Source organism: Leptonotus elevatus, chromosome 2, assembly GCF_054856555.1.
Source record: "Leptonotus elevatus isolate MCC_2025b chromosome 2, RoL_Lele_1.0, whole genome shotgun sequence".
Lineage (NCBI taxonomy): Eukaryota > Metazoa > Chordata > Actinopteri > Syngnathiformes > Syngnathidae > Leptonotus > Leptonotus elevatus.
This window is the reverse complement of record NC_141240.1, coordinates 17,924,914-18,042,583: the sequence shown is the minus strand read 5'-3', so window position 1 is coordinate 18,042,583 and position 117,670 is coordinate 17,924,914. Positions and strand designations below refer to the sequence as shown.

Below are 117,670 nucleotides of genomic sequence, written 5' to 3'. Positions count from 1 at the left end.
CAATTCCCAAAAAATTGAGGCACTATACAAATTGTGAATAAAAACTGAATGCAATTATGTGGAAGTGCCAAATTTGAATATTTTATTCAGAATAGAACATAGAGAACAGGTCAAAAGTTTAAACTGAGAACATTTATAATTTCAAGGGAAAACTATGTTGATTTTAAGTTCCATGGTGTCAACAAATCTCCAAAAAGTTGGGACAAGGCCATTTTCACCACTGTGAGGCATCCCCTCTTCTTACAACAGTCTGCAAACGTCTGGGGATCGAGGAGACACGTTTCTCAAGTTTAGAAATAGGAATGCTGTCCCATTCTTGTCTAACACGTGTCTCTAACTGTTCAACTGTCTTGGGCTTTCTTTGTTGCATCTTCCCCTTTATGAAGCGCCAAATGTGCTCTCTCCGTGAAAGAAGTGGACTGCAGGCTGGCCATTTCAAATCCCGGATCCTTTTCCTACGCAGCCATGATGTTGTAATTGGTGCTGCATGTGGTCTGGCATTATCGTGTTGAGAAATGCAAGATCTTCTGTGAAAGTGATGATTTAGAAATGGCTTCTTCTTTGTACTGTAGAATTTCAGCTGGCACGGTGGCTACAATGTTTTCTGGAAGTATTGCTGAGCCCTTTCTGTGATTTCCCTTACAGTAAGCATTCCTGTTTGCGGTGCAGTGCCGATTAAGGGCCCGAAGGTCATGGGCATCCAGTATGATTTTTTTGGCCTTGACCCTTACACAAATAGATTGTTTCAGATTCTCAGAATCTTTGGATGATGTTATGCACTGTAGATGATGATTACTTCAACCTTTTTGCAATTTTTCTCTGGTAAACAAACACCTTTCTGATATTTCTCCACTATCTTTCTGCGCAACATTAGAGGAATTGGTGATTCTCTACCCATCTTCGCTTCTGAGAGACAATACCACAAGCTCTTTTTATACTCCAATCAAGTTGCCAATGGACCTCATTAGTGGTAACCTGGTGCAATTGACTTTTCCAGCCTCTTATTGCTACCTGTCCCAACTTTTCTGAGATTTGTTGACACCAAAAAATTTACAATCAACATATTTTACCTTTAAAATGATACATGTTCTCAGTTTAAACTTTTGACCTGACATCTATGTTCTATTCTGAACAAAATATTGAAATTTGGCACTTCCACATAATTGCATTCAGTTTTTATTCACAATTTGTATAGTGTCCCAACTTTTGGGGAATTGGGGTTGTACTATAAAATTTCAAAAGGAACTATTTATGGCAAATGTTGTCACTATAGTCAATATGAATGCCGGTTGTTGCTAAATGCTATCTTGGTTAAAAGTTCAACAGCGCTAAACAACCAATGGACTCACCATTGTCCAACACTTTTTTTTGCTCGGTCCCCATGTTGTGCCAATGTAGTAACCCCCGAAAAGAAGTTGTATCCCCTGCCACTGCAACTTGAGATGATGATGCGGCTGTTCTGATTTTGGTGCGTCAAATTAATGATCCAATGTTTCCATGTCCCCCTGTAATGTAATCACGCACTAGTCATTGCTGTTTCTTGCATTGAATGAGTATTTATTTTATTTTATTTTTGAGAGAGAGCTCAGTATTGTTTATTCGGTAATCTTACCGATTTGACATGTCATCATCATTGCTCTCTCCCTCTCTTTTTTTTGTATGTGCGTGACTATGTGCGTGTGCGTGTAAGCATATGTGCGTGCGTGTGAGTGTCATTAATTCACCTAAAACCTGTTCAAAATCCAATACCGTTCACCTAAACCGAATACTTCAGAATCCCGCTAGTGTCGTGGAGGTGTCAGGAGACCTGAGGAAGGATCAAAGAAAAGAAAGAAAAGTAAAATCCAGCACTGACCAGACATCACCTACTACCCACCGGGTTACCAATCAGAATCTTTTTCGCCAACCCCAGAAACATCCAAAGTCCAACAAATTAGGGAGACCTCAAGAGACCAAAGGAAATACTGAGGAAAGGAAGAAAGGAAGGAAGGAAGGATAGATGAAGCAGAGTAAGATCCACAGACATCAGCCTCCACCAATTCAACGACCAGAGGAAGAAGCAGATTGTGTTTGAATTTCGGTAGATGCTGGTGTGGTGGCATGCATGAAAACCTCCACCAAAGAGCGGAGGCGTCGACCCCGGCCAGGACAGAGCAAGCACAACCCCCCAGGGCCCACAGCCCACGCTCCCCCCACGCCCCCAACCCACACCCGCCACCCACCACAACCCAGCCCAAACCGCCCCCTGGCCCCCCAACCCCAAGACGCACCGCCCACACCCAGCCTCCCGTACCACCACCCCACCCGACCCCATCCCTGCCAGCCCCCCAAACCCCGACCCCCAAACCTCGATCCTCAAACCCTGGGGCCCCCCCGTACCCAGGCACCGGTGAGGGGCCGGACAGCGGAGCGGCGAGGGCGCCCACCCCACCCCCCGCCGCATGGGGGGGCGGAACACTGGGGGCGGAAGGGGAGATGGGAGCACCGAGAGACAGGCGGAACCCCCGAAACCCAGGCCTGGCAGGGAAAGGTCCCGGTCGTCACGTCAGCGTACCTAGTGAAAGTTAACCCTGGTACTGAGTTTGACAGCTCGCCGACTGGCGAACTCTACCCCTTCACTTTGGATGTGACCCCACCAGAAGACGTGTCTCCACCCCCCCCCCCCCCCCCCCAATTTTGTGTTATGTGCCGTATGTGCAAAACTAGTGCAGTGACTTAAGAGGCGCGACCAGCGGGGCCTCTCCCAACCCGGTGGGGGCAGGAGGCGCACCCGCCCCCAGCACCACCAACACCCCCGCCCACCTCACCCAACCCTCCAATGGGACCCTAACGGTCAGATCGAGACAGCACAGCAGGGCGATAGGGCTAGTCCCCCCATATACTGGGGCCCGCCCGAGGTGCCAGGAGGCTCACTGGAGCAGGGCAGGCACATCACCACCCGCCCGCCCGCCCGGCCCCCGGAGCCCTGAGACCCGGGCCAGGGATGGGAGCCCCCGGCCCAGGGGAGGAAGGCGGACAGGGGAGGGGGAAGGGACGGTGGGAGGAGACAACAAGAGGGGCAAGCAGTGGCGGCAGGGAGAGGGGGGAGGAGGAGGAAGGGTGATGAGGGAGAAGGGATCGGGAGGCAGAGGAAGACGGGCGAGTAGAGGCGAGGGGGGAGAGGTGGCAAGGGGGAGACGAGAGGGAACCACAGGACACCCTGGAGGCCCACCCGCCTCGAACCGCATCGCCGGGCACGGAGCAACGGACCGGGACGGGCTGGGACACCAGGGAGAGCACCACAATGCAGCAGCCCCCAAGAGACCCAGGGGGACGACCAAGACGGAGCCACCATCCAGCAGCCAACAGAGTGGCAGAGCCGCCCACGCCCAGCCAGGGGGGACAGCACCTAGAAAGTTAACCCACTAGCATGCAGTGATTCCGAATATTAACGCTTAGTGCCCATTGGAAGTGAATCTTAAGGAGTTGGTGACTGTAAGGTGTCATTCGATGTGGTCTACTCGATCCTGCTGGCAGCAACTGGGTTCCTGACTATAAAAATACAACCATTAGTTACAAATTGCCAAATACAGAAACAGCAATATAAGTTATCGTGATGTGGTGGCTCTCGCTAACAGGCAGAGTTAAGTGACCAGATTTAGATTAAAAGATTCTATATACGTAGACCATGTTTGTATAAATTTTGAATTAGTATTTCTATCGATGTTTGAGATGTCCTACTGTGTGAATGCTACTTGCTTTTGCAAAACTGAAAATCAAAAAACGCAAAAGTGTGTTCTTCATGTCTTTTAGTGAAAATAAAAGCAAGTAATGTTGCATTGCTTTCACTCAAAGCATGCATGCGCCCATGGCAGAGGATGACAAATGTCATTATTAGCATACTAAATCACTTGCGTATGGGCATCCTTCATTTCGTAAAAAGAAGACTATTAATCTGCGATTGGTTGGCAACCAGTTCAGGGTGTACCCCGCCTACTGCCCTAAGCCAGCTGGCATAGGCTCTAGCACCCCCGTGACCCTTGTGAGGACAAGCGGTTAAGATAATGGATGGATGGAAAACTATTGATTTTTTACTGTAAAAAGGGGGAAAAGTAGATATTTATCTTTCTCATTTTGAAATGTTATCAAATGTGTTCCTGTTCCTAAAAAACAAAATCTGTTTTGCATTTTTGTTCCCTGATTGTAACCAGTGCATGGAACCAAATACCGGTAATCATTTCTGGTTTTCCATTTTTGTGGTTTTACAGTTCGAATGGGCTGCATGAGGGTGTGCAACATTTTTCTGAAGAGGGACCATTCAATTTTTTTTTTCCATTTTCCTTTGAGGGCTTTTTATCTTTTTGACTTCTTCTTAGGCTTTATTTGTTTTAAGAATTGCATGGCAGGCTGAATCAAACACTCTCACAACCAACGGGCCAGAGATTTCCCACCACACTCACTGAATATTTTGAGGATGGAAATGGTAATCCAAATAATTGTGATCATACATAGGATATATATGATCACTCAAAACAATATTGCATGTATAAGTTCAAGTTACACTCAGAAATCGCATAAAACACATTTTGCTACTGTTAAATTGGACATTTAACATAGTAATATAAATTAATATGAAACACACTTAAAATGAAATATTAAAAAATATAAGAATGTGTCAATATACTCAAGGAAACTGAAGGAAAATACTTTAACTTCAAATAAAGAAATAATAATATAGCCTATAAAAAAATAAATATGTTCGAATATTAAAATTAAAATAAATTACCGGCACAAGACGGGTATCCAGGTTACTTGATACAGTAAGAGAGATTGCCAGGTCATATACCGTAATTTTATTGTAAATGAAAAGAAATGCACAGTATGACTAGAAAGTTCATTCTTGGGACATTTGGAAAAGTTTTATTTGATTTAATAAATGTTTTTTTTTAATGCAAACATCCTAAAATGACGGCTCATTAATGGCATAGACATAGCACAGCATACTGTCTTGCTGCAGGACTCCTCAATGAATCTCGTTCCAATGCCGTTTTCTTGACATTTTTGTAACATTTTGAAATTCCTGTGCAGAAAAGGGAGTTGAAGGTCTTGAACAGTTTCAAGACAGTTTTGACTGCATAAAGTCCAGAAAAGCATCGCTCACATTTCAAGACTAATTTCATTAGTTATGAGAAAAGGACCAAGGAGGAAAATGGCATTATGTTTATTAAACACTCGTTGAACCGTCCGAACGGCCAGAAAATTTGCCAAACCCAATCTGATAAAAGCAAATGCCAAATAATCCATATTCCGTAAGAAACCTAGAAAGGCCAACAGTCTCTCATGATGAAAGACAGGAGAAAGGTTTGTTGTTGAGAGCCCGCATTGCCCCAAAGTACGTAGAACATACAATACAACACGGAGAGACAAATTAGGAGCAGAAATGAACAAATGTTGACAACAACATGGATCCTAATTAGAAGACTTAAGGCTCAATTGGGACCTGAGGATTCCATACATCGAGTGTACAACTCTCAGCGTGCCGTCATTATGCACTTGGTGAGGAGGGAATATGGAGGAGGGAAAGTAAGACATCGATTCACCGGCGCTCGCACCATCAGCAGGTTTGGCCTTGTCATGTCTATGAATCACAACTTTGGTTCCAGTCTGTTTTATGGCTGATGGGATGCAGCCTGAAAACAAAAAAGCATCAATAAGATCCAAGTAACGTCAAAAAGGTCCCAATTTGAAGTTTGTCAAAGAGCAATGGGCTTTCCTTGTTTCATTTCATTTTGTTGTGTTCCAAAACACAGTCTAAATGGAGCAAGAGGGATTTTTTCATTAACCACTCTCAACTAGAATGTCCCTTCTTTCAGTTTTTCGTCTAAAAGTTTGTCTCGACCCCATACACCAGAAAGAAAATCCAGGAAAATTCCACGAGTACACGACCTCCAATACATGACACTATCCATATATTAGAAGTGAGGAAAGAACAAAAAAACATCCAGAGCGGCTGCAGGTCAATTTCTGTCACATTGGTGCCCTCTTAAAGGGCCAGTTCCTTTAAATGACTCCTTAACACAGGATGATGCGCGTTCTTCACAAGGCGATCTTTTGCAGCTAGAAGAGGATAGAAGTCACATTCGGGTGGGAAGGATGTAAAAAGTGAAGACGAGGCTCCCTGTTGAACCTGCTCATTGCCTTGATGTTCCGCTGCAGCGCTGACTTCCTGCATACATCGGTCATAGCACGGTGCTGGCTGTGAGGATGAGAGCTGCAAGGTTGGCCACAGGAAGTGATGACCACACGGAGGCCGCTCCCGTGGCGATGGAGTCTTGAAAAACAACAAACATAAAAACAAAAAAACAGGTATGATGGAACATCTGGGACACCTGCACATCAAATAAGATCTACCTTGTACGATGTAGCGAAAAATTTCAAATTAGGGGTGTTAGGCGTTTACATTTTTTTATCGTAATTAATGGCATGACTTAAACTCAGGATTAATCACAAGTTTTATATCTGTTCTAAAAGTACAATAAGATGTTTTTTCCTAAGTTTTCATACTCTTGTTATTTAAAAGTGGAAATAAATGTTAAACGAATAGAAATATGGCTGCATGTTTAGTCATTCATACGTAATTTCATAATAATTCATAACATTTAGTTAAAATTAAAAGGGTGTCCTGTACTGTATACTATGAACATGTTTTCTCCACTGCAATGAAGGTTTAAAATCGTATTTTTGTAGACTATTTTGGATGTGCAAAATTTGACTTTATTTTTTTCCCTCCCAATGCATTTCAATGGGTGTGTGTGTGTTATGACGCAACATTTATTAGTTTATGTTTATGCTTGACAATGTTACCTTTCCAAAATTACCCAGCCACATTTCCAGTGTAAGTTATACCAGAAGTCCCTTTTGAACCCTAGCCGTACCGCGCCTCCCTGACAGGAACCGAGCATTATTAACTTTGTGAAGGACACCTTTTATTGATTCTTATTTTATTGGAATACAGCTCTTGTACTGGATGTCACTCCATCGTGCAAGCGTCAGAAAGCCTATACATGGACATGTGTTAGTCGAGCCACTGGGTGGCAGTAGTGTGTCATGTACAATTTTAGAGCAACCTGACAAAGTTGCAGTTGAAAAATAAAACACAAAAAACAAAATACTTGTTTAAAAAAACAAAAAACAAAAAAAATACTTAACACAGAGTCCTTCGATATATGTTTGCAAATATTATTTGTACTTCTTTCTGTGCAGATGTAAATAGATAAAATTGAGTCTTATAATATTTGAGAGGATCCTTTAGAAAGAGTTTGGCAAAATAGTTCATGAAACGGCCGCAGATGGGATTGTGGAACTGGGGGCAGGGCCATTGCGGCACTCCCGGTTCAAGATGGCGACCATGATGCATGTCAATCAAAGTCCAGGCTTCATTTTGTGTTATCTAGGGATGTTCGATTCCACTTTTTTCCAGACCACTCTTGAGTGGTCACTGATACCGATACCAGTTCCGACACCACTAGTGGTTTTGATGCATAAATTCCATACCTCCCTAAAAAAAAGGACCTATATATCCCACTACAGAATTTTTCCTTAAAATTGCATGAAATTAATGGCAACTTCTTATTCTTATAATTTCTCATTTCTAATTCCTGATCGTAAAATGGCGACAAGAGGCCAGCCGATGTTGGTATCCGAGGTAATGCAATCATCATGAAAGTGGGATTTTTTTACACGCCCCCTCCTCTTGCCCCCTGCCACCTGCACTCATGTCAAGAACCAAGTGGACATCTGAGATTCTGTGCACATTCTGCTTTTAAGGGCTATTGTCATGTTTTGTTAAAAAAATATATATATATATAAATCGGTCCCACATCCACTCTCACTGCAAAGTTGTGTTTCCCGTTAAATGATTCCATGTGAAGCAGCAACCGTGACGGGAAATGTTCTGTTTGCGTGTTTCATGTATCATGTATCAGGAGACTGTCCAACCTGCTATCTTGGGGATTCTAATCAGGCGACTGCTGATGCCCTCCCCGCCTTCGCTGAAAGGTTTAATCTGGATGACGTAGTCCTCATTGACGGGCAGCGATAACTCTAAGGATGTGGTGTTGGTCTCCACCACACTGGGACGGCTGTGTTTGTCCTGGCTGTACATCACCTGTGGGATGAACACAATATCAGCTTGCTTTCAATACGATGAAACAAATATAGGGACAGATGACAAAGCTAGATGGTGAACGCTACTCGACACCTCATTAGGAACAACTCCACAATCAAATGCATTGTTCCCCAACCTTTATTGAGTCAAAACTTAGATCAGAAAAATGTCAAGGCACACTGCCAAACAAAAATAGCAATAAATAAATAAATCCATACTGGAGTAATGATAATCTAGTCTCAATTTACACACAAATTCACTATACACTGATAAAAATGCTTCTTTGCATTTGTAAATTTTACCTTAGTTTCTTACTTGTAGTTAAAAAAAAACAGTTATTCACGTTTACTTAAAAACATTAGTTATATTTCAATGTGCAAAGTGTTTTTTTATGTAATATTTTGTTACAGCAAATGTTGAGGTACATTTTTAATTGAATTAATAATTAAGATTTACTCAATGTGCTTAATTTTATTTTTCATTTCAATTTGTTTTTTAAAAAAAAGACTGAAACTTGGGAGTTGTCTTTTTTTTTTTTTGCACTTTAGTTAATTTATTATAAATTAATCCTAAATTTGGGGTCAATTGTATTTTATTTTGTAATTTGACTGTTTTGCATTGTGACTGTTTTGCTTTTTTCAGAACTAAACGAACGGGCTTTCTTTAAAACTGCCAGTTTATTAGTTAGTTTATTAGAGGCGGCACGGTGGCTGACTGGTTGTCACGTCCAATTCCCAATGCAGAGGACGTGAGATCAAGTCCTTCCTGGGTGGAGTTTGCATGTTCTCCCCGTGCCTTCGTCAGTTTCCTCAAACATTACGAAAAACATGCATGGTAGTTTAATTGAAGTGTCTAAATTATCCCTAGGTGAGATTGTGAGTGTGTATAGTTGTTCGTATTCATTTCAACAAATTTAGTAACAGTATCAAGATGTATTGGGTTAAGAGTTTAGTATAATTAGGGAAGAGGAATTAATAAGCTACGGCTTCATCCCGTCAGCCCTTTTTCTTTTCGGATAAATGAACAAATAAAAACAAAAACAAAGTCAAATAGAAAAAGTTAATACAATTACTATTTGTTTCATATTGGTAATCATTTAATGTTTTTAAGATTTACTAAATAGGCAATGGCTACGACCTAATTATAATAACTAAAACTGTAAAAAACTTTATAATTACATTTAGTCAGAGTTACTTAATATTTTCCTACATGTAATCTTTAGTTGCATCATGTAAATGTTACTGAATTCTGGTGAGTGCAAATACTTGCTTTTTTTTTTTCTTTTTAAGTAAATCTTACAAGTTGTTTTTTACATTGTAGTGTGAAATCTGAGGCTGGCTAGTTAAACACAATACTATTACGAAAAACTCACCTGCTCATGAACAGTAGATTGTAATCATTCTGAAATGAATATGAATCCAGAATATATTGATTCATTACATTATTATATATATATATACAAATAGAAATATTTTCCCCCTTGTTTGTGTTTTACTTCAGCCCCGCCCCTCTCTCTGTGTCAGTAATTGAGTGGGTTTCCTGCCTTTGCGTTCCACTGAACTCTATCTAGACTGCGCCAATTGTGTTTTTCATGCTTCTGCCTGCATTGAATTACCATTGACGTAGTGCTGAGTTAGTTTATTCTCTTGTTGTTAAAGTGCAAGGCTTTACACTCCTTACCTTATAACCCGTAACTTCAGACTCATTGTCCAGAGCGTGTACTTGGTCCCAGTGCAGGATGACCTTGGAGTTGGAAGTGTTCCACATGATTTTGGCGGGGGCCTGACTGGGCGCTAGAGTGGGAGGGAGAAAGTTGGAGAGGGGAGGAGAAGAGGCGGTAGTGAGGGGATAAAAACATCAAGGAAGCCAATCAATAAACATTAAAGTCAAGAACCAACTCAGCTTGAAGGATATTTCTCATTAACGGTTGAACAGTGACTCGAGTGGTGTAGGAGTAGCAGGCTTTGTTTACTTGCGAAAAGGATGAGGTGACTTGTTTAGCAAATATCAAAACCATTGTGATTATTATTTGTTCTTGTTGACAATAATATTCGTGGTTTATCATCCAACTATCCAATGCACGAGGCTTAAGTGTAACGGCTCTGTCATTTTGTGACATGCAAACAACAACATGTGCAGTGTGGCCCAACACCGACTGCCAGATCCTCTTTAAGCATAATTTGCATTATGGAGGAGACGGTCCATTAAATTAGCTACATAATAAACTGACAAAATAGAAGGTTGGTGGCTGTTACATAATTTTTTACTCCTGCCAGCTGCAAGACTAAGACAGTCAAACAAGGTGTAATAGGGAGTCAAAAGGGGCGTAACAAATCAACGTGTTATTCAACTATGAACTAATATGAATTGTGGACTGAGATCAATGTTGTTTTGCTGATTATGTAGATATCTAAACGCTGGCAAACTTAGCGTGTCAATAACTCTAAATCTCTTCCGCCTCTAACCTTCAGAGCACATTTTTTTCAGCTATTTTACTGATCGTCACAGTCTATTTGTTATCTAATACAATTTGGGAGGCTACCTTTATTTAATAAGAAAATTTTAAAGGTTGAATCTCAGGTTCTCAATTGGCTCTTGTTGTTATAAAGTACTGTATTTTATTCTGGGAATGAAATATTTGTCTAGTGGTGTCTGTCATTTTTAAAATAACCTTATGATAAATAACCAATGAAATGTTTGAATTGTTCCTACTGTCCACATAAAACGTTAACACACGCAAAAAAAGAAAAATAGAACCCAACAAAAATCCCACAGACCAATGGACAATGGTGTTTTGTCAGTTATGTTATAAAATAAGTTCTTACGAGGTTTCTTGGTGGTGACATTGACAATGTTGCTCTGTGGACCCACACCAACGCTGTTATAAGCCCGCAGAGATATCAAATAGGTACTGCTGCCCTCCAGGTCCCTGATGTGCACTGAAGTCTTATTCCCCCCCGTCCTAATCACACTGGCTGCCTCCTGCTTCTCCTTTAGCCCCCAGTACTGCAACTAAAAACACACACAGCACAACAAAAACTACACGTCATTGTCCTGCATCCACGGTATAACCCACATATAGACAGTTTAAATATATGTTGTGCTATCTGGATAAAATAACAAATGGGTCTCTTCATCAATATACTCGCCACAAAGTGTTCTAATAAAATTCCACTAAAAAGCAAGAAAAAGCTATCATTTTGTTTGCACAATTGCTATTGTGTGGGCATGCGCTGGTTTGACCTCATAGCCCAGGATGCGTCTGCGGTGGTTGCTCCAGGCCAGAGGCTTCCAGGTGACCTCCACCGCAGATGCTGAGATGCTCTTCGCCCTCAGCCTCCCGGGTGCTCTGCTGGGCTCTGAAACGTACACAAGACGGTCCACATGGTAAAGAAGACATTTACTTGCTTTAAACCATTTTGGCACACACTCATAAAAAAAAAACCCACTTTATTATTCTAATTATTCTTCTATTCTATGACATTTAAGCATTCTCTAACTTTGCTAGTTGGCATAAAAGTGCAGCAGTTTGAGAAACATAAAGAAAACAATGTTGTTTTTTTAAACGCTCTGCTAATGTCATAAAAAGATGATGTAAAAAGCTAAATGAATGGATAGCAGGGAAGTGTAGAATGAAAGGTTATTTCTCTTCTAGGCTCTTAATTAATTACGTAGATCAAAATACACACAATCTCATAATAACATACAAAATGGATCTTGCAATAATTGGTATTGTCAAAAGCTACTCATGACGCATGGAAAATTGATTCACAATAAAGGATTTCGTTGACCACAGTTAACAGTGAATACTGTAGAAAGTGGATGATAAAGAATCCCCACCTTAAACATTAGAAAATGCATACAAGTAAGAAAAAAGGACTTTATGTTATGTCAGTCCAAAGAATATGGAGATTTGTGCGTTGTAGGCAGCACAATGTGCTGGCAACCTTCTTATTTTGGTTACCGTGCCATCCACAAACATGCCAACAATTTGCCGTAGCTTTGCTGTCGGCTACCTAGGATGCGTTCGGAGATTCAATTTGGTTTCCTTCTCTGAATTAATGAACGCACCTGTGTTTTTTGTTGTTGATGTGATTAGTGATATTACAGCAAACATTTGATGCCCGTGGCATTTGTTTTCTTCTAAATGTTCGGAGTGGTGCAGAGCACGCTTGGAGAATACTTCCAAGCGCACCCTTACAGTTCATATCAATGATGCCAGCCCAGCTGGGAAAAATAATGTCTTGTCATTGGGCTTATTTTGTCCACCTCACAGTAGTGCTCGGTTAAGAGGGCGGGGTCAGGAGGAAAGAGTATTGTGGTCGTGTTTGGAATGGGAGTGGTTGAAAAAAAAGCACACCTCCCTCACTTCCATATTGCAACTCGTTACACACTAGAATTGGGTGCACATTTAATATTTTCAGTGTGCATGCGCACCTGTACACCACTTATCTGCACCCCTGCCAATGGGTCAAAATGAACAATAGTGAGACCATATTCAAATATTTTTTTTAAATATAGTTTTGATCCTTCCATATGATTTAAACACATCTTAACATTGAAACACACTTTTTAAACACATTGTGAATTTAAATGCACACAAAAAAAAAAAAATCAAATTAAAACATGAAACATAGAAACATAAGATAGAAAATACAATATTGTGGTGTCTATGTATTAGCTAAGTGGGTTTAAGAGGCAGGTCATGGTGGTGTGGTGTGTGATATCATCAACATTATGTGTTTCACTGTGTCCCGGCATCCAGTAAGCACATAACATGAGAAAAAATGATCGCTTAAAAATATGTTGTGTTTTATTGGGGGTTGGGATTGGTGAACACAGAATAACAAATTATTTGAATGATGTTAGCTACTTTTTGCGCAGGTGGCGTGGTTTGATTCCTACTAGATGAGTGTGTGAATGTGAGAGTGAACGGCTGTCTATACTGGCGATCAGTCCAGGGTCTGTTCTACCTTTCACCCAAAGTCAGCTGGGATACACTTCAGCTCCCTAAACAGGACAGGCGATCTCGAAAATGGGTGGATAAACAAAAAGCGCGAGAACAAGTACAGAAGCAAGAAAATATCAGAAACAGAGGATATGAAGGAGGCCCCAGCTGCTTTATGTTCTCTGAAGCGAGTCTCACTGTCACACACTACGCACCAGCAATCTGATGCTATATGCTGCGTAGTTGCGTGTTTCACTACACTTGTTGTACACACCTTCCTCTGCTGAGTAGATGGTAGCCACTGGACTAAAAGGCCCTTCTCCATTGTTGTTGTAAACCCCGACTTTGATTTGGTAAGAGGAGTAAGGGGGGATGCTGTCATTCTTGAAGACGTATCTGGAGGCGTCAGGTGATGTGACAGCAGCCTGCATCCAGCCCTGTGTGCCCAGTGGGTGGAAAGCCACCACATAGCCAAAACCGGGGCCGCTCTGCAGCTCCTCTGGAACAGGCTAGAGAAAGATAAGATGACTCACAGGGATGACTCAAGAAAGTGATTTAAAAAAAAAAAAAAAGTTATTAATACTAAGCATTGGAATACAGAGGAATACGGCTGAGGGTGATGCTGAAATTGCAAGTACTTATCACCCTGCCTAAGTAGCTTTATACTGCAAAGCGGGGAAAAAAAGTGACTATTTGAACAGGCCTCGAGCATTAATCTTTATGTTGCAGTTCACATTTAAAAAAAAAAATACAGAATGTGCTGAAATGCCTTTTAAGGAAACCACAAAATAGTCCACTCACTCGGAAAAAAAGACTTTACCTCCCAAGTGATGACCAGTTCTGAACGTCCCCCTCCACCACCATTCACTCTCGCTGGAGTCACCCTGGGAACTAAAAGTGAATGAACATGAACCGAGAGGATTAGATGCCGTGTGTAGTTAATAAAGAAAAAAAACTTCCACTTTAATCAATGTAATGTTTTCATCAGTACAGTTTCAGGCATTTGAAGAAATGTTATCCATGTTCTGTATTTGAAATTCAGACAATATCACCACCAACTGAAAATGCAAGGTATTCAGCTCTTTAGGCTTTTCATTACACTTCTCTTTACAAAGGAAAGTGAAGCTGCCAAAGGTGCTTGGCCATCTACAGGAGTGAACTTTTACATAGTCTGCATAGAGTTCTTTCAGGATATCTAAAGTAGGGCCCGACTGATTTTTTGAGGCAGATGCAGATACCGATTTTTGGCAGAAAAAAAATACAGATTATCGATTAATCTGCCGATTATTTAAAAATATTTATAATGCATAAAATCTCCCCCATTCCTTTTCAATGGGTCTCACTTACGTACAAACTTTCGCTATTAAAATGGACTCTGCTTTGAATGACAGGTTCATAGTATGACCTTAACACATTTAATGAACTAATCAAGGTTATTGTATAGATTTGTGTGTCAATAATAAAACCATTCTTCACAACTGCTGTAAAGCAACCTTTTATTTTATATATTTTTATCTTGTGTTATTTTCTCAAGTCTTGGGACTTACTGTGGAAATGTGTGTTAAGACAAAAAAAAAATCATTGGATTTGCATCCTTGAATTTTCTAACTTTAAATATAACTTGAAAGGACAATAACAAAATAAAACAATACGAAAGGGAAATAGGAATAGAATAAACAGAAATAATAGCAACTGAAAAAACTGTAAGAACAAATACTGACTGTTCCTGTGCGTTTTGGCTTCTTGGGGGCAGTGTGGTGCCGTACATCCATGGCATACACACTTAAAGTGAGTACAGAAGAAAGTTGCGATTGAATTCTATTAAAATACTCGTTTTTCACACATTGGGAAGAATTTGTGCCTTTGCGTAGTGTTATTTCACCCGTGGGTATACAATCCCACAATATTTGTGTGTGGATATTCGTTATTTAAAGTAAAAACACTCCTGAAGTTGATCTTAACTTCCTGTTAGCATTGGAATGGGATCCTCCCTTTGCTTTTAGCATTAGCGCTAGGCTAGCATGTTTTGTATTTAAATATACAGTGGATGTGTTCAGTTTTGCAGGTAACTCCAACTGCGCTGTCATTAAACATCTTAAAGGACGCTTAGGGACAACAGAATAACCAGAATAACATACGCTACACACTTGCTAGTTGCTAATGCTACGCAAGCAAAATGGTGCATTCAGGGTACTTTCACAGCGTGGGAAACTTTTAAGGGTACGTTTTTATAATCGGACGATCATAATCGGCGGGCCCTAATCTAAAGCTGGGCTTAATGTGTTTTACTTACTTCTAATCAACAAAGCTAGTTGATAAACTTACTGCTGGAGGTGTTTGGAGAAATTGATTTTGAATATGAATAAGTTGTGGTTACATACGTGTGTCTTTGGTGCGGGCCTTTCTAGAGGGTTTGCTGGGCTCTCCTGTCCCGATGCTGTTGGTTGCCAGGACTCTGAACTCGTACTCCACCCAGGGATTTAAGTCAATGACAGTAGCTGACAGCTGCTTTCCACCAAGCAGCTCAGGAACTAAAAGACATTACACCAAATTACCTTTCATCAAAACCCTGAAGGATCTGCCCCTGAGGTGTCAGTGAGGTATTTACTCATTTCATGTGTGTTTTTTCTTGAATCAGTTGGATGAAAGCAACATACCAGTGGTAATCGCCTGCCACCCGAGAGAGAAGGGCGACCTGGCCTGGATGCTATAGCTGAGAATGGGGCTGTGATTATCCATGCCAGGTCCCCAGGTCAAAAGTGCTGTGGTTTCCGTCATCTCAGTCACTTGGCAGTCCACGGGGGGACCCGGAGGACCTAGATGCAAGGGTGCAAAATTATAATAATAATTTTCCAAAGGGGCAATGTGCAAATGTGGAGCTGTTGCTGAGGGCCTAAATTGAATGTATTTATGTAAAGGATTAAATTGTATTTGTCACGCGAGGAAAATGAATAAAAAAAATTCCAGTAATTCATTGTAAGCAGTCATTAACATTACATCACAATTGAATCAAAATTCATACACACACAAAAGAAGTGCATTATTTGTTTTTGTATAATTTTAAAGTGTGCTGTCATTATGAACACAAACCGCTAACTCATATTAGGGGTGTGAATTGCCTAGGACCTGGCGAAGGTCACGATTCAATTCCATACCGATTAATCCCGATGCAAATCTATAAATTGATTATTGCGATTTTTTTTTATTCAAATTTAGAAAATACTAATCAGTAAACTTGTACATGTACACTGTAAGATTTGTATGAAAATGTATTTATTTATCTGAAAATTCAGGTTGCAGTCTGTTTCATGTTTGAACAGCACTGAAATAAAACATTAAGGCTTAATGTTCCACTAATATAACATTCTTCCATGCTTAATGTGTGAATCCTAACCCTAAGTAAGACGTTTTGTTGAATATTCCCATAAAAAATTGATGTTTAAAAATCGATTCGGCCGCATATCTAATCGATTCGAGAATTGCGCGCTGTAATATCGCGATATATTGCCGAATCGATTTTTTCTAACACCCCTAACTTCTATAAACCATTTCTAGTTGGGACTCCCAAATCATTAGCAGTTCACACCCTCCTCTTCCATTCACCGAGCAGTGCATACGAATGATGCTAACTAGACTGACGTACTGTCAGCATTGCTGCTGGCTGGTGCTTGGAAAAATAATTGTTAGAAGTGTCAGAAAGGTCACTAAATAAATATAGGGGCAATGTCGCTAAGTCAGGAATGCTGAAGACACAAGTCATCGCTCTTGCTCATTTGGATTGCCCACACACTTGCACATCTAAATAAAAGCATGACATATTTTACTTTCTCAAATGTAAACTTCATGAAGACCGCAAAGGCTCAAAGACTACGGATGAGCCGGCTGTGGCCCACTGGCTGTACCTGGATAAATCCGAGAGCGATAATTACAAAGAGTAGCTGTGTAATCATGCTTTATTCCATGTTAACGGTTTCCAGTATGAGTCGGATATGATGCAGAGACGTGTGATTTAGGCTCTGCAGAGTAAGTTTAGCATTAACAATAATGTATCAAACCTACATTTTCTTGATTATAATGATTAACATTAACCCGAGGCAGCAGAAAATACTAAAGAGAGCGTTGTCCCTCTTCCGCTACAATTATCTGCGCCTTTATTCTAAGAAGCAATTACGTATATTCCTACAGTTCTCTTATCAGTTGCACAGCAACCATATTGTTTAAACAAAGGAAAAAAAATAATAAATAAAGTGGAGTGGAAAAGAGAAGGAGCGCTGATTCCAATTCAAATGCAAAAGATAGTTATTTTGTTAAATATGAGCATGCTAACATGTCAAAGCAGCCTAACAACACTCCAGCACAGTAATGCCTAGATTACAGTATTTCATACTCAAAAGTTTTCTTTCTCTTCTGAATTCTAAATGGTATGAATATAGTGGCATGGAGCACGACATACATCTCGTCTTACCTCTGACCACCACATCAGTGGCGATCGACACACTGTCCACCTTGGTCTGAACCGCACATGTGTATTTCCCAGCATGCCTTAGCTGGATATTGCGGATCATTATGTCCCCGGCGGAGCGCTGTCAAAACATTTCAGGTTAATCACTCTAAATAAAATTGCTGTTTTCTTTCTTTTTTCCTTTTATATTCAATTTGTGAGTGACATTCTGGTCGTGAAATCATTGGCTTAACCTCAGGGACACACATTGTGATCGGTTTGCAGTCATTTCAATGTTTGTCTGGATTTAAAAGCTTTTTTCAAGATCTATCTATTCATCTATTCTGCTCAACTCCTTTTTACTGTACAAACACGGTTCAATGCCAAAATGCATTCTAACTTCAAAACCATCAGAGCTACAGTAATGCTTAATAAAGTTGATGTTAGGATGTTTTAAAAGATTAAAAGGAATACATTTCTGAAATATTAGTCATGTCTTGAGGTGAGTTGAATTTGTTTTCCGTGACTACACTTGTGTACTTGTGTCTGAAAGCACCTTTTCCCATGGACATGAATACAAATTCCATTAAATCATTCACTGCCATTGACGGTCGTAGACGTCAAAAATTCATTTGAACTATTTTTATTAGTTTAACATTTTTTCCCCACTTTTGTTAACAAGAGTTTGAAAACCTAATTTTTTTTATTGTATTAGAACAGATATAAAAATTGGGATTAATCGTGAGTTAACTAGTAAAGTCATGCGATTAATTACGATTCCAAATTTTAATCGCCTGAAAAAAATAATTATAATTCAATAATCTTTTTTTTTTAAGAAAAGATTATTAAAAATGAGGGGCATCAGGCGATTAAAATGTGTAATCGTAATCAATCGCATAACTTCACTAGTTAACTCATGATTAATCACAAATTTGACATCTGTTCTAAATGTACAAAATAAAATGTTTTCTAGGTTTTCATACTCTTGTTAACAAAAATAGAAAAAATGTTTAATATAAATAGTTTTAATGAATTTTTGACGTCTATAGCCGTCAATGGCAGCGAATGAGTTAATAAGCCCAGCTTCAAAATGATTGGCTGCTGCATGCAATCCTGCCAATCACATTGACTGCAGCAGGATGATCCCTGCCTAGAATTCAAGTACGATTCATAATAACATCTTAAATCCTCTCCCAACTGTCATACGCCCAGACACTGACACTGTACTATGTAGTGCATCACATACGGCATACTTTAATTTCCAAGTAGCAGCTGCACTAACTACAACTGGAAGCATTTTGCAATACATTTCTAATTATGCATCATGAAAAATGGACACGATATTATCCATGTGACATCAATTATGATTCCATTCTTGACTAAGTTTGCCTATATCCTCTACTCACTATGCTGTATTTCAACTGTATGCAGCGGGGTCAAGTGCTTAAATGAACTGCGGGGCAGCACACATTATTAGGCTAATATTGTCCATGATCATGTTGAATACAAATAAATAAATAAATAAATGGTAAAGAGGGGGAAAAAGCACATCATAATTGCTTATCTTCTTCAGGAGACAGCATCATTATTAGATGATCACTAGTGTTTTGCTTGGCTGCACGTTGCATAATGAACTGGTTGCTGATCTTGTCGATGGAGGGGCTTGTTATTACCAGCCGAACAGGCGACCATAGAGCCCTAAACACTTATCTGTGTGTTTGTAGTAAGCAAACAATGAATACGTTGCTCCCTGAAGTATGCTATAAATTAATCTATAAACTGATAAGAGATGGAATTAGTAGAGCAGCTCTCAAGAGTCACTTTAAAGTGCAGTTAAGTAAAAAAAAGTATGTGGCCAAAGATATTGGGCTGTAGTTGATAGCTCAACCCTTACCATTGCAATGTTGCTATCAGAGCTACAAAGGACTTTCACGTACCCCCCCAACTCTTTCAAAATAAGCCCCAGCGCTGCCAAAGTGGATAAGCTGCTCATTGAAGAACCACGTGAATTTGAGATCCAGCGAGGGGTCGTGATACACCTGGCACGGCAGCACAATGCTCTCCCCCACCGTCACGTCCAGATGACCAGCCGGGCTTGTGATCACAGTTGGCTCTGGAGACATGGAGCACTGGTTCAGAAAAATTCTAAACAAACTTTTTTTTCTCCCCTCAGTCATGATTAAAACACTTTTTTGGGATGACTTTGTGAGTATGGATGTAAATTGTCCTCTATCAGATGGTTGTGGTTCTTCTTTATCGCCAGATTGAAAGAAAAAAAAAGTCATCTTTTTTTCTTTCTTTTTTTTTTTAATCCTGTCCCAGTTATTCAGACAACTCGGAATAAATTATATTTGGTCTTTCAGTGAGCAAATATTATACATCTTGCGTGAGTTGCATAAATTAAGGCACATTCCTATATGTCACTATAGTGCTGCAGTGGCAAAGAAGAAAAATAAACTCGGCCTGCATTGCAATTTCAGTCTGTGTCAACACTTTCTTTGTCTTTTTGTGTTTTGCATTTCACATTTGGTATTTTCTCCATCAGCATGATCTTTATTCTGTCTTCTCGTTTAACTGCACCGAGGAGATAAAAGAGCAAAGGGTGAGAGTCCGGTGAGCAGTGAATTATACATGCGTGTCATAAGTGTCTAATAGACAGAGGAGCCAATGCAGCATGTCAGGGGGAGTAAAGGTTTATATTCAGCACTGTCAAAACAAGGCAAGTTGTTTATCTGGTAGCGGCTAAGGAGAAGTGGCTGGTCGTGGCAGTGCATTCTAGGTGAAACCGGGCAAAGTTTCAACACTAGATGCAAAACGAGAGAAACTTTCTGCCGCTGATAGCAGAGCTGTCACGCTCGTTTCTTGCTATGACTGCGGGGGAAAATCACAAATTGGCTTCCTCAATCACAACATACAGTATTCCTCGGCACACGATAATCCTCATTCGGTACAGTTCTGTTTTTATAGCTCTGAAGCGACTTCTCTACTACCTCGATTTTAATATTTGCATCAGAATTAGCATAGAAATTGCTGCAAATTTTGTGGTTCTGCCTCAGTATGCTCATTCCGATCAAGTAGAGCTTCAATGCTATCTCTGCAGTTTAATTTCTCATTTGGGAGGAACACAAAGCATGACATGAGCTCCAGACGGAAGAATCATTTACACTCTGGAAAGCAAGCTACAAAAACAATTAGATATAACTATATAACTTTAACTTGTACAACAACTGAAGTTATTTGTCATAATGATCCGTTAACTAATTTAAACACAACTGTCCAAAACCAGCCGCCACTATCTCTTTCTACAGCAGAGGCCTACCACCCAGTTCATAAAGCAGGTAATATAGCATTAAATCGTTATTTAAAAAAACAACAACAACAGAGTAAAGAGGTGATTCCGGTCAGTGTGCAGGTAGTTCTTTTTCAGGAATAGACAAACACATTTAAATACGTTTAAGTGAGGCTGATGGATGATGTTCATTATGAAACTTAAGTGTAAGTAACTTGACAAAACCTCACCTAACCAGTTCTTAGCCCCGGTTTTAATGAAGGACAGACATTTGCAAATTTACAAGCTAATAATATGATTTAATAAGTAAACACATATAAAGATGATCTATTTGTTAACCCGATGTCTACATGTAAGGAGAGGAACTGGCCTGCGGGTGCAGGAATGAATAGTTAGGGCTTCTGTGCAAAGGTATTTGCAATTCAAAATAGATGTGAAGAGGAATCACCAAAGGGCACTCTAATAGAGCACTGTTGTCAACTCGGCTCTTTAAAATGACCCTGAGATCTTATTGCACAACAGAGGTTTGCTATTTAGAAGGTTGAAAAAAGGTCATTGTCCAGAGAAGTAAATCAAACTTTAAAGCAAATGAATGCAATCAGCCTTTGGCTTCTTGCAACATTTGCCTATCAACTAATTGGAAGTGTGTATAAATTTATACACTGGCACATTGGCTGAAGTGTGCAATTGAAAGCACAATACCGGCTGATTGTCAAGGAGGTCTTGCACACATGACCAGCTGCTTTGATTTGTGTAACCGTTTCACGGTTTAATCATCATCTTCTATGAAATTTAAAAATAAGGATTTTTTTTCTTTTATTATACTTTTGAATTGGATCAGTTGAGATCTGTGGCCCAAATGATTACATTTACTGTAATTATTGTATTCCTGCATTAGCATACCATAGCAATACTGACTAGTGTAGTCCTACCATTTGGTCACACCGTTTTAGTATTTTTAGATTTAAGTATTACCTACTTCCTTATTAATGTATAAAGTGAAGGAAGATTAAACCAATCCAATCCATTAATCCCATTTCTATAGTAATTGTTGTCTGCATTAGGGTCAGGAGAGCTGGAGCTATTTCAGCTGTCTTTGGAAAAGAGGCAGGGGACACCCAAAATTGGTTGTCAGTCACTTGCAGGACAAAGATTAATCAAACAAAAGAGAAGTTCTTACCTTTAACCAAAAGGCTGCCAGTGTTGCTCGCTACGCCAAACTGGTTTCTGGCTACGCATGTGTACAGGCCAGCATCCATTTTAGAGACGTTGGATATACGAAGGCTTCCATTATCCAACACGGTGATTCTGTAGGAAATAATGCACACATAGGCACATACCCATACAGTTTATACAAAGTTTATAAGGCGTATCTCATTTAGCCCTTTGACAGCATCAGTGTTGGTTTAAGGAAATTAGCTCATTTGCTCCCCAAAACATATAAATACGTTCTATTTAAAATGTTTAAGTGTCCCAAAGACGTATTTATATGTTTTTATATTTTTTATGCTAGAGCATACAGAAGGCTTTGATGCAGCCTCTCAACTGCAAAGAGAAATGGTAGTTATTACACAAATGAACAGCAGGTGGCAGCAGAGCATAGGAAATGAACCAGGGGCCATGTTGAAAAAAAACCTCAATTACTCAGAATTCGAAATAGATTTGTGAATAATGATGAAACTTAGCTATATTCTAATGCTAATTGCTGCAAAATGGAAACATAGAAATATACAATTTTTCCTGATGAAAGAAGAGACTTTAATCTTCCTTGTTTCATGTTTTTATAGCAATAGAACACAATATTCTGTGGGCCTTGCAAAATCAGTCAAAATCCAGTAAAACAGCCAAGAGTGAAGGGGATTGTTTTAGTAAAAATGGCTGGGAGTGAATGAGTTAAACTGAAATTTAGCCGTGCTTAAGCTAACGTGCATGGTCATGCTGCTGAAATGAACAAGCCCACTATCCTGAAGCGTTTTAAATTGAGCCTGGAGTTTATCTCAGCAATTTTTAATTGGCTCCCTGCGCTGCAGTGTGACATAAGCAGAACCTCAGCACTAAGTGTTACAGTTGGATTTTGCTGCTCTGACTTGATAAGATAACTGTGCACTTTATGGAAAGATCTACTCACACCACGTAACTGTACTTAAATTGCTACTATGTAAATGTTTACCCCTAAGTCATATACTGTTATACACAACTTGATGCCAAATGTGCGCACTCATATATGCAGTATGATCATCATAAATTAAACGTGTTCCAGTCCAACAGTTTCACTGTATACTTGTATTATAAATCTCACTCTACCGTTAAGCATAAAAATAAATTGTCAAAACGTATTGTGTAATATCGTGAATAAAAAATTCTCCCAGTAAAATTCACTCAATTACTGTTTATTGTGTTGACATTGCATTTATGAATATTAACGACCTAAAGCTGAGAAAAACACAGAAAGACAAAAGATAAAGATCGCCTTCACCAGTTACTGAAATTGATTCAATTATTCCTCATAAATGTCAGTGAAATCTCAGGTGGAACAAAGTCGACCTGCTTGGCTGCGTGACAATAAAAGAAGGTTGAGCCTCGACAACAGATTGTCCCAGCAAGCGCCAACAACAAAGATTCTCATTTCAACTGCCGGCGTCATCAGTCAAGCCTGGCAGATTTTATCTGACGCAGAGAGTGTGCTTGTGCCGCTTTACCTGTCAACGAGTTGCTCTAGTGAAATATAACCAGATATGACGGATGAAGAGTCAGCGAAGTAGCACTCGTGCAGTGTCGTGCAGATGTTTCCAATTCAGAGTTGAAGAACAGTTGGATGTCACAGAAACTCTTAAATAGTTCTAAGGTGCTTCAGTTTATCTCTGGTTAATGACAGCAAATGTGTAAATCACAATAACTATTCTAATGCGCTGCTTTCTTGCTTATTTTGAATGCAAGCATGTGAATGTACAGACTTGCATGGATGGGAATGTATAACAATTCCTTGGCACATATATGACATTTTCCTCAAGGATTCAAAACTGGTTGACTGGATTGGTATTTTAGTGATACAATACAAGGGAGAGTCAGTCCTGGCCAGCTAAACCACATGTACATTTATATATAGTGTTATTATTACTTACAGTTGTACTCATAAGTTTACATACGCCTACAGGTATGACAGTGGATGAAAGATGGCATAGTTAATCGATTTACATACGATTTACTATGATATTCTAGCAATCTGTTTATTAACATACAGGTATGTAAACTTATGAGCACAAGTGTAAGATGAGAAAAAAATATTAATGGCCATAAAATCCAAAATATTATTTGACATTTGAAGTGGGCATGAGTAGAGATATGCATGTGATTTTAATTTTTGACGATTCATTGCATTTTTGTGTCACTGACATTTAGCTTTTGTACATGCTCTTAAGTTTACATATACAGTATAGCAAAACTGCATTTTGTGTATGTTTATTTACATGTTCCAAAATCCCAAATTGTTACTAGTGTGTTAATGCATATGTCTTTCAGTTGCACAGTAAATGTAAAATGAAAATGCATACAGTACAAATACAGTATAACATGATGACCTTCTGAATAGGTACTGTTTTGATGTTCCAAATATATCCAACCAATGTTCTGCACATACACACGCAAAAATATCTCTGGCAGATGCAGTGGGCAAATGACTGGAAATCCAGTGTATCATTGTGGGTTACAATCCCTGCCTCCAATAACCAAGCTTGTAGTGGCAACAGCTTTTGGTGTCAACTTGGCCTTGAATTCAGTAACTGCAACTGAAAAATGTGTTTATTTTCTCTCTAAATTGGTTATAAAAGACTTGAGTAGAATTTGTTTGCTTAGCTCCAAACTACTCAAAGGAGGGTAAACAAAGGCAAATTGGTAGAAAATGAATGGTTTGAATAGTTTTATTGAGATCATGGCAAAATCATTTTGCTAAAATATGTGAAAAACAAGCGATCCACTGCAGCGAAAGCAAAAACTAAGGGAATGATCATGTAACACTCTATCTGATAATAATAATAATCTACAGAGAATAAAAAAAACAAAACAACTATGGATGGTCCCTGATGTCTGATCTCCAAAGAGCAGTGAAAGATCCTCGACAGGCATTAATATCATAACCTTGTTAAAGATGAACTGCCTCAGGCAAATAATCACATCTCTGAATTATCTATTTAATTATTTATTTTTGGGGAGTGGTTTTATCTTTGTCATTACAAGGAAGCTGAAACCATTAATTCCTCTGAGCACACCGACTTGAGCATAAATATAATCATTGGGTTCCTTAGTGACTAAGTTATCAGGGAGCTAAACAATACTTGAGTGCCACTGGCATGTTTGATGGCAGCAGACAAAGTTGGCTTTTAATCTACAAGTCATTTCTTCAGTAAAGAGAGGTCGTGCCAATTTAATCAAATTCTATCCCATCAATTTTTGATACTGCCTCTCAGCCCTGATTGTACAGCAATTTCCTGAACACATTTGGATCCTTTGAAATTAATTACCCGGCTCAAGCTGCCATTTTATGCTCAAAACTGCACATGACACATTAATGGGGTTAAGCCAATATTTCAAACACAACTCGCTTCAAAAAAGAAGACGCTGAACACGCCTCTTTAATAGATACCTCGAAGGCGGCCTGAAGCCCTCCGAACTGAGCTAAAATGACCACTGTTGCTTTACAGGCAAGGGAAATTAAAATACATTATCCACTTGAACAGAGCCCATTCCCTGTGGGACAGCGAGTTTAATCTCGCAGGTGAAGCGAGTGGTTCTTTTGTAATGGACAGTAACAAAGAGTTATGGATATGAGATGTCACACTTGTATGTCAGGTTTTCTCTTCAGCGAGTTTGAAAGGGATTATCCAAGATTAAGATGTGAAGCGCATTATCTATCAAGCTTTCACTTTGTTCTTCTTCCTGTCAACTATTGCACTAGAGCAATTAACAGGAGTGGGGGAATTTGTGAGGCACATAAAAGATTGAGTAGTGTGATACAGTAAATAGGCACTTTTCGTCCTTATTGGTGAGTGTTAAAGTGAGCTACGGGGGTGTAATCTAAAAGCTAAGTCTTTCTCTCTATGGTGCAACAAAAAACTATCAGGCTGTAAATAAAAAAACTTAATTTGAACCGCTTAAGAAAGATGGCATAGTTAAACAATTTACTACTAGGACAGTTTGGTTTATTTCTTTCCCTGCAATACTAGTGATGGGAAAATGAAGCTTCATGAAGCACTTGTCATATTTTTTAACGCCGGTAGATGCCACTCTTGGTTGAAAGATGCAGTGGAAATGTAATCAATTTCCTTTGCACTAGCTTTTATATTTAAACCAAGAGCACCATCTAGGGGAGTCAAAAAATATCACAAGTGCTTCATGAAGCTTAATTTTCCCATCACTATGCAATACCATGATGGGCATGTTAGAACCTGATGCTGTGTTTTATCCAATGAATTGCATGATATATAACCAAATCCATTGTAAATAAATACAAAGTATGGTGATGCAAATTATAACATAAAATTCCTATTGGGAATATTGTTATAAAAATAGCGGCAGTGATCAGCGGTGTAACTAAACTAAGTAGCCACTTTACATTAACCCCACAAGCTTTCCGCATACAATATCTATAAATGCCAAGACTTCTTGTAATTGTAATATGCATGCCGTAAGAGTAGAGGAATCGCTGCTTCAAGATTTTATTTACACATCAGATTCTGCTTTATTCTTAGCTAGTTTGTACCTCTCTGCTCCACATCCTTAAAAACATTATCCCTGGAAGATTAGAAGGAATTATGGGTATTTTAGTTCAGCCAGTGGGATGGATTACTGCTGTGCTACTGCTGTAATAGCGTTGGTAGCAGCCTCATTTCTGTGCAGTGGAAACTAAATTCTAACGAGCAAGGAAGCAGGGAATAGGCTTGCAAGAGATGCTGCAATAATGTCAAAGTCCACATTTGGTATGCAACTCAGCCACTACAAACTCAAATGGGAAATCTCGCCATTTGGGTGCTGTTGCACATAGCCTTATGGCTGCATTTTCCTTTTAATGTTTAAGAGGATGATAAAGCTGCAAGATGGGTCGATCATTTCACAGCACAACAAATAGGCTCGTTGCTGATGCTGCCGCTCGGCCTCAAATAAAACATCTTACAGCTGTAACCGCATCTTTTGGGCTGGCATCGCTATTTACTATCAGATCAGCCTTTCGGTTTTCTCAACAAACTGTCTAGCTGGGGGAGTTGAGATATGACTACAACTGCATGCACACTGGGGTGAGTGAGGATGGATATCTGAGTAAAGAAAAGCTGCTGAGCCAGCCGAGCAATTAATCCCGTAAGGAATGACAAAATGGGAATGAGTGTATGTTGCAGCAGGTGTTCTTTGCCTCCTGCTGGTACATTCCTGCACAGGCACCAATATTTCACAAACACGGAAATACATCACTGACTGATTTGCAAATTTTTTGAAAAATTTGGTTTCGGTTTCGACCTGCATTTGACACCATTCCTGGAAGAACAATAGGATAGGACAAGATCACTAAGCATCCTTACAGTAGGTCCCTTGAAGGCACAAAAACACGCACACACACACATATATATATATATATATATATATATATATATATATATATATATATATATATATATATATTAGTGGTGTAGCGAAACATATTGGCTGAAAATGGCAAAAATATGCATTTTCAGCATTCGGCCGAAATAAAATTCAAGCCGAAAGACTATGGCCAAAAGAGGATGTTGTGGTATCAACTGTTTTAAACAAGTGAAGACTTACCACTATCTCCGGGTAAATACAGATCTGCACATGACACCATGTGTGACTTTGCAGTCCGTTCCCATAGCCGATTGACTGGTACGAAGAAATGTCTTTATTTTTAAACGTTGGTGAATATGTGAATGTGCCGATTTTAAGTGCGTGCACCGTGTCCCGCTCCAAATAGCCTACAAATGCGTCATCCGCACTGCACTACACGCATCCGTGCTCGCTGGTGCGAAGTACTGTATATTGACTATTAAGTGCAATTTCACAGCCAGAAAATGCTCAGTTGCTCACCCCGCGTTGGGTGTTTAATGTACCATTCACCAACATGTCTCTGATATCTGTGGTGTGGACGCATTTCAATTTATATTGTGCTTTGTTAAAATGCCCGTGCTAAATAGGCTTAAATATTTCATAATAATATTATGATTTTAATTAATTACAATAAATGCAATGATAATTTTTAAAAAAATTGCATTTTTTTCCCTCTGCGTTTCAGTTTTCAGTCAAGCATTTCTGAAAAAAGTCATTTTGGTGCATCCCTAATATATATATATATATATATATATATATATATATATATATATATATATATATATATATATATATATTAGGGATATATATATATATATATATATATATATATATATATATATATATATATATATATTTATTCAAGATTATAATTAAAATAATGCATCCGATGAATTTAATTCTGGAATGATTCTGAGGGTTCGATTCATGCTGTTGTCATATCTATGAATGAAATACGATGACATCCACCACACAAAATCTGACTGTCAGCTCGCACCAAAATCACATTAACCACCTGCGCTACAACTTAGACCTGCTTTTAGCTGATCTAAAGATTAGTCTACTTTGAACCACCAAATTGTCTTGTGCGTCGGGGACGAGTAAAAAAAAAAAATAGCCTTGACCCGCCGGAACACCCAGCATTGTGCAGCAGTCTGCCAAATTCACAAACACGCGAAAGGAGGCTTGCACCCTTGCACCTACAGGAAAATCAAGATGCAGAAGTTTTTACGCCCCAGCACCACAAAATAGAGTCCTTTATCTTCCTGTCTTTCCCTGCTCAATTAGGTATTGCATTGATCTGCACAACCTGATTTCTAATAAAACAAGGTGTCCAACTGGCTCCCTCAGTGCCACATCCACTACCCCAGAAGAAGGTATGTTATTCCGCTGCTTGTCATTGATCGGCCCTTTTGGGGATTGTTTCTGTTTCGTATATGTCTAACTAGTTGCCTTTGCCTGCGTCATCCTCTGCCTCGTGTTCGAATAACCCTGCAGAACTTACATGCCTAATGAGCTGTTGGATCTAAGAACAGTCAATGACCTTTTGTAAACACTTTAGAGGCCAGCCCCTAGTGCAGGCCTTAGAACAATCAAGTTAAAGAGAAAATGTGGAATGTAAAAGGGAAAAGGGTAACGTGCAGAATTTGATAAGATATTCAAATTGTATTGTGTTTGCTGTAGTTAAGTGCTTTGCGCTTTGGTAACATGAATATAAAGTAGACAAAAACAAAATAACAAGCAAATGAAATTTGCTCTGTCAAGGAGAGCAGTCGATTGTTGCTCAACACACATTCACAAGGAAACCCAGTACCTGTGGTTTTCTCTTAAGGCTTCTTTTCCCCTCCTCCATGAAATCACACCCCAAGGAGACATCCTGGGCTTGCATTCAATCAGGACATCACCACTCTGTCGGGCCAGAGTTTGGGCCTTCAACAAATTATGGGAGAAGTCTGGGGCAATGGCTAGAAGAGAGTCAAAACAAAGGAGTGGTAGTACAATGAAATATAAGAGTAAGAAAGAGCAGAAAGATTTTAGAGAAAAATTTAATTGAAATTTTTCGGGCAGATATTGAGATTTCGATTCAATTCACAATTTCTTTTGAATGGGTTATTTACATGTGAAAGGTGAATATTTTCTTTTGAAATTGTCAAAATATATTATTAATATCTGCTTCTTTTAATTAATATTTTGCATTTTCATGCAAATATGTCAAATTTTTGTTTATTTAATGAAATCAATCTAATAAATAAAGTCCATTAGCAAAGCTAAAGTGCAAAAAAAAGAAAAATGTTGATACCTATTATTGTGAAGATCTCAAAAATCAGTACATTGTGCTACAAAACAAATGCAAATAACATCACTGACTTATTAAATATTTAATATAATTTTGACCTTATAAGCTCCTCATCATGGCTGAAGTCAGCTGTAAATAATTTTTGGACTCTTATTTTATCTCTAGATATGAATCCATCCATTTATTATCTGAACTGCTTATCCTAACGAGGGTCGTGACTCGTGGGCGTGCTGGAGCCTATCCCAGCTGTCTTCGGGCAGTTGGCGGAGTGCTGAACTGCTTGCCAGCCAATGGCAGATACTAATTAATTGTGATGCTAATTTGCTGTTCATAGGTAGGTGCTCGCCACCCTAACACATCTCTAGCTAGATTTCTGTGAAAAGTGTACTGCCCACTTAATCCGTTATTCTGTTCTTTCGTGACTGCATTTCACTCATTTCACATTTGTCTCATGTTCTCTTAGCTTGCGTGATGTGTTACATGCTACTATTTCGTTCGCCTTTAGTGAAAATGCTACTTGTTACAAATGTAGCTTATTCGCCGTAAGGTTGTATGTTCGAACCTCACCCCTAGTGACCATGTCGAAGTGTCCTTGAGCAAGACACTGAACCCTGATTTGCTCCCAGTGGACCTGGCAGCGCCTTGCATGGCAGCAGTCGACCACTGGTGTATGAGTGTGTATGAATGGGTGAATGTGAGGCATAATTGTAAAGTGCTTTGAGCACCATATGGTGTAGTTAAAGCGCTATATAAATGCAGTCCATTTACCATTTTATCATTTGATCGGTGCGCTTGAGAGGAGGAGAGCGCTTAAAAAAATACAGCTTTAGCAATCGCAAAATTGTGATCAAATTTTCGATTAGAAAGCGATAAATCGTTCAGCCAAATAGGAAGGTTTCAATTAGTGTTGTAAAGAAGTAGGGAGCATAAAGAAGGTGAGAAAGCTACTACAGACATTAGAGTGAATGAGTATCTGAAAACTTACAGGTCACTTCATCTATTATGTATGCCAGCTCTCGCATCCCCTTCTCTAATACATTCACACATGCTCACACAGCCACAGACAATCATTTTAAGTGGATATTTAATTTGAAAGAAAGTGGGTTTTCCAATTCCTTGCATTTCCCTTAAAATGGACATTATGCATGAAGAATGAGTACTGTGAAGCAAAATGAAAGAACGCAAAATGAGAGGGAGGTTTCCTTTCTGCTCCTTTAGGCCTCAATTATTGAGACGCGGGAGTCTCATACTGTTTCGTATGCTCACGCTCAGGTCTGTTTTGTATGCTCACGCACAGCAGAAAACTCTTCCAAGTCTACACACAGCCTTGTGCCTGAGACATACAAGGTGTGTCAGATAGATTCCAGGATTGGTGACACTAAAGATATAAGTGAAATTACGAGTTTTGCCATTCAATGTAGGCCAATCAATTAGCACATCAACAGAAATCCTGCAGCGTTTCCTTCGTTCCATGTGCGGAAAAGTTTAGAGTTGAGACAGGATCACTCAGCTGCTTAAATCGCAATGCCCTAAGCATCCAACAGTTCCCGGAAAAGAGCAACCTCCCTACTCACTTGACCTGCTTCCGGTGACTTTTTTTCCACAATTGTCATCATTGGAACCCGTTTTGAAGACTGGATGTAATCAAGATGGCTGTAACAATGGAGCAGCAGAGGACCTCAGAATAATCCTTCCAGGACTGTATTAAGGCATGGCAGGGCAAAATGGGAAGTGTGGTGTATTTAAAAAAGGGACAATTTATAGACTGGAATGTCATTTGTGACACCAGTCCTGGAATTTTCCTGACACACCTTCTTGCAGTTGAGCACCTGCCAATGCATGCCTGTGTGTGTCTGCCATACACAATAACATACACCATGATACAAGTTTTGTTTCAAGCACTGCCTCACAATTGTTCATTCCAGTGTAGAACACCTGTCTTTGGTCTCTGAAATGACAGATTGTGCCAGTATCTGCCAAGTATGCAGAAAGTGTTCGCTGTGTGCGAATCCGTGGTGATTTGAATGGGGATTGGAGTGGGTGTGGAAAAGCAAGTATTGAACCCTAATATTTGCACTCGGTTCAGAATGAATCTTGAGATACTGTTATGTGTGTTGTCTGACCCTTTAACTCATTTGCTCCCAAAAATGTATAATTACATTCTATTTTAAATGTTTAAAGTGTCCCAAAGATGTATTTATACGTTTTTTAATGTTTTTTTTTATACTAGAGCATAGGCAAGGCTTTGATGCAGCCTCTCAACTGCAGAGAACAGGTGAAGCAATGGTAGTGATTACAAAAACAGTCAGCAGGTGACAGAAGAGTATAAGAGATCAACCAGGGCCATGTTGCAAACAAGCTGAGATTTGTGAATAATGATGAAACTTAGCTATATTCTAATGATAATTGCTGACAAACTGAAACAGATTAAAGATGAACTGATGCAAGAAGAGACTAATTATTCTTTGGGGTAGGGTCCATGTTTTTATTATAATATAACATAATATTCTGTGGGCCTTGCAAAATCAGTAAAAATCCAGTAAAACAGCTTGCAATTAAGCGCGTGGCAAACGTAAACAAAATTTGAGGAACAAACTCACAACCTTTAACTTGGGAGACAGCTGATCTACTCTCTCAGCCACGCAGCTCCTAATGTGCACACATACCTAATGTGGTATATATATATATCGCTCATGTCAGCTGGAATCTTCCTGACTCCGAGACCAAAAACAATATTTTTGGTCTCTTGGATGTAAACAAACAGTAGGAGTGACATAGCTTAGGTGGTAGTCTGGCAGTCTCCAAAGCTGAAGGTTGTGAGTTTGTTCCTCAACCAATGAGAGGCTTTTATTATTTATTTATTTTCAAATCTGTATTTTATTCTCTTCCAAGTGTAAATAAATATTAGCCAACTCTAAAAATACTGTTTTGAACACCACAGACAAAAACAATGACACAGACTTGAAAGGTCAACTTTACTTGTGTAAATCACACTTTAAAAGGACGACACAATCCCACAGTTGAAAAATATAGAGAACATCCACTGAAACTTTATTGAACTTATGAAATGCTGAGGCTCATACATGATAGCAAGGAATGAAGATTTGAAAACAGTGATTCTAAAAATTACATGTGCGCAGGTTTGACCAGCAGATGGAGCTCTTGCAGTGTGTCAAATACCTCGAAGCAGTGCAATTGTCACAAAAGTGGTTCATTGTTTCGGAAAGCCTCGGGTTCTCCATCCCTACTTACCGGTATCTTTTCTTTATCGCTGTTATGGTGCTTGTGGAGTCGTGATGTTAATGGTTCTTGGTGGAACATAATTGTCAACAAATCGCTCCTCATGGCGGCTGTTTTTCGGCAAACCTCTACTGTTATTTTGATGAATGTCACTCTGGTCAAAGTTATCAAACCCGAATTTTTGTTGGAGTTGAAGGAGAGGGATGTGGAGTCTTTGCTAAAATGCTAAGGAATAAAGACACTTCTCTGCGGCACCTTCAAAATAAAACTCACGACACAGTTCAGCTGTCAAGCTGTTATTGTGACGAGGTACGACAACAACTGTGCCTCTAACTGTGCACATGACATTTTCGGAGCCAGTCACTGCACAACGTCTTGTAAACTTACTTCGAGCCTTGAAACTAATAAATGAATTGTAATGCAACGCATTTCACAAACAATAACGATAACAGAGTTTCAAATATGGTGAGAATAATTAGTTAGATTCGTCCATTTACGAAAAAAGAACACACCACTAGTTTAAACGCTGTTATTCCCAACACTGGTTGTTAGCAATTAGGTGAAATTGGACAATTTCCCACGACACACCAGAGAATATCTCGCGGAACACAAGTGGTTGAGAAACACTGGACTACTGCACTGCTATGAGATGAATGATGATCACAGACCATGAAACAGGAAACAGAAATACAGAGCAGCTTTCCAAATTAAAAGCATGGATTTCAAAACAAGATATAATTAAACATCACACTAAACAGCTTGAGGAATTCTTAACATGGTAGATATTACTAAATTACTTGAAGCCCTATTGTATTGAATTGAATTCTTTGCACTTCACTGTATTCCTTAAAAATAAGTTGTACAACCACATATTTTGATTAGGACTTTTTTTTCTGGCCACTGGCTTATTTGTTTATTTTTTATTTTATTTTTATTTTTTTGTGCTCTATGCAAAACCATGTTTATGAGCAAATTGAAAAACTATCATTGCCATTAATTTCATTACATTTTAAGGAAATTTGATAGAATTGGGATATATATGTCATAAAAAAAAGTGTCTTTTTTTAAAGTGTCATAAGTACTAATGGTATCGGCACTTGGTATCGGTGAGTACTGAACATTTGAGTATCGTATCGGTTTTTAAAAAGTGGTATCGAACATCCCTACAAAAAATGAAAAGAGTTTGCCCCAGAGAGAATGTTTCTTCAGCGAGTTATCTCAGCTTTCAGATGCCGTTGATACCCGCCGGGTGTGGAGGATTTATTTTGTATGACACCAATAGGCACAATAACTGACTTGGATTCTACCTTTGGCCACAATGCGGACCAGGATCCTGGTTGAAGTAAGCCATTTTAAACCGAAAACAAATGACGATAAAGAAATTCCTGCCACATTGCTACTATAACTGGTTCAGGAGTTAGTTATTTTGACATCAGAAGAGCAAGTAATCTGAATATATTCTGAATGATCAACAAAGTCTTCTTACCTATGACACGAAGCTCAGCATTGGTGAAGACTCGACCATGCTTGTTCTCAGCAACACACTGGTACGTGCCGATGTCAGCCAGATTTAAGCTACTGATGGTCAACACTCCATTATTCACCTGAATCCGGTCCTGCTTAAGACATACGGTATACACAAAAGCCATTTGCAATCATTATGCAGGAAATCACATGTACTAAGACATTATTTCAATTTTAAGGTCAATAGTCTTGGCCTAAACCATCATGGAACTTTGCTACTGTCCAAGATAGATCTACAAAATTCCGGTATAGACATGGCATAACTTTTTTTTTGTTGTAGTGAGACATCTTGAATGTAACTAAGGTAGACACACAGACACACAGGCAATTAGCTATGCAGATGATATACTGCTTTGCTGAGCTGACCTTTGAGAGAAAACTTATAAACAGCCCAATTAGTGCATCACATACTAAAGTAGTTGCTCATACGAGAGCACATTACCGCAAGGTAGGCAATTAGTGCTATATTTGGACAGTTTAGGTTCTTTCTGATGAATAACCTTATTTAATTCAAGTACAGCCACATATTGTTCACACCTGGGGAGTGATAATCGAAAAGAGTGGTCATTTTCTTTCATCTTAATAGACCCATGGTGAATTGATGTAACCCCCCATTGCTAACATAGCGCTGACATTATCAAACAGTGGTTGGCGTCACACCTCAAAGGAATTTCACTTTACTGCTTGTGACTTCTGTACTTAATTAAAAAATAATTCCATGCAATTAAAAAAAGAGTTATGGATGTTAAAATCTCACTTGTACTACATGTCAAGTTAATAAAGGTTATATGATAGCGACAGTTTGAACAAGTAAATTATTTCCTCATCTCCATTGTTCCCTACAGTAATAAAAATTGTTTGAGCTGAACCAGCATTCTGGAACAGATTGTGTTTGACCTCAGAGGTCCCACTGTAGTTTCAACGGCTGTGTCGCGAATGTGTGTGTCTGTCATCTTGAATCACGGCAGAGCTGACAAATGAAAAGTCAGTTGCTTTGAGTCTGTTAGTGACACAGCTGAGGAGCTTCAAACCGGTGCCAGATCTAAAGCTCAGTTACATGATGGGCACACTGGTGACCTGGTGCCTGGGGGAGTCCTGTGTGAGGTTGGATAAGCTGCAGTTTCCAAATAAAACACAACAATCTGCATGGTTTGGGGCCAGGGAAAAATACATATATGTGAGTTCATGGCAGAGAGAGTGTCACTGTGGCTTTGAATAGATGAAAAGATGGGCCCTTTGAGGTTACGTATTGCAAGAGCCCAAGGGGGGGTGACAGAGTTTAAGTGCATGAGCTGGTGTTACACTGCCATTCATAACCCACTGCCCTGATCTAAATAAATAAATAATATTGTAATAAAAATAATAACTCAGCAACTCAGTGGTGGCCCTATCACAATCCCCTTACCCGTGGAGACAAACATGGCCTCTGTTTGTTTCTCAGGCAACATTGATTATGCCCAACTCTCTTCTGACAACATCACTGCTGAAAGTTGAGCTCTAAATAAGCAAACAATGGGGGGCACTGGCGCACCCTGATTTTGTACACCAAACCGAATGTGCGCTGAGACATTTTTCAGACTGAAGGTCTACACTCATACTGAAGTAAGTTGGTGCTTTAGCAAAATACTGTACAGACTCAGTGAGTGGGTCCTTGTTTTGCCAAGGTGACATTTTGAAGTGACAGTTCTCCTTGGAGTCCTTTTATTCTTCTGGAGAGGGTCAGAAAAGCATAGGAGGAGTGAATAAGTGGGGGGAGCCCTGATAGAGACCCACAGAGAAAGTGAACCCTAGAGAAAGGGTGACGAAAGACACAAAAGAGACAGAGGGAGACGGATTCATTCTAATGAGAACTAACTAATGCTCGCCCCTTGGCCCCAGTGAGCCCCCCCCCCCCCCCTCTCTCTCTTTCTCTCTCCCTCTCTCTCTATCCTGACCTTTGGGTTTGGAAATTGATTTAATGCTGCTCCCGTTGACGGTGGCATTTCGAAAATGGTAACACCTCAACTCATTAATACAGTCACGTGTGGGCACACTGCCAGAGGAAGTTTTACAATGGTATTTACTATTTACAGATCAATCATGAGGGATTCTTTTGATTAAGGGTGCCAAATGGAGAAGTGACCTTTGATAAGACTGACAAACAATTTATAATAATTAACACAGTAATGCATATTAAATACAGTCCCTGACATGAGTATTTAATTGCATAATAAATTTGTGTTTGCTGACCATATTTTCAAAAGTGGGGTTTTGAGCAAGTTTTGATTATTTGTTCTTACACATACAGTTCAAATCTAGAAGTGGGGGCAAGTAATAGCAGCCATAAAACATAATTTCTCGAGAGTAGCGCACGCTCGTATATTATTTGCACATCGCTCTTCAAAAAAAATTCCCTTGTACTCATGCACCGGTAATACATATACGCTCCCCCAATTTCACCTGTTACCTGTTCCTTTGCGGCTCTAAAAAAAAGTAGCCCAAAGTCCAAAACGTGACGTAATTTTTTGGGAGGCCAATGATTGGTTTGAGACATGTCGTCATCAATGTGCAGCTGCGCAAACCAGCATCCCGGGAAAACAGCTGCCATTAACGATGAAGAGAGGACAACAATGGCTTCCAAACAGATTAATGCTTGGACTTTTGAGGAGGTGCAAACCTTTTTAACATTATTGAATGCAGTCTTCTGGTTGCTGCAATATTCATTCGATGTCTTCAGGCTGAAATAAATAGGCATAAACCATTGTTTCATGTTCAATGTGTGATCATTGTCATTAGGCTCTAATTGAAGGACCGCTAGTTTCCAAATGTCATCTCAGTTCTCATTCCAAGTATCCAGGAAGCTACATCATTGGTCATTTTAAAGACAGAAACACTGGCCAATCACGCAGTGCTTTCCAGTACTTGGTAGACAAAGTAAAAATGGGGCAACTTGGGAATGGAGATAAGATTAAGGTATTTTGTCATTGTCTAAAGGAAAGACACTGAAGAATAGAGGAGATAATTGTTGGCAGAGTTTTTAGTGGATGGAAAATATCTCATTGGATTCTTTGCAAACATGCACATTGGTCTCTCTTTGGAAGCCAAATTTAGTCTCCGGGAAATTCATTTCAAAGTGACGCTTTCTTCCGGTACAAGAAACAATTATTTCAAATCAAAACTAAACTGTATTCCTTTCTGAGGCAACAGTGATATTGACCCTCTGAAAACGGATCAATCACATTTAACTTGACCTTACACATCAGAGTAAACAAAGTTTAAAGTTCGCCATGAGTATGCAAACGTAGTGCATGCAAAAGAATATGTATAATAAATACACACATTCGCACGCACGCATGCACACACATGCGCACACGCGCACACAGTATTTGGCCTCTGGCTTTATTGTGGTAAACTGTTGACTGTGTTCTAATGAAATACCCAGAGCTGGAACTGAATCACAGCAGTTGGTACACAGCAAAACTTGGAATACGTCTTGTTTAGAATCCAGTGTCAATATTTTTTTGCCAAACATTGCGCATATTTGGACTCATTTTGCGGCTGCATCTGGTATCCTTGACTACTCATCCTTCTTTCATCTCATTTTTATGGTACTTTTGGGTGTGGAGAACTAAGCAATTAAAAGCATCCAAAACCCAACTTGGGAGAAGTCCCTTACCTCAATCAGGTCCAGAGGCTCTCCATTCTTCAGCCAACGGTATGAGGGTTTAGGCTTGGCACTGGCTTTGCACTCCCACACTAGAGTTTCATCAATAGTCTTCTGAGTATCTGGGGGCTTCTCAGTCAAATGAGGAGCAGCTGTCACAAACCACATACAACAAATAAGCAACTAATCACATACTGTTTAAATGGCAAAGCAGGCAATTCATTCTTCAGCCTCCTCATCCAAGGACACCAAATATAAATCCACTTTCAATTAACCCAAAGTTGACCTTTACTTGAGAAAAGGAGCCATAAAAAAACAAAATACTGAAAGTATCAACGTTTTGCGATTAAAATGTTAAAAAGAATAAATATTAAAAAAATAAAAAGTAAATAAATAGAAATAAAAAAGAAGAATATATTCCAAAATAGAGCTATTTAGTTAATTGATGTTACCAAATTAATTATTGCTGTCAATTTGTATTAGCATTATCAAGGAAAAGGCAGAGTGGTGGTTTGAAGTTTGAAAGCCATACAATTTGAAATTGAACCACCAACATACATGATGACAAAACATGAGACGTATATAAATTATGCGAGACTTCAGACATCCATTTACACTGGTGCTTAGTAGTCAGTAGCTATGGCGTTAAGTCAAATCAACGAATGAAAGAAAGAGAGAAATATGGAACAGAAGTTACCATGAAATAAGTTGTCTCATATTTTAAGAAGGAAAAAAAAACTAGAACTTTTGTTTAGCATTCTATATTCCTTCTAATGGAATTATATCAGACTGCTTGGTTCTGCTTGTACTTGCATGAGAAGTAACAAGATTAAACGTTACTTAAATATTGTCTGAACAGTTACAGTTGTATGAAGTGACAGTTTAGACAAAATATTCCAAATACAAAAAATCTTAATTAGAAATGTTATGTTTAAAGAATCCACAAACTGACAAACTTAGTGTTACTGTTTATTATGGAGGTAAATATGGTGCAAAACTAACTTGTAAAAAAAATTTGTACCTGTAGAAAAAAGTCTAAATATGTATCTGTAAAAGTCGTGATTTGTACCTGTAAAAAAAATGTGTGCCTGTAAAAAAAAATTGTATCTGTAAAAAAAAATGTGTATGTGTAAAACAAATTTGTATCTGTAAAAACAAATTTGTACCTGTAAAAGTCATGATTTGTACCTGTACACATTTTTTTTTGTATCTGTACAAAAAGTGTAAATTTGTATCTGTAAAAGTTGTGATTTGTGACAACTTGTAGTCAAAGAAGTCGCCACTAGGAGTCACAAGTGTTTTTTCTGCTGCTGTCCAGTGACGTGAGTTTTGCCCCATTTATCTCGCTACAAAAGGTGCAAAACTGATTCGTACTTGTAGAGCGCCGTGATTTGTACTCGTAGAAGAAGAGGGCGGGCTCTGGAGGATTTGGGCGGGCTAAAGCTCAACCTCATTAGTTGAGCGAACGACCGTGGGTTGAACTCAAATGACGCCCATGCACATGTCCGCAATTCCAAACAAACAGAGTAGTCACTAGCCACACCAGTTTACGCGTCATTTTGGAAGAAGAGGACGTCCCAGGCGTGAACATTTGAACATGGTTCAATATACGAACACCGTGTGGAACAGCTTAAACGTTGGTTGACATGCAGAGCACTCCAAGTGGGCAAAAAGAAAGAAGTTTTAGTATGAAGGTAAGATTTATTGTACGAACATAGCTCGTAATCCGGTGCTAGCTAGCTAGCGAGCTCATCTCATGTTGTCACGAAAACTGAACACATTGAAGTCCCGATTTTTATTTCAAGATTTGAAGCCTACCAGTGTAAACATACGATCAATAGCTTGTACCTGTAAAAAAAAAAAAAAAAAAAAAAAAAAGTGGACAGTACTCAGCTACTTGTATTTGACTAACATTATATTCAAGCATCTGTACTCTTACTATCATAATAAAAGGAAAACAAACCGTTTTTACTGCGAGTGGATCTTTAAGCCGCTACAGGTATTTTAACCTCAACCCTTTATACAGAGGATAAAGGGTTGAGGTTAAAATATCTGTAGCGGCTTAAAGATCCACTCGCAGTAAAAATGTTTTATACAGAGGATAAAGGGATAAAAAAAAAATACAAGTTAGTTTTGCACCTTATTTACCTCCCTAGTTTAATCCTTTTTCCCCTTTTGAGGCACCTTAAGTTCCAAGAATGCCTCTATATTCATATCAATGTCACATAAATAATTTGCACCTAATCTCTGGTGACAGACAAAGATTTATGGCGCTTTTGGAGAAGACACATTAATACAGGACACCCTGCCAGGGTCAAGGGGAGAGAGGAATCTAAGTCAGTCCATCTCCTTGACATGCTGTGTTGTGCATAGCATAGAGAGCTCACTGATGTGCTTCTCTATTACTTGTGGTCTAATGACAACTTTTGCTGAGAATTCCATGTATTTTCCCTCTTTTGTGGTACATGCATTTTCTGTGTGAAACGTGTTGTACATTTGCAGCAGAAAGTATTTCCTGTTCCATCATTAGCAGGATTCAGCACAGACACCATTCCTTTATTGATTACAAATTTTCTCCAACCACCAGGCAAAAAATCTAACTTGGGTGTTCAGGCACACACGCAGCAGTCATAGGTAAAAAGTTGATAAACTTAAGAGCACCACAATCACATCATTACGTCTTGATTTATAACCTCACACTAAATGAGACTCAATCCCATGATATGCAACTTCTCTGCATATTTTTGTTGTCTGAACAGCTTTTTTAATGCTCACCTCAGATATTCTGAACACTCATGAGTGCCACAAAGTCCTATATTATCATATCAAAAGCACCCTTCTAACAAGAACGAGATGTGGATATGATTATCTAATTCAAGCAAATCCCTACTGAGCTTTATATGCAGACATCATCAAAGCATAAACTGCAAGATAATGGGAAGAACAACTATGAAATCTTTCATCAAGGGTCATTAAAAGCTTACTCAGAATATGGCCATAAGTGCAGTGTTGGTGAGGGGCAAATCACCTCTCCCTGAAAGGTGATATAAATCTGTGCATGCTGTGCCCAGTGTTAGCTGCCGATACACTAAAGAGCTTGTCAGAAATGAGCTATTGGGAACAGGTTAATTTACTGCCACATACCAATATATGCTGCGGTTGTTTATAGGCTCTAATAAAAGCTGCATGTTTCATGACAACAATGAAACTTTTTTTTTGCTTGACTCACCCAAACTACGTTTCTTTGCTCAACCAATTTCAATCTTGCTCGGTATCAGTGAATCCTTGAGGTTTTTAACAATCTCTATAAATCAGGATTTGATTGAAAAAAGACTATAACTGTACACATTTTTGGACAAGTGCAAGGAAGCGAAGAGGTCTAAAGATTTACACCAAAGCCAGCATTTCCCATAGAATGAACTCACCATAGAAGGACAGCTTTCCTTTTACAGAGTTTCTGCCTCTGCTGTTTTCAGCCAAACATTCATACATCCCTGCATCCTCCTGCTGAAAGTAAGGGATCTCTAATACTCCGTTGGCTTTATTGATGTCCACTTTTCTTCCTGAAGAGGCTCCATCGACTCTCCTCCAACTGATGGTTGGCACTGGGCTATGTTGGTGTAAGCAACAGGACATCATGAGTATTTGGCAACAGTTAGACAAACTATTGTTAACACAACACATGACATTGTTATTTCTCTTCGTGGAATACAGTATCAATACACCAGCATCAGATATGGATAGTTTACAGGTTACCGCTGTTAGCAATGTGCAGGTCCCAACTGAATGAGGAATTGAATTTAAAAACTTGACAATTTGAGTAACTGAAAACTTTGAATACAAAAGTTTTATTTAAGGTCAAAATTACCATGTCATATCATTTGTTCTTCCAATCACTTTCACAAGGATTTTCACACATTACCATCCAGATTATATTAGTGCCGTAAAGAACTTATTGTGAGTCATCACTTGAGTAATAATATACAAGGGAACATACTTTCCAAGTGCAAAACATTCCAGCTTAACAGTTGAGCTCTTGGCGACTGGGACAACTTCAGGGAACTGCACTTCAATCTTTGGTTCATATTCACCCATTACACCTGGTGTTCCAAAGACAAATTGAGAGTTGATGTCAAGTCATACATTTGTATCCATCTTAAAGCCTGAACATGTCACATAAAACAACATTATCAAAACAAAGTACCTGATGGTGATAATGTACTGTGCAGGACAACTCAATGGCAACATCTAATGACAATGTGACACCAAAGCTCAAAATTAGCGCTTTCGCATTGCAGCTTATGAGTCAAAATGTGCATTTTGCACTTCATGAAAACACATTTAATAGAAAAACTGAGACTGATTTTTTAAACCACCAAGATGGTCCCAAAAATCTTTGCTGGGCTGGACGCACGTGTGTTAACATTGCACATGGCGCTAACGCTACAGATCGAAGCAAGCTCAGTACTGCTTACGCCTCAAATGAAGTCATTGATTAGCAAGACTGCTCCGCAAAGAAAAAGTTATTTCGACCTTGGACCTAATTGAAGAATTTATTAAGTAGGTCATTAATATTTGGAAACAAACTCTAAGCCTATTGAGAAATGTAAGAAAGACTCAAATAAAATGATGACAAAAATTCTTTCAGATTTTAAATCAAATTTCAAACAATTTCACAAAACTCTGATAAACTAGATTGCACTGCTATAAATTCCTGAACACAGTATTGCACAAATATGAATATGTATATACTGTAACATATATACATATGAATATACCTATTCCATTCAATTGACATCTTATCAAATGTTCATCTGACAAATACTTTAGCTCAAAACTGAACCAATCACATAAAACCTGCCCCAAATGTTGATACAGCCTCAATATCCAAGTTCAGATTTTTAAATGTGACATCAAAAGATGGAAAAATAAAATATTCGGAATATATGCAAGCTCCTTTGCCTGTGGCATTGCTCTTACCATCTACTCGAAGCACAAGGGGTGTGGGTGGTCCTTGAACACTGCTTTTGGTGACTGTGTTGGTGACTACACAAGTGTAGTTTCCCACATCAGATGGTTCAACTTTGGCAATGTAGAGGTTGCCTGTCTTCTGGGACACAAATCTCCGCGTGTCCTGGATGACAAACGACGGGTACTCGTTGAAGATCCATGTGAAGGTAAGATCTATAAAGAGTTGTGGACATAGTAGATGTGAGATACACAACTAAAACATATACTCTTTCGAAATACCGCAGAGAGAATGTGATTCATCAGCAGCCGTTTCAGGTTGAAGGCATGCCTTTAGTGATAAAGCAATTAGTGGATCGAACAGCGGCAGCCTTCCGTGATTAAAAAGTGAAATGAACAACCAAGAAGCAATTACTCTCCTAATCCTGAATGCATGATTTAATGCATTGCATTCACTATGTTATAGTGATAATTGTGATGGCATGAAGACGTTATACTGTTTACACCGCAATACTAATGACTGCATCATATTATGGTTATTATTATTTATTATATTGCTTACTGTAATGATTAGACCATGCTGCATTTTATGATCAGGAAAACCAATTGCATATTGTGGCGAGCACATACCCAGAGAAGACAACAAATTCACTTCTAAACTACAGATGCTTATTAAAAATTATACGATGCCCCCAAAAGCTTCCTGATTTATGAATAAACTGCATATTTATCATGTGTCAGATCAAGTCAATAATAATAATAATAATAATAATAACAATGACAATAATAATAATAATAATAATAATATAATTATTTTCTATTCTTTTATTATATATATATATGTGTATGTGTATGTGCGTGTGTGCGTGCGAGTGTGTGTGTATTCGTTAGTTCACCAAAAACCTATTTAAAAAAATCCCATATCGTTCACCTAAACCGAACACAGCCGTCAGGAGACCCGAGGAAGGACCAAAGAAAACAAAGGAAAGTGAAATCCAGCACCGACCAGACACCACCCACCGGGCCACCAACCAGAGTTCTTCACCAACCCCAGAAACATCTAAATTCTAACAAATCCAAAAAATCAGGGAGACCTCAAGAGACCAAAGGAGAGACTGAGGAAAGGAAGGACAAAGGAAGCAGAGTGAGATCCACAGACACCAGTCTCCACCGATTCAATGACCTGAGGAAGAAGCAGATTGTGTCTGAGTTTCAATAGATGCTGGTGTGGTGGATCTGGCATGCATGAAAATCTCCACCAAAGAGGGGAGCCGTCGACCCCTGCCAGGACAGAGCAAGCGCAACACCTCAGGGCCCCCCAGGCCGCGGCAGCGCCAAAGGACGACCCCCGGGCCCCGCCAGGGCCACCGGCCGGAGAGCAAACCCAGGAGCAGGAGCGCCCTCCACCCCAACGCAGCAGGACGGGGCACTGCAGGCCCGCCAAGCACCCCACCGGTCCACAGCCCCCGCTCCCCCCACGCCCCCCATCCACCCCCGCCATCTACCCTAACCCAGCCGCCCCCAGTTTTTTTGTTGTTGTCGGAGAAAGCTTGGTAATATCTTTAGCTAAAACAGGCAGTTGGAGCGTACCCTGAAGTGTTGGAATTTGTTTCTTTATCATACTTTTAACTTGCAGATAATGTAAAAAAAATCCGTTTTTTATTTTGTATTTTTGGAGCAAGGATGTATATGATATAAACATATTATCTGAGAAGAGATGGTGGAGATGTGTAATTCCTTTCTGCTCCCACACGCCTATATAAAACGATTGGTTGTTAAGTTGAAAGTCTGGGTTATGCCATAGGAGAGAAAGCCCACAAGGGCTCCACTTGGGCTTTTGTAATTTCTAGTGCCTTCCACCAGGCAGTCAGGGTGGCGGAAATCATTAGATTTTTAAAATTTAAAAATTATTTTATATTTCTAATATTCTATATTTCTGTCCCGAAGGCAGCCTTAATATTAACCGCTCAAAACGATGAATCAACTGTCCAGTAAAGGGAATAATTGCAATATGATTTGGACACTCCTATACCAGTATTGCTCAAATTGTTCCTTTCGGGGAAAGAGGATAGGTAAGCTTTGACTTGTTACGGAAACCTACACAACACATTGTGTTCACACTTGTCTCTCTGCTTAGTATCAAATACAGCAGGGTTTCCTGCTTTAAACTCTTGTGTGGCATGTGTTGGAGTACATCTGCTTAGAAGTACACCCCAAGAGAATCAAGCAATTACACAATCTTAGTGATGTCAACACAGGTTTGAAATTAAAAACTGACATGAATGGTAATGATTTATACTGGATTCTTTTTTTCAGCAACACAACCGTCAGTGAAATGAAGGCACAACGTGGCATGGACCAGATTCCAGTCACAGTCGTCAGTTGGTGACAGAGTGGTGACAGCATTTCTCCTCTCACAGGCAGTTTCTGATACAGCTACAAATAAAGTTTGATATTTGGGCCATTTTGCTTTATTTTAGGTAAGTTACATGATTAAATATGGAGAAAGGGTAGTTAGTAAAATCACAATTGGGGGACTATTCTGGTCGAGGAGCAGTGTCTTCCTGCACTGTTCATAGTCCCCATTAGCAGTCTTACCCTTTAGTGTCTGACCAACCAGTCTCGGCCAGCCTTTCTGCTCACTTGTACCTGTTCACTTGCTGTCATTATCCTCTGCTGTTGTCCTTCTCTGTCTAAGACAATCATATCCTTACCTGCTCTTGTATTCTACTCAGATGTATCTAGCTAATGCCCTAACCTTTATCCAGTCCTCATCAGGATGGTGTCTCGGGTAACAATGCAATAAAATCCATTGCTTACTGGGCGTGCCCCTGTGTTTGTGGTTATCCAGCCTACAGTCCTGCTCACCATTATTGGAACCCATGAAGGTAAAGTACATAATGTGGAATATCTTCTGAAAAAATGAATCAAAGTAAATCATTTTATTTTTATAGAGAACTTGCGTTGTATCCTAAAGACCAAATGATTAAAAAACTATTTAAAACAATAAACAATGGGCGGAAAAAATAGAAAACTTAAAATATGCTCTGTCACTGGTATTGGCACCCTTTCCTGTAAATCAGTATGAAAACACATTGCGACTCACCTCTGGTAAATCACAAATGAGAATTCCTTGTTCTAAATTGTCTGTGCCCAATTGACATGAATTAACCGATGAATGATGACTTTGATGTTTTAAAAAGCCACTTGTTATCCCATTTTCTTTGGTCAAAATCATGAAAACAAAGGAGCTGTCTGAGGACATCAGAAGTGCAATTATTCACAAACACAAGACCTCCAAAAGGTATAGAGCCATCTCCAAAGATTTTGGTAGCCCTGTTTCAGCAGTGTATGATGTAATCAAGAAGTTTGACGAGCATGGAACTGTCAAAAACATCCGTGGACGTGGGGGGAAGAGAGAAATTGATGACAGAAGTCTTCGACGGTTGGTGCGAATGGGGGGATAAACACCACGTTAAACATCCAAAGACCTGAAAGCCAACCTGGAACAGTTTGGGATCATGGTTTCAAGAAGTACCATGCGCCACACACTGAACCAAAAACAGGGCTCCGTGGGAAAAGACCATTCCTGAGACAGACATAAAAAATAATTGTTCTGTGGACGGATTCAACGAAAATAGAGCTTTTCCACAACGCACGCCAACAATTTGTTTACAGACAACACAATGAAGCTTCCGAGGAAAAGAACACCCTCCCTACAGTTAAGCATGATGGAGGATCCATAATTCTGTGGGGTTGCTTGCTGCATCTGGTACTGCAGGCCTTGATCGTATCACAGGAATCATTCAATCTGAGAATTATCAAGACATTCTAGGGGGACATGTCCTACCAAGTGTTAGGTCATGGGTCTTTCAGCAAGACAAAGACCCAAAGCACACATCCAAAAGCACACAGGAATGGTTAAAAAGCACACAAAAAAATACTGTTTTAAAATGGCCAGCAATGACCCCTGATCTCAATCCGATTGAAAATCTTTGACATGAGGTGAAATGTGCCATTGGGAAAAGAAACCTGCAATCACGTTTGAAAGCTGTCATCACTGCCAAACCAAATATCAAAGAGGGGTGTCATTATTGCTGCACATGTTGTGTTTTTGGGGGGTGAATTACATTATGTAAATTGAAAAACAATTTCCTTTGTTGAATTACTTTGAATTACATCCAATTAAAAGGTCCTGATGATATAAAATTGGTACATTTCCATTGATTTCTGAAGATATTGTTGAAATTATGCAAAAAATGAAGGGGCCCCAATAACAGTGAGCAGGACTGTACATACCAAAATGTGACCATAAGCCAATTGGATAGCTGCTATCAGTTGTTTTAGATTGAGAGAATAAATCAGGTAGTATGCACCTCATACCACAACTATGCAATACTATTATGCAATAATTATGATCATAGCAAAATGGAATTGTAATGATGCCTACATCATCAAGGTCAAGGTATGAGACAGACCTAGCTAGAAAACATTCATATCGCCGGACTGAAGCTATGTATACATTATGGACGTTCTACCTTGCCGTTCACAATTGCCTCTGTGACATGTATCAATAATATTTTCCTCACTTGGTCCATTGGAGTCACAGTAGGAGCAGTTGTAGTATCCGGTCTGTGCCTAAATAATACATCCCAGCACTCATTCTAACAAGATCATGTATATTTAATGCCACTTTGGAAACATCCTCCAAAAGGTGCGGAGAACAACAAGAGCAACAATAACAACAAAGAAGGAGTCCCTAATTGGTTGGTTAAAGATTTATCGAAAGAAACAGGAAATAGCAAGCTGAAAACACTGGGGATCTGCTGATTTTTCATTCAGTTAAAGGGCTGTATGGCATATTTTCATTGTGATTCCATTTAGCTTGTGTATAATGAACAGGCAGCATCAATTTCCCTGTAATGGCGTGAGAGGAAGGAAGAAAAATAGAACATGACAGGCCAAGGACATCGTGAAACAAGACTGGCTTTACACAAGTGTGGATTGTACCTTAAGAGCGCATATGAACAAAAGCCTATTATTGTGCAATACTCTAAGATGTCACAAAATATAGCTAAAATGTTGGTTAATAAAAAACTAGAAATTGCTATTTTGTTATGTGATGCGAAGGCGACAACACGCCAGTGTCCTCAAACTTCTTCATTCAATAAAAACGATGGAGCCATTTGTATGCCGTTTATTTTTAAGAGTAATGTTGAAATGAATTTGAAATGATATGAATGTTTTGGGATCTTGGTGTATATTTAAGATATTAGGCAATTATAAATAATTTGGGGTGGGACTTCAATTACTCATGGATTTTTAGTTATGGCAGGTCTTGGTTTAACTGTACTCGCAATTTTGTTCCCATAGCTATCTGTATTCGTAGCACACACATTCCCTCCATGAAATAGCTTAGGTCACGCACATAAAAACGCTGCAAGCTATGTGTTGTTAGTCGCCAGCAAGCATCTTGTTTGAAGGTAGCTGCAATCCAAAAAGAGAACAAGTGATTTCAGCCTTGAGTAGATCTAAAAGGACTCCTTCCATTAGTGAAAAGAGGTCAGATGCATTAGGTTCTGTCTGACCACGCACATTTCTAAAAAGCAAAGGATGGAACAAATAACGTCTAACCCAATTGCAGAAAAGCATGTTTGATGAAAAGTTTACCATTTTATTCAATTTTGTGCATCTTTTAAATTCAGTTCTTCCAGCTCACAGATTTACAGCATTGTGACTGCATCCAACTCCTTTCTGGAGCTGTCAAAAAGGCTTTGAGGCATCGTGAAAGTGAAATAATGGCTTCCTGAATCTTGCATGGGATACTGAAACCCTGTAAAGGGGAAATGAGGCAGATCCTCGTTTAAGACCCTGTTTTGTGATCATGAATTATGGTCTTTCAGCCTTTATGAGAGCTTGTTTCTCACTTTTACAGAACTTTCGAGTGTGTCGTCAAATGTATTTTCTGTGCTTCAAATACGCATATGGCTTTTGTCATGAATCGTGGATCAATCATTTGTTATGAGCACGTCCACCCATCATATCCTTGAAATTGCTACAAAAGCAGCATACATTTGACAAAAAAAATTTCAATTGTTGTGATTCTCATATTAGGTCTTACTCTAATAAATCGAGAGGATTTAATAATCAAATTGTATTTTTATGCTGCCTTATTACATTACGCATGTACAATTTTAAAAATGCTTTGAATGTGTGCCACTTGCTGTTGCTGGTGTGTGTGAGAGAGACTGTGAGACTGTAATGTTTACAAGGAAAAACACTTTCAGATACATCATTATGATTGCTGATATTAGCAGGCTTTCAGAAATGACGCTGAAAATTGAGGACCTAAATCATGCCTGGTTATAAACCTTTCCATCACTAGTCATAATTTTTGATGACAGCCGCTGAAAATATTGGTCGAAAATGGATCATTTCAATTTCTGTGCTCGGTCTCAAGAGAAAAGCTACAATCCATCACAACAAGGCATGAAGGGACTTACAGGGTAAATAAAAGCAGTCTACTTGCTTGTCCAGAAGCAGGCTTGGGCTAAATTTATGCGATATGATGGAATCAGCAGTGGAAAGGAAGAGAACCTTTTTTATTATGATTTATATTTAATGAATATTTATTTAATACGCAAAATTATACTTGGCAGCCTCATTGACAATAATAATGACACTAAAATATGTGCAGCTAATATAAACAAAGAAATTGAATGCACAAAATTCATGTATTTTTTGTAATACAGTCTTTTAATTGAAGACTCGGGGCCTTATTTTCGTGCCCGGTGCTAGTCTAGTGCAAGCGCATGGGTGGTTTTCTTTGTTTTGGTATTTTTCTAGACTTTGCACAGGTAGAATTGCTCCATTGTGCGCTGTTGTGGGATGGAACATAGACGAAATGGCGATCCCCTCTTTCCTACTAAAATCAGGGCGGTGAAAGTGCACACATGCTTCGCATTGCAGAAGCAAATTGACTGGATTTCGAGAGATAAGATTGGTGCACACAAAGTGCGCTTATACAGGTAAACTTCAAGATCTCCCCTTGCAGATGACGTAGTCGGCCGCACATGTGACATGGGCAATTGGAGACCGCCTTGCAAACATAACCGTGCGTCTGTGATCATGCACCTCAGTTGTGACGCGCTGTCAGTGGGGTGTTGTTAAAATATTTTTTGAGAAAATAATTTGTCCAATAAATAGATTTCTACAGTCTAAAGGCTTACAACCACGTTTTCCATTATCTTAAAATTCCTGTGCTTAAGTATGCTTTTCATTTTGGCAAGCTAAATTACATCTGATGAATGATTTTATGTACAACACGGTGAACGATAATTTAAGCAACAGTTTAAGGCTTCATAACCTGATGCAACATTCACAAACAAACCATCACTGTCAACTTTTTGAACACACATCACACACACAGCAAAAAGACACTTTATAAAGAAAACACAAACACACACACAAAAACACACGCACACTAAGTACAATGAGCTCTAAAGCACATATTAGAAAAGATTACTTTCACATTAAAGCATCTTGACTGTTGCAATAATAATCGAATAATCAACTAATCAATTATCAAATTAATCAATCATTAATTTTGATAATCGATTCATCGATATTTTTTTTTAATGAACATTAAATACTATATAATTTCTTCAGTTCTTGGTGAAAGCAGGCAAGTTATCTTTTTGTTGAATCAAAATAAGACATTTGCTTTTACTTTGGAAAAAAATGATCAATATTTTAGCCTCTTTTCTAAGATTTTAGTGACCAAACCAATAACTGAATCATAATTATTTTTTAATTGTGTGTTTTCTACACTGTCAATTGTAAATAGTGTTCTGTTTTAGAATAAAGGCATGGAAATGTAAGCAAATGCTTTTTTTTATCGGTTTCATTTATCTTTTTTTGCTCTTCATTTATTCTAATAATGTAGTGTGGATATTATGTTCTTCAAAATAGTGAGAGAATCAGAGAACATCTTTACAAGCTGATCCTACAGGTATACCATACATATACCATAAAACAAAAACAGGCCGAGCAAAGACTGTGAGCCTTAGATAAATACAAACAAATACATAAATAATAATAATAAACACAATCCCTGAGGTCCCAGGTTAGCCCAATAAGTCCCCAGACTTGTGAAAATAACATAAGATAAAATAAACATGATAATAAGGGTAATGTAATGCTTAAGTTTGAAAATGAAGAATGAACATGCAAAAAGCTTGAATTTCATATATTTATAAGGTTATGTTATACTTGACAAAAATAGTGTTCAAGAATAAATATTTAACATGAAGAGATGAATGGGCGTAAGGTTATGATCATAGTTTTGAGTAGTTGAGTTTAAGTAGTTGAAAAAATATGAAGTTTGAAAATAAATGAACAATCTCAATCAAAGTAATTGTGATTATTATTTTTCCTATAATCGTCCAGCCCTACGCGCAAGCCATGCACACACTCTGGTCACACACGCTCAACCTACCGGCACCGCCGTGCTGATAGTTTCCTTGGGCAGATTATTGAACTCCGATTAGCAACAAAAGTTCAAAAAACTCCCTTGAGACTAATAAACTGTGTAGAGTGGAGTGGAAGTGGAAGTGGAGTGAAGTGAGGCGGCATTCAAATCTTGCTAAGAGCTTGAACAACACAGACTTCACCTTTAACAATCAGTAACGACTCATACTGCATGATCAACTTTGGCCATATGTTCGGTTCTGTTCACATCTGAAACACAGCCCAAAGGGCTAATGAGTAGAGCATCTAACAAACTATTGAGAGCATAAAATTGTAAATCCGTACTCCATAGCCTGAGGCTCTCAGATAAATGCCTATTTGCAATCAAATGAACTTTTGCTAAATAATGTATTCTAGACTAGTCATAAATTAGATTATGAATGGAAAACCTGGACATTCAGGTTAAAAACATTTTTGAAACTCTTTTCCAACCACTTTGTATAGGTGCTTTCACTGACAAATTTGGGGGGAAACAAAATGTTATATTTCCGATCATATTAACTCTTTGACTGCCATAAACGTTATAAAACGTTTAGCATAAACCTAGGGAAGGGCGCCGAGGACGTTAAAAGACGTCCCCTATGTTTTTTTTTTTTTTTTTCAAAAACGGGTGCAGGAAAGCCTTGGGCAGCTGTGCTGAAAGTATCAGGCAGATCTGATTAGTCAAAGACTCGTTTTGGCCCCTAGAGGGCAGCGATGACTCTCTTTGCACAAGGTTGGATGGGCCGCCCACCGTGGGCGTCAGTAGAAGACGTGAGGCGGAGCTAGAGTGTTGAGGAGACAATGGCTGATCCAAGCCACAATGGCTTGACCAAGCAACCGGTTACAAGCAGCTCACGCTTGAGCATTTTTTTCAAAGACGGAAAGCATCAATCAATACTAAAAAGCGCATTGATGTCAACGATGATGATGACAACGAGCTCTACGCCAAAGTTGGAAGCTTTGGCGTGACTGTTATGAACACGTAATAAGCCTCACCGGCTAAGCGCGGCTAGCGCGGCTAGCGCTGCTAAGGCCGGAAAACGCGCACAATAGCCGGCCGGGTACTTCTACACAATCGGACATTCGATCGGGCGATGGAGAGTTGGCATCGACCAATGCAGATTGATGATGATGATGAAGATGACTCCGAGCTCTACGCCAAAGTTGGAAGCTTTGGCGTGACTGTTATGAACACGTAGTAAGCCTCACCGGCAAAGCGCGGCTAGCGCGGCTAGCGCGGCTAGCGCTGCTAAGGCCGGAAAACGCGGAGCTGCACAAGCGGACATTCGATCGGACAATGAAGAGTACCCCGAGTCCAATGCATATTCATCGGAGGAGCGGGTACAGTCTGATCACGGAGAAGACACTGTTTCTGGACTACGATGCCACCATGAATGGAGTGGATAAAATGGATCAGAACATCTCCTACCACCCGGTATAGCAACTGAAGGACACGGGGAAGCGAGACGTAACGAAACCGTAACGTAACCGTAGCATGATCCTGATATTAGACTTGATGACACACTGCAGTATATACTTGCTATTCCCCGGAAAAAAACGGCCGGCAAGAAAGTGGCGCACGCGAAGAGGCAATCTGTTGTGCAAATGCTGTTGCGTCTCTTTGCACGCAGGAGAGTGTTACAAAAAGAAAAACTGTCGTTGAAACATCCACATATTTGTAAATAGCACCACAGTTGCACACATTTGTAAATAGTTTGCCAAATTGTTGTCAAATTGTTGTCAAATTGTTACACTGTTGAATGTAAATAAACGTATTTTGCTATCAAAAAACACTTTTTCATTCTTGGTGGTAGTGTTTTATAGAAGTAAAGCACTATTTAGGTGTTTGTGGCATCATTCATGGACAAAAAGAAGTGTCAAATTCACTAGAATGCATGAAATAATATCGTTTCACTAAAAGCTTGATTTCTCCGTATTTTGGTCCAACACAGGCGAAATTGGGTCAAACTAACAATTTTCTATTGTTGATTACTAAAGAACGGAATAAGGTAGAAACAAACTCTTTTTTCTGATGAAAGATGAAAGTCCAATCTTTCATTTGGTAGTACGTGTGTTTCCATAGTCCAAACAGAACATTTTCTGTGGACCTTGAACATCAGTCAAAATGCTTAAATCGGCTGGCACTGGCGGCATCCCTTTTCTGAAAACGTCTGGCAGTCAAAGAGTTAAATTGACATCAACAACAACAAACATGTTTGTAATACAAATTCGGATTACAACAATGTATCAGCAAACACAAACAACTAATACACTCGAAGGCAGATCATTTCAAACTGTCAATCTCCAGATTGAGACTCAAGTCGTTCTCTTATAAATAGATTGTTATATTTCAGGAGAATACAAGGAGAGCAAATGAAACACAAGCCAATTTGTACATTGTATTCAAATAACTGCAAAGGGATTTGGCACATGCAATCAGTCAAAAGCAAAGCCCGTTAATGTCAACTCAACTCTGGGCCCGTCACTTTTTGTAAATCTGTTCTTGTTAAGGTTTTTTTTCCCTACACAAGATGGACTGATCATCCTGAATTGGGTTCAGTTTATTACATCACACATTTTGGATACATAAAATAAATGTTAACTTCTAATAAGAGTGCGGGGAATGGTGTATAAAATGGATATTGACCAATCACGATAACACTTGTTGATGGCATAATTGTATCTGCCTGAGTGAAAAATGGCTTCAAGCACATCTGACCACACAGATGCCAGTGCCATTTTTTATCCAACTCCAATGCGTCAAAGTTGAACAGTCACCCATTTTGATTGCATTCCCGGCAACTCAATAGTTAATGGAATGCTTGCAGCTAAGCTAACTTGCTCTGCACCAGCTACGAGCTGCACCTGGCTTGCTAGCGTCCTCCCCAAGGCGAATATGCCACTTTACATCACTAATCCTCACAACGATACCATATATAAAAAACAATTGCTCCAGTCTTCTTGTCAAAGGTTTCCTTATCCTTAATGGAAATCCATGTGCTGTCCAAGAGTATTCTAGAGTACACAGGTCACACCTGTGACCATGCCGAAGAGTCCAAGAGCAAGATACCCCCACAGTTGCTCCTGATGCTGTGTCATCAGTAGGTGAATGGTGAGACAGTGTTCAAGCACATCCATGACCATTTTTAAACAGGTGAAGAAATACATTGAGGTTCAGAAATGCTAACAAGGGTAAACAATGTGAAAAAGATGAGAAAAGCCCATAGCACAGCAGCCAATCTATAGAAATCCACTGCCAGAACAAATTGAATTTCCATATTTTTGTCATTATGTCAAGAACATTACAGGATTACTGGAGTTTAATGCCTCAGTTGAAGATGAAGTTTTGTTCTTCCCATTCTTTCCATTGTCACATAAAAGTACAACTGAGGTTTCTAACTGAAAAGGTACATGGTATAGTACGGATCATTTATCTTCATACCCCTCCCAACTTTTGATAATGAAATGTATATAAATGTAATCAACTGTTCTGCTTGTTGGGATTATGGCAGCATCATTCTGTTCAGTATGACACTCAAATTGAAATAGTAGTATTCAGAGATTCCATCCCATTAAAAGAAAAATGATTTATTTTTCACTTCCTTGATCATGGTAACATTTCAAAAGTCCATCACTTAATTAGGGTGCTGATTTGTTTTAGCAACAAAACAAAAAGCATCTTACCTCCAGAGTGGAGTGGTGTGCCGCACAGTAAGACAACTCCTTGACCTTCACGAACCCTCACTGGATTTCTTCTTTGAGTCTTGAAATTCTCCAAGACTGTTTACGAAAAGCAAAAGCAATAAAGAGGAATAATCATTTCATTTCTCACAAAAGCTGTAAAACACATGTGAGGCCAACAAGAAATGCCAAGTTGTTTGTACAGTGGGTAAAAAAGCACCGCCAGTCATATCTGTGTTTTTTCTATCTGTGGTTTCGTAATTTCATCCAATTTATATCTGGTTTCTCAGACTATCGTTTAAGGCTGTGATTCAATACATAATGCTTTAATCCTTTCGCGAAACACAAATGTTTGCAGAGAAGCAGACATAGCACTCTAAAGGGCTTAAATACTTCTGACCGGGGCAGAAAGCAATTCCTCTAGTATAAGTCACGCATGAGTGAATTTAATTGCAATTGCGCATTGTTATCACTTTCTGTGTTTCATCCACTGACTGCAGTAATACCAGCAGGAATTAAATAACTAGAAGTAAAAGACCAATTACATGTTGACAACCTGCTGATACTAAGAACATTGAGGCAGCAATCTTTGAACAATTTGCCTGTATCTCAGAGATACTTGCAGGTAATGCAGACAAAAACCATGATGGAGCAGCCATCTTCTTCTTTTTTTCCTTTCAGCTTTTCCCTTCAGGGGTCGCCACAGCGAATCAGTTGCCTCCATCTAACCCTGTTTTCTGCATCCTCTGCTTTCACACCAACTACCTTCATGTCCATCCATAAACCTCCTCTTCCTCTAGAACTCCTGCCTGGCATTTGGAAACTCAGCATCCTTCTGCCAATATACTCACTATCTCTCCTCTGGACATGTCCAAACCATCTCAGTCTGGCCTGACTTTATCTCCAGAGCCTCTAACATGTGCTGTCCCTCCGATGTACTTATTCCTGATTTTATCCATCCTGGTCACTCCCAAAGCGAACCTTAGCATCTTCATCTCTGCCACCTCCAGCCCTGCCTCCTGTATTTTCCTCAGTGGCACTGTCTCCAGACCAAACAACATCACTGGTATCAGTTCAGTTTTATAAACCTTTCCTCTCATTTTAGCTGAAACTTTTCTATCACACATCACACCTTACACTTTTCTCCACCCATTCCAGCCTGCCAGCAAACGCTTCTTCACTTCTTTTCCACACTCTCCATTGCTCTGGACTGTTGATCCTAAGTACTTAAACTCCTTCACCCTCTTGGTCTCTTCTCCCTGTAACCTCACTCTTCCACTTGGGTCCCTCCCATTCACACATAGATACACCGTCTTGCTACGCCTAACCTTCATTCCCCTCCTTTCCAGGGCAAACCTCCACGCCTCTAGCTTCTCTTCCACCTGTTCCCTGCTCTCCCTACAGATCACAATGTCATCAGCAAACATCATAGTCCATGGAGATTCCTGTCTAACCTCGTCTGTCATCCAGTCCATTACCATAGCAAACAAGAAAGGGCTCAGAGCTGATCCCTGATGTAGTCCCACTTCCACTTTGAACTCCTCCTCTGTCATCCAGTCCATTACCATAGCAAACAAGAAAGGGCTCAGAGCTGATCCCTGATGTAGTCCCACTTCCACTTTGAACTCCTCCGTCACGCCTACAGCACACCTCACCACTGTCTTACAGTTTTCATACATGTCCTGCACCACTTGAACATACTTCTCTGCCACTCCAGACTTCCTCATACACAACCTCAGTTCCTCTCTGGGCACCCTGTCATTAGCTTTCTCCAGATGTACAAAGACACAATGCAGCTCTTTCTGACCTTCTCTGTACTTTTCTATCAACATCCTCAAAGCAAATACTGCATCTGTGGTACTCTTTTTTTGGCATGAAACCATACTGCTGCCCACAAATGTTCACCTCTGCCCTCAGTCTAGCTCCATCTACTCTTTCCCATAGCTTAATTGTGTGGCTCATCAGCTTTATTCCTCTGTAGTTGCCACAACTCTCCCGCACGTCTCCCTTGTTCTTAAAAATGGGCATCAGCACACTTTTCCTCCATTCTTCAGGCAATTTCTTACTATCTAAAATCCTATTGAGCAACCCAGTCAGAAATTCTACTGCTACCTCTCCTAGACACTTCCATACCTCTACAGGTATATCACCAGGACCAAGTGCCTTTCCACACTTCATCCTCTTCCCTTCTCACTTCATCCATACAAGTCACCATAAGTCTCTTGTTTGGCCTTTGCCACTTCTACTTTCACCTTACGCTCTGCATTTCTAATAAATTTATTAAGTTGTTTTCCTATTTTGTACTTGCACATTATTTATATGCATTTATGGCAAACTGAACCTCTATGCAAATATTTGTTTTTCTTTATTTTAAGGTTTGTGTTTACTTTTGCTAGTTTTGGCGTTCCGGAACCTCTATGGCTCATCCATGATGACATTCTTACTGAACTATTGTTTATAGGAACACATACATCCACTCGAGCATCATTGTACATTCAACTGTAGTTCGCCCCATCTAGGCTAAAGCTCAAGAGAATATGTGCTATTTATTTTGTCAATTTCTTGCTGGAATGACATAATTGCTTTAGAAAGTGGCAACGTTGTGGAGACAGATGCAAGTCAATGCAAGCAATTATCAGCACAAGGCAGACAAGAAATTGATAGAAAGTAAGAAACTGGCAGACAGGAAAGAAGCACTTACTGAGCTAAAAATAATTAGGAAGTGAGACATAAGAAAAGCAGGGAAGAAAACTGACAAACATAAACCTCAAATAAAGAGCAAATGATTCAACATGAGTGATTGAACACCAACATGCACTCTGCACTAATAAGACAAGACACAGGTGGACGTGGAGTGTCAGGTAATTGGCGGGTTATTGAATAGAGGGAATAAACTAAAAAAAAAGTTCACAAGGTGGACAGAGGTATTACATTTAACAAATATATACTATTTACAGTTAAGCAGGCCAATAGATAGTTGTCAATCACATGATTAGTATTCATTTGTTTGCTATGTTGGAGGCTGAGATGGGGAGGATATGTTTAAAACGGAAAGACAAAAAAAACCTGTAAATATCCGCTATGTTGTAAATTTTCTATTCTACTGAGATGTGCTCAAATGAGGGCTAAAATGTTGACAAGAGTATAGAGAAAAAACTTGGATACAGTGGCAAAGACACAATGACAAATTGGCCAGCTTAAAAGACTTTGATCTCTACACAATTCAAATATCTCTCTCTGCCTGCGTGCGAAGACAAGTGGAAATAAAGCCGAGACGGTTTCAATTAATGACCGGGAATTGGAATTATTGACAGCTTGGCTTCCTTAAGCAAAAACAGCAATGACTTTGCCTAACAATATCCTCAAGGATAGATAATGGTTCCCTTACCAAAAAGTAGTAAACTTTAAGTACATAATATAGAGTATATTTAAGTATACCTAAGTTTATTTTTTTAGTGTTCTTATTATTGTACTAAAAGTAAACTAGGTAAACTCTTTGGGACTAAATTGGAACACTTAAGTACACTTAAAAGTGGGGCTGGGCGATTAACCATAAATTTGCCGTTACCAAAATGTTTTATAATAACTGACGTAATTTTCCCTAGTAAATTCTGTGTTTTAATAAAATAAAATAAAAGAAAAGTATTTTTGTCTGTGTGTGCTCATTCATTCCCCTTTAAGACAGTGTTCAACGTGTGTAGTCACGTGACTCCACCCATCCAGTCTGAACAAGAAGGGAAACAGACGACGAGGAAATGGCGGGTGATTTATATGAAAAAGCCGCTGACACAGCGGAAGTATTATAAGTCGAAGTTGATCCTGTTGTGCTTGGCCCGAAAAGAAATTTGACATCTGTCGTTTGGAAATATTTTGGGTTCCACAAGGACGATGTTGAGCAAAAGAATACAAAATGAAAAGTGTGCCTGGAAACTGTCGTAAGCACCCAGAGCAAGTGCAAAGCAAGGTTCGAAAAGTGCCACCCCCAGACAGCAGCCCATAACAGAGGCATTTGCAGGGGCTACACCATACGAGAGAACATCAAAGAGGTGGGTAGAAATAACCAACGTGATAGTATACCACATAGCTAAGGATATAACTCCCATAGAGGTTGCCGAGTTTAGACATGTCAAGCATTTTTATTTGCAATTGTTTATAGGTGTTGCATTGACATTTTTTTTATTTTATGTATTTTGTTTACAAGCCACACTACCTTCTTTGCACATGGCATTATTTATATTATATTACCTCCACAAAGACATTACCGCCTTTACACAAATATAGGCCTTTGAACATAGCATAACAGTATATTTGCGCAAGGTAACCTTTTTCTCATGTTCTAATGTGCCATTGTTCAAGTCATGCTAGATATTTTGAATATTTATACTTGAATGGTTACAAGGGATTTTCATACTTTGATCTTTCATTGAAAGAAAAGCAATTAATTTGCATTTCCTGCAGTTATTTTCAGATGGCATAGATATATTGGTCCGCAGGGGAGGTTTATCATGCATTTATCGTTATCGACGTAAAACTGCCCAATCGTGATATTGATTTGAGGTCATATCGCCCATCCATCCATCCATTTTCTTAACCGCTTTTCCTCACAAGGGTCGCGGGTCATATCGCCCAGCCCTGCTTAAATGTATACTTAAGTATATTATTAAGTATATAAATGAATATACTTAAGCATACTTTCAAGTATACTTTATAGTATATTTAAATACACTATTAAGTATACTTTGTGGTACACTTATGTCCACAGTTTAGTTTGCAGCAAAAAGCCCAGTGATGAAGTGACAGGGATCAAACCAGCGAACACTGGTACTAAAGGTAGCGACCCTATCCCTGGTGTGAAAATAAATGCTAAAGTTAAAATGTATTTCTGTACATGAGCAATTAATCAGTTTTCCATAATACAGTATGTCTCTATTATGGAAAACAGTATGTCTCGCAGCACAGTGGCTGACTGGTTAGCACGTCCACCTCCCAGTGCAGAGGACGTGAGATCAAGTCCGGGCTTCGGCCTTCCTGGTTGGAGTTTGCATGTTCTCCCCGTACTTGTGTGGGTTTTCTCTGGGTACTCCGGTTCCTCCCACATTCCAAAGACATGCATGGCACGTTAATTGAACACTCCAAATTGTCCATAGGTGTGATTGAGAGTGTGCATCGTTGTTCATCTCTGTGTGCCCTGCGATTGGCTGGCAACCAGTTCAGGGTGTACCTCGCCTACTACCCGAAATCCAGCTGGGATAGGCTTCAGCGCCTCCAGTGACCCTTGTGAGGACAAGTGGTTAAGAAAATAGATGGATGGACAGTATGTCTTTATTATCTATTAAATAAGGAAAATAAAAAGTTTGCATGCGGATATATCAACTAAAACTTAAAATGTTGTCAATGCACCCTGATAATTGTGCAACACAGATTTAATCTTACCTGCATACGTTTACTGAGTACTGCTGACAAGCAGTGATTAACGACCTCTCACATAGAACATACATAATATCAGATGTATCTTTTTGTGGTTTTGTTTGTTTTCAAAGAAAAGGCAGAGACATAGGAGACATATTAGACTTCCTAAACTTGAGAGTGCAACTCCACTAATCAATATTCATGTCACCTATGCTGGAGTGCAAATGAGCTAGACACACTAAAAGCCAACAATGCCTGACAGGCCAAGCTGTTCTGCACCCTGGATCATCTTATCAAGCCTATCACAACTCTGCACCTCCATGTGCTTCTCCATGGCACTGCATGGGCTATTTTCAGTGCCTTCAGATCCATGAAATTGAATGTGAATTAGCTGTTTTGGGCTAGCTACTCCAATGTGACCCACTGTAATGAATGAGATTACACAAAAGAAAAATCTAAGCAATTCGGTTGGAGGGTAAACTCATTTAGGATTTTTTTTTTAACAACTGCGATATAACAGATAAGACAAACCTAAAGTTCAGGTATGTATTTTTTTGTTTGTTTGTTTAAACGTTATAACATTTAAATGTAATTTAAACAAACATTCCACATCCAGAAGTTTGAGAACCTAAAGAAACCAATGTCATTGTTGTTGTTTTTTAATCATTGAGAGCCTTACCTGCAAACCGTCACCTAAAATTTACTCCCACATTAATTTCAGAACAAATGAAACGTGCAAATTCCCATCCACTGTGTTGTGTGTGGGAAATATTTGTACTTTTGTTCATCTGTCTATGCCAGTGATATATAGTGATAGGCAAAACAAATAAATACTCTTCTACTAGATGGCAGAATGTACAATTAACCTCTGTGTCAAGTTGTTTATAGAACATTATAATAAATATAAAATATAATAAAAAGCTTCAATTACACAGGCCTATATTTTACACTAAATAAGTAAATTAGTGAGTAAACAGAGGTGATAATCCTTATTCAGGATATACAATTATAATGAATATACATTTTTTATGTTGGTGTGCCATGATATTTCTCTAATGTATGTACCTTGGCTCAATTAAAGTTGGGAAACTGATGCAAAGGATGAAGGATCAAAACACACAATATGATTAAAATTGAACTCACGTACAACTACTATAGTGTGCGCCAGGAATATGCAAAGCCTCAAATGGCAACATTTTAAGAAATTTTATTTACTGAAAGAAGCTTATCATCTTAACATAAAGTATGTCTGATGGTTTGTATTTACTTTTCTAAAATACTAACCAGATGGTGAGGCAATGAAGCAACATTTTATTTAGATAGGCATATAAAATAATTTCCAAATGTAATAATTTCTCTAAATGTGTAATGATGAAATTTCTTAATCTGCACAGACTCAAGCAATATAAAGTGAGCATATGTGTTTCAGATTGGTAGTAGGAAATTAAAAAGAATACATTACATTACATGCAAAAGTAATGAGCTAAATGTGTTCTGTAGTATACTGAACATTGTATTTTTGAGCAAGGGTTATTTGTTCTGACCGCTCTGCAGCTTGCAATTGTCTGGACGCAATATGGTGCGTACAGTATTCTAAGACATCTATTAATAAATAAAATGTGTTTCACCTCAACAGGGTGAAAAATATTCACACAAGCACCGTCTTTACGTATGTATGTTTGAAATGTTTAACAGCTACCTGGTAAACTGCAGTCAACCAATCAAGCTGTCCTTCTCTTTACATAATGTATTCAACTGTTTCCAGACTACTTTTGTTTTTGTCTCAAAATAACAACACTGCAGGGTTTGCTACATTTACAGTACTGTTTTCTTCTTTGAATCTTGGGCAAAAAATGCAGGCCTTTCACTTTTATTTGATTTCAAGAAACACTGGCTCCCTCCTATTCAAAAGAGGCCTGATTTTAAGGCAGAATCATTGACTAATGAGTACACAGCTGATGTCGTTGAGGTCAGAAAGAAGAAGCGACACATATCTTAAACAGGTAGATAGTTGGTAAAACGGGAAGAATGCAAAGCAAGAGTAATTACCGGACTCAATTTGATAGAAGGAATCACGGACAGCTAGATACAAGGGAGTCACATCCTGCTTTGCTTTCATATATACAGTCATTTCACCCTTCATTAAACACGGCGTTATACCCTTGTGGATTTACACGCAGCTCACTAACTCGGCTGTGCATTTCTCCTTAGCAGGACAGTGACCCAATGCAGCATGTCTGTATTGCAGACACTGCAAATCGTTGTCATTTCACAAAACCACTTCCATTTAGCACCAAAATAACTTAGGCAGATTAGGAAATGCAATCTGCTAGATAGTCACCAAGATTATTCAATCCAGCGCTCGTAACAGTGAAATAGAGCCTCTATTTAAAAAATTAAGTCATTGTTGTCATCCGGATCAAGAATCTTTATATTTGCCAGGGTTCAAGGCTGTACCAGATGGTAAGAGGACTGTTATATCATCCATCTGGCAGAGGATTACAAATGTTCTTAACTCATACATATAAACTGCACATCCATGGGATTGCATCGGCAGTGATATCACTGGCTGAGGCAAATCTAAGACATTGATAGTGTCAGCAGGGAGTCACATAACGCAAAAGAGTTGTTAAAGAGGATGTAGTGTTGTTTTTAGAAATAATTTCCCTCTTGCGTTCTCAAGAAACAGCCTTGATTATATTATCAGATACAAACGAAGATCCAAGCCCTGGCTTCATTGTGGGGGAGCTTTATCTTTGTCTAACACAACACGTACTGTAGCCGAGGGAGATGTCAGCCTCGAGGTGTTTGAAAAAGCATATTGCCCTACTCGGACTCACAGTCTGTTACAAATGACCCAGGACTGACTCTCATAACAGGCTGCTGCACTATGAGTTATTTCCTTGGCCAGATACATGCTCAATCACACAACACACTTAATTAAGTTAAACCAGGACCAATAAATATGATGTATGACATATCAGCACTGAAACTTGTCCCCATCTGTCGACAAAAGCAGTGAGTCCCAGGTCTCGCCCAGGAGATGGATGACAACTATCGCAATGAAATGCAGTTTAGGTCATGTCTGAAAATTGACAGGAAGTATGAATATGATAGACAACCTGATAGAACACCAGCCCTCCAATCTGTACTATAGACTGGAGACGAAGACACACCAAACCTAGCCAAGATGGGTACATGTGATGCCCCCTATGCACCCTGAGATCATCTGTGCATCTTACTCTATATGACAAACAGACAGACAGACGGTCATCAGCATTCTGTGTAGCTGTGCCATCTATTAATCGATAGTAGGGCTGTCATTGGATATGGACACCAATCAAGACTGCAGGACCTAAGCTCACCTTGCCATCAGTGATCCCTCAGACTCAGACTCTTGCAAAATGTGATGTATGAGGCCTATAAAGCCACATCTATATGGTGTCTGTCAAGGTCCCATCACACAATCTCACAGACTTCATCAATTGAATCTCAAGTTAGAAACAGCCGACAGAGTGAAACACTCAAACGAAGTATAAGAGCGCTAACGTGAATTATATAAACATGAAAAGCTGATTTGTGTTTTCTCGTTATTAACTCAATTGAGAATGTTGTTATTGTGAGAAGATCACATCTGAAACTTTCCTAGAGAATCCCGTTGGGTCATTATATTTTCACCAAAATGCTACATCTGTTCCAATGAAACTTTTACTCAGGCAAACAACAGACTGAACTAAAAATACCTCAAGTTCAATTCAGGAGACCCAAACTTTAAATACATGAAATTAAGATAAAAACCAACATAAATACACTTATAAAAAAATTACTCTTAGTTTATTTTTTTTATTTTTTTTTTGTCATTTTAGCTTATTAATGTTTGTTTAAAGAAGGACAAGAAAATATCTGTACTAATAATACTATAATTGAGGGTTACTTGCAACCTCTTTTCTCAATTCATGAATTTGATCAAAGATATATTTGTCATCTTAACCCCTTTTATCCACAACTTGTGGCAAAACAACCAGCAGAAAATATTATTTCCAGTGTCTCTTCTGGCCGAGTTCTTCCCAAGCACACAGCTCAAAAAGACTAGTCTGAATCTGTGTCTCATTATGAATTTTTTATTATTATTATTTATGATTATTTTCTTTTAAATTCTCAAGTGGTTATTTTGCTTTTCTCTTAATAACAGCAAGATTCAATTGGTCAATAATAAAAATATCAGTTTTCTCATATGAACTTACAGGCAATGTGAAGACTGGCCTCTCTGCTGACGATGGTGCCAAATGAGTTTGATGCCAGACACTGAAATATGCCAGCATCGTCTATCTTACTCAGATGGGTAATGTGCAAGTTTCCTCCCGTGAGGGAATATCGTGAACCCGGTGTCGGCACGATGAAAGAGTCATTTAGCCTCCACCTGTGAAAATAAGACAAAGAGCGAAAAGGGCAAGTGAGTCATAATATAGAATATTTTTAAAGAATGAAGAAGCGCTGCAACTGGAATTCTCCCAATATCTGAATTGCTTCCCAATATACACTCTGAAAGAGATTTTAGCTTCTACAACTTCTGAATGTATATCAAACTTCGATCGAACTGGGTAACAATTGATGGAGATATAATTTTGTGATAATTTCTTTGCCTATGCTCTCATCAAAATTCCATGTCCGAGAACATCCTTGGAATGCGACGTATGATTAAAAAAATGCATCTTTTTAAGTTACACATTTTTGAAGCAAAACCTTTTTTTACAAATATAAAAGCAAATATACAAATATGAAAGCAGAAATACAACACGTGAAGTTGAGATAGAAACCCATTTCATTTGTTCAGGAATCAAAAACTGTAAATGGGAAGTTGCACACCATACCAACCAAAAAATTGCGGCATTGAAAACGTCTCCATGGCAGAAATAATAGCACATTTTCGAGTCTGATGCAGGCTTCAAACCAAAATGCATTAGCCTGAAATGACCAACAAAACAGCTTACTCAAGATTGTTCTGCCTTATTCAGGCTTTTAGCGAAAGACCTTCCTTCAAAATGAAAAGCTCTAACCTCGAACTGACATTTCATGTTCTTTTATGTGCACATGTCCTTCTACCATCCCACAAACCTGACAGCATAAATGTGAGCATGTGTGTGTGTGTTTGTAATGGGCTTCTTAAAGTGGGAACGTTAATGTGAACTGATTATTTTTAATGGTCTAAAAAAACCTTACTGTTGTTTTTAACTCAATGCATCATGTGATTAAAAAGGATTGCACCACAAGGTTGGGGTTCTTCTTATCATGTAATTCAATCGTTTGTATGTTTTGCAAAACATTTATTCAGGACTTTTTTATTTATTTATTACATTTTCGAAGAGTAAAATCACGGGGGAATATAATATTTTATTCTGAATTACAAAAATTAAAACAAGAACGAGGGAATGAAATTAAGACAATAAGCCTCAACACAACGCCACAATTACTGCTGTCTTGATTAACTCTCAAAGACACGGGCTACTAATTTTGACTCTCCCTCTATTTTCCAATTGCAATGGTTTTTGAAAAGAGCTGTGGGCAGCACTGAAAAAGGGCAAGAATAAAGTGGCACATGCAGCAGACCAGTGCTCAACGTCAGATTAGATGATTAGATTTAGTGATTTGGTGTTGCAGCTGGAGCACGTCCACCTAAGGCAAATCATCGGGTGGTGGTGACGACTTGAGGCTAGCCGGGCGGGGCTCTATACAGTGGCCAATATAAAAAGTTTACGGACACCTGTTCAAATGCCAGGTTTTTGTGATATACAAAAAAGTGACCAAAATAAATCACTTTTCCACTATTAAAGTGACCTGTAACCTATACAACTCAATTAGAAATGACATATTTACGAGAGTTAAGTAAAAAGAAGTACAGATAAACAACTGATATAATGTGGTTTCACAGGTCTGTATACCCTCTTTTAACTGGGGATGTGGCTTTATTCAGAGAATCAATCGAGCACATTCAAATGTATGTTAAATAGAAGTTAGCGCACACCTGCCACCATTGAAAATACATCCGATTAACACCAAATCAACTTCAGCTGTTCTAGAAAGCCTTTCCTGATTTTTTGTGTTAACACTAACTGGAAATTGGGCTAATCCTAAATTTATTTTCTTTGACAAAGGACAAACAGGATGCTGCCACCCCCATGCTTCACTGTACGATCCTTTTGGAATAATTCCCCAAAAGCTCAACCTTGCTTTCATCGGAACATAAAACATTTTCCCACGTTTGTTTGGGAGATTTCAAGTTTGTGTGTTTTTTTTTCTTTGTCTGATAAGACTTCTGTCTTGCCACCCTACCTCACAGTCGACACATAAAGAAGATGGGAGATTGTTGTCACATAAACAACTTGTGCTTGCCAGAAATTTCGGAAGCTCCCTCAATGTTACAGCAGCCTCATGGCAGCCTCCCTGACCAAATTTCTTCTCTTTCATCAATTTTGGAGGGATGTGCAGTTCTTGGTAATGTTACTGTTGTGCCCTATTTCTTCTACTTTATTAGGATTCACTTTGCTGTGTTCCATGGTATATGTCATGCCTTGGAAATTATTCATACCCTTTTGCTGACTGATACCTTTGAATAATGAGATCAGTCTGATTCTGTCGCAGCTCTCTGCTCACCAGGGCTTGTGCTGTAAGATGTGAAGACAAAAATGCCAGGAACCTTTAAAAAAAAAACTGTATTTTTTAAAGTGTGGTTTAGACTTTTTATATCCACTTTAGTTGTATTCATTGGGTACGGTTAGACAAATTAATTTGTCCTTAGTGCCCCTTAAAATAGACCTACGTTTGCCTTCCTCCTGGCAATCCACAGAGGAACCAAAACTCCAACCCTCACGACAGTGACTTTTAATAAGCAAAAAGCTGCCACAGTCATGATAGCAATTAGTTTTGTTCATTTAACCCTTAACGACCACCTGAATATCCATAAAAGTCATATCCATGAAAGGGAAGTATTACCGCATAGCAGCTTGTGAGCAATCTAAATGGAGTATATCAACTGCCACCTGGCACATGCTGTAATTAAAGCTCAATTTAATGTGTCGCTAGAGCTGGACATGCTCTTTTGGATGAAGAAATAGTTCTCGTTTTATCGAAGACAAGCTTGGGTTAGAATGTCCACACAGAAATAGTAAATAAATTGTTCAATGTGTACTCCATTTGATAAATATAATGCAATTATATACAATTGTTGCAATTAAATATAACAACCAGGATGTGGAAGCTGTAACACTAGCCGAATAAACTGTTGTTAAGGGGTATCATTTCAACCTATTACACATTAAAATCTTGGCTATTTGCATTTATTACGATGTGCATAGCACCAAATGCTATATGGTCCCAAAAGATGTATTGTGGGCTAGACACAAATTAAAACATATTTTGGTTTGTTTTCATTTCTAGAGAGAGAGGTACTGGGCGTTGATCGATGCTGAGACACAAGACTCAAAAATGCTGAGACACAATATCACAAGGCGAAAATGAATAACAGTCAAAACTCAGATGTTTGGTTCGCCACAGGATTCTTGACATGTAATTTTTTTCTATGTGAAAAAATTGACACTAACATTTCTCTTCCCAACAGTCAAGGTTTGATTCAAGATGTACTTGGTATTTTCAGGGAGGCGGTATGTTCAGGATAATACATCAGATCAATGTCCAGTTGTCAATGAAAGTGTTAAATTGTTTTTGGGTGCTAGTACAAGCTCTAATTTTAAACCTAACTCGTAATTTTGAAGTATGAAGTTGTTTGTTGTCATTTTTTTTATCAAGTGTAAATGTATGTATGAGTGTACTCAACTGTATGTTCTGAACTCTGGCCTGTGCCACAAGCAAACTCTGGTGCTGTTCAGATTAATTCCATATGAATATGTGAATAAAGAGACGAAGATATCAGATAAACTACGATTATTGAGAAATTAAATTAAATGCAGGGGATTTCTGCCGGAGCCAAAAGGCTTTTTCACACAGCGTCCTGTGCAGAGAGTGGACAAAAACAGCCAGCTTTGGCCGCAGCAACAGAATCTGAAGCTACATACTGTAGCTGGTAAGTTAAGCGTATGGACAGGTTGAAACAAGATAGCAATAGTATATAGCATTAGTTTTAGCAAAACCAGAATGACTGCCAATGTTTATGCATTTTTCCCCATTAATGTCTGAGAAAGAGATGTAAACTTGTAAACATTAGATGATATATTTATTGTTTATCAGCGTTTTTGTTAATATAATTTCTTAAGTTTACTTTTTTCCCCAATGCACTTCAATGGGTGTCAATTAGAGGTTAAATTGCGCTATGGTAGGGGTTAGACTACAGATTAAATAGTTACAAGTTAAATATAGTGTATTCATACCAATATACTATATATACTAAATATATTGGAGATTATGGGGGCTGGCGGTCCAGGCTCGCTGATTGACCGCAAAAATGAAAAGCTTTTTTATTTTTATTTTTTTCAAATAACCACTAAATAAGTTATTTAAATAGACATATTGTGCCATCTTATGATTGGAGATCTTTTTTTTTTTTACTTGCTGATTGGCGATCATGATTAAAAAATTATTGTGTAAAGCCTAATTACAATATTATATTACCAGTAGTATGTGAAGCTTATGTGTACGGTAACTGCATCTGAACTTCAAGTGCATTATGATATTTCACCTCCCCAGGTGCAGACTTCCTACAGCCTCTGAAGTGCAAAAGAGAACAAGTGCTAAACTCGTTGGGAGAATATGCACAAGGACAGATTTGACAGGGTGCGTCTACATTTCATGGTTGCTCCACCCAAAGTGCGTATCTGGCAGGAAGGTAGGAGTAAATAACTGACTTAAGTCAAAAGGGGAATATGTGCGGCAAGAATAGCGTGCAATGTGTGCCTCATATGGCCCTGAGTGCCTTTTAAAAGGTTACTAGATACTAGTGGTCTCTCGTAACCAACCCTAATTTCATATTTTTGTTCTGCAGCAGGTCTTATACATATAACCCTTTAGTCTACAGCACAAGTCTTTTCAGCTACCACCCATAACACTAAGCGATGCCTGTAGGCTTTACCTGTAGGAGGGCGGGGGATGGCCTTGGGCCTCACAGCTAAACACCACCGCTCTCTGATTCTCTCCAGGCTGAAGGGGAAACACCACGCTGCCAGGTTGTTTGGAGAATACAGGCCTAAGCAAAAGTCTGTTACCTATGTGGAGACACAACAAAAATATATCAGTAGTAGTACTGATGCCTCGAGTAAGCCTGAAAAAAATAGTTGTGCAAGCAAGCAGATAGAGCAGAAGGAAACAAATGGAAACTAATGCTGTAGAAAAAAGGCAAAGTCATGCAGAATTCTATTTCTTTCCGTAACATAAGTTGACAGTATTTTTATGAAGATGCATCTGTTAGAATTGAATTAACTATTTAAAACTACCATCAGGATAGATTGGGCGATTTTTTTCCCATTGTTTAACAGTCTTCCCAGAACAGTAGAAGCTTTACTGCTGCATACATATTTTGACATTCTCACTTCCCATACTTTTTCAGGTCACAGCAGTGTGCACTGTCTAAGTCACAACATCAAGTACAATATTTTTGAAGAAATGTTGATAAAATCCAGGAACAAAATAAAAACCAAACAAAAGCAGTGTCATTTTGTTTGTGAAATTCCCTTCCTACTTAATTATACAGGTGCAACAGTGAATACAATAGTCAGCAAGGCTCATGGTAATTGCATTGCAACAATAGATGCTTGGGATAATTGTAAAGGGAATTCATTAGACTTTTTGCATTTGCATTTACAGAAATGTTACAGAAAAGTGAACGCTGTGTAGGTAAGACAACTTATTTGTAAGAAAAGCAGGTTTCCCTGAAGTCTCTGGAGCACTGAGAGTACAAGATTTATCCACAAAAATAACTCTGAGAAGGTGGAGATGTTTGACAAGGGGCCTTGTGTGCTGATTGTTCACCTCCACAAGGAAAAGCCTCTCAGAAAGTTGCACTGGCTAAAACACTGCTCACTGTGGTCTGCTTTAGATTATGCAAATCGGGAAAGTACCACGAGAGAGGACATTTTAACAAGAAGATTTGAAATAATAGTGTAAAATACTGTAGAGATCAGTATGTTTTTAATTAATCTTCAGTCCATAATATTACACAAACAAGATTGTTTACTTGTGTGGGTTATCTCTGGGTGCTCTTGCTTCCTCCCACACTCCAAAAATCTTCATGTTAGGGGAACTGAACACTAAATTACCCATATGTATGAATATTTGTTTATTTGAGCCCTGCGATTGGCTGGCGACCTACGTACCCCGCTTCTTGCTCAAAGTCAGAGAAGATAAGCTCCAGCTCACCCATGACCAAAATGCAGAAATGATGGATACAAGTTTAAATTGTTTCCTCCTTAAAGCAATCAATAAAATTAATGTGAAAGCAAAGTGCACTGCATTTAATATAGTCAATGAAGAGCAATACACTTTAATTATTTTGTCACACCACTACGCGCCTATGAAGACAGTTCTGAAATGATGTATTGTATCTGTTGGAAGACCATTCCAATTTTTGGCATACGGTTAAATAAGGGTTGGAATAATAAATAGGAATCGAATACTGGGGCTGCGGTTGAAGGCTCCGTTCACACTGATGCAAACAACCTGAAACTCTCAGTTTCCCTCTCGGGATGAGATAAGGAGATTCTGAAAAGCTGCAGGAGGCTTGCCTACCTGTATTCAAACTTTAAATATCTAGCTGCTGCAGTGCTGCAGTGGATCAGTCTGGAATCAACAGGCCAAATACTTTTTTTTTGCCCTAGAGAATTTAATTTTGGCAGCCAGGTACATTGTGGGAATACATCTGACAAGTAACCAGAGTTGACAGATTGTCACCTATTTGAAGATCTAAGTCGGGTGCGGCCAGAATCTCATGGCTAGACCAACTATGAGCACCTCTGGGCAGAGAAAGCAAAATGATGAAAAATCACTCTATCTGGCTTGTGCACTGATCCAAAATCCTGACAGAAAGTTCCCGTACACTACAGCAGGAGCAAGATGGAGGTCATTATGAAAGAGTCTTTGAAGAAAATAGGTCGCCTCCACTCTTATATGTCACCTGCTGCCAGATTGTGATAATATGGAGTCATTCCATAAGGTTTCCCAAACAACGAAAAACTCAGCTTGCTATAGAAGGTGGAAAGAAGGAAGGGAGGAGGCAAGCTGTTTTGGGGTCTGAAATAAAAAGTAATCTCAAATTCAATACTAGCTGACAGCAAATGAATACCTCCAGCTTACCTCAGCATGAATAAACAGGCACATGGGGAGTCAGCTGTGGGGGAGTTATCGGCCATTTGAGAGGTCCCAAATCCATTCGTTTCAGCTCAAGGCTTTATGCATCAAAAAAAAAAATCTTACTTTTAAGCATCTCTCCCCTCTGTCCAGACCGATAACGGACACCTTTGTGATCACTCATTGAGGGACAAATATTATTTCAAGGATTAGGTTGTTTCAGGCGATCAGACTGTAGGTTCAAGTATATCTAATCAAAGTATTTGAAATATTTGAATAATTTGAGGCACCTTTTTTTTCTCAAATGTGTCATGCTGACAACATTAGTACTATACTATATATATATATATATATATATATATATATATATATCACCAAATGATTCCCGAGCACGCTCACCGCTCCCTCAGGGGATGGGTCAAATGCGGCGAATGAATTTCGCCCCACTTGGTGGGTGTGACAATCAGTGAATCCTAATCTTAATCTTAATATAAAGCAACGGGGGAAATAACACACATAAAAAGACAATGCCAAAGAGTGAAAATGTTGGCTTATGACTTTCGCCACCATTGCCTGCAAAAATGGAAATCGGACCAATATTCTCAGGCAACATCCAAGCATGACACACTATGTTTGTCATGATCAGTAATTGCTGGTTTCGTATTTGGTTTTGCTTTATGTTATTTCTCTTCTTGTGGCTCATGTCTTTCTCGTTATGGTTTTATGTCCACCTGTTCCCTTGTGTCATCCAGTCATCTCCCCCAGCCATTTGTGTCTTGTCCAGGTGTCTCTCGTTGTCCTGTCAGTTTGCTTGTATTGAGGCCCCGTCCAGACGGAACAAAGCCGTCTTCGTTCCTCAAACAAGTTTCGTACACACAGAAGCATTTCAAGACTTGTGTGTGTCCAAAAGAAGACGCTGAGGACGTTTAACGGCTGTAATGTATATGCCAAGTCTGGAGTGGTGCTGTAGCGCAGCCACAGGGAGTTAACAGAAAGAGTAAAAGAAGAATCAGCGAAGAAGACGGACACTTTTTTTTTCAAACTTTATTGCAATCTACAGAACAAACATGGCTTTGCATGTATCGAAACAACATGAAAAAGGCAAACAGGAGAAGTGACAACACCTTGTTGAACGTGGGAATAAAGAAGCAAAATATTTTGCTGCAAAAGCATAAGCAAGCTAAGGAGGCTGCGCAAAACGACTACGACATGGCTATCCGCCATTGCTGTTGACAGACTGACGGTTGGCGCATACGTCATCAATCTGCGACAATGCGTCGTCATCAAGCTGCGGCCATTACGTCATCACTGGAGGAATATCCTGCATATGGTGTCCAGACGGACGCGTACGGGGTGCGTTTTGAAATCTTTCCACTCTGGAGACCGGTTTCAAAATTGATCGTTTTCAAGCTCCGAAACCGCGCCATCGTGTGGACGAATGGCCTGAACTGTAGGAAACTTGGGAGGATACATTGAAACTGGCTTTAGTGTGGACGGGACCTTAATTCCTGGTTCCTGTTCAGTTCTTGTTGGATCATTTTTCTTTGCTTTCGCTCATCGTGCTGGTTAGTCTTCTAGTCCTGTCTATGTAAGTGAGTGTTTTTTTGTTTTTTTTCACTTTGAGTGTTTCTGATAGTTTCAACAACCTATTTTTCTTCTTATGTTTTGTTCATTAAACGTTTTTGTGAGCACACGTGTCTTACCGGACTGCTTTCTGCATTTGGGTCCACAACCCCCCGCATACCCCGTGACAATGTTGGCGTAAATCAAAAGTACTACATACAAAATGCAACAATATCAAATTATGAAGGGTGTCCAAATAGCAGACTCATTGGGGGAAAATATCATTGATTAGGTTTAACTCCGTATGCAGGACTAGAAAATTAAAGGTATTTCTTGGTTGTTATTTCCATTGACCGTGTTCATAAGATAGAGAAACATGCTGCTTCAGCAAGGACCATTTGTCATCGAATTAAAGCAATATACCTTGCTTGTATTCCCTTAACAATGGTGAGAAAGTTATTAGCTGACAGATACAAGCTACTAGGTGTTACTTTAATAGAAACATCAATCAAAGAGTTACAACTTTTTCTTAATCCACAGTCATTAATTTTTTAACTTTGGTTAGATTTGGACGATTTTCTGCGCTACAAATTTGTCACATTGATTTAGCACAAATAAACTGAAATCTACAGCAAATGCCCCTGTTTGTGAGACAAATTAGGAATTTCCTGTATATGTAAATCATATTGGACAGTTGCATCACAAGACAAATTTAGTAAAAAAAATAACATACGCAAGCATCATTTTCGTCCGTGTAACCCACAGCATTCTAGTAAATCCTCATGAGAACATGCACTTTCAAAAGAACAATGGTGGTGGTAAATTTGAAAAGTCACTCCCAATGTATTCAGGATGACCTGCTATGCTTACAGCTTTCCAGTAGCTTGACCACAGACAACACCAATGATAAGTCATGTCACTTAAAGGTCCCATAGTATGAAAATGCACTTTAGTGGGCTTTTCTATCAATAATATGCATCCTCGGCCTGTCTACAATCCAACCAGGTATGAAAAAAGTCAGTCCGCGATGTCTTTAGCTTTCTCCTACTTTCTCAAATGTGTGCTTCAAACAGGCAGATTAAACTTCCGTGACTTAGTGACGTCAAAAAGACACGGAAGTGCACTCGACCCAGCCCCCTCGGGTTAGTGGCACCACCTCTGGTAAAGGTTTGTCACGCCCACTGAAATTCAAGAAGGTGGCTGCTCCTTTCTTTTTCTCCCCCTGCTCGCAAATGCTCCATGGAGAGGGGCAACAAAGATCAGGAAAAAATGGTTGCTTCCTTCGTCTTTGAGAAGACAGCGGATACATTTTATTTTTGAAGGACGTGTACCGATATCATTTCTCAAAGGACTGTTTTGTTAGCGAAAGCTTGCTGGATTTGCAACACGCTTAAACATAATGTATCGGTCCCAACAGTGTGACACGACTGCAAACGGGAAAGATGTAAGTTTAACATTTTTGATTTAGCCTTCCTTCCTATCCTTTCTAATAAGAGATGTGCACCTCCTACCATATTACTGGTGTATTTTTAGTGCTTAAAGAGGGAGCTACATTTGTCGTGTGGAGGTTGTTTGGTTACAAGAGGTCAGATATGATAAAGCAGACGGTGGTTGGATAATATGAAGCGTTTGCATATTGTGTTGTCAAGATACAATCCGCGGTGGTTAATTTGCCGTGACTGGCAACTTGCCACCTAGTTGACATGATTTTATGATGCTAACCGGCTGCTAAGTGTCGACGAGTCGAGACGGCTTGAACGTTGCGACCGCGCAGTGCCCTAAATGTGCACATTTGTGTTATTCATAACCGCTTGTAAATGTCTACAAGCATTCACGGCAAATCGGAGACATTCACAGCAAAATAAAGTTCGCGGGAGATTTGCCGGTTACGGCAAAATAACCATTACCTAAACAATCACAAACTAACGCTACAACATCGTCTCTGTAGTAACGTTATGCTACTTTTTCTTATGGTAAAAATCACTGCCCCTTCAAGAGAGAAGGGTATGGCCTAGGCGTGGCCTGGTTCAGCTATTTACATAAAAGTGACACACCCCTAAAACAGGCTGTTTTAAACAGAGCGTTTTTTTTGGCTGATTTAGGGCCAGCAAAAATATTAGATCCAAAGTCAATTTTGACAAATGCATATTACAGACATGTCTTTTACACATTTGAGAACTATTTTTATATTTTATTTTTATATATATTTTAGTAGTTGAAAAGTTGAATAATATGAGACATTTAAATAAATTACCACCAATGCTGAATTCTGATAAATAAATAAATAAATAAATAAATAAATAAATAAATAAATAAACAAACAATGGACTGCACTACTTGGATGTGAGTCACCTCTAGATGTAGCCTACAAAACGTGGCATCCTCTAAATTGAACATTGAGCTAAATCCTTGAACACAGAAGTTTAGAACATTCAGACATGCCCTCCCACTAAATAAAAAATGGATGCATCATATAAAAGGAAAAAAATGGTTGTTAATGTTCCCTCTTGTGATCAATGGCATTTTTTCAAATGTCCATCCCTAGTTGGTAAAGTAGGCTTCACCTCTCTCTTTTTTTTTCTGTGTATTTACAGCAACTGAGAGATGAGATATCATTGTGATTTCACAAAGTAAGAAATACAATACAATGAAACTGACATTGCCATTTTCCTCAAAATTGTGATATATCTGCAGCAATTTTCACTTGATGATTGGAAGGGCCAAGCTGAGCACATGTTAGCCCTCACTGTACAGGTCAAAATGCATCTTCTAACTTACTTCAACATCACCTCTCTGCTCCCTGACATACACAAACACACATCCAGCAAGCACCCTTGGGGGGAAAGAATGGGCAGGGATCTGGTTAACTCCAGATGAACTTTCTATGGGAAACGACTTCCTCCTGGCTCAACTGCACGCCCACATAGCTGGCTGCCTGGTGGATAACCTCCCTCAAAGTAGATACCTCACATTATGACACTGTGCTTTCTCTACCCAGTATTGTGCTCATGCATCTTAAAGTACTATCCACATCTTTCTTAGAACACCAAGGCTTTGAGGGTCTTAATATATTCTGCTATCAGTAGGCTTCCGCCATGGCCAACTTTCCAACTCTCTTCTCTCATATACTGTTAGCAACAGAAACCACATCAATCATAATCACAGGACTTTTGTCATTAGTAAGAAGATAATTATTTTCCCCCTTTTTTCCTCAAATAAGAATCCACATATTTTCATACCTGACCACCATAAGCAGCTGCACTTTTAAATAACTTTTTGAACATTTAATGTTGATGTCAGCAAATTAAATATGTGATTTTTTTTATTGCAGTAACCTAAATATTTTTGCGTAATTCAATCTTAATCTGTCATTACAAAAAAGGGCAGAGCTATTGATCGTATATTTAGTGAATATTTGCAAACAACAGCCCATCTTGGAAATAAAAATGCTTTCAAAAGAGGTTGTTTGCCTGTAGCATAGTCCTCCTCAAATAGCGGAGCAGGCCCCACTGGGGGGCGGCTTCGTGTGATGCCAGGGATGGGCGGGTGTGACACCAAGGAACATGTTTTGTTTTATTTTCTACTCGAATAAAGTGTAATTGCACATCCATTACAGTAGGTGGCAGTGGCTCTCTCATTGTCAGTGTACAAGGATTATCATCGTCTCTGCAAGTTCTTTTTTTATAGAGAAATTATAGTATTTATAGTCGCGTTGGAGAGTTGGGGGATGGGGTTGGGTTGTGAACTTTTTTTTCTTACTGGGGGTGCGCAACAAAATAAAAATTAGTTAAGGATAAACTACAATATATCCAGAGGAATAATATAATTCCAAATATCTGGTAGTAAAACACATTTTCAAGCAATGTACAATGTTTTTTTGTGTAATTGTGTAATGCTGCGTAAAATGCAATGTTATTTACCGTACTTACATGCTCCTGGCTCAAGCAGTGCCGTAAATGCTCATTTGTGGAAGACGCCATACCCCTCCGTTGACACAGTTACATTAACATTCATTTGTTGATCATACGATATAAGTGTATTGAAAAATACTCACACATTACAGTTGAACAACCGTCTTAGGTCAACTTTTACTTGTTTGCAGGTTTATTAATGCCATAAGACATGTTATTGTTTTACCTAAATGTGACTTTACGACGATGGTGATTGTTGGAGCCAGGGATAAAAACAAACAATCATCTGAGCTAGCATGACAAAGACAGGAAAGTCCTTGAATTCCACTCCATGCATCCAACCGGAGTTGTTAGTTTGCACAATATAAGCTTATTGCAAGCGTTGCACTGAGGCGATTTATGATTTATTTGTTGTATGTCACACGCATACCTCTTGGTTGGTTCAAATGAATTCTTCTTCAGGTGGGCACTTGGCAGACGAGCACTCGGTAAATCAGCTCCGCTCCCCACGTTTGATTTTTTTTAACAAATGCAATCTATTGATATTGATTCTTTCTCTATATATACATACATACATAGCCTACATACTGATATTGAATTATCGGGCCGCCCTAATTTGCACTTAATTTGTAAGACTGCTTTTCATGTATACGAAGCAGCACTGCCATGAATATGCCCATTCAAACTGTTCATCCAGTTTCAAATCTCTTAAATCTTGACTGTGTCCATATTTTTGGATTTAACTAAATGCCTAAGGATCTACAAAATAGACATGCAAATTTATGGTGCTGATTCTAATCCTTTACTGACTCACTGTTCCTTTAAAGTCATTTAGCGACACATCATCTGATGTGTATTGGATTTACAGATAAACTGTGCTAATTGCCAAGATGGCGAAAGTAGGTGTGCATATGTAGCACAAAAAGACAAAGTGATGGAGTAAGACACACAGATGCTAATTATTTTACAGCCCAGCTGCTATGGGAGAACGAGTAATCTGGAATAAGACAACATGAAAGATTAGTCATTCTTTAATATACCATGCTCATGCTGCAAAGCCCTAATTTATCTTGCTCTCATCCTCAAACTCCGACATTAGGAGAACTCACATTTGACCCTGAACATTTTGTAAGAGACGCAAATTAGGCCTCTCATTAAAAGCAAGATCCGTGGAAGGATTTCTGTACTACTAGCCATGCAATCTCAATTAGGGCAATGATTGAAGTGCCCTTTAAAATGAATAGCCACATGTTCAACTGCAAGAAAGGGAATATGTTTTTTGAAAGTGGGAAATCTGACTAGTTTTGTCATCAATGCTTGAAGATACTAGTGAAAAGACATTCACATCATCCTCAAAATAGAGAGATTACTAAAAAGGTTGCTAGGTGCTATAAAACCTAGTTTCCTCTTACTCATATGCTTAGCTGTCACCAATCTATAAATAACAATTTATAGTCAATATTCTAACAATACAAAATATAAATTGGTCATTCAGGAGGCTTACCTGCCAGGCAGCCCAGCAATGACAGCAGCAGAGCCAGTTTCCACAGCAACTCCATTTTAATGGTCTCAGGTCAATGCAAGCTTAAATCCAATCCGAAATGTATGAAATTCTTTCTTGGTCCTTTGAAGCACTTACACGTGTTCCCTGTTAAAGAGAAGAAAAGGAGAAGGAGACATTGGAAATTATTCAAAATATGGAAAGGCCTTCGACTAAATCTCCTTAATTGCCTCTGACGAAGATTAATGAGCAATTAAGCATTAATGTGAATTAAGTTACTACACACTAGTTTTTAGTTGTTTTTTTTATTTCCTCGCGTGAGTATACTCTAAATAAATAGTATTTCTACAAAGTATTTGGGATGGGTATAATCATTCATTAAGTGACCATAAAGAACCAATTGATTGCATGCATTTGATTGTTGATGTAATTGAGGAACAACGTGAATTACTTTTTGTGTTGCATACATTGTTGCTGTATTTCAGTCTCATCAAGGGGCGTGTTAAACCGACATCAGGAAGTTCGTAAGAAGTCCCATAGATGGTCCATTCCAGGCCGAAATGGTCGAACATCGACCAAGAACACAAGGTCCACACACTCTGGCCACACACGAGCCAGGGGCTGCAAGCGGAAGAGCACACGGTTGTCCGGCTACGCTTGACCAGGACAACTATGCCAATGAAACTTATTAGGGGCACGGCCGCCTCAAATTCCCAGGACAAATTTGCCCAGATCCCGGATACAAGCGGGCGAAATTAGTTTCCCCTGCTGGGTGTCCGGGCTCTCCCTTAGAGATAGGGTGAGAAGCTCGGTCATCCGGGAGGAACTCTGAGTAGAGCTGCTGCTCCTCCGCATTGAGAGGGGCCAGTTGAGGTGGCTCGGGCATATGGTTTGGATGCCTCCTGGACGACTAGCTGGAGATGTGTTCCGGGCATGTCCCACTGGCAGGAGGCCCCGGGGACGACCCAGGACACGCTGGAGAGACTATGTCTCTCGACTGGCCTGGGAACGCCTTGGGATCATGCTGTAGGAGATGGTTGAAGTGGCTGGGGAGAGGGAAGTCTGGGCTTCCCTGCTAAAGCTGCTGCCCCCGCTACCTGACCCGGATAAGCGGCAGAAGATGGATGGATGGATGGATGGATAGATGGATAGATGGATAGATGGATGGATGGATGGATATGTCTCTGGTCTCAACTGGTTTGTGGTCTGAAGACATTTGTGATGTGAACTTACATCCCAGCAGACATCCTCTATGGCACATCTCTGATCAGTATATATCTAATATCAATAGCACATCCTATGGATATTACACAAAGATAAACTAATTAATCATACACTTTTCAAATTCTAAATAAAATAGGTTATTAACAACTGATTGGTACTGTGTTCCAGTAATTGAGTTGTGCCTACTTAGACTAATGCTTAAATCTTTAAAGACCAAATAAAATGCTCAAAAAATGACTTAATTGTGTAAAACTATCTGACATTTCAAGTCCAAAAATCTGACAAGTAGTAGTTTAACACACAATTAAATAGAGGGAGGGGGGTGGGGGGTAAAAACCGAAGCAAAACAAGAAGACTACAAAGCCAGAATCAAGGCTCAAGCGTGATTAACGTTGCATAGAGGGATCATGTCTTCAAAATAAAAATCCAACTGATTTCAAGCCTGTACTGAAACTTGCTGAGACAAAAGGGAGACTGGTTGTCAAGACATGTAATGAAGCATTGGAACGTCTCCTCAAATTTGTCCAAGCTGCAGCGATTACATCGCTGCTACAATCGCTGACAGCATAAAACTATTCCCAGTTCCTTGGTCACATTTTCTTGGGGACTAATCTTTGATGCAACCCACATTAGCGTAAAAAAAAAAAAAAGCTGCCATGATAATCAGACATTTCCTGCTGTCGCTGATAAGTTTTTTTTGGGGGGCGCTCGCACCCCAAACACGTTGACAGCTCCAGTATGATCATTTTTGATAAAACAGCAGATTAAATATTTGTGTGTGACAGGGTGATAAAATGAGAAAAGATTAAATGAAATTAGAAAATTTGCTAAACTGACTCTCCCCGCTACATTTAAGTGAGTGATGGCACATACTTCTGTGACTGCACACAATCAGTGTAATAACGAGAGAGGTAAAAACAAATTAAAAATATTCGGTAAAGTCTATCAAGGAGCAAGCAGTGAAAAAATGAGGCATCTGAAATATTACACTTTCAGAGTTATCTTTGAAAAGCAGAATCCAGCATACTGATTTAAGTGTGAATACGTCCGCTGCATTCCCGACACATTCACATATTATACACTCCCTCCATTCCGAGTCTACAAAACCATTAAAAGGCAACACGTTTACCCCATAAATCCCATTATGGAGATTTGCTTTAGAGTGTCATCTTTGCTCCAACATATCCTGCAGTTATTACAATGTCAATGTAATGAGTAAATGTTAGCTTTAAATAATAAAACAAAGAGACTTCAAATCACCTTTTTATGCTCTTGGATATTTTTGCAGTGCTTCTCCTTCGAGGGGTAATAATTGCAAGAGCTTCACTGAATACATATTCCATATATTGTAATAAAGAGAGAAGGATTTGAAATTCAACAAAAATTGGCACTGCAACCTCCTCCATTTTCTATACAACTTGTCCTCTTTAAGGCTGTAGAAGAGCTGGATCTAACCCGGGCGGCGAGAGGCAGGGTAAACTTTCTGCATTCTGAAGAAACGAGATCAGAGGGATACAAAGTGCAAAATAACATCATCTAACCTAAATACATCAAAAATTACTATTAGTAATTTGTCCAAGACCGTTAACAGAACAGCTAAGGGTGGAGATTATCAAATTGATACTCCAGTTTTTAATAATTCAGCCACAGGGCCATCTTAGTACTGGGGCTCGGTACACAACTGTATTTAAAACGTTGACAAATATTTGAAAAAAAATCTGCCAAATGTGTGTGCCGCACTGCGAGTATACCCGAGGGCTCTACCTGTTTTACATAAAAAATTGTGTTGGTTGATCATTCAGCTTTGAAGGCACTATGAGCAAATTCTTGGAAACTAGTGAGTGAGTGTCCTATTGAAAAAGGCAGTCTCATCACCTCATCTTTAACAGCAACCTTTTGATCTCCATTACTTAGCAGGCTGGCAGACATGAGGCATCTGTTAGTTAGTGGATAAAAGACACCTTTTGATCCAAAGATGTTTACTACGCGGCAGATAGCAGGTCAGGTACTGCAGTGTCCACAGCAGTTGCTTAACATCATCTTCAGTGATTTACCCTTATGACTTGGTAGTGACAAGAGTAATGACTTAATTTAAACTGTAATTGATTATGTGAGTGTGTGTGTGTGTGTGTGCGCGCGCGCGGGTGCGTGCGTGTTGCATGAGATGCAAGTTAATGAAAAAAATCGACATTTAAACTTTACTTCTCAAGTTTCACTGGGTTTCTTGTCTCTGAGAAACACCAATGATTTTACAATGAAATATGATTCCTGCTGTGTGATAGCTCAGTAAATGTCAGCGATAAACATTTTCTGACCCAATTGGGGCCTCCTCTACTCATTAATCCACTCACCATTCTACGAAGTGATGTGAATGACAAATTAAAAGTGTTCATTAAAATAAAAAGTATTCATTTGGTCATGGTTTGTAAAGGTTGTAGAATAATACATTTTTTCCATTTATGTCATTCATTAACCTCATAGAAACACATTTATTATTATTATTATTATTATTTTGCTGTTCATACTTTATGAATAGAAGGCCATAGAACCAGATATGGAGCCAAAACCAAGAAGTTTTGCAGTATACTATAGTAAATAAAGTGGTGCACACTCATCTGGCCTGACTGCTCAGTACAATATAGCTAAAGTGACATTTCATCAATCAGAAAATAAGAAGTCAGCTAAACTGTATTTATGTCTATGTTTTGGTCAGCTAAGTATTTTCTGCAGAAATTCACTTCCCAGGACCATGTAGTAATCTCCCTCGTTCATCACCACATTCACATCACCAGAGTTATTGTAAAAAATAATATATATATATATATATATATATATATATATATATATATATATATATATATATATATATGAAGTATTAAATTAAAATGCTGTGGGTTTTTTGTTAACACTAGTATGACATTAAGAAGGTTAAAAGTGTGATGTACAAGTCTGCATGATGAAAGCCTCTGTCTCCAATTACACTTGTGTTACATCACTGATAGGTGAGTAATTGCATATTTTTTTGCTGATAGTCGCATGATACAACAGTTCTTTTTACACTTGAATGCCAGTTATGAATGTTAAAATTATGTTAGATAGTGAGAAAACCTGAGAAAAATATCAACTCTCAAGTCGGAAGTCGCCCAGATTATAAATTTAAGGTTCAACTGTGTGGAAGGTTTGCTTCATTTTCCACAACCACAACTGTTGGGGTGTGCTTGGTGAAATAGCATCCATCCATCCAGCCATCCAGCCAGCCAGCAAACCATTCTCTGTATCACTTATTCACAGTAGGACATGGAAATAGCAATTGTAGTTTTAATTTGTGGTATTTCTTTTCACTCGCTTGATTCTGTGGATAACACACAATGTTCTTCTTTGTCTGGTATTTCTTCTTCATCCTTTATTTGACTACACCTTTTACATAGTGTCACCTAGTGTTCAGAATGAGCCACCACATAACCAAAATATCTTGAGTTAGAGACTTCATTATAGTAAAATATTTGGCACGACAATTAGAAAAACATGCAGTTGGATTTTAAAATGTCAAACCTAAAACCAGTGTTTATTGGGCTAAAGCATATATTTTAAATTGGAAAAATCTCACAAAACAATGTAACAAAAGAAAGAAAGAAAGAAAGAAAGAAAGAAAAAAAGAAACAAACAAACAAAGAACGAAACAGAGAAAAAAAGAAAGAAAAATTAAAAGTGGATACATGGGTTAATTGTGTAATATCTGCCATCTGAAAAAGATTGGTATTCTACTCTTGCAGAAGTAGACGGATTTAAGAACCTGGACTGTTTCTGGTCCCTGGCCCCATAAAATAGGGTACTGGTGTATCCTTAATACCTAATAATGTGATATACTGCAATATTGATATTTTGTCCCACCCCTGAGGGGAGGCGACAATGTGAAAGTATTTTATTTGACTTTGGAATAAATTATTACCTGTTGATGAACCCTCCAATATCCAGAAGAATAGAAGCACTCAGGAGTTTGAGAATTGTCACAGTACCCCCTCTTTTCCTTCTCTCATCTGACGGCAACAGCTGGACCTGACAAACTGCAAATTGTCATTCAGTCAGACAGTGATGCCGGTTGAATTGACCCTCTCGACTACAACTGATCACTCGGCTGCTTTCGGTTTTTCAGGGCTCAAAAGTGTGTTAATAGAAAGGTGCTTCTCGTCCAGATGAAGATAAGATCCCCACTGAAATGCTGGGCCGTCGCACAGACGCACACTCTCGAGTCTCTCGGTCTAGCGCACACCCTCAAGCACTGAATCATGAATGAGACCAGACACCCACTCGCTGCAGAAACGAGACAAGACTAGTAAAAATGGCATAAGATGCTGCATCTTTTATCACCTGAGCTGTGACTTCACTTGATCTGCAGACACCCGCTTGATCAGTGTTTTCCTCCATCCCACAGCTCTGAGTGCCTGCAGGTTATTTAAAATTCATTTTCTGCCCCTGCTCCCATTGAGATTGCTAGTAATCGTGAAATTCCCCTTCCTGACCTCACACACATGAATCAAAGCGCGACAGCATCAGCTCTGTGACAGACTGATCCAGATAGCGCCATCCTATCACAGACTGTGTCTCGCAGTTGTGAGGTGCTGTTAAACTAAAGGTCCAAAAATGACAGCACTTGAGCTTCATTTGTCTTTTAGTATTTGAGATCGCCTCACAAGACAGCCAGGTAATGATATGCATATACTTTCCCTTAGATATACTGCACCTTCACGATTTGTCAAATCTTATAGCAGATCTGTATCGGAATCAGAAACTATAGTCCCTGAAAGGGAAATTGATGTTTCCACAGCAGGACATAACAAACATGGAACTCAATGAAAACATCAACATTGTGCAGAGTAGACAGTTGAAGAAGAATTACAGATTATAACAAACACGCATTGCATCAGACCAAAATACATATTTGGCCACCCACCTGCTTTCAGTCAACCTTGTTTATTTTTCTTTCTAAGAAAATTATGGATAAATTAATAACATACTAGTAAAAAGACACGACTTGCCTTTGACTCCTCGTCTCGTCATTTAGGCTACCGCGACTGCCCTTCAATACTATAGCAAATTCTCAAAAGAACGTCATACACACAGCTGAGGGAGGCATCATGCTTTGGAGTTTGATTTTCTTCAGTGTACCAAATCATAACTTCTACGATATTACCGGAGTGATTGTGTTGTGATAAAAATGTCAAGCATCGCAAAATTGACAATGTAGGGACGTGATGACATATTATACATCATCATGTCCCTTCGGCCGTACATGTGTTGTTCTCTACTGCATAACAACAATGAAGGAGAGCGAGAGCTACACTGACTGCATAGTCGACTTCATCCTCAAATGAGAATTTGGTGCCTGAAAGGGGTGCTATCTCTGATATACAGGCAGATCTACAGCAAAATACAAACAGTTGCCAATTGCGCAGTAAAACTGCTACCGCTAAAGGTGGAGACACAAGGAATGATGACCGATAATGACCGATTTAGATGCTGCATTACGGGTTCCGTGCTGGTTGACCAGGATGCGATCCGGGGAGGACCATCACCTTGAAGTTGCAGCCATGGAAATAGCTGCTCCGACCAACCGGGCTGGATTTGGATGAGGACCCACTTCCCTGACATCTTGCTGTGCTTTCATTTCTTCAATGGACTTTTGCACTATTTTAGTTAATAATGTTTAGTACCACAAACTATGTAAATTTTTGCCCATTCGGCATCCATTGCAGCCTAATCATCCTGGAAAGGGGATTACCACATTTGCGGTACTTTCTCAAGGTTTCTCATTTTTTGCCTGTTGGGGTTTTTGAATTTTTCCTTGCCCTCTTGTGGTTTGATTAGGGGATGTTGTTGATATTTGTCAACTGCGGGCATGTGAAGCCCTTTGGGACTCTTGTGTGATTAAGGGCTATATAAATAAATTTGACTTGAATGTTTTACCACCTAAAGTTAAACACACGGGAGCCGGACATGAAAACAGCTCGTGTTGTTCGTAGTGAGATTGCACAAATGTTTCAACTGAGAATTGCTGGAGCACTCACTGGCAGCACACTCTTTAGGACAAAAAAGCAAATGGATGTAGAATATTACATATATTGTCATGTATTATTTGACCAAAGACATGATGCTAATTCAGGCTTTAAATTTTTTTATAAAAAAAAAAAAATCAACTCAAGATGCACAATCCCAGTGAGAAAATATTTTTCAACATCGTACTGTTTTGCGATACAAAAATTGGCTGCTACCTTATTACCGATGGAGCTTTTTTGCCTCTACGACTGACGTGGCAGAGCCTAGAACTGACACTGTTTATCAGTCAATGTTGAATCTTACAACATTTAGTACTTCATTAAGAGTTGATTCCACACAGTTCCCCTTGTACTGGGGGAATTGAGCAGACACATCTATGTCAAAATTTAGCAGTAATAAATTTAATAATATTACATATATTTGTGGAGAGTGGGTGAAGTTGCATGTTACAATAACAAAAAAAGTGCAGCTCTTAATATAAAAAAAATAAAAATGCACGGAGCTATCACCGTCTTACAAATTCTATTACGCCATCTAGTGGCAGAACAATGACCTCAACACAAATCAATATCACACTCATTTTTTACAGTACAGTGCGTCTTTTTAATTTTAACTCAATGTTATGAATTATTATGAAATTACTGAATCAATGACTAAAACATGCAACCATATTTCTATTAGCTTAACTTTTTTTCCACATTTATGTTAACAAGAGTATGAAAACGAATGTCATTATACATTTGATTGTACATTTGGAACAGATATCAAATTTGCGATTAATCGTGAGTTAACGATTGAAGTCATGTGATTAATTATGATTAAAAATTGTAATTGCCTGGCACCCTAAACACCAGATTAAAGTGTAGTTTGGCTAAATTAAATGTTTAACACTGACACTAGAGTAGAGTACTTTCAACACTACTGAGTGTTTACCATTTTAGATTTTTAACAGTGTTGGAGTATGACTTTCTAAATGTCAAAAAAGTAACACTTTGAAAAGTGTCAGATTTACACTAATTTGTGTGGACACATATAAACACTTTTCTCGTGTGAGATTTAACACCCTCAGTGTTAATCTGACACTGGTGATTTTTCTGTGTACTAGAATGACATTGAAAACCAGATTGAAGTTAATCAAAAAGTCCATTTGCGTTTATGAAATTATTGAGTTGATTTTAAAAAACACTTTCCTGACAATATTTATTCGGAAGGGCATTAAAATTTAGTTCAATACCATGCCAGTGTAACTATGCCAAAGTGTCCTTGAGCAACATACTGAACCCCAAAGTCAAACGTGCTTTGAGGGCCTTCTAGAGAAAAAAAAAGTTATATAAATGAAGTACCTTTTACCAGAGTGAAGTGTTAGTTTGAGTTAAATTGTTAACACTAACACTAGTGTAGAGTACTTTCAACACTACTGAGTGTTTACTATTGTATAATTTTAACACTATACAGTGTTGAAGTAACACCTTTTAAATGTAAAAAAAAAAATAACACTTTGAAAAGTGTAGGATTTACACTCATTGTTTTGGACACATATAAAGACTTTTGTAGTGTTAGATTTAACACTACTCAGTGTTAATCTAACACTAGTAATTTTGCTGTCTGGGGAGGTTCACTTTCTATTGTATCTGTATAAACAAAAGAAAACAAATGTGCTCTGTTTTGATTGCCACTGTCAGAGTGGCATTAATATTTTTGTAAAGACTGAAATTTAAATCCAGCTCAGCACCTCAAAGGATTGTGTTGGTATACCTAATATTGTGGCCAGTGAGATTATGCTCAAAACTTGTTTGAAGTGATATTTTTACACGCCAACTCATTTCTGCTCTTCACAAACAGCTCACCGCAGGAGCCAATTGAGGAAAATCCAACATATCCGCTCGCCAAGACTGAGCCTCAAAGAGCGGTGCAAAACAAAGAGACTAATAGTGTTTTAATGTAAGCCCACAAGCCGCGGGTGTGACACATCACATGCCAGCTTCCTCATTTCTCCAGACAGGGGCGCTCTGCGAGAGCACTTGTCCCAATCTCCCCTATGACAAGCACAATGGCATATGTTGAAAGGTTCTCCCTGCTTGCATCTGCATGTCCAGATTTAAACATAATGAACCGTGGCTGAATATGAAATGTAAAAATTGATGTACCATTATAAAGCCAGGTAATTCCATTTGTCGGCGCCCTTTATTTGAGCTTGAAATGATTACAGGTAGGCTTCTAAAAAGAATGTCTTCGTTAATATGCAACTAATCGATATCACAAGTGACTTGATAGTTATTTTATTGGGACCACCTTCATGGGTTTGTTGCATCTTTTTCAATTTAATAATAATATGCCTGCGGGATTTCATAATTGCCTTATAGTCTAAAAAAATGTCACTGTTTAACAGTTTTATCACATGCAAATCTTGACATTTTAGCAATTTGTTTGGAGCCAGGCTCCTTAAAATAATAATTTTGATTGAAGATTGCCACTTAAATATGGTAGCAGGACACATGTATGTAGTAATGATTGAGAGAATATTTTATTTTTGATGGGCAAAATGCATTCAACTGTTACTGCTAATAAATCCATTTTCTCAGACTGCTGTTTCAAAGTGCTGCGCTGCTAAAGCGACAATATTTTGTTGTACAATAGTCAAGGAAAATGCAATGTGCTAGTGAGCCGAGTGCTGCCTGCCATCATCCCTCTATAATCCATTTCAGGATTATTATTATTTTTTTGACAGTTCAAAGTTCAGTTTGAAATGTTGCAGAGGAGAAATGTAGCAAGAGGGAGCAGGCACAGTGAGCTTTTAGATGAAAAGCTGCAGGAGACAGGCTGCAACTTCAACGTCTCTGCGAGGGAAGCAGCGCCTTTCACTGAGTCCTGCTGACACACTCACAGGAGCCATGTGCAGCATCAGATCAGACCTCACTTTCTCACCAAATACTGGAAAAGGGGCCAATTACTGTCTGTTCCTATTCAAATGAAAATATGTTTCTTTGATGTGACTCTAGAATTGTGGAAGTGTTTTCCATTTCCATTTCCACTCCAAGGAAATTGTTGTATTGTAAATTTCAAGGCAGGAAATATGCTGATGTTTTCCCAACATGCATTCAAAATGAGCAAGATCTTTCCATCCATGTACTTTCAGTACCTTGGAAGGAACTTAACGGTTCCTGTGGCTCATTGCTTCTGCCTTTACAAGGCAAATGCAGGGATAATAAGCAAGAGTTGCAATTGCTATTCTCCTCCAATCCAGTACTCGACACTAAAAAGGCAACCGCAACATTACTGTCAGTCAGACTACGGTTTGCAACTTTGCTAGTAAGAATGGAGGCGTGCTTTATTAGATTGTGAACAAATGTATGGAAGGAGACCATTTTGCTTCTTGCACTGAAGCACATCCAAGAAAGACTTGAAAGCTGGACTTGAAAGCAAAAGAAAGATTTGAATCCCATTGCAGGGATCCACAAGGAACTCTCTGAGAAGGACATGTGCCACAGGGCTCATAAAGACAGCTGGTTAGGAAAAAAAAGTGCCAATCTCATGTCAATCATATAAATGATGTTATCATGAGCAACATAAATTATTCTGAACTTAAGCCTGTGCTAGTCACAGATTTGGGACGAGTATTGATTGTGCCATGTTTCGCCTTTAGTATGGTTTCATATTACAGTATAGCAATGGATCCAGAACTTCAGAATGACATAAGACAAAAATGACTGTAGAATGTTTATTTACTCCCAGAACAGCACCCTTGATATTTGTTTGGGGTGTGCCAAAAAATGGATTCTCATAAGAATCGCAATTCTCATTTAGTACGATTCAGAATCGATTTTAAATGTCATAAAATCAATTTTTATTTAAATTATTTCATAATGTCTTGCCTTTGTCTCTGTGTGCCTTTATTTGGAGTGCTGTTCATGTTGTACCCAATTTGGCCACTTACGGGCAGTGTGGTTCCACGCGGTCTAATACACTCTAAAGTTGTAGCCACATTAGAGAGAAGGAAAAAGTCACGATTAAGTTATTCCAATAAAAGTCATTTTTTTGCAGTGTGGAGCCGTTCTTTTGAGTGATAAAAGTGCCGCGAGTAGCGCGCTAATTAGCATTAGCGAGTCAGACTGGAGTAGATCATTACAATTCCTTGCACATCTATAGATTGAAGCAAAAATTGGCAATCAAATCATTTTGAAGCAAAAATCGTTCTTAATCGAAAAATGATTCTGAATCGAATCGCAGACCCCAAAATCGGAATTGAATCGAATTGTGAGACTTTCAAAGATTCCCACCCCTAATATTTGTTATTGCTGTATTGGAGTGCCTTCAGTCAATTGGCAACAGAGTGTCCAAATACTTTGCAATAATAATAAGAATGATATTGTTTGTTATCTGTATAAACTGCACTTCATTTATATAGCGCTTTTCCACCTTACAAGGCCCTCAAAACGCTTTACATTCGGCTACTCATTCACCTACTGATGACACAGCATCAGTAGCAACTGGGGGTTCAGTATCTTGCTCAAGGATACTTTGATGTAGTCACAATGGCATGGCATCGAACCCGCAACCTCTGACCACTCTATGTTGCTTTTGAAATGTTGCACTTGTTTCCTGAGTCTTGCATTATTTCCTGCTTTTTGTCTGCTTCAAAACGTGCTCTATTTTGCTGAAATTTCAACTAACACTTGTTTTTTTAATTCAAAAGCAATGTCTCGATTTTTGTGCCGACAGGAGACTCGATGTACTTTGTTTGGGAATTTCCCATGACATGCACCCAGCACACCTTGCAGTTTCGTGGGCCAGTAAGTGGACAAATTAGAAATCAATTAACTGAACACATTATTATTATTATATATTTTTAAAGAGAAGTGAAGCCAAACATTTTTTTACAATAATATGTCATATGCAACCCCAATAGTCTAAACACGGCATTCTGATATTGTGTTTGTAGAACATTAATTAATTCAACAAAGCATTAAAATCCACCCATTTTTTAATCCATCTCAGGGGGCGGCCATTTTGTCACTTGCTGTCGACTGATAATGACATCACAGTGCCTAAGGGCTCAGCTTGCGAATGTCACATGACCAAACCCAGAAAAGAGATGAGTTGTGATTGGTTGTTACTTGACCACTTAAGCCTGGTTCAAACGGCAAGATTTTAAAATTGTCGGCAGACTTCCAAACTCTGAGAGACCCCGACTATGATGAGAAAAAAAATCACGGGTATAACAGTTTTACATACAGCGGGTGGTGTGCAGCGAAAAGGCACAATCAACACATCACACGCGAACACGATTTCATTCATAAATACTTCCAGGTTAGACGACTTCAGAGGAAACAAACATGACGGACCAGTGGCAATAGTTTGTGGCTTGTTATTAGCCAGAATAAAAAAAGAAAAGGTGTTGTTCAAAAGAGTGGATACAGCGCAAGCACGTACTTTACTGTTGCACCATGACTGTGTTCATTTTGGATTTCCCACCATCCTTCCTCGCCGCATCGCTTTCTGATTGGCTGCACGTCACTGTCAACAGGCTGCGTGCTCGCTTGTCCTCGGGGAAAACCACACACGGTGCGCAGCCGGGCCCAAAAAATCCAACATGTTGAATATCCCCGATTTGAGATCGGAGCGGCCCAAACGTCACCGAGCGGTCGAGATCAGTCCGAACACACCACACACGGCAGGAATATCTGTTAAGATCATCTTTTGGATATCGGAGCATTTGCGAGCGATTGTCAGGAGCGGAGATTCGCAGTTAAGATCGGGCTACTTATCCTGTCTGTTTAAGGCATAATGTGATGCCATTTTCAGTCAACAGCAAGTGGCAAAAAAAATGGCCGCCCTTTGGATGGATAAAAACAGATGCATTTTGCTGCTTAATACATATTTCACAAATGCAATATTAATCAGAATGCCGTGTTTAAAAAATATATATATATTAAGAAAAAACAGAGCAATGATGAGCGGTAAAATTACCGAATGAACTGAACTCTCCAAAGAGAAAAAAAATTAAAAATAAATAAAAACAAAAGAATGCCGTGTTTAGACAAGTGGGAGCACATAGAACAAATTATTATAAAGAACGTTTTTGACTTGACTTCCTCTTTATAATTAATCCCACTGGCCATGCCACAATTGGGAGGGGGGGGGGGGTCAGTTCCTTATAAACATATTTTGCGTGCTTTGACCTGCCACAGGTCCACGTAGTTTTGATTTTAACACTGTTCTACTTTGAGAAAACACCAGGCTATAATTATTTATCGTCATTCAGACACAAACTACTGAGATATGGCCTTAAGCCATATTGCCCAGCCTAGATACTTTATCGATCTGGAAGGAAATTCTGCAATACTAAACTGGCTTCAGCATGTGCTATATCTCCCACTCCCATCACAAAACAGATCTTTAAATAAACATTTTCATCTTGGACAGCAGCTCCAGGTTCTTTTTTGGATGTCTTCCATGTGCATCAATCAATCATAGAGTTCCTTGTCTCATATCTCGTAACGTGTAGTGTGCGCGTGTGCAAACAGCTGTGCAAATGGCAATGTGAAATCAAACTTAATGAGTAGTAATCACATAAGATATATCCAGAGCCCAAAATAACCAAAAGTACTACTACCCCAGAGCAAAAAAGTCTCTGTGGGGTAGTAAATGACCTTAACTAAATATAGATGATAATCCCTGCCATCCAAACATGCAGTGGTACTTCAAATGTTCCTATGCACTTCAAAACAGGGTGCTGAGCAACAATTTAATCTGACTTTTTAGTACTTTATAAATAATGCAAGAGTTTTTTCCCCCACTTATCCTGCTCTTCACTGTATGCAATGTTGTTGTTTCATCTATTCTATTTCAGACCGTGTCAATAAAGGAGAAGCCCAAGGAGATGTAGAAAGCTCTAATTTGCTGCAGAACGTGGGATGAATAACGAATGCATGTTTAAAAAAGTAAATAGCATTTATAGAGTACAAAAAGCCAGGCCAAAAACAAACAACAAAAAACAAAAACACCGCCACAGGGACGCTATTTGTCTCCGTGATCAATTCTGAGCTACATTGAATACACTTAAATGCACCATTTAGAAGTGCAGCCATTCACGAGGATTTCATGAGAATAACTTGCAATGAAGCTGCTGACATACGGGTTTTGGACTTCTTAACTGCAATCAAGCTCGGAGCTCAGTTCAATTAAAGACTGGGAGGGATGATGAGTCCAGACTCAGTTCAATCCCCCTCTGATTGCTGACAGCAAATGAGTTCTGCCAGCAGTACTTAAGAGCAATAGGTGGATTTGTGACCCCTCAAAAAAAGCATGATATATATAAACAAAGAACAGAATATACAGGATGCAGTGTCAACATACCCTCAAACACTACGAGTGTACCTATTTTTCTCAGATGATGCCTGGTTTGCAACGCTATGTAATTAAAAATGCATGTTTTTATACAGTATGTGTGCTCAGTCTGTCAGTACTTCCTCCGGGAAATAAAAAGGATTCACTAAAACACTCACTATTGCTACCCATTTCCCCCTTTTTTTTTTTCTCTTTCTCTCTCTTTTCCCTGTACATTAGCCATGTTTGTATTGTTTGTTTGCAGATGTGAAACTTTGTGTATGTGTTGATTAAGCATGGTGGGTGATAAGCATTTGGCTCAAATTTGACTTTAAATTTTCCTTATACGCCTAATGAATGTTTGTCTGTTTGTCTATGTGTGCCCTGCGATTAGCTGGCGACCAATCCTGGGCGACCTACCCACTACTTGGCTCAAAGTCAGCTGGCTCCAGCACGCGCGCGACCCTAATGAGGCGGTACATCTTAAAGGTAGCTCGATGGATAGCAGTCAATGAACACAAACAAATGGTGACTTGATTGAATCAAGTACGGTATGTAAATCATTTACCCGCGTAAATCCGAGGTGTTTTTTGTCGAGTTTTATCCCTCCTCGGATATCCATGTTACGCCGCACATCTCCTTTTGCAGCGCCGAGCGTGGAAACAAACTCTTCTCGCGCTTCTTTTCTTTATCCTCGAGACCCCACCGAAAGCTCCCTCTCTTCTTACTCTCCTTGCCGCTACCGCGCACACGCTCCGGCACTGGCAAGCACCGTACTCGTCTGGCGTGACCGAAGCCCAGCAGCTGTTGTGGAAGGTTAGTCCTCCCACGGAGCGCGTCTCGCGTGTGGCTGTTCGGGGTTTGAGACCAGTTGGGGTGTGCTTTCTTGCCGTCTGACGTAGGGCACGAGCGTCCAAACGCGTGTAGCGCGGGACGACTGTCACTTCCTGTGTGCACGCGGGACGCTGAGCAGGAAGCCGTGCTTTCTTTTCTTTTTCTTTTCCTTTTTACAATATTTTTATGTACAGTATTCATTTTATTCCCTCCCCAGGCTGAGTTTTAATCCTTTTACCACAGATTATAAATATGTGAAGTTTCTGGAGAGGGTTGTCTACCAAAATATCATATTATTTCAATAGCATTGTATGCATTTTTTAAACGCCTGCAATGCTATTTGAATATTATTCAAATTATTCTTCAGAATAATATGGCATTAGAAAGACAAGTTATAGTTTCCTAGGGGGCTGGTCAGTGGTCATAACAGTGAACCCACATAAAGGATGTGAGCTCAAACAAGGCATCATGAAGAGTAATAATAATAATAATAATAATAAGAAGAAGAAGAGATTATAATGAAATTAATAAATCATGGTCTGCGGCTTGATCTATTGATCTTTTTTTTGTCCAACAATTAAGTCACAGAAAATTGCTGAATTTGCACAATCCTCACGAAAAAGCAGAAATGACACACATCAATTTTTTTAATTTACTATATGACAACAGAGGATGTTGTTGGCAAATGCCTGTACTGATCTCCAGTGTAATGTTTTCAGACACTTTAATTATGCACTGTAATTTTCCAGTCATGCTAGTGTGTTTAATATTTTTTGTTTTGCTGATTGCATAAATGGCAGATAAAGTGTACAATGAAGCAGACAATAGGCTACTTTCTCGTCCATTTCTTGGCAGTGAGACTGGGTCTGATGCATTATTCTGTCAAATCCAAAAGATAGCCAGAGTTGCAATGTTAGTACTTTTTAGCATTAACTAACATTTTCAGTTTTAGCTCAAAAAAAAAAAAAGCCCATAATCTAATGTTCGACAAAGTTTTCAATGTGAGTTTTGGGATTTTATATGTTTGGTGATTCATTCTCTCTCTCTCTCTCTCTCTCTCTCTCTCTCTCTCTCTCTCTCTCTCTCTCTCTCTCTCTCTCTCTCTCTCTCTCTCTCTCTCTCTCTCTCTCTCTCTCTCTCTCTCTCTCTCTCTCTCTCTCTCTCTCTCTCTCTCTCTCTCTCTCTCTCTCTCTCTCTCTCTCTCTCTCTCTCTCTCTCTCTCTCTCTCTCTCTCTCTTTTAATTTGGCATCTTGGTGATGAAATACTCCCTTTGCAAGTGAAAAAAGAAAAGTATGCTTATACTTTGGTTTTGGCTTGCTTGGTCGCAGTAGCCTAACTGTAGCTCTGTCCGCGATTGTCATGAAAGCCGCATTTGGCACTAGCAGTGTTTTTGAGGGGATGTGGGATCAGTCTGGCTCGGCTGCATGACCTCCAAACAAGCTAATTTAAGCGGGAATAGAAAATGAGCGAGTGTGTTGTAATTTTATATCCAATACATTCCTTTCTATATTAATATCAGTACCTATAATTTTGCTCTTGATTAAAAGCACACGCATATGGCATATGCATATGGCATATTGGGGGTGTAGAGACGGTGGTTTAGTAACCAGTAGGTCATCTGGCACTTCACACACATTGCCTCGAGTGCTAATCACATCGGTGTATGGAAGGTGCGAATGTTTGGCGGTGGTCGGAGGGGCCGTAGGCGCACACTGGCAGCCACGCTTCCGTCAGCCTGCCCCAGGGCAGCTGTGGCTACTTAAGTACCTTACCACCACCACCACAGTGTAAATGTGTCAGTGCATGAATAATGTATCCATTCCATTGTAAAGCATCTTTGAGTGTCTAGAAAAGCGCCATATAAATCTGATGCATTATTATTATATAAACACTAGAACTGGGCCAGTAAATACATACTTTTGATTATTTTACTTGTTGCACTGCGGCTAGGGATTTGTTTGATTTGATAGTTTGTCTGTGTGTTGACCGACCTGATCATTTTGTGCATCAACACTTAACAGCAGGTCTTTTTCTTTCTTTGTATTCCTTTTTGTTGTCACATGTGTGAGGACTATTACAGTCAACCTCAAACAACCCATCACTGATCAGTTGAACTGCTTTATACATTTGAGTAAAAATGTATTTATGTAGCATTTTTCACTGACAAATATCACAAAGCTTTGCAGTTACAGTGAGTATAATATTCAATTATACAAACTTAACAACAAAACGTTCAATTAACCCAGCATTATTCCATTAGGGTTGCATTTTGTTCAAGGTACAATACAACAATAAAAACTCATGTTGTAAAGGGCTCGGTATCGATTTAGATTTCCAAAATCGATTCGATTCGATTCAGAAGGGCCCGATTCGATTCGATTCACGATTCACATTGATTTTTGATTCAGTTAAGGATTTCATGCAGTACCAATTTTACTTTTACATGAAAGACAAAACTCATGTTGTTAAGGGCTGGGTATCGATTCAGATTTCCAAAATCGATTCGATTCGATTCGATTCAGAAGGGCCCGATTCGATTCGGTTCACGATTCACATTGATTTTTGATTCAGTTAAGGATTTCATGCAGTACCAATTTTACTTTTACATGAAAGACAAAACTCATGTTGTTAAGGGCTGGGTATCGATTCAGATTTCCAAAATTGATTCGATTCGATTCAGAAGGGCCCGATTCGATTTGGTTCACGATTCACATTGATTTTTATTTTTTTTGCCGTATTAAAAGTATTGATTCATGGTTTTATGAATCGATATCGGACTACGGAAAGGAATATCGATTCAATATCAATATATTGATATTTTAAACCCAGCCCTAATGTTGTTGTCCTTATCTTAGGTCTAAAGCCCTGCCAGGATTACATAGTCAATGAGTCGTGATGTGTCATATTTCTTGAAGGACTCGTATACAGTTATCAATCATTCATATTTAATGGACAGTCAATGATTATTCAATATTAAAACTTAATGATGAGGCTCAAAGGGAGTGGATACAGACAAAAAGAGTAGAGGCCCCAGGATTTAACTCCTGAGGGACACCACACAGCAGAGGGCAGGGATGGTCACATGAAGGCTTTTATCATTTTCTATCGCCAAGATGATTAAAAAACTAGTCCAATCAGTTGCCTAAGTTGATGCTACTTTTTCTTTCTTTCTTTCTTCGCTCCTTTTCAACATACAACCATACTGGTTGTTGTTTTTTTTTTGCTGTGTTTGTGTTTTTTGTTTTTTTAAGTTACCAAATTGTAATTTTTAAAGTACTGTACAGTAATTGTGCATGTATTTGTTTATATACATATTCGAAATAAACTGTTTTTAAAAAGTTTCAAGAAGCACAGAGCAACCACTTTAGGTACATCATTATAACCTATAATCTGTTATGTTTAAGTAGACAGAACCCTTTTTATGTGCCATGCCTCTGGTCCATAATGCGTCCATTTTGAGTGGGATTTAAGTGAATCAACTTTCGCTCCAGCCAACATGACATGATAATTACAGAAGAAATTAATTAATGTCCTGCTGAGCCTTAGAAAGAAAAAAGGGAGGGAAAAAGACCATTTGGATTAACCTACCAAACAAGTACAGCATTAAGCAGCCATGCATGCAGCTAATTATGACACACGGAGGAACATTTGATAGTATAGGCAGCCTTAAACAAAACATCTGAAACATTAATTTGCACGCGCAAACTTTGAGGGAGCATTTGTTATGTGATGATTTCTGGAAAAGAAAAATTAGAATTTGCTCTCAAGGAGATGTGTGTGGTGGGGGGGGGGGGGGGGGTAATGTGTGTCTACCTCTATAAGTGACAAGTTTCTCGTTGTTGTTTGGAAGATGTCATTTTCTTACTTGGATTAGATTTTTCCTTAGACAATAATTGAGATGTTAAAACGAGTAACTTGTCACTGCCAGAGCCAAACAGACGTGTTCTGTATTTCCAAGGCCACATTTCGGAGAGCATTAAAAAACATCTTAATTTTTGCGCAGTTCAATCTGCCACTCTTCATGCACAATTACAACGAAAACATCTTTCTCTCAGGTCATATCATCCCGCATTTGTAAAACACGTGTGATTTGTGAGGGGGAGAAAACACGAGCAAATGCGGATTGTAAATTGGGCCAGCTCTATTTGTGTGAGTACAATACTTGGCGCATGGCCCAACTGGGCATTGGCAGAGTTAGGTCAGCCCGCTGTACACCTGTCTCTGTGTGATATCATTCAATTTTAATGAAGTGAAGGGCAGTCGACAGCTAAATTACCTCTCTGACACATTGACGCTGGTGCATATCCTTAAGTCAGGAGGATGTGAACCTCAAAGGCTGTCTAATACAAGGCTACTATCTATTCAATGATATATATAATCAGCCCACATTGGTGCTTTTTAATCATCTGAGTTTGATGTTAGCTGCTGAGGCCACATACTTCTGCAAATCTATGCAGGAAAACATAACTGAATACTACAGTACTTGTATAAAATGTGTCTATTGCCCCTGACTGTTCTTAGATTCAGATAGAAACCAGATAGATTCCAGCACACGTCAGTCGGTGTGCTGACAATTAGCACTTGGACCTATAAAGAAGCTATATGTTCAGCGATCAGCCGAAGTTCTGCACACAAAAGGTGAATGGTTAGGTCAGACTGGAGAATATGCGGAGGATGCTATGCTGATTGCAAGATGAACACCTTTTGTCGGTGGGAGGGTGATTGTGTGAGGAGGCATCTTCAACACTGAAAAAAAAGGAAGACGCTCGTTAGCTCATGCAAAGAGATTCTTAATTATTATCATGGTAATGAGATTCTTATTTTGCACCTTTGTATGAAGAATCAAAGCTGTACCAGAGGCAGGGAGTCACCTGCAAGAAGTTTAACACCTGACACTCACCGCTCTAATATCACCTACTTTGATGAAAGCAATTACATACATTAATACATTACACCAAATGTAGACACGGTCACACCCTTTTAAATTATTATCTGACTGCATGGACGCAGATTCTCTGTGGCTGGGTTCTGCATAAACGGCACAGACAGATTAATTGTGCATCTTCTCTTAAAGCTCTGATGTGCGAATATTGCCGGATACTGTGTGAAAGAGGCTGCTCAGTCCGACACTGTTCAAACAGACAAGTCAGGAAAACTCATCTCTCCACTACACCTTTGCGATCTGCCTTTGATCGACAAGAAGCTGCTATAGATCTGTCAGGGTATCTTACATCAAACCAATCTTCGTGAGTCCAATGTCCTTTCGTAGGAGCGTATCCACGAAGATGTTGTCGAGCACCGACATGAAATGCACACTGATTTTGACAGTTGTAGAAGTGTACAACTGCTTGTACTTCTCATAATGTGTACATGCATGAATGCTTGAAACAAAGTGTTTTAGAGAGCAGATTTGTAAAAAGAAAAAGAGAAAAAAAAGAAAAAAGTCACAATGGCAGGCTTCATTGTGACTTTGGTGCGTGCCAGCAGCCTGAAGTCATTATGGCCGATAAGAATGTCCTTGTGCAAAGTAACAGCAACTTTCTGCTGAGCACAGGACTTTGAATAGGGCCAGATGCTTTTTTAAATTACGCAAAAAAAAGCTGCACTTATAGCAGAAATTAAAATATTTGCAACCACCATGTATAAAGCCTGGCTTCTACAAAATATGCAAATTGATTTATTTGTGACATTTTGTATTTAGAAAAATATATGCATGGCTTATTTCCAAATCATAGAAGAAGTATGAGGTCTATCATCAAATAACAGAAACTTGTCACAGTTAACCCAGGGGTGTGTCATTCATTTTAAAAATAAGAACATGCCCCAAAACGAAACCGTTTTTTTTTATATAGCCATATTTCCTCCAATGGGTACAGTTCACTAAACTACAAGATTTGGTTAATATTAAATGAGACATCGGAATTGTGGATGAGCTCTCTAAATAGACACATCAGTGAATTCAACAATGAGGCAAACAAGAAATACAAATATCTTTAAATGAGTTCCCCCTCTAATTGCACTGTAGTATTGATAGGAACCAGCAATAAAATGACAAGCAGCTAATGTGAGGCACTTACACACTCCATCGCCATTGTAGCAAGAAGCAATCAATAGACATTGGTGTGTCTATCTCTAGCCTAACACAAGCATTTGAAGTGTGGTCTTTAAAAGAAATTCCTTTGTCACCTTCTAAGCTTAGTATACTCATGAAACTCAACTAAAAACTACAATCGGAGCCTGATGCATATTTATCCCAGGCATGTTGAACACTTATTCTTGAGCACTAGTCCAAAATGACAATGTAAATACCATGTGATATTCAAGTCACTTGCATTTTTATTGCTTCATTGCATCTTTATGTCTTCATCATATTTATTGTATCCTATCCACCCCCCCTCTTCCCCTCTTTTTATTTTCACAAGTGTTGGAACTTACTCGCCTAACCTGGAAACTCGGGTATTGCCATCCATCCATCCATCATCTACCGCTTATCCGGGGTCGGGTCGCGGGGGCAACAGTTTTAGCAGGGAAACACAGACTTCCCTCTCCCCAGCCACTTCAATCGGCTCCTCAGACGGGATCCCAAGGCGTTCCCCCCCAGGCCAGCCGAGAGACATGGTCTCTCCAGCAAGTCTTGGGTCATCCCAGGGGCCTCCCGCCGGTGGGACATGCCCGGAACACCTCTCCAGGGAGGCGTCTAGGAGGCATCCGAACCAGATGCTCAAGCCACCTCAGCTGGTTCCTCACAAAGTGGAGGAGTAGCGGCTCGACACTGTGTCCCTCCCGGATGACCGGGCTTCTCACCCTATCTCTAAGACTCAGCTCCTTCTTCACCACAATGGACCGATACAGAGTCCGCATCACTGCAGAGGCTGCACCGATCTGCCTGTCGATCTCCCGCTTCAACCTACCCTCACTCGTGAACAAGACCCCAAGATACTTGAATTCCTCCACTTGGGGCAGGATTTCATCCGCGGCCCGGACAGGGCACTCCACCCTTTTCCGACTAAGGACCATGGTCTCGGATTTGGAGGTGCTGATTTTCATCCCAACTGCTTCACACTCAGCTGCAAACCATTCCAGTGAGAGTTGAAGATCACGGCTTGAAGAAGCCAACAACACCACATCATCTGCAAAAAGCAGAGATGCAATGTTGAGGCCACCAGACCGGACCCCCTAGGCTTCGCCTAGAAATTCTGTCCATAAAGGTTATGAACAGAATCGGTGAGAAAGGGCAACCTTGGTGGAGTCCAACCCTCACTGGAAACAAATTCAACTTACTGCCGGCTCGGTACCGAAGTACCCTCCCCCCACCCTCCTGTCCAGCACCCCTGAATAGGCCTTACCAAGGAGGCTGAGGAACGTGATCCCTCTATAGTTGGAACACACCCTTCTTAAAAACGGGGACCACCAGCCCAGTCTGCCAATCCAGAGGCACTGTCCCCGATGTCCACGCAATGTTATAGAGGTGTGTCAACCACGACAGCCCCACAACATCCACAGCCCTTAGGAACTCTGGGCGGATCTAATCAGCCCCGGGGCCTTGCCACCAAGGAGTTTTTCAACCACCTCAGTGACTTCGACCCCAGAAATAAGGGAGCCCACCTCAGAGTCCCCAGACCCTGCACCCTCAAGGGAAGACGTGTCGGTGGAATTAAGGAGGTCTTCGAAGTACTCTCCTCACAACATCTCGAGTCGAGGAGTGTTAATGGTTTAACTGCTGTCAACTGATCACCACCTGGTGGTGTGTTGGGCTGCTGGGAACGTCTGGCAGAATCCCCTGTCAGAAAGAGTTTCAACAACCACCTCCGGCAGAACTTCTTCGTTGTCCCGGGGAGGTGGGGGATATTGAGTCAGAGTGGACCATGTTCCGCGCCTACATTGTTGAGGCGGCTGATCGGAGCTGTGGAAGTAAGGCGATTGGTGCCTGTCGTGGCAGCAATCCTCAGGTATTGCAAGTAATAATAATAATAATAATAATAATAATAATAATACTGTGATAAAATAGCAGCTATTTCTACTGTGCAGATGTTGACCCTCAAGGGCAGTGTAGTGCCGTGCATGCATAGAGTGCTGTATTTTCATGACCGTAAGGCGCACTTAAAAGTCGTAAATGTTCTCAAAAATTGACAGCGTGTCGAATAATGAGGTGTGCCTTTTGTGTGCACCAAGTTCCAAAATCTGTAAATGTTGTGCGATTTCAGTAAGTGCTTTACTTGACTGTCTGTGTGGGAGCATTTCCGCGGACACATTGCTTATATACAAGAAAAGACGGACCTAGATGAGAACAGGAAAGAGTCAACTGAAAGATGACGGCATGCGTACGCTCAAGATGCGCCCCCAGTTGGTATATAGTGCTGGTATGTTCAATGTGCAAAACAACATTGGTTTGGTTAAGGACCCCTGAAAATGCAACAGCGCCGGGCGAAGCATCTCCACAGTCACAATTTGACTGAGGGCAATAACACTAGCACAAGAAATGAAGATAGAACCAGTGGCGTAAATATCGCCGGTGCAGCCGGCGCGTTGCACCGGGGCCCAGAGACAGCGCAGGGGCCCATGACAGAAGGGGGAAAAAGGAGAGAGAGAGAGAGAGAGAGAGAGAGAGAGAGAGAGAGAGAGAGAGAGAGAGAGAGAGAGAGAGAGAGAGAGAGAACAAAAACGGGGAAATGATGATTTAATCACCTGACTTCGGCATCTGTCAGTCAAGATGAGTCTCGACGTGATGCGCGTAGAAAAAAAAGTGGTAGCTAGTGTGCGGGCCACCGTCGCCGTCATGCTTTGCAAACAAAACAAAAAAAAGCGCTGCGCAAGAAAGAAAAGACAAAACAAAAAACATGACGTTAAAGCTATTGGAAGAGATGTGATAGATGTGGTTTGAGTCCAGGCCATTAGCAAAATCTAGTGTCCGCTCCCACCGGAGTCGAGCTGCAGCTTGTCGACAGTTAGCTCCATCGCAGAAGCGACCCTCCAGCTGCGTGTCGCTTCTCCCAGCGGTCAATAGGCGGCTTCCCCGTGTCCCTGCCGCCTACGCAGCCTCAGGGGATGAATTTGACGCAAAATGCAAAAGCTAATATCGCATTTGACGCTCTGGACCATTCTCCAGGTACAATAAACAAGTAAACAGATGTTTTTCCTGACAAATGTTACTTTAAACCTATAGGAGCGTCGTAAATGACTTCGCTGTGCGTGACGCGCAGATGAGCTTCTAATGAGTGATTATAGCTACAAATTATTTTTGTTATGAAGTGCAGTTAGTGGGTTTTCAAATCTGTGGAAAATTACTTTATTGTTTTTTGGTGCCATAGTGAGCCTTTTGCACATGTTCAAACAGATTTAAAAGTTTTAAAACAGAATATCATGTATTGGAAGATTTTTGTGGCATTTTTAATGTTCAATATCGATGTCACAATATTAAAATTGGAGGCCCTGCAAAAGTCCTTGGTGACAAGTCGCACTTCTCTCCAAAGACTGTGTGCTTGCATGCATGTGTGCGCGGGAGCGCTCATGTGTGGGCGGTGGATGGGGGGAAAATTGGGGGGAAGGGGGGGCCCAACATTTTTTTTTGCACCGGGGCCTCTCAGCATGGTGTTACGCCACTGGATAGAACACTTTTAAGGAGGTTCGTCTTGGTGCATTCGTTTCATTAAAAGGCATCATCCTGGCACGGACTGCCGTGGCGTGGCTGACCCAATTTACCCTACACATTATTATTATTATTTTTTAGCACGCTATCCTATAATACAGTGTTGACCCCCCCCCCCACACACACACACACACACACACACACGCACGCACGCACGCACACACACGTTCATTCTTAGTTTTGATTCTTTCAGTGAGGATCTACAATGTAAATAGTAATGAGCAGAAAGCAATTAACACCTTGAATCAGGTGTGTCTAACTTTCGGCCTAAACTGCACCGTTCACGTACTTTGCTGGTAAAGATATATGTGCAAAATTTGTAATTTAAGAAATAATCATTTTTGGACCAATTAAATGAATTGTATAATTTCCTGCAGCACCATTGATTATCTCTTCAATCCCTGTGCTAAATTAACAGTTGAAATATGGTCAGTTAGAGCATTTTCCGATTTTCTTATCGTTTCTCTTTGTTATAAAGAGTATAGGATTTTTTTCCCCTATGAAACATATTTGCTGATCGTCTTTGAGATCTTATAAGTGTTGCCTTACCCAAAAGAAATCAACATCAATAAAAAGATCATGAAATTAATGATATTCTGGATTAATGCTGTAGGGCCTGATGGTCTCATTGATGCATTAAATTGGAAACCATTTATATAAAGGTTTATCTCTCATACTTGTATCTTCTCTATAGTGTGAGATGAATATCAGGTGCAAAGCTCATAATTGACACACAAGGAAAGTTGATTATTTTCTCGCTTGAAATGGTAAGAACTTTGATATTGACTTGGTACCACTTGATCCACAGGCCAATTTGTGTGAGTGTGCGATATCTCAAAGAAAATCAAGACATAGAGTTTTTTTTCTCTTTTCCTCTTACCACCAGCCTTCACTTGCTGCACACTAATGACTGCCCTGCCAAAGCATTTAACCTTGAGCCAATCTGTCTTCTTATAGCAAAAAAGCTGAGCTCCTGAACCATGAAATAGAAGTTGATGTTCCGCTAACAGAAGGCTACAACCCAGACTACTTCAAGATTAATCAGTTCATGCTATTTCAAATGAACTCACTCTATGAACGCGCAGTCTACAATAAGAGCAAAGTATAGCTCGGTCAGACCATGGTTGCTATTGTTGACTTATGACTCATTTTAAATCATTGTCAGATTGTTATTAAAACTAAAAAGCTTTCAGGCCAGTAGAGTTCCTAATCAAACATACAGTAGCACAAGCAAGAGGTGCATCTATTATTGTCACACGTATATCCTAGTGCTGCTGTCTCATTTGACACATTGTAAAGAAATTGCGAAGGTATGTGCATTTCAGTGTAAGCAGCTGTCTCAATGCGCCCCAGGGCAGATACGGAAGAACTGTCACACAGTGTGAATGTGGCACAGTTAAAGAAAATTTTGCATGCAAAAGTTTTGCAAGGCCCGCCGCACACCGAGTAACACGGCGGAACACGACTGAAGTGGACAATCGCAAAGAAAAGAACAGTTTGACGCACATCAAGTAGTTGAGGACCTCACGTTTGTTTGAACTCCCCATCAATTTTACAATTTGAAGTTTAACCAGAGCATCCAAAAATATGCCATGAAGATCAAACTAATTCTTTGGAGAGAAAACCATCATCATATATCATGTAAGCTTCAAATGCACTTCGGTAGACCTGAGTTGTGTACAGTATTCTACTGTTGCGTCTTGTTATCTATGCTTGCATTTTTTCTTTTTATGTTTTTTTGTGTGTGACATGCTTACCCTATTAGGAAGATAATGGCAAAAGAATAAGGATTGTAAGTCATTGTGAAGCCGATTTGAAGCACAAAAGTGTTTCAGTGCCTTCCCAGTTGGAGAAGATTGTGGATTTCATAGCAAAAGTGTAGGCCTAAATTATGTGTAATGACTGAAGCAAACTTGTGGTTTTATTGTGGTAGGCGTGCTGCTTCATAGTTTCATTATGTTGTCTTTTGGCTGCATCAATCAGCTTTTTGTGCATAAGTGACGTTGGTGGACGAGTCTTGCATGTTTGGCTCGCAGTTCGAATCTGGGCTCTGGTCTTCCTGTGTGTGTCGTGTTTGTTCGGTGAGATTGAGGAATGCAAGACAGCATGGCAGCGAGATATGGCTAATGTGTAACATGCGACTCTTTAATTAAACAGAGACGAGGTGGTGAGCTAGCAACCGTGACTTGACGACAAGATGCAGCAGGACAAGACACAACATACAACAATGCACCAACACAGATTGAATTAACACAGAATAAATACACCCACACTGATTGACTCAACAAGACACACATGGACAAGACTCACAGCCGAGGGCACTGATTGGTCAACACACGGGGAAAGGAAGACAAACACAGGTGGACGTGGTTATACATGATGAGACAAAGGGAGACACAAGGAAAACATAACAAAACACTGATCACAATCGACAAAAGGCAATCAAAACCCAACCCAACGGAACCGAAACGTGACGGTGATGTTTTCATGTTCTCACGTGCTTTCATGGGTTTTCTTGTGGTGCTATGGCGCGAGTATGAATGGTTTTGTTTTATCTATCTGAGTCAGCTGGAATAGGCTCCAGAAGTCTACGTGACCAGGGGTCCATTTTACAAAGCATTTTCAACAAACACCGAGACTCAGGCCCCGTTCCTCAAACAAATCTCATATACACAGAAGCATGAACGGGAATAAAGAAGCGAAATATTTTGCTGCATAAGCATAAGCAAGCTAAGGAGGCTGCACGGTTGCAGGAACCGCCATTGTTGTTGACAGAGTGACGATTACATCATCACTGGAGGAATATCCTGCATATGGTGTCCAGATGGATGCGTATAGGGTGCGTTTTGAAGTCTTTCCACTCTGGAGCCCGGTTTCAAAAATGACCGGTTTCAAGCTCCGAAACCGTGCCATCGTGTGGACGAACAGCTTAAACGGTAAGAATATATATATATATATATATATATATATATATATATATATATATATATATATATATATATATATATATATATATATATATATATATATATATATATAAAAATAATAAAATAAAGAGCAATGATGATGACATTTCCGAATGAACAATACTGAGCTCTTTAGAAGAAAAAAAGAAAGAAAAAAAAAAGGAAACACTGCGTTTTTGGTTCCAGGACAGCTGATTTAAGGTAGTTATATCAACGCAGAGTAGTTTCACTTGGCGTTGCCACCACATTAAAAAGCCCACATCAATGGAGCCACGATTCGTTAAGTCACCATGGCAACGGGGAAGCGCAGTGCGCGCCGCCGCCCTCTGCTTCTGCTTTTTTGTTTTTTTTACCCCTCTCAACTGAAAATCTTAATGCAATAATATGGCGAATTTTGTCTTGTCTTTAGAAAAAAACCTCGAGGTTCATTGTGAAAAACCTGCAACCGACCAGGTTTTTTTCATGGACCGAGATCTTAAGTTACCTCTTTTTATGAAACAGGCTAGAGTTACTTATTTTTCTCTGGTTTCAGTTACCTCCCTTTGTGAAACGGAAAACGCAGAGTTTCCCACATTTCAGGGTTTCTTGACCCAGAGTTGTCACTAAACCTGCTTTCTGAAATAGACCTCAGAACTAGAACTATGAATAATGCTGGAGACTTCTACCCTAGCTTGGGTATCTGCCTTATGCTTGTTACTTTTATCTAAGGGTGTTTGACAGTAATGTAAAGAAATTGGGAGTGGAGTGAGATGTATCAGCAACCTTTACTACACCTTTCCATTCATCATTATAGTTTATAAGAATATGTTTTATTTTTTCTAATGTAGCCTAATGACAATGTTAACTTCTGCTTATGTTAAATTATGACTATTAAGAACAATGTTAAAATGTCACTTTAAACATCACCATTACCGTTAGAAGTTTTATGACAGGTTGACCTTTGGAACGAAAAACTGTATTCCATGTATAATTGATCTCAATGGGATATGTTTCCGATTGTGGCTGTACAGGGGGTACTGTACAGTAATAATGACAACTTCAATCTTTGTAGAGCATTGTCTCTGACAATGTTATACACACCCTGTTTTCATTCATCAATAGGTGACGGGAATGAGTGCCACGTGTTTATGTTGTGCTTATGTGAGTACACACTATTCATTCAATGGCCACACATGCAGGAACACACTACATGTAATGATCAACATTTTCAAAATATTGTGAATTTACTACAGCATATTGTAATATTATTTGTAGTATAACGCTGCTTTGTATACGTTTTAACCCCCCTATGTCGGTTGTAAGAATTTTGATTAAGTGTTCCCCCTAAAGAGCATGTGGTCTCCCATGTAAGCAATAGTCTACTGGTAATTATCTCTGTTTGCTCTCTTGATAAGTCAGCACACTTTATTTATTAACACTGGTATGTTTACTTAAGTACATTGTTCCGTCTTGTTAATTTACAGGATCTTCAGGGTGAGCTTGGTCTCAATTTGTTCAATAGGCTTTACAACACCAGGAGCCCCCAAGTAATTATTTTTTGAAGTTTACTGACTTCTTCGGCTTTTATGTTATTTGCCTCCAGGTTACCAGTGACGAGGCTGGCGGCGGGAATTGTGACTTTCTCTATTTTCTCAAATGAATAATGCACACAAAGTGCATTGCTTTGTAACAACTCACCAGCATCTGCTCAAAGGAGACCTGAAGTTACAGAATGTGTGCATGAGTGGGAGGATAAATGAACACGCATCAAACGAGAAGTGTACTTTAGAGGTGCACTACAAGCATCATCCAATCTCTGTTGTCAAACAACCTAATACGTCTTTGCCAGAAAATAATGTCTTTGGTACTGAGATGAAAGACATCAACCTTAACATAATTCAATCTCTCCATGCTACATTGCATGACATAACGTTAAAGAAAGGTCCAAAAGACTTTTGGGGTCTTGAGTATGCGGTTGCAGACTGGTTCATATAGAGGTGTATATATTTTAACGACAAAAGGCAATTATTACATTGTTGAAGTTTAAGCGAGACTTATTTAGCCATTCTCATCAGTAACAACTTCATATATTGTCTATAATTAATTGGATGTTTTCATTATTTTTCATGTACAATGAATACCTTTAAAAACACATTTTGCCACTAGACTGAAAATGATATCTACTCATGGCTCAGGTAACAACCAATCACGGCTCTTCTTGAGCATGACCAAACCCAGAAAACAGGTGAGCCGTAAAGTAAAATGACATTTACTCAGGGCTAAGGTAACAACCAATCATGGCTAACCTGTTTTCTGGGTTTGGTTATGTGCAAACTGAGCCGTGATTGGTTGTTACGCCGTGATTGGTTGTTGACCTGAGCCCTGAATAGATGTGATGTCATTTTCAGTCAACAATAAGTAGTAAAATGTGTTTTTAAAGGTATTAATTGTACATATTGAAAATATCAAATTAATGCAATTATTGAAAAAATATTAACTTTCTATTGCTGAAAATGGCTTAAAAAAATAAGAATGATAAAAAATTAATAATTAATGTCACCCTAAAAAAATAATGGCCCAATTCATTTTATCTGTTTTTTTTTTGTGTAATCACAAAAAAACAGAACCAAATACTGAATATACTGTATCATATAATTTTATATCAGGTGTTGGAACTGAATGACAACTGAGGGGCTTGTCACACACAGTCAGTGGCACAGTCAAGGGTGGCAGGCGGCCTTCATTACTCATTTCTTCTCATTACATTCCAGGCATGATATTTTCTTCTACAACCTGTGTGTGCAAATGTAAAGCAAATGTAAACAAATCAATAATGAAAGGTAAATGGGTATTAATGATGTTTTTATATTAACCAACCTAGCCATATTAAATTGAGGGTGGTGGAACAGTAACTGCTAGCAACTCTTCTGTGTCTGCCCTTATGGTATATTTCAGTGCTCCAGTTCACTTTCCTCACTCTATCTCGCACCGCTAGTGATATTCAGTCCACAGCTTTAAATCTCTTCAGTGAGATTGGTCAGTTGTGAGAACTGGACTGAAGTCTATTGATCACGCACTTTGACATACTGCTGCACTGATGCACTCCTCCGCCTTTGATTTAGTATTGCTGAGGTTGTTCATAACGAAACCTCTCACTTTCCCCTTCATCGTTTATTTGTTGACATCTTCCAACATGACATGTAATGCACAAGTCAATTACTGTTCATGGTTGGCAAGTTTTGGTCCTTAACAAAACAATTTCTTTATGCTTCAAAAATAATATGAATAATAATATGAAGCAAATGCTGAGCACTTCTGAGTTTACTGTATTGTGTTACACAACTTCTGCATTACTTAGGAAAGTTTGACATTTGAATGAATGAATGAATTAATTTTTCAAACACATATACAAAAAAAAAACAGGATAGAGAAAAAAATCTACTGAAAGATATTAAAAATCATATTAAAAAACATAACCTATAAACATGTTTGATAAAAAGGAGGAGAAAAAAGTAAACACTTTTTAACTCCTACCCCTATATAACTTAATGAAACATTCTCAAACAATAAGTCTCAAACATAATTCAAAACACAGTCCTGTACATTCACATAAAGTCACATAAAAATACAACAAAACAAAGCAAATAATCCCTGCACGGACACCAAAGCGCCTTAATATTTTACATTTTGTCTGTGGCACTATAGGCATTAATGATTTCATATTTTAGTTTTTCTTAAACCCCGATAAGGAAGTACATAGCTTCAGCTCATCATCAAGACTATTCCACAATTTCACACCCAAAACTGAGACACATCTGTATTTTACATTAGTCCTCGCTTTACGTATTTCAAACATAATTAAATACCATAAATTGGAGATTCATTTTCTTAGTTATTTTTTTTAATACATAGAGGTAAGATATTATTTACTTCACGAAAAAGTGTTTCCATTGTTTTTAAGTACACAATATTTATACATTTTAAGATACCTGATCCTATAAATAACTGATTAGTTGTTTCCCTCTAACCAACCTTATTTATTATTCTAATTGCTTTTTTTCCTGTAATTTAACATTTGGGTCTATATTTGTTTTATACACATTGCCCCAAATTTCAGCACAATATAACATAAATAAGTAAAAAATACAATATGAGGAGGCTTTTCTCATTTAGAAAATCTTATTAATTGTTCCATGTTTTCCCCTCTGCAAAATATATGTGTATCATCAGCAAACATGACATATTTTAATATATTTGAAACTGTGCAAATATCATTCAATTAAATTATAAATAACTTAGGTCCCAATACTGAACCTTGTGGTATACCACAGGTCACTCTTCTCAATTGTGATTCTTCATTATTTCTTTTTACATATTGAAACCTGTTATTTAAATAACTATTTAACCATTTCAACGCAACACCTCTCATGCCATATTGTTCACATTTCTGCAAAAGTAATGGGTGATCAATGGTATTAAATGCTTTACATAAATCACTAAATATACCTACAACATGTTGTTTTTTATCCATTGCTGTAGCTATATTTTCTACAAATTCCATCACTGCCAATGCTGTTGATCGTTTTCTAAACAAAAAATCACCTCTGTATCATCAATTACAGACATGTCATGTTTCACAATATATGTTGTACATTTAACTTTAATACATTAATGGCCTTTAACGAGATAAGAAACCTAAAACAAATGACAAACAATAGCAGTCTTAATAGCACTACTTTTCATTGAATATCAGTCAAATACTTGTTTTTTTGCTTTTATTTCTACTGTAGATGCAAAAGCAACAGCAAAAAAGACTTCCATAGCAGTTTTGCTTTGTCATGCTTCCAGATGATGTATTTTGGTGAAATAATTATAAAGTTAACTCAAAGGTGATTATCATGTCAAGCCCTTACACAGGTAACCGACAGTGAGTCATAATGAGACTTAAACTTTGGCAAACTGAATTCACAGAGTAGGAGATTCTTTGTAATTACTAGTGAAGAATAAGGGAGTTATTAATGAACCGGGGTTAAGGATGCTGATGAAGCTGCCGTCCTACAGTTGAAACTAATTCTCATTTTTCACAATCAGTAAAATCCTTCACCCAAGAGAAATGATTAAACGCAACATCTATTGTAATCATGGCGGCATAATGTCGAGGATGAAAGCCGCTACGGTTTATTAATTTCTGAAATATAAAGGCTAGGAAAAAACGAGTACAGTATTCACATATCCAATATTGAGTATTGTATTCTGCCTGGAAATATTATTTTATGTTATGGTTGCTTAGAAACGTGTATGCTAAATGATGGATTTTAAAGTCTGAAAGCAATGTCGAGATATCTTTTTATATACGGTACAGTTTGCTCCCATTTTTAGTGAGTTTGACTCAAATATTTAAAACTTTTTCTACATACAAAAAAGGCCATTTCCTTCAAATATTGATCACAAATCTGTCTAAATCAGCGGTGGTGAGCATTTCTCCTTTGTCAAGATAATCCCTTCACCTCAAAGGTGTGGTATTCAAGATGCTGATTAGACAAGTTCAGCTTATGAGTAGACAAGAAACACTCTTCTATTACTTTTGACAAAGTTTTCAGATATGATTAAGCATGTTTTCATTTAAATAAACCATTCCAATATGATATGAAGATCGTCTATTTGAATGAACGTGATAATGTAACTGGCATGCAATATTTCTCTGAGATATTTTCCCTTCAACCTTGATGGCTTTTAGTGCAGCGGAAAATAAAAATTTAGTGAAAGGTCATCGGAGAAAAGCTTGCTGATTACTCAGCTTGAATATTGAGAGGCTACAAGAGAAATGAACGCGGTAATCTCGCCTCTTGAATCAAAGTGTTGGAATCAGAAAAATGATGAGTGGCCTCCAGTAACGCCCCAAACAATCTAATTCAAGGGAACATTTTTCACCGTGTTCAAAAATGTATAGAGATCAATATTTAATCAGCGGCAAATATTGGACAATGCACAAAGAAATACCGAGATATTCAATGCTAGACACAGTGTGTTGCTGTCAGTGGATGACTAAGCTTTTAGGGATGCTTCGCGATTTCATGCATGGAAAATCATCACAATTGTGAACCTCAATGGTCGGCGAGCTCTCTCTCAACCCTCTAATCCTCTTGCAGGAGGCACAGATAGACATTTGCATTTTCAAGGAGCAAAAAATACTTCTTTTTTGTGGCGAGAACAAAGACTCATGCCCTAGTTGCAGACAGCATAAATGCCCCGACAGCATGCACTTGCTGTCTTGTTGAAGGTGACTCGCACATAGACAGAACAATGCGCTTGCATGACACCTCGACTGCTGTGGGTGTGATCAACATGCTAATTCATGCTGCAATTGTTCTTCTGTGCTTGAGATTGGAAATGTAGGTGTGTGTGTGTGGGGGTGTGTGTGTGTGGGGGGGGGGGTGCGTGCGTGTGGACACTTCACTGTTTGAGCGACATGTCTTGTTCTAATAGGCTTTGCTTTAGTGAGTTGAGGGCTTACAGGGAGCCTCATGCATACACACAGGCACACACATCTACGGCCACTTCTGAGCATTTTTCCCGCCTAATATTGGTTGATTAAAATGCATATATTCATTGTATTTGCTTTTTATTCATTTATTTAATTTAATAATCTGTTAATGGATTTTTTTCTTTTTCTACCTAATAATTAAAACCTATTTTGGTTAATTAATTACAAATATGTATTTTCAGATATGAGCATGAAGTTATTTTATTAAAAAACAATTTTACATTAAATACAAAGTATTTGTATAAACCATTTCTCATTTATGTTTGTATTAAATCATCAGTTAATTATTAATAAATACCAACAATAAAATAAAAAAATGATCATGGATTTTCATTTTATTATTAAAATATATTTTTTTCAATAACATAAAAAAAATAGTAGTATTACAAACTGGGGCAGACATTTTTCAGTGGGGTGGCCAGGGTGACAAAACATCTCACTGAGGGGTGGCCAATGGCTATAAACACTCACATATACTTTCATATGCTGGCCTGACCTCCCCTGTAACTGAGAAGTCATTGTTTATTATACCATCCACAGTCAGGGTTTAAAACACTTCCTGGCATGCTGAGATGTACAGTAAGTACACAGAAAATTTTGTAGAGTACATTTGACTCTAAAAAGGGTCTAATTGGTCCCACTCTAAACAGTGTAAAATTTACACTTGGAAGAAAGTAAAATAAATTTGACTTAAAGTATTTTTACTGTGTACGAGAGGATTGGCCTATCCCATGACAATAAACTAGTAAAGTTTTTTATTTTCACTCAGAAATTCTAAGTAAATTTTAGGAGGATTTTTTTTAGTACATTTTATTAGTTCATTTAAAAAAAAAAGTAACACAAGGGTTGCGGAACGAACTCCCGAAACGGCCACTCTACCACGTGAACTATGACACCCCTACTCTTTGCTGATATCTAAAAGAAGACTAAATACATTATTCGTAGATAACAAATTTTGCTCTCTTTTTTAGAGTGGAACCAAATCGACTTTTTTTTTTTACTGTAGTGGCATAGAAATGCGACCAAAAAACGTGATGTTCCGGGCTATGTTACATCTAATGGGTGAAAACAAAGAAATGTGTAGTGGCTCTAAATGAAAGGGACAAACGCCAGTTACAGTCCTGAATATAATTTTAATCTATCCTTTTCACAACTGTGAAACACAAATTTAGGCAAGATGTGAAAATATGCTATTTTCGTTTGCTATTTTAAGATGTGCAAAGTCATTTGACTAATCCCTAGAAAATATGTGACAGCTCCTGTGTACATCATGTCCCACCTGGGACACTCAGCAATCCACCTGTCAACATTGTGCCACGGACCTCAGATGCTCACAAGTCGAGTGAACACTTGATCCCCGAGGACAAACTAAGGGATGCCCGGAAGGGGCTTCATAATTTTGGACCAGCAGAACGACATTCGGCAGCACGAAGGAAGTGTAGTCAGGATTACCCGGTGTCCTCAATACACATGGCACCCAATACACACACGTCCTCTAAACTGAGGGCATTTTGTGAATGCAATGTAAGATTGAAGGCATGACTTTTCAGTGATTTTTGAACATACAGGATTGACAGTGACAGAATAACATAATGACTCATTCCATCCTAAAAAGGAAGGGATCAGTGAGGGACAAGACAGCTTGCCTCCCAGTTGGTTACAACGTAATGTTGCCAAGGTTAGGAAAGGTCAAAGTCACCACATGCTTTCCAAACAGCATCATATCACACCCAAAAGTCCAAATCAGATGAACTGCCAACAATGTTTTGTTTGTTGTCGAGACTCAGGCCCAATAGGAATTGTAGTTCTTGAATTTCATTGACATTAATGGCACTGTAGATTGGGTTTAATGGCCACAAACAAAGATTCATGGTTAGTTGTTCCAAGGAATCAATATTACAATAGCTTCATGTTATAAAAAGCACATGATTGTTTTTATGACCGCGGTATTATGACATTCCGCGGAGGATTCTAAATGTTAATATGGCTTGAATGAATCTGCAGGAGGCGTTCTCCAAGCAGTGCTCTGTCATAATAAACAGCTCTCAACTGACTCAAGCACAGTCCTTTATGGATTAATACTTAATGCTTATTGCAAGCTTAAAATGTAAATCACCTCTAATTCACATAGACACACTTGGGAGGATACTGAGAATGTATAGACTGCAGTGGACTGCGGCTTGTTCATGAGTCTTGTATCTGCATAATAGCACACTCGGCCAAATTGTCCTTTTTACGCATTGGATATAATTTATAGCCATGCATGTGTTGATTAATTTATTTATAATAACACTAGGAGTGAAACTTAGCTTGCTGCAGCTGCACTAATCACTAGTCTATATAAACTACTCTTTCCAGTTCTCGCTGAATTATTTCTCACACATTTTCTGAGATGTCAGTGTTTATATGGAACGTCTTCTCAAAGTTCACAGCTCACTGTTTCACATAACATACTTTTTCTGGTTGTCGCTGAATTTAATAAAGTAGATGTAAGACGGAGGCTGCTCACTAATGAAACGGCTCCAGTACATGATGTCACTATATTTCCCCCCTGAAGACTTTCAGCTCATGCGTAACAGTCTAAAAGCAAAGAGGACAAAACGTGACTTGGGCATCTGATTCATTGGAGTGGACAGTCAAACTGAGAGCATGCAAACGTGGGTCAGAACACTCAGGAGAAGAGCCCCCCCGCAGGCTACAACATGCAGCTAAAGGTGGAGCACTCATTGAGGAACATTATAATGAGGTTTGTCACTCCCGAACCATTCTGCTTGAGTAGAGAACAAGAGGGGTGCAAGTAGATTTCTACTCAATGGAGCAGAATAATGGAGGAGAGGGACAGTCGTGTCGGGAGGGGCTGGCCCGGCCAATACTGGTTAAGGAAAAAAAATACATCGCATGCGGATCTTATAAAAGGAATGTCAGACAATTATTTATTTCAATGCAATCCAACATGCATTACATATCCATGAATTTACCACAATGCTCTTCATATTAAACTGGGATGTGCATGTCCAATAATGAAAGCTTTTCCTAGACAAATCATAAAACTGAATGGTTTGATACTGACACAATAAAAGTCAATGTAATCGTATTCACTACAATACAATGCAATGCAAATAATAGCATACTATTTGGTGGCAGACAAAAAGCTTGCTTTTCATTTCATGTTATTTTATTTTCTGTAATTGCCAGTATAATTTTGACAAAATAGGATAAGTGATTGTAAGAAAAACAAAGAGAAAAAAAAAAGTAGTCACAGTTACCCTTCCGGCAACTGAGGGCTAGCTTGTTTTTTTGATTTGCTGTCAATGTCTCAATAACCTCACTATTTGTGACCCCATTCAATCCATTCAACTGTTTGCTACCTCTGACTTGGGGATGAGAAGCCCCCCAAGGGACTGTTGTTGATGTCATTAGATGGACCCTGCAGCATTAAGGCAAACAATACTCTAATTTGTCTTCTGACCACATTTTGGATCAAAAACTGTGTTCTACATTTTGGGCCCTATTTTTGTATAAGTCTAGCACATAATGCAGTCTAATTATGCAACATAGGTGGAGTTTTCTTCCTTTAGTTATTTTTGTAGATGGGCACAGGTAGAAAGGCGCATTTGCACCATTGTAGGATTGAACTTAAATGCTGTCACCCTGGGACTTGCAGTTTCGTGTTAGTTATTATTATTATTCTCACGACCCACTTTTGCAGACGAACCACGAAACCTGAAAATGTGTAACAGTATTGTATTTCTGAATACAAATACAAAAGTGCCTTTCTGATAACCTTATTAACTGATTAACTGGTCAGCACCCTCTTTGAGGAGTGAGATTTGACTGACATACATTCATTTGTACGCCGCAAGCCAACATCCCACCTTTTTTTCATTTATTAAAACTATCACATATAGAAATTAATAAAATGTGACAAACCTAATAAGCATTTTCGTCCGCTAAAAACGTAAGATTACTGCAAAAAACAACACTGATAAATGGTATACAAGATACATACAGTAGATGAAAGGATGTTCATAAGGAATAATAATGTAAAATGTGTTTATTATTGTTGTAGTATTTTGTAAGGGTGGCATTTAATTTTGTTATTTCTTATTTAGCTACATGAAAGGTACAAA

General features: G+C 39.0%; 1 protein-coding gene across 3 annotated transcripts; it reads right to left on the bottom strand.

Moving 5' to 3' along the window:
• Nucleotides 1-4,872: 4,872 nt before the first annotated feature.
• cntn3a.1 (contactin 3a, tandem duplicate 1) lies at nucleotides 4,873-94,470 on the bottom strand. Of its 3 annotated transcripts, XM_086068402.1 has the most exons (24): nucleotides 94,139-94,470; nucleotides 84,140-84,254; nucleotides 78,970-79,113; nucleotides 69,782-69,914; nucleotides 64,947-65,122; nucleotides 55,297-55,392; nucleotides 43,114-43,317; nucleotides 42,131-42,233; nucleotides 41,559-41,743; nucleotides 38,146-38,285; nucleotides 34,453-34,585; nucleotides 29,244-29,394; nucleotides 22,005-22,132; nucleotides 19,473-19,648; nucleotides 17,560-17,677; nucleotides 15,752-15,910; nucleotides 15,476-15,625; nucleotides 13,915-13,985; nucleotides 13,369-13,603; nucleotides 11,390-11,505; nucleotides 10,972-11,158; nucleotides 9,827-9,939; nucleotides 7,978-8,146; nucleotides 4,873-6,310 (listed from the first exon to the last, which is right to left on the bottom strand). In XM_086068402.1, the coding sequence occupies exons 3-24, from the start codon at nucleotides 79,022-79,024 to the stop codon at nucleotides 6,219-6,221; spliced, it is 3,090 nt and encodes a 1,029-aa protein (XP_085924528.1). In that variant the 5' UTR covers nucleotides 79,025-79,113; nucleotides 84,140-84,254; nucleotides 94,139-94,470; the 3' UTR covers nucleotides 4,873-6,218. The 3 variants fall into 3 exon arrangements, with proteins under 3 accessions (XP_085924528.1, XP_085924527.1, XP_085924529.1); XM_086068401.1 differs by lacking the exon at nucleotides 84,140-84,254; XM_086068403.1 differs by lacking the exon at nucleotides 84,140-84,254 and having other exon boundaries at nucleotides 34,453-34,582.
• Between the last annotated feature and the right edge of the window lie 23,200 nt (nucleotides 94,471-117,670).

Excerpts from the sequence above, each read along its gene's own strand:
- cntn3a.1 (XM_086068402.1), bottom strand. The coding sequence starts at position 79,024 with ATGGAGTTGCTGTGGAAACTGGCTCTGCTGCTGTCATTGCTGGGCTGC. Across the intron at positions 42,234-43,113 it reads CCTTGTGCTTCGAGTAGATG|GTGTAATGGGTGAATATGAA; the intron begins GTAAGAGCAATG and ends TTGGAACACCAG. Across the intron at positions 8,147-9,826 it reads CTGAAGTTACGGGTTATAAG|GTGATGTACAGCCAGGACAA; the intron begins GTAAGGAGTGTA and ends TTCATCCCACAG.